General features: G+C 44.2%; 1 protein-coding gene across 1 annotated transcript; it reads left to right on the top strand.

Annotated features, from left to right (window-relative positions):
• The first annotated feature begins 34,943 nt into the window (after window positions 1-34,943).
• On the top strand, window positions 34,944-132,746 carry LIFR (LIF receptor subunit alpha). Its single transcript, XM_088465217.1, has 20 exons — window positions 34,944-35,077; window positions 83,546-83,702; window positions 92,623-92,740; window positions 93,243-93,391; window positions 96,230-96,393; window positions 96,558-96,732; window positions 97,866-98,135; window positions 100,225-100,357; window positions 102,011-102,177; window positions 103,186-103,331; window positions 106,557-106,722; window positions 106,946-107,019; window positions 107,560-107,788; window positions 108,779-108,955; window positions 111,868-111,969; window positions 114,785-114,952; window positions 118,126-118,290; window positions 119,357-119,450; window positions 121,179-121,257; window positions 123,327-132,746. The coding sequence occupies exons 2-20, from the start codon at window positions 83,624-83,626 to the stop codon at window positions 123,960-123,962; spliced, it is 3,291 nt and encodes a 1,096-aa protein (XP_088321343.1). The 5' UTR covers window positions 34,944-35,077; window positions 83,546-83,623; the 3' UTR covers window positions 123,963-132,746.
• Window positions 132,747-144,179: the final 11,433 nt, after the last annotated feature.

The raw sequence follows: 144,179 nt of genomic DNA, 5'->3' as shown, positions 1-144,179 counted from the left end.
GTAACCTCTGTAGGGTAGGTCCCTAACATACTACGATTCAAATCCAGAGCGCAGGACACTCCCAAACTAGCCAAGCTAAGCCACTGATAGAGCCAAAAGCACTCCAGGGCTTGCGGCCACAAGACCCTACCGCAAGGGTCTCGTCGCAAGCCCGATGGTCGTGATGGTCTTGACCATCGCGACCATCATCATGGACACTCGCATAAGCTGTGGGTGGTAACCCACAGCTATGCGAGCGTCCAAGAGGCCGCACTATTAAAAAAAAAACGCCCTGATTCAGAGCGGGCGCTCGTTCAGAGCGTCCGGCTCTGAATCAGGCCATCAGTTAGGGAAGGGAAAGCCTGCACATACTGTATATTTTAAAGTGTTGTCATTCGCATTTCAGATGCTCCAAGGCACTTGGTTAATTATTATCTGCACTAACCGGCCATTAACGGTAAAGTGCTTCCATTGTGTACTGCAATTGTTAGCATTTTTAGTACTCACAGTGAAGCCAAGTCTACAGCCATAATCTAGTTGCATTTGACCCAGGTACGTGAAAGGGAGGGAGCCGCTATTATAGGCTTGGGAATGTGACCGACTGTGAATAGGTTGCAAAAAAGCTACTTTATTCTGACTTCTTTTGCACTTCAGTTTGCATCCAAATCTGAAAAAGGCCCATCAGTGGTGTCACAAAAGGGGTGCATGCCGCACCCAGGTGTCACACGCCGAGGTGTGACACCGAGGTGCAGACTCCCCCTCAGTGACAGGCGCCGAGTGCTGCACTTTAGTGTTAAGTGCAGCACTTGGCTCCTGACACTGTGAGGGAGCCAGCCAGTGTTGTCAACTCTAAAATGAAAAACAAGCAACTGATGAGTTAAAAACAAGCCCAACCCAATCCAATAAAGCCCAAAACATAAGCCCAACCTGATATGGTGGTACAGGGGTGGGGGAACTACTGGGGGAACTGTGTAAGGGGCACTACTGGGGGCCTGCATAAGGGGGACCACTTCTGGGGGCACTGTATAAGGGTCACTGCATAGGGGGGATCTCTACTGGGGGCCTGCATAAAGGGGACCACTCCTGGGGGCACTGTATAAGGGGCACTGCATATGGGGGATCACTACTGGGGGCCTGCATAAGGGGGACCACTACAGGGGGAACTGTATAAGGGGCACTACATAGGGGGGATCACTACTAGAAGCCTGCATAAGGATGACCACTACAGGGGGTACCATATAAGGGGCACTACTTGGGGCCTGCATAAGGGGGACCACTACAGGGGGCACTGTATAAGGGGCACTGCATAGGGGTGATCACAACTGGGGGCCTGCATAAGGGGGACCACTACTGGGGGCACTGCATAGGGGGGACTGTATAGGGGGCACTGCATTAAGGTGCAAATGGAAAGGAATGGTCCCAGAGTGACGAGAAAGGGGTGTGTGTCATGTTGACACGTCCCATTTTCCAGTGGCCAAGCCCATTCCTCAGCGCGTGCACCTATGGCCCGTGCACATAGGGGGGGCTCCATTTTTCAATTTGCCCTGGGCTCCAAGCACCCTAGTTACGCCACTGAGTGTATTCACGAGAACGAAATGAAACAATGACTCTCAATAAATGCATCTGCTGCCAACTGTAAGGGGATGCTCCTTCACTCCAAACACAGGGGGGACGGGATGTATCATGCATTGCATATTGTATGCGATACATCCCGCCACTCATCACATGCATAGCGGCTTTTATTAAAGCCGAATGCATGTAGATTTGCAATTGAAACCGCAAATGACAGACAGAGCCGTCCATTGCTGTGTGAGGACTTCCATGCTACCTCACCTGTCGCTGGTTTGCAGTTACTTTATATCCTGTCTTATTACCAGGCAATTTCCCTTTAAAGAGTTATGGGGGTATATAAGTTTTGGGTTTTTAGAAATGGAGATGTTGCCCATAGCAACCAATCAGATTCTACGTAACATTATCTAGCACCCTCTAGAAGATAATAGCTAGAATCTGATTGGTTGCTATGGGCATCATCTCCACTTCTAAAAACCTGCACTTTAGTAAACATACCCCACGGAGTGGATGTGGGTGCCCTAATAGAGCTAAGCAGTGGGTTAATATAGAGGATTACTCCTGTGCTAGGCCACTGGACACATTTTCATGGACTCCAGAATTACTATTAAATTCTGTCTGGCGGGTACGTAGTAAGGGTTTATGTTAGTTCCAGACTCTGCAAGGAGAATTAACCCCTCGCCGGAGAAAATGGGCACACATCCACATGAAACATTATCTGGGCAGAATGAATAAGAACAATGTTTTTAGAAGAGATTTAGAACAGTTTGAAGAACTCCTCTGCACTATTCAGCAGGAAACCAAACATGCAATCTCCATAATTTCCAAATTACTCATACAGGACCTCTGACCCTCTCCCTCTAAAATCACATTTGCTTGGGAAAGGGGCCTGGATAGACAAGGGTTTATTTACTAAGCATCGAGTTGCAAAACCTGATGCTTCTGATCGTGTTTATGCGCAAAATTTAAAAGTGCAATAAGTTTACTAGCAAAACACGACTAGTAAAATCATTGTCCTATTAAATTTCGGCCATATTCATGATCAGAAGCGCCAGCTTTTACAACCTGACACTTAGGGCCTGATTCAGAGTTGGGAATAGAGAGAGATATCTCTCTCAACTGATCATCTTGGGGAAACCATGCTGCACTGCAGGTCGGGCAGATTTAAAATGTGCAGAGAGAGTTAGATTTGGGAGGGAGGTGTCCAAACTGACATCTAAATTGTAGAGTAATAATAAAGCTGTGCAGTATTTGTGGGCTACATGTAAAAGCAGCCAGTTTTTGCCCCACATGCAAAAAAAATTATGTATTTCCCCCTCTTGCATTGCAACATGGTTTGTCCAGACACAGTGCTATCTCTCTCTCTATTCCCAACTCTGAATCAGGCCCTTAGTACCTCATATATGTGCTTCAGTGATCCAAAACCAGGGCCGGCTAAAGGGCCGTTCCAGCAGAGTGGCCACACGAGGGCCAACCGTTGGCAGCACCGCAACCTTTATAGTGAGGGAATTTTTGGCTGGCTCAGGCTGTCACCTAAAATAGCGATGCATCACAGGTCAAGCAGCCGGTCATGGTTGCTGCATGCTGTGACAGGACATGAAGGCGAGGGAGGGACTGGAAGCTCCTCTACTTCAAGTGTGCAACTCGGCACCAACATCTTCCTTCCACAACAACTTGTTTCTGTCTTGATATCAGGTCAGTTTTCTGTGGGGGCCAATGTGCATTTTATTTTTTCATGTGGGGGCAAATGTGTGTGTTTTTTTTTCCTGCTGGGGCCAATGTGTATGTGTTTTTTTCCTGTTGGGTCCAATGTGTGTCTCCTTTTTGTGGGGGCCAATATGTGTGAGTTTTTTCTTGTGGGGACCAATGTGTGTGTCCTTTTTTTGTGGATGCCAGTGTGTGTGTGTCTTCCTGTGGGGGCTAATGTGTGTGTGTGTGTGTGTGTTTTTTCCTGTGGTGGCCAATGTGTGTGTCCTTTTTTGTGGGGGCAAAGTGTGTGGTTTTTTTTTTTTTCTGCAGGGGCCAATGTGTATGTGTTTTCTTTCTGTGGGGCCAAAGTGTGTTTTAATTTTTTCCTGTGGGGGCCAATGTGTGTGTTTTTTTTTCCTGTGGTCCCTGGCTGATGAGCTGTATGACACCATGGTCCACTCCATCCTGACCAGAGTGTGTATATCATTGAGTATGGCTGTACGCTGTGTAACATCAATAAACTACTCTACTGGTTAAACAACTGGGCTCTTCATACTGTAGTTTGAGACTTTCACTGGTGTGTACAAGAATTCTACTAAATCTAAAAGAATGTACACATATTATTTCCAACAGAAACACCTCTGGTCCATACAAGTTCTCCTATTGGCAAATGGAAACTTTTGTACAGCCGGAGACTGTCATTAAATCCACGTACGTATAAATATAGATAATATTTTTTCCAAAACTGCCCTCAAAATTGTTGATTTTTTCCGAAACGATCAAATGATGTAAATAATAGCTATTTAACCCTGATTCCGTATAATTTAATACTATTTTATATTATTATATGTAGATTTGTTAATACTATTATACTGAATTGGGTCTAAATAGTTATTATTTACACCACAGGTTCTCAAATTCGGTCCTCAGGACCCCAAATAGTGCATGTTTTCCAGGTCTCCTCACAGAATTAACAGACAGAGAAAATTACTCCGGAGCTTAATAAAAAATAGATATATGGACTTAAATTTAAATAGAGTTTGGATGGGTCTGTGAAAAAACTCACCCTAATTAGAAACACAGAAAAAGAGATTGATATATATATATATAGATATATAGAGAAAAAGAAGTTACGGCGGCACTCAGCAGGACTCGTGAAGAAAGACTCGCTACGGAGGTGTGGTTTCCAACGTTTCAATCTCGTTAGAGTGAGATTTTCATCAGGGAACAGTAAATTCCCTGATGAAAATCTCACACTAAAGAGATTGAAACGTTGGAAACCACACCTCCGTAGCGAGTCTTTCTTCACGAGTCCTGCTGAGTGCCGCCGTAACTTCTTTTTCTGTGTATCGAGTAGTCTATTCTACCCGGGGAGGGCACCCAGGCAAGTAACACATTATTCTTATTCATGAATGTCTCTTACTGAGTGCCGGTCTCATGGACTTCTAGATATATAGAGAGAAATCTTTATATATAAAACCTCTGCGCTACTAGAAATCAACCACAAGATGTGAAATGGCAGATAAAGCACAGCAACCATTAATTGTGTAAAGATTGTTCAGGATCCGATCAATAAAACATAGTATATTTAATCCTCACAGAATTGCAAGTGAAATAATTAGCTCCACCTGTGGATATTTTATAATGTGTCAGTGAGTAATGAATACACCTGTGCACCTGCTGGATGACCTGGAAAATGTGACCTGTGTGGGATCTTGAGGACTGAGTTTGAGAACCACTGATTTACACAATTCGATCTTCAACCCTGCGTCAGGCGCAGCTGGCCTGATAGGCGCCACAAAGCTGTTCTCGCTCACCTCTCCGCCGCAAGGGGGCGCATGGGCCTGCCCCTCCTAGTACCTTCCTATCTCTAGGTGTTGTTTTAAACCCCCCTAGTCAGTTTTCCCACTGCCTCTGTGGAGCGCAGTAGTGACCTTCCTGGCCTCTCAGGCTCATTGCGCCCAAACTAGGCCGACTTTTGAAGGTACGTATTTCTTTTTATTTTCTCACAATTTTGTGTATTTTGCTCATTCTATGAATGAAAATTACAAAGGTTGTGGCTATTTTGCAGAAATATGTAGGTTTGTCCAGGGTGACCTCTTAAGCTGGCCACACATCTAAAGGTTATCTGTCCAACCAGCCAAATAGTTGATTGGTTGGAATGAAAATCTGGAAAGGTATGAAAGCAAATGACAATCAGCAATTTGTTCCCAAACGCCGGAAAATGGACAAAAACTGTTTGAACAAATTGTTTAGATCAAACTTATCTGAACGACCATTTTCATCTGTTTTCTGGCATTTAGGAGCAAATTGCTGATCATCAGTTACTCCCATTCCTTACCAGATTTTCATTCCAACCAATCAACTAGTTGGCTGGTTGTATGTAAGTTGGTCTATTGTGTGGCCAGCTTTAGGCACACTGCGCCTCTTAAAATTTAGTATTTTATTGTTTTACTTGCTTTAAGATTAATTAATGTGTTTTTTTGAATCAGATTTCCATATATTCTCTCTTTGTACATCCTAATGAAGGTCACTAATCACTTTAAGAGCGTTAGAATTTAGTTAATTAGGTGCTAATGACAATTTTATAACAGGCGCCTGTCAGGCGCACTGCGCCCGAACCTGGGAGTCCCAGAGGTGCGCCTGAGGCAGGGTTAAAAACAAAATCGACAACTTTGGAGATAATTTAAGAAAAAAACGTTTTATACAGTAAATAAAAAGAAAATACTTTTTACTTTCCGGAAGATCACTAATCACTGCTGCCTGGGAGCAGTGACTGGGGAGACGAGTGAGGCTGGGGCAGCTGTGAGGCCTGGCTGGTGGCCATCACAGTGTGGCTGGGGGGAAAGTGTGGGAAGCCACAGCTGCCCTGAGCCCCTAGAGCTCTGGCTGCAGGAAGCTAATCTTCCTGCAGCTGCGGGTGCACAGTCTTATGAGAATCGCCTTTCTGTGCCCAGGGCTGGAGAAGACTGAGGGTGGAGACGACTATGGTTGCCGAGGCAACAAAAGGGCCGGCATGATGTGCTGAGGCTGGCAGCTTATGGCAGATTACCTCCCAGCAGCAGCAGCCGGGGGGTGATTCTGACATGGTTACATCAGATTGTAAATAGCATCATTTAAATTTCAAGTTTAATAACACTTATTTTACTCTCATTTCTATTCCACATCCATTACCTGGTAATTCCTAGTGATATATAGTGGTAAAATATTTGGCCCTCATTCAGAGTCGGTCGCAAGAAGCGATCGCTCTCTCTGAATGAGGGCGGCCGCTTCTTTTTTTTTAGTGCGGCCTCCTGGTCGCTAGCTAAGCTGTGGGTTTCCACAGACCATCGCGACCATCGGGGCTTGCAACGAAATCCTAAGGTTGGGTCTCGGCAGCCGCAAGCCCCAGGGAGCTTCCTGCTCTGATCGAGCAGGAAACTCCCCACTGACATCACTGATGATGTCAGTGCGGCCGCCCACAAAACGGCAGGCGTTCGCTTGGGAAGTCCTCTGTGTGTAGCCACCCCCCGCCCCGCCTACAAAACGGGCCAAGCTGTCGATCAACATCGACAGCCGGCCCTTTTGTTGTGAGCTCCGGAGCACGAGAGTTTCTCTCTTGCTTCGGGACTTGCGCACGCACAGTGTGGCTGCTGCACGTGTGCAGGACCAAAACATCGACCCAGTTGCGAGCGCGCAGCGCTTGTGACTGGGTCTGAATGAGGTCCTTTGTGTGCAACTTCACCATGTGACCTCTTCAGAGGATTTCATACACCTCCCATTAGCCTTAGTCTCGCCTTTGTATTGACATTGTGTATTCCACACCGTATTTGTAAATTCAACAGACTTTCTAGTCTATAGGTAAAGCTTGGACGATGACAGTGGGCCTGGTTCAGAGAAGGATGGTAACACAATCACAGCTGTATAGTCTCATGGATCTTAGTTGCTAAAATATGCTAATGCCTTCCAAAGCACAACCCAGCATAGGGACGCCCACTTCTGCCTTCTCATATCCATCCGACGAAATGCAACAATGAAAACATCGGTACTATCGATGCACGGCAGTCACGCAGCATGTAAGGTAAGTCTGTCCAGCCGAAAACACTACAGCTCTCCTCACATGCAGAGACACGTCTGTGTTTTTCTAACCATACCCCCCATTATCTCCCCCAAACGCTGACCCCCTGTCACCCACTTTGCGAATAGCTCCTGTGTGAACGTCATTACATTGCAATAGCTTCGTGTGCTGTGCGGCGTCAGTATGTGTGAATTAGCAAACAATCGCTCGTTCTGCGAAAATATGGGCATTGCGACCGTCTCTGAATCAGGCCCAGTGTCCGTCCTGCCTGTGGGGTGGGGGTGTAGGAAAGGGAGAACTTTGAGAGGGGGGGACATAAATGATAGGAGAATTCTGTGTGTAACACTTACAGCCAAATTCTCCTGTGAAACGTGCTAAATTCCACCGGCAAAGGCAGAATGAGGCAAATCGAGTAGAGTTCTCAGATTGTTTTGCTCATCTCTACTAGTTCTCGTAACTTGTGTAGAAATATAGGGCCTGATTCAATGATAATGTGTACTCAGATGAGCGATGATCGGTGGTCTGTGCATGCGTCTGAGTCCAGGGGCTGGCTGGCAACTTTCAGCCTGGGGGGCAAGACAAGCAAGTGGTCCCCGCTTTCAAAAAAAATAATGGGAGAGGATGTGTTACGGGAAGAGGGTGGATTTGTAGTGGGAAGGTGGGAGCATGTGTGGGGTGGAGGAAGGGGATTTGTAGGGGGGACGTGGAAAATGTGTAAGGGAGGAGGGCAGATATGTAGAGGGGGAATAGATGTGGCAGGGAAGAGATAGGATTGATGGGAAAGGAGGAGGTAAGAAGGGGATAAAGAGGAGACAGGAAAAGGAGGGACATTGACAGAAGGATAGAGAGGACAGTAAGAGGAGGAGGAAGTCGAGGGGGCAGGTGGGACAAGAGAGTGTCAAGGTGATTTGCAGGGGGAAGAGATGGAACGGTAGTGAGACAGGCAGAGGTGATGCAGGAAAGTGAAAGTGCTGCAGTGTTAGATTATGGGTAACAGAAAAATCATGGTCAAAAAATGGTGCAAAGGGGTCTAATTATTAAACTTAAAACAGACTTTTGTCAAGCGTTAGAGGTGGAGAAAGCCTTACACATTGTTTCACTATAATTTTCTATGAAGAAAAGTGCAGAGAAGCCTTTTAGTTTCCTTGTCGGTTTCAATGGACACACACACACACAAACATATATATATATATATATATATATATATATATTGTGATAGGATCTTGGAGACAGCCCAGAGGCAACAACAGGTTGCCATCGTGGAAACCTGCCAGGCCATAAAAGAGGTGGTACAGCACCTGCTCGCCCAGCCCAGAGATGTTGCTACTGGTCCTCCCACCCCCACTCACTCCGTACGAGCCAGTCACTTCCTCCAAAAGATGACTTCGGGCGATGATGTGGAGGCCTATCTCACCGCATTTGAAAGAACGGCCGAAAGGGAGAGTTGGCCCAAGGAGCAGTGGGCAAGTCTGGTGGCACCTTTTTTGTCTGGGGAGCCACAAAAGGCCTATTTCGATTTATTCCTGGCTGATGCCAAGGACTATAAAAAACTAAAACAGGAGATCCTAACTCGCTTGGGAGTCACCACCTTTGTTCGTGCCCAACGGGTCCACTGCTGGGAGTTCCATAGGGACAAGCCTCCAAAATGGCTACAGCCCGAGACGCTGACGGGACCACAGATCGTGGAAAGGGTCGTGATGGACCGGTACCTGCGATCATTACCTGTGACTCTGCGCAAGTGGGTGAGCCATGCAGACCCTAAGTCCGCAGACCAGTTGGTCGAGCTGGTGGAGAGGTACGTGGCAGCTGAGGAGCTGATGAGTATGCCCCACCGAGCCCCGATGGCGCACCGGCGAACTCCCACAGACACGGGTAAGACTGTTCCAGGGGAGAAGGGTGCTGGGCGGTGGGATGTACCTAAGACTGAGGGTGTAGAACCTGGAGACAGGCCTGCCAGGCCAGGAAGGTTCTTGCCCCGTAAACGACTAGACATTAATATGACTCAGTGTTTCCGATGTGGTGGCTTCGGCCATATTGCCGCTAATTGTTCACTTACAACTGAACCTATGCAAAGTGATACTGCTCATGTCTACCGCAGGGGGTCTTTCTCTGCACAGACAGCCTGTACGGCTGACCGGCAGGCTGAGACTGATAAGCACATGTGTGTACTCACTGTAGATGGCAAATGAGTAGAGGCACTGTTAGACTCTGGTAGCTTGGTGACACTTATAAAAGCTGAGCTGGTGAACCCCTTGAGGCATACAGGGAAAACTGTTGGTGTGACCTGCATACATGGGGATACTCGATATTATGTTACGGCAGAGGTGAACATCGAGACACCATGTGGCTCTGCTATAGTTTCTGTGGGTTTGGTGCATGGTCTGGTGTATGATGCAATATTGGGGAGAGACTTTGCTTACTTCTGGAAGTTGTGGGAAAGCCGTTTTGTTCCAGAGGTGAACAACCCCGATCCATTTGAGAAGGTTGTCGATGTAGTGGAGGAGGGAGTTTCTTCTGAGTCAGAGTTATTCCCTTTTTCTACTATGGTTGGCGAACTAGAGAATGCGGAACGTGACGGTGGCCCGCCAACTGATGTGCCTCCCATTGAGGTGGGAAGTGTTGTTGGGCCAGGTGATCGTCTGCCTGATTTAGAGGTCAGAAGAGAGGTCTTTGCCGTGGAGCAGTTGAATGACCCTACTTTGGTAAAAGCCAGGGAGAATGTAAAAGTAGTTGATGGTAAACCCGTAGACCCTGATAGTCCTTTGTCCTATCCCCACATGGCAATGTGTCAGGATTTGTTATATCAGGTGACTAAGAAGGGGGAAGATATTGTGGAACAACTAATAGTTCCCAAAGCCTACAGAAGAACAGTGTTGGATCTGGCCCATGGTCATATAACGGCAGGCCATCTAGGGGTAGAGAAAACCACTGAGCGAATAATGCAGAGGTTTTTCTGGCCCGGGCTTCATAAAGAGGTGTCTGACTTTTGCGCATCCTGCCCTGAGTGTCAGTATCATGCTCCCAGGCCACATTTTAAGGGTCCACTAGTTCCATTGCCTATCATAGAGGTGCCGTTTGAAAGAATAGCGATGGATTTGGTGGGACCCTTAATGAAGTCTGCCAGGGGACACCAGTATATTCTGGTCATAGTGGATTACGCTACCCGGTACCCGGAAGCGATCCCATTGCGCAATACGTCCACCAAAACCATTGCCAGAGAGCTAGTTCATGTCTTTAGCAGGCTGGGTATACCCAAGGAGATACTAACTGACCAGGGTACACCGTTTATGTCAAAAGTCATGAAAGAGTTATGCCGCCTGTTCAAAATTGAACAGTTAAGAACTTTATCACCCCCAAACCGATGGGCTGGTCGAGAGGTTTAACAAGACGTTAAAACACATGCTTAGGAAAGTGGTCGATAAGGATGGTAGGGATTGGGATTACTTATTGCCGTATTTATTGTTGGCCATAAGAGAGGTTCCCCAGTCCTCCACCGGGTTTTCACCCTTCGACTTGTTGTATGGGAGACACCCAAGGGGGTTACTAGACATTGCCAAAGAGACATGGGAGGGGCAGTCTAGTCCTTACAAAACGGTGATTGAGTATGTTTCTCAAATGCAGGAGAGAATTGCTGCGGTAGTGCCGATAGTGAGGCACAGCAGAGGGTATACAACCGCAATGCCCGGTTACGCAGCTTTGCTCCTGGGGACAGAGTGTTAGTGTTGGTTCCGACTGTGGAAAATAAACTTTTGGCTAAATGGCAAGGGCCCTTTGAAATCTTAGAAAGAGTGGGACAGGTCAATTACAAAGTTTACCAGCCGGGGAAAAGAAAGCCGTAACAGATATACCATATAAATCTATTAAAGCCCTGGAAAGATAGAACGGTACTGTCGGCCGTCCGAGCCCCTCCAGTAAATCCAGGGCCCTTAGTTCCCGAAGTGACAGTGGCAAAAACTCTGTCGGCAATTCAACGACAAGAGGTCAAGGAGTTTCTGATCAGAAATAGGGTGCTGTTCTCTGACGTACCTGGGAAAACCTCGGTCATTAAACATGACATAATCACTGACCCAGGGGTTAAAGTTAATCTAAAGCCCTATAGGTTACCAGAAGCACAAAGAGAATCGGTGTCAAAAGAAATTAAAAATATGCTAGAGTTAGGGGTTATTGAAGAATCACATAGTGAATGGTCAAGTCCCATTGTGTTGATTCCAAAGCCCGACGGGAGTGTGCGTTTCTGCAATGACTTCCGAAAGTTGAACAGTGTTTCAAAATTTGATGCCTACCCGATGCCAAGAGTGGATGAACTGATTGAGAGACTAGGGACGGCAAGGTATTTAACCACTCTTGACCTAACCAAAGGGTATTGGCAAGTACCGTTAACCGAGAGCGCAAAACAAAAGACAGCTTTTTCAGCGCCAGAGGGCTTGTTTCAGTACAAGATGTTGCCCTTCGGGCTACATGGGGCACCTGCTACCTTCCAAAGAATGATGGACAGGATTCTAAGGCCCCATAGATGGTATGCGGCTGCTTATCTGGATGACGTGGTCATTCATAGTCCTGATTGGCAGTCTCACTTACCCAGGGTACAAGCAGTGTTGGACTCCATCTATAAGGCAGGTTTGACAGCCAACCCAAAAAAGTGTTGTCTAGGCATGGAGGAAGTAAAATATCTAGGATACACCATTGGCAGAGGCCTGATAAAGCCTCAGCTCAATAAAGTTGATGCCATACAAAACTGGCCATGGCCTCTGAATAAGAAGCAGGTGAGAGCCTTCTTGGGAATTACGGGGTACTACAGGAGGTTTATACCCAACTTTGCCACCATGGCAGTCCCACTGACTGACCTGACCAAAGGCAAACAAAAAGTCATGGTAGAATGGAGTCCTGAGGCAGAGAAAGCTTTTCAGGAGATGAAAGTAGCGTTGTGTTCCCAACCAGTCCTGATGACTCCTAATTTTGAAAGGGAATTCATAGTACAAACCGATGCATCAGAAGTAGGTATAGGAGCGGTCCTGTCCCAGAACAAGGAGGGTGAGGAACACCCTATTTTCTATCAAAGTAGAAAGTTGAATGTACATGAGAGAAACTATGCCACAGTGGAGAAGGAGGCGTTGGCCATAAAGTGGGCGTTAGAGGCTCTCAGGTACTACTTGGTCGGAAGAAAGTTCAAATTGATCACTGACCATGCCCCTTTGAAGTGGATGTCCGAAAATAAGGACAGTAATGCGAGAATTACGAGATGGTTCTTGGCGTTACAAACTTTTACATTTTCAGTGGAACACAGGCCAGGAAACCAGCTGGCAAATGCTGACGCGTTGTCACGCGTTCATTGTTTGGGGGCTTCAGTTGTTCCGCCCCACAGGTCGAAACAAAGGGGGGGAATATGTGCTAGGGTCATTGGTAAAGTGGTCTGTGGCAGGTACATTTGTCCCAGATTCCTGTCTTATGTGTTTTAAACCCCCAGGAGAAAGTCTGCAGTATAGCAGGCTTGAGTTTCGGCTTTTTGAAAAGCCGGTTTGGGACCTGGGGGTTGTGGGTGAGAGGGAGGGCTCCACCCACGGCCACTCCAGGTTTTGGTTCTCACAGCCTGGTAACAGGCTTGTTAGGGTTTCCACCTGAGAGTGGCCAATATAAGCCTAGTTTGGATAAGGCTGAGTGTCTCACCTGGGAAAGCAGGCAGGGAGTTTGCTCAGAGACACTTGGAAACCTAACTGTGAGTGTTGTGCTGTGCTTTTGTTGCTGGCGAGGGCATTAGGCCCTGCCAGGTTCTGGTAGTGAGGGAACTACCTGTGAAGTTAGTGCCCCGACAGGGCTAGGATTTATATTTATGTTTTCTTTATATTTCTGACATTGTACAATAAAGACTGGCGCCGACCAGCTTGTACTTGCATCCCTGCTGCTGTGTGTGTGTGTAAGGAAGGAGTCCTCTACCCAGGAGAGGGACCCCCTAACCTAACTGTGTCACAATATATATATATATATATATTTAAATATATATACACACATAAAGGCAGTGTGGGTGAATAAATAGTAGGCAGTGAGAAGGGTGTGAGGTAGTCAGGTGGGAGGTGTAGGGCACTGGGGTGGGAGCAACGATCTTTCCTCCTGCCCTCCCAGAGAGACGCGCAGTTACCGGGTGAGGTTACAAGTACGGACAGGGGGATCCAGAAGTGCCCGCCATCCAGAGCAGACGCCAGTTTCCGGATTGTGTTCCCAAGTGGAACGCAAAATCATGTGAGCAGCCGGCTGATGTGAGACGGACAGGCCAGCAGTAAGTGGTGCCAAGGGGAAAGGGAGCCCCAGGAGGTGGACCAGGTGCCATCGGGGTAGGGCTGAGTGGCCAGTAATCCAATGTCTGGTGGCCTGGAAGATATGCAGAGGACGCTCCCCGGCCACTCAGTTTGTTACAAGGGCTTCAAGGACGGCAACACTGAATATCCTTGTTACACAAACTGAGCTGCCTTGGAGCATCCTCTGCATGTCTCCCGGGTGCCGAATGCAACTGGCGGCCCCATAACGCTAAAATTGTACCGGCCCGGGGGGCAGATGGCACCCTGCCCCCCGGCCCAGCCCGCCTCTGCGTCTGACTCACACTGAGCATGGGTCAAGTTTCATTACCGATGTCATTTGCAGGGAGAATTTATTTGCAAAGTGATTGATACAAAGGGGCCGTTTGTGGGCTGCAAAGGGGAGGGGGTGACTTAAACGCAGGAGTGTCACAACCGTTTTCGGGGGGTGTCTCTGACTGCTATCTCGTACGCAGTCAAAATAGCTCTGGCGTCATAGTTCTGGCGCCATTTTGTGCGACCATTGGGTTATTCTGCAGTCCGATAATAGACTGATTCTGTGACCGAGCCGCAACATTGTGTGCAGTCACTTGGATTTGTGAAGCCGAAAGTGGGAGTCTCAATACTATTCCCGACAGCTGCGACATTTGTAATAATTTTGCACTGCTGCTACGTACAAATTTGTGGTGGCGGCGGCATCAGCGTCCATCTTTGAATCAGGGCCATGATCCTCCTATTGCTCCTACAAACACTTCTCATCTTTCACCTGCTACTTCCCAGTGATGAGCCTCCCCGGACAATGCCTCCGCCTCTGAGAGGTACAATGTTCAGAGCCGCAGAAAGAAAAAAGTCCTTCTCCCTTGCGAAGTTCAATTTGATTTAAACACACATAGATGAAATACACACATGTGATTATAATTACATGTATATATGACAGAAACAGAAAATTATATAGTTTAACAAAACTTACTTTGGAAAATCTTCTTGTACTGTTACTGTTCTTTAGGTGGTGGAGCCTGAGATGGTATGGAATACTGATCTAGAGCAACTCCAGGGTATGGGGCTGGTTCTGAGATGCCTTCAGTAACGGGCTCAAATGGCGATTTTCACCATACAGTGCATGCGTAGAAGCAAGTTTAGCCATTTTTACATATCTACGATTGATTCTGAGTCGCTTCGCATGAAATGGGCTGAAACTGGGCGGCAACACACACAAGATCTGTCGGGAGTGTCATCGGTTTGTCTGGTGAGTGTCAGAAGTGCGCCATGGGCGCGTAGGGAAAGACCCATGTTATTCTGAGTCACATGCACGACGAGGGGAAGTTTCTGACGGATCTCTTGCACCTAGCACGAAGCTGATAATAGTGATGATCACAGCAGTATAACATCAGTGCGAGGCGCGGCTTCCTACTTGAAGTCACGCGCATTCTCTCGTTAACTGTACATAGACTCATATTAGCATAAGCTGGTAAATCTGGTTTCCGCGGCTTCACAGTCCCTTTTTCGCCCGACTCAGAATCAGGCCCTACAGTATATGTGTTATATATGGACAAAAACAAATCCCATAAAATAAAAACTTGCAAACAACGCAGAGTCAGGAGCTTATGCTCCCACTTTGCGTGCTTGGAAAACAGGCGTTTATACGACCGTATGCAAAGTTACACGCATCTTTGCCTCCGAACCGTGTCTGATCCGTATGCATAATTTGATAGCCATCGTTGTACAGTTCCAGCAGCCTATACTTTGTGCCTATATTCCATACGTCTCTGTATAGCTCACAGCTCTGTCAACACAACCTCACTGAACATTACCTACAGGAGAATGGACCATTAGAGGCCAGTTAAGTGGAGATACAACTGTATGTACTGGTTTGTCACTACTTCTCCAGAAGTGTGGAGTCTAGCAGGGCTCAGGTCTTCACCTGGGAAGGTTTGGCCATCGCAGGTCACGTACCACCAGACTGGCAGAGACCACCGCTAGGGAGAAGGTACAAGCTACCCTAGAGACTCTGGGGCCTATTCATTAAACGTAAAAATTCAATGGAGATAATTAGCTTTTGAACTCTCATGGAGTTCTAGCTAATTATAGGTGGAATTCATCATTCCACCTCTCCATAAGTATCTATTCCGAAAAGCTGTCATTTTTGCGATGACAGCTTTTCGGGAAATAGATACTTTTCCCTCTCTACACTACCTTATCGCGTCTGGAAACAGTGCTGTGCATGCGCTTACATCTGTAAAACCAGCGCATGCGCAGCACTGCCTACAGATGCGGTAAGTTTCGTACCCCCTCCCCCCTCCGCTCACCTTCCCCCCCCCCCGACTTACCTGTCCACGCAGCAGCCTCCAGCTCCGTCCTGCTGGTCTGTCATGTGGTTTCCCAGCAGACCACATGACAGATTAGAAAAAAAAATAAAACATTTTTTTCTTTTTCTAAACTTTCTTGTGCTCTGCTGGGGAGCACACATGTCCGACCAGCCTCCGGAGCCTGAGGACGGAGCAGAGCGCCGGAGGGACTCGTCGGGGGACCTGCACACGCTGATACAGGTAAGTGGATTCTGCTATTCGCCACCTCACAGTGGCGAATAGTAACTGCATCAAATTCCGAAAATTGATAATTTTCGGAATTTGATGAATACCATAATTTCCACATCCCCATACTAATGTATGGGGAGTGTGGAAATTAACGCAGGGGGACTTAGCAAGGAGATATCTGTGATATCTCCTGTGTTAAGTCTGTTCATGAATACCAAAATAACGTTATTTAAGGAAAATGTCCTTAAAAACGTTATTTTAGTGTTGATGAATAGGCCCCTCTGAGCGGACAGCTGTGTAGGAGGCTGAAGCCCAAATGCTCTAAACACTGAGTGACTGTGAAGCAGTAGGCACCAGGAGGCAATTATAGTAGCACTGTAGCACTGGGACACAAGACAACTACAATGGAACTGTAGCACTGAGGCATGTGGTTCTTACAGTGTAGGCAAAATACTTGTTGATACGGAGAATCCTATAGAAAGTAACAATGCTCAAGCACAGAGAACTTCCAGTAATCTTGTATTATAAACTGAAAAGAAAGTAAACTCCAGGTAATATGCTGGTAATGTGGTTGCTTATTTGTGAGCAGCTACGAACTTGCACATAGATTCAGGGCCGGTGCATGGTGTCTGGGCGCCCTAGGCAACATTTCACCAACTGCCCATGCTCCCTCTAATTCATAATATGCCATGAATCAGTCTCCCTAGTTTATAATATGCCACACAGCAGTGTGCCAAATTCATAATATTCTATATAAAATTTGACACACAGCAGCGCACCAAAATCATAATGTATCTCATAACACTGCAAATTCATAAAATGCCACTGAGTGCTGTGCCACAATTCATCACATGCCACTCAGCCGTGAATTATGCCATTAATTTTTTTTTGTGGACTCTTGTGGCCGACACATCTAGGCGGCTGCCTAATGGTTGCACCGGTCCTGCATAAGTTCCAATATGTGACGTGGAATAATCCTCTTGGAACAAACAGTCACAACAGAATAGTCTCAGTTATAAACTTCAATGGCCGAGAGTTCAGTCCGATAAATAAGACTTCAGATACAGGAGTGTCAATAATCCTGTCTGGATACACTGTTACAGTAAGATGAAGTTTAACAGTTCTTACTGGACCACACATGCAGAGAGCAGGATCTGGATAGCCGCACCGCCAACAGTTCAAAGCCGCGCTGTGTGTGTTTTATCAGCGCTGGCCCAGCAATCACACAGAGGGTAATCAGAGAGCCGTGCTGTCTGTAGTGATATCAGCATCAGCTCAGCCTAGTACTTTATTCTTCAATTGCGGAGGAGTAGTAATGTGCACCAGCTCATAGGAGAAGTTGGGTGTTAGGGAGAACAAGCCTTGCAAGATAGGGAGTAGGTCCAGGGTTGGACTGGCCCACAGGTGTACAGGGGAAATCCCCAGTGGGCCCCATTGTCTAAGGGTCCCACCCCCTCCTCTAGAGGGTCAGGTTCCAGGTTGTGCCCACAAATTATATATTTTTACTCTACTAGAGGGTTAGTAACTTGGTGGAGCAGGACCATGGATGAACTTGGGAGCTTACTTTGTTTCTATGGAAACTACATCAAGATTAGCCCTCCTGCCAATCACAGTGGGCGGTCTGGACACAACCCTGTCCTTTATAAAGAGGCCCTGTTTATTGCAGACTGACTATGTCTTCTAATAGTTGGTCAAGTCCCTCTGTTATGATTGGCCCCCTAAGGTGTCTGTCCACAACCATTAATCATGGGCCCCTACAATTACATTTCCTGGTTGGCCCTTCATGCCCCAGACACTGAGTAGGTCCTTCAAGGCATCTTCTTTTACATTAAGAATGCAAAGGAGAGTTCCAGAAGGAAGCATTGATCCATCTCCACATGGAATCGGTATGAAATCCCGATGCAAAAAGATTGGCAGCAGTGAAGATCTCGACAGCTAAAAACTCCCCCCACTAACCCTCCTCTAGGGGTGCCTAACCCTAACCCTCCCTCCCTAGTGCCTAACCCCCCTCAAAGTGCCTAAACTTCCCCGCAGCGTAAACCTAAGCCTCCCGGGGGGGTGCCTAACCCTAACCTCACCCCGGGGGAGCCTAACCCTAACCCCCCCTTCCCCTAGCCTACACCTAACCCTCCTGGGGGGGCTAACCCTAAGTCCCCCCAGGAGCCCTAAAACCTAAAGGTGCCCACACACTTACCGATTTTGTTCACGATCTGGCCAATTCCGACGCATTGGAACGACAGTGTAAAAAATGCCCAAATCGTCCCCACTCACGATAACGATGTAATGCGCATCCCCGCTGGTTGTACATCGCATCGTCAGATCTGCCGTGCTGTAGGGCAGATCTGGCAATCTGGGACACAATGCACTGGGAAAAAGTTACGGATGCACGATAGATCTTTTGAAGATGGACCAAATCGTGTGCAGAGCTGCCAGGAAGGAGTTTCAAGGGAAATCATACACAATGTTGGATCGTGTGCAGATCGGTAAGTGTGTAGGCACCATAACCCTCCCCCCCACGCGCGGCTGTCCGCACCGGGCTTACCTTCGTTTGGTATGCCGGGCATCGGGCTCCCGGCATAGGTCTAATGACAGGCATCAGGATTTCAGATAACTTGTCTCCGGGCGTCTGGGATGAACTTACACCACTGCATCCCCTCTGCATGATGTTTCATGAGAGAGGAATGGGGGATCTGTTTTACAGATGACAGTTTTTCTTTAAATACAATTTTAATGACAGTGTCCCTTTAAAGTAGAAAGTGAAAGTAGATATGAAGGACAAACAGGAAATTGCTGGTGTCTAAACAATCCCAAGATCAGGAAAACAAAGTCTTATCTTGCTGTGGCGGTTTAGGGTCAAGACCGGCTCTATGTAGCCTTCCAAAAGATGTCAAGGAGCTTTTAGTGTAAACATTAGTGCTGACGCTACAAAAGGGAATTAATCACATATTTCCATGGTAGGATACAGTTATAGTGGAGGAATTATATAGAGCACAGACTTTGGTACATAAATTAAAAATTGTCCTTGTTTTGTAATCTAGGACTTGTGCTGTGGAGTATATTGGAGTTTCAACTTAAGAGCTGTTTTCTCAAACACCAATGACATTTTAGACACCTCTCTATAGTCAGATTAGGACCAAATCGGAGCCTAAACAGGATATCAAATTTGAGGTGGCATATGTATTAAGTATCAGGTTTTAGACACAATAATTATCATTTCTTATTGAAATGTATTAAGAATTGCTGCAGGAATAGGTTTTCTTACCTGGCGAGTGTAAAAGTAAAGTGATTGCTTTACTTCCTGCTTTAGGATCCCAGCGCTACTGCGCATGCGCAGGCGTTAGACCACTCCTCATGTGCGAGCGCCAGTGCCAAATTAAGGTCCAGAAGGGCCTGGAGCTGAAAGTCATGATGGGCCTACTGTGTCTCCGTAGCGCCGTGGCAGTGTGACTAGTGTTTTGGGGTGGGTGGCCAATGTTGTGAAGGTGTGGTCTGCACAGGGGGTGTGGCTTGTGCTGAGGGGGGTGACTAGTACCTACCTTTAAAAACCTCAATCTCCCTCCCCTATTCGCTTAATGTGATAGTATACAAATGTACAAAGGGAAACACCCCTTGTTAATGTGACCGTGGTATAACAAAAAAGGAAAATGGCACTTAATGATTATGAAAATGTGTAACCCCTCTACTAAATATCATACGGGTAACTTAGTGATGACATGAATAGGAAATCTCTCTATATAAAAAATAGACCCCTTACCTTAGGGGCATATCTATTAATATATGTGGTCTGTCCCCGAAAATGAAGAATCCTAATCGCCCGAAATCGCAGCAATAAGGATTCTTGTTCTGCTTGGATGTATCCATTTTAAATTCTGGGACAAGGGCTCCTGCAAGAGCCCATCCCAGCGATCAGGAATAAGGAAAGTGAATGTATCCGCGATCACTTTACTTCTATCTACCTAACCCCTTGTGGCTCCTGAAAAGCTGCACATGCGCAGTCGCTGCAAGGGTGCTGTAGATAGTTGTGGATGCGAATTGCTTCGAGATGTCCTGCAGACCACCAAAGATGGATTGCAAAATCCCTTTCCAGCACGGCAGCCCCATAGCAGCTGAAGATGGTGTTAGCCAACCATCCCCATAGAAAACTATAGGGAAGGATGCTCCATGAGCAGGAGGATGGAAAGCTGCATATATCTCTGATATCTCCTGCTCTCCTCTTTCGGCAAAAGCCTCAAAGCATTTTTGGACATCCTGCAGCACCCAACAGAGGGAATGCAAGATCCCTCTATGGCAGTGCAGCCCATAGCAGGTGGGGACGGCTGCTGCGGTAACTGGCGGATGGAGAGATCTCCTGCTTTTTTCTTTGGTACATCTGAGGCATACTTAATTCTGCCCTTACACCGCAGCTGCCACATATTTTAAGGGCAGAATTTATTAATAAATATCCCCATAGTGAGAAGATATAAGATCTAGACTGTGTGTATATATATATATATATATATATATATACTCAGAGCCATAACAGGGCACAATTGCACCCTGGGTGTGACCGGCAGCTCCGGTAAGTGCAGCACTGACCAGGTGTCCACAGGACTGCATACAGTATACTGTGCAGGGTGCCCGTCTGGCGCGTCGTACACAGGACACTCCGCAGGTGCTGCAGCAGTAATCCTGGCTGCAAGGTGCCATTCCAAATACCCTGCTAGCCAGGAGCAAGGGCCATGGTGTGACGATGGTGCAGCCCACAGAGCCTATGCCACCGGTCGCCCATAGCTAGTTACGGCCCTATGTATGTATATGTATGTATATACTACATAATATATATATACTGTGTTTCTGTACATATATATTTACATATACAGTGTATACACATATTTATACATACATATATGTTTGTATAAATATACGAGTTTGTGTACATATATGTATATACAGTGTACACACATATTTATACATATATGTATGGGTATATATACACTGTGTGTGTGTGTATATATATATATTATATATATATATATATATATATATATCTGATAGGACTAGATTAATCCCACTGCAGTATTATATAGTATATTCCATGCAGGATTCCACCATACTGTAAATATAACACCACTGTCCCATATTACCATATTCAGATGTATCTATTCCTGGACAGTGATGATCTTCGTCCCTATATTTCAGCGGGGAATGTACGTGAGGTGCTACCACTACCCCTTCAAGTAGTATCCAAACACAAAAAGAGAAGAAAGTGGGGTATTAATTTTGGTGCACAATGAGAATCCCTAATCACGTCTCTTATTTAGTATTATTGCTTTAAATAAAAATGTAATAAATCTTTATCAGTACTCTTTAAAATATAATGTTCAAGATAATGGGGCGAAATATTAGTTAAAATAATAAAGTTATTTGTGCAAAAGATATGAAAAGTGTATTAAAAAGAAAGTTTCATATACCGCTGATCTATTACATGTAATTTTATGCTATTCACATAAATAGGTTCAATAACGCTCCCAACATTTTAATTCATAGTGGTTCAATCAGAAATATTTCTATCTGAATATCACTACACCATGAATATTATGTTTGGACAGTGAATTTAAATCAATAGCATGTGGCCACCTATATTTAATACTGCTGGTTGTAATCGGTAATCAGGGTTGTTCCATCCTATTGCAACTTTAATAACTAAATGTTGCCAAAATTATAGTAGATTTCAATATACTTGTATCAATATCTCAATCTAATACATTGTAAACCAAACAGACATCCATGTGTATCCTCCAATGTAAATATTTGGTAGTTGGATGTAATAATAGTCTGGTTACTCATGAATCACAAATTTTACTTTTACAGGTACCATATAACTTATTTTGTATGGTAATAATGATCCTTCTAGTTAATGGTACCTTGTTATAGCTATTAATTGCTGTATAGTTCAGCAAACTTAAAGGTATATTCATGTCCGTTATTTAATAGTTCAAATGTTTCATTTTCGCATGATCGACAATATTTATATTGAGTTAATTATATCTTTAACCCTTTATGCAACTGTAGTAAGCCATTGCTATCAGAAATAAGATGCTCGATATATATATATATAGTACAGTACTCTGTTGTATTATGAGTTGTGCTATCACTACGAACTGTTTCATGAAAATGACCATTTAAACTATCATCTTGCACACCGCTCTCCCTATAGCATTGAGCGGTGCTTCCGACACTGGGAGACATAGTGCCAATCACCACACTGGTGCGGCATCCCGTGTTAGCTAAAACACTCCCACTATCTGTATGACACCATGGAGTATATAGCGCATTGTCCCATCAAGTTTAATATAATATCAAGTACAGACAGAGCAAGTGGTATAACTGTGATCAGCGGTACTAATGAAACGTCAACGCGCGTTTCGCCTGCAGCTTTTTCAAGGCTAGCCATGTATAAATTCTGACTAGGTGGGTGCCATAGAATGCATGTGCTCCAGGCACCATGTCTACTCGCTACACCTCTGGGCAGAAGCACCAGCCCCATGATAGATGCAAGGGATCCATAAGAAACAGGTTTCCCTTCCCCGGACGTGCGCCTTTCAAGAATTGCATGGAGCTTGGTACACGCCCATGATACTACCCTGACACTCCCACGATGCACTTTTCCTGCCTGTTGACGCTCAGTTTCAGACAATTTCATGCAAAGCGAGACCCGGCAGAGGTCCCTCTTACTCAGAATAGATTGTAGATACACAAAAATGCGCACACTCGCTTCTACCCATGCGCTGTATGGCCAAACCTGCTATTTATTTCTGTAACTGAAGATACGTCAGACTCAGCAACAGGCTATCAGTGAGGAGACCTAGAAAACGTGCCCTGTTAGGTGTCCTTCAGTACTGAACACACACGAGGGTTTAATAGAGTTGAACGCAGACGTTGAATGCAGACGCAACCGCAAATGCATATTTTTTTTGCAATATAGATGCACCTTGGGTGAAAAATTTAAGATTTTGACCACCTAAATCAGTGCAACTGCGCCTTCCCACACAGTCACTGACAGGTAACACACCCGCGTCTCGCTAGTCACCCCGTTATCACCCAGGAACATCCACTGAAAGGCAATCACTTTGCGTACAATTCCGATCTGCGTCTTAGAACAAAAACCATCGGGACGCGTGCGCAGGCTGAAAATATTGTCCACTTGCATTGGAACACACCACTACATGTGCCTCAGATTTAGGCCCACAGTGTACATGTATCATACACAGGATTTATTGTTACACACTGCTTTAGGCTATAAGAGAGGAGGAATGGGCAGGTGTTGCTAACGTGCCCTTAAGGTTTTTGCTCTTTGTACTTCCAAAGCCTATAATATTTTGCCCCTTCTGCATCTTATTTATGTGTTAACATTAGGTACAGTAACAGTATACAGAATACTGCCATTATATTAGGTACAGTAACAGTATACAGAATAGTGACATCATATTAGGTGCAGTAACAGTTTACAGAATAGTGACATCATATTAGGTGCAGTAACAGTATACAGAATAGTGACATCATATTAGGTACAGTTACAGTATACAGAATAGTGACATCATATTAGGTGCAGTAACAGTATACAGAATAGTGACATCATATTAGGTGCAGTAACAGTATGCAGAATAGTGACTTCATATATGGTACAGTTACAGTATACAGAATAGTGACATCATATATGGTACAGTTACAGTATACAGAATAGTGACATCATATTAGGTGCAGTAACAGTATACAGAATAGTGACATCATATTAGGTGCAGTAACAGTATACAGAACAGTGAAATCATATTAGGTGCAGTAATAGTATACAGAACAGTGACATCATATTAGGTACAGTAACAGTATACAGAATAGTGACATCATATTAGGTGCAGTAACAGTATATAGAACAGTGACATCATATTAGGTGCAGTAACAGTATACAGAACAGTGACATCATATTAGGTGCAGTAACATTATACAGAATAGTGACATCATATTAGGTGCAGTAACAGTTTACAGAATAGTGACATCATATTAGGTGCAGTAACAGTATACAGAATAGTGACATCATATTAGGTGCAGTAACAGTATACAGAATAGTGACATCATATTAGATGCAGTAACAGTTTACAGAATAGTGACATCATATTAGGTGCAGTAACAGTATACAGAACAGTGACATCATATTAGGTGCAGTAACAGTATACAGAATAGTGACATCATATATGGTACAGTTACAGTATACAGTATACAGAATAGTGACATCATATATGGTACAGTTACAGTATACAGAATAGTGACATCATATTAGGTGCAGTAACAGTATACAGAATAGTGACATCATATATGGTACAGTTACAGTATACAGAATAGTGACATCATATTAGGTGAAGTAACAGTAAACAGAATAGTGACATCATATTAGGTGCAGTAACAGTATACAGAACAGTGACATCATATTAGGTGCAGTAACAGTATACAGAATAGTGACATCATATATGGTACAGTTACAGTATACAGAATAGTGACATCATATTAGGTGCAGTAACAGTATACAGAACAGTGACATCATATTAGGTGCAGTAACAGTATACAGAATAGTGACATCATATATGGTACAGTTACAGTATACAGAATAGTGACATCATATTAGGTGCAGTAACAGTATACAGAATAGTGACATCATATTAGGTGCAGTAACAGTTTACAGAATAGTGACATCATATTAGGTGCAGTAACAGTATACAGAATAGTGACATCATATTAGGTGCAGTAACAGTATACAGAATAGTGACATCATATTAGGTGCAGTAACAGTATACAGAATAGTGACATCATATTAGGTGCAGCAACAGTATACAGAATAGTGACATCATATATGGTACAGTTACAGTATACAGAATAGTGACATCATATATGGTACAGTTACAGTATACAGAATAGTGACATCATATTAGGTACAGTAACAGTATACAGAATAGTGACATCATATTAGGTACAGTTACAGTATACATAATAGTGACATCATATATGGTACAGTTACAGTATACAGAATAGTGACATCATATTAGGTACAGTTACAGTATACAGACTAGTGACATCATATATGGTGCAGTAACAGTACACAGAATAGTGACATCATATATGGTACAGTTACAGTATACAGAACAGTGACATCATATTAGGTGCAGTAACAGTATACAGAATAGTGACATCATATTAGGTGCAGTAACAGTACACAGAATAGTGACATCATATATGGTACAGTTACATGATACAGAATAGTGACATCATATTTGGTACAGTTACAGTATACAGAATCGTGACATCATATTAGGTGCAGTAACAGTACACAGAATAGTGACATCATATATGGTACAGTTACATGATACAGAATAGTGACATCATATTTGGTACAGTTACAGTATACAGAATCGTGACATCATATTAGGTGCAGTTACAGTATACAGAATAGTGACATCATATATGGTACAGTATACAGAATCGTGACATCATATTTTGTTGCATTTTGCATGTGACAATGAGTAAAACACGGGTGTGGTAAAGGTAAAGCTACAATAAAACGATGATGTGAAAGGCATCTTAGACTAATATTTTCTTGCTGATCTGCGTAATGCAGGGAGTTATTGGCCATATTCTTCAAAGAATGCAGCCTCTCCCCACCAAAGGTATTATGTATGATACTACAGCACTCGAGGCACGTTCGACCAGTGTGGTCGAATAGGGGCGCCAGCCTATTGAAGGCGTACCCCTCCCAAGCATCCCGATTTTCAGCGGGACAACCCCGTTTTTCGGGCACTGCCCCGCTGTTTCACTCGCGGGCCGAAGTTTCCCAGACAGTTGCAGACCGGCCCCTTCCTCTCTTAATACGCCCCTGGTCCTGAAGACTGAGGACCTCATTCAGAGCCAGTCGCACAGAGCGTGCGGTCGGTCTGAATGAGGGGAGGACGTCTTGAATTTTCAAGACGTCCTCCTTTGCGGTGGTAAGGCTGTGGGTTAACACCCACAGCCTTACGACCGCCTAAGGTGATGGTCGCGATGGTCAAGACCATCGCAACCATCGGGGCTTACGACGAGACCCTAGGGTAGGGTCTCCCTTGTCGTAAGCCCCGGAGAGCTTTCGGCTCTGTCTGAGCCGGAAGCTCTCCACTGACATCACTAGTGATGTCAGTGGGGCCGCCCCCAAACGGTAGGCGTTCCCATGGGAACGCCTCCGTTTGGGCTGCCACCCCCCGGCCCACCTTCCAAACGGGGCGAGCTGTCAATCAACATCGACAGCTCACCCCCTTTGGATCGAGACCCGCTACGACCGGCGCTGTCGGTCGTAGCGGGTCTCACGCATGCACACGATGGCACCGGCGCCGTCGTGCGCATGCTCTGTGGGGGGCATCGACCCAGTCCGAGCGCATCGGCGCTAACGACCGGGTCTGAATGACCCCCTGAGTTTCCTGAGTTTGAGAACCATTGAAGTAGATAATCCTTTATCTCAGCACCTCTTCCAATGGGAAAAGCTCCCTAATCCAGATTTTTCACATATCGCTGCTAGCACAATGGGCCTGATGCAGAGATGGATGCAGCACACACAGCTGTGTGTAAATATGATAATGGTGCAGGAGATGTCTTGTGTGTAGACGCCTCCTGCATGCTTTTTGAGATCCGCTGCTGTGGCCTTGGATGCAGCATCAGATCACTTGTGAAAACAATGGCCATTGGGGTAACCCTCAACTTACTCAGATTGGCTGTCTCACATCTGTAGCCAAAGCCAGTGACTCTGCATCAGAAAGCGCAGACACAGGCCTCTGCACTCCCGTATAACGGGGGTGATGCCGCGGCCGATTTTAGGAACACTGGCCGGTGCCACCCCCTCTCTGCCCCGAAACAGGCACAGCCTGTAAATCAGGCTGCGGTTTATGAGGCACTGTGTGGGACTGCGCAGAATCCATTTTGCTCCTGCGCAGAAAGGGTCATGCGCATGCACTGTCGTCCCGCCATCAGAGCTGTACGCAAAGCATCAGGTTTGTGTACAACTCTGAATCAGGCCCAATGATTCCAGTGTTCCCATGTTATACCACGTTGATACTCTGATACAGTGGCGTGAAAAAGTTTTTGCCCCATTCCTGATTTTTGCTAATTTGTCACACTTAATTGTTTCAGATCGTCACACACAAAACTAAAAATAAGACAAATTTATAGATGAACACAGTTGTGATATTTACACAGTTGAGCGATTATCGGTAATCTGCACATGCGCCAAAATACATTACCATTGGCGGTCGCAGTGATTATTTTTCCGCAGTGTGATTGACAGTCAGGGAGCGTTTGGAGGGTATGTAGTCAAGAAGGCGGTGGTTGGAATGCCGACCCGCCGGTTTCCTGACTATGGAATCCCGGCATGGGAGTAATGATAGGCATCGAAATCCCGTCGTCTCTCATTATCCAACTGCCGAAATCCCGACATACCGAATGAAGGTAAGCCGGGCGTCTCAAACGGACAGCCGCGGGGGGGGGGGGAGGGTTAGGCTTAGATGCTCCTGGTGGGGACTTAGGGTTAGGCACACCCCTGGGAGGGTTAGACTAGGGGAAGAGAGGGTTTAGGGTGCGGGGAGGGGGAGTTAGGTTTAGGTACCCCTGGGGGAAGGTTAGGGTTAGACACTAGGGGTAGAGGTTAGGGTTAGGCACCCCTAACGGAGGGTTAGGGATAGGGGGGGAGAGGGGTAGGGATAGTGTACTTACCTTCCCTGTCGGGATCTGCGCTGTTTGGGCTGCCGGTGTTGGGATTTCAACCGACTGCTCACGTCCGGCAGTCATTCATACCAATCCCGTTTGGAGGAGGTGACTGGGGAGTGGTGGTAAAAATGCAGACATGTTTTCGTGGCGTGTCACATTCTGCTACTGCGATCCATTGCGCGGATGCTATGGCTCCGGCATCTCAGTCGCCGCGGCCATCCTGCACGACCATAGGGCTACTCAGAAGACCAATTATCGAAGGATTTACGACCGACGCTGCATCTTTGTACGCAGTCATTGGGATTTGCGAAGCCGCAAGGCGGGCGTCTCAATACAGATCTTGGTGGCAGTGACGTTTGCATAATCCACTGCGTACACATTCGCAGCAGCGCCACTGCGCCAGCTTTGCATCCATCAGGCCCAAAGACAACCTAAGAAAACACAAAATAGTTTTTTAAATGATCACAAAACAAAACTTATCCAATACTAACTTCCCCTCTGTTAAATAGTAATTGTCCCTATAGATGAGATCAGAAACGGCGATCTGCTGGTAGGAAATGCCGACCAGCGGCCAGTGATGTTCCGCAATCCGTTAGAGGATCTGTGAAATTATACATGTTAAATTTCACAGATTTGCTAATCACAATCATCTTTTCGATCGTAATCGGCAAATCAGTGTCGGATTTCACCGATCCTGCAGCCTGGCATCTCAGGATCACGGCAATCCGCCGTAGGTGTATGGGGGCCTTTACTGATGCCCATTTTCCACTAGTTGCATTGGGTCGACCCGGGTTACCCGTTCACACTGCTTCACGAGCCGGGTTGAACCCGCGTTCAACCCTGCTCACGACCAGGGTTGAAATGCTGGGTCACTCAACCCGGCTTATTTCAACCCTGCCCGTTCAGACAGCAAAATAACCCGGGTTGCTGAGTGCTGACGTGCAAAAACTCTGGTTATTGCTGGCAGTGGAAAAGGGGTATCACTCATTCAACCAATGAACCAATTGAATTGAATTGGGTTCAATTACACTAGACACAATCATGCTCGTTTTACTGCCAGCCCTGTTGAAACTAAACATCACTAAAACCTTTTCAGCAATGTGAAGCTGGCTGCAGGGTCTAGCAAGCAGCACAGCATGCCGCCATCAAAAGACATTCCAGAAGATAAAAAAAAGTTATTGAAATATATCAGTCTGGAAAGGGTTTCAAAATCCATTTGTAATGCTCTGGGACTCTAGCGAACCACAGTGAGAACTATTATCTCCAAATGGAGAAAACTTGAAACAGTGGTGAATCTTCCCAGCAGTGGCCAGCCTACCAAAATTCCACCAAGAGTGCATCAATGACTCATTCAGGACATCACGAAAGAGCCCAGACAAACATCTAAGGAACTGCAGGCCTCGCTCGCATCAGTTAATGTCAGCGTTAGTGATTTCACCGTTTGAAACAAGGGATAATGTAAAACATGGCTAAAGTTCAGAACATATGGCCTGATTCAGACCCGCTCACGAGCGGGTCGATGTTAGGACACTGCGCATGCGCACGCCGGAGCTGGCTCCGACGTGCGCATGCGCGAGACCCGGCTAGCGACGGGCGCTCCGTCGCTCTGGGTCTCACACCAAAAGGGGGCGGTTGTCGATTCTGATCGACAGCTCGCACCGTTTTGGAGGCGTGGTGTGGGGGTGGCTTCACAAACCGAGGCGTTCCCATGTGAACGCCTGCTGTTTGTGGGCGGCCCCACTGACATCACCAGTGATGTCAGTGGGAGAGCTTCCGGCTCTATTAGAGCCAGAAGCGCTCTGGGGCTTGCGGCCACGAGACCCTACCACTAGGGTCTCGTCACAAGCCCGATGGTGGCGATGGTCTTGTCCATCATCCTGGCCGCTTGCAATAGCTGTGGGTGGTCACCCACAGTTATGCGAGCGGCCAGGAGGCCACTCCAAAAAAAAATAAAAAAAAATGCCCTGATTCAGAGCGAGCACTCTTTCAGAGCGTCCGGCTCTGATTCAGGGCCTAAAGCTGGCCACACTCTAGACCAACTTACATCCAACCAGCCAACTTGTTGATTGGTTGGAATGAAATCTGGTAATGTATGGGAGCAAATGATGATCAGCAATTTGCTCCTAAATGCCAGAAAACAGATGAAAATGGTCGTCAGACAAGTTTGTTAAATGTTTGATCTAAACAATTTGTTCAAACAACAGTTTTTGTTCATTTTCCGGCGTTTGGGAGCAAATTGCTGATTGTCATTTGCTTTCATTCCAACCAATCAACAAGTTGGATGGTTGGATGTAAGTTGGTCTAATGTGTGGCCAGCTTTAGTACGCACCAATCTTGTACCATAGAATGCTCGATCTACTGTATCTATCTATGGTAAAAGTTTACTTATGCTAGGTTATATTACGAGTTTAGGGGGCTTATGTATCAAGCTGTTTTTTACATGAAAATTATTTAGAAACTTTTCAATTTAGCATTATAAAGGCATACAAATAACAGGAATTAAATGTTAAAACAGAGATAAAATAAACATGTAAAATACTAAAAATGAGACAAGTAAAACATGTTCAGTTTCTGCATAATTGTATGTATTGTTGCTATGTACTAAAGGCATATTGCAGGAGATTTCACAGAAATCTCCGACACAGTACTAATTAGAACTTATTAATTAATCATTATCAATGGGGACTACGATCTGGCCCCAGTAGTTTACATCCGCTTCAGAAGGTGTAAATGTAAACGGCTTTAAGCCTATGGAGGCTTAGGAGCAGGAGCGAGATCATTCGATCACATCTCTCTCGCGGCCTCGGCCGGCTCTGGGAGCTGACACAGAGCCTGATTCACTACTGTACGCAACTGCGATAATGAACGCAATCGGACGATTGTTGCGTATTGCGCATGTGTATGCATCGCAGTGCACAAACTAGCCATTGCGATCAGGACAGCGATCGCAATGACTACACAGACCCATAGCACAGTGATTAACAGGTAGTGCTGTTTGTGGGTGGTAATGGGTGGGGAGGGGGGCGGTGGTCGGGTGAACGCAGGTGTGCCAGTGCGTTTCAACGCCATTGCAGGGGCATGCATAAATGATCCACTGCGATGGTGGCCTATGCGGCCTAAGGCCTCATAGTGTGCATGGTAGTTAGCAATATCTGATTAAGGTCAGGGCTTGTGCAAGTCTGCGTGAGGCTGCGATGGTACTCTATTGTACCGATGGTTTTGCAGTCTTGCTAAACATTAGGAATGTACAGAGCTGGCTCTAGGGGTGTTTGACCAGTGCGGTCGCACAGGGGCGCACCCCTACCCAACATCCCAATTTCAACATGCAGGACTGTCGAAGTGGCCCGTGGGCGGTCAAATAGGGAGGGTGGGGACAGCTGTGGCGATGCCGGACAACGGAGTCTGAGTGGATGCTGCTTGCATGCGCGCGGCATCCATTCAGTGATGGGAGACGGCTGGGGGAAGCCCAGCTAGTGAGGTTCCCCCCAGCCTAACGTTATTTGGAGGTGTGCCAATGCGGGCACGCCTACAATTAGCGTCACATAGGAGGCGTGGCCTACGGTAATTAGGCCACACCCCCATATTCAATTGCGCGTGGCCTCGCAGCGCGCGATGTAAGGGCGCCCTGTTAAGGGCCGGCACAGGGTGCTCCGACCCCTGGAGCCGGCCCTGCAAATGTGTAAGGTAAGGTGGGAGACCTTATGTAGTGCTGTTTTTGGCACTGTGATGGCAATGGATTAGCATACTATCGCAGTTGAACTGCGTGCGTAATCGCTACTGCATTCACAGTTGTGTTCCGTAGTGAATCAGGCCCACTGGGCGCAGGATTAGCTTCCACAGGAGAAGTTTTTACAAACGTGAATTTGCAGGGGATATAATTTGCAGGGACAGCAGATACCGCAACAGCTCTCCCTGCAAGTTCCCCTTTGCACATAGTGGAGATATTTTAATTTACAATTATAGTATCCCCTGCGTTATGCATACTTAATAATCGAGGCAGTTCTGCGATTATTGGTACATAGACCCATGTATGTAGATTAGTGTACTCTGGGCCTGATTCAGACCTGGACGCTATCCGCAGTGCGCTCGCTATTGCCGATGGTTGCTAATCTGCGCATGCGCAAACTACACAGTGCGTTCGCTGATCCCTCGCTCGCACAGCAAAATCAGCCCAGCAGAGTGAGTGACAGGAGAAGCTGTTTGTGGGTGGTGACAGGGGCAGACCAGTAAAAATGGGGGAATGGAGGTGCGAACGCAGGCATGTCTGAGTGTTTCAACGCCATTTTTGGAGGCGTGCATAATTAACAGGCAGCGTCATAGTACACGTCACCAGCCATTTTTTTACTCTGTTTTTCTCGCAATGCTTGCGGTAGAAAAAAGCTACCACAAGCACGGAATCGGTATGAAATACCGCCCGCCCTCTGGCCGGCAGTTCGATTCCCGGCAGCGCCTGGCCGACAGAAGCAGAGATCCCGGCAGCAGAAGCTAGACAGAGCTGGAAATCCCGATCGTCCGTAGTTAAGTAAAAACTAACCTAATCTAACCCCCTAAGGCTAACCCTCCTTAGAGGTGCCTAACCCTCCCTCCCCCCTAGCCTAACCCTAACCCTCCCGGTCCCGGGGGGGTGCCTAACCCTAAGTCCCCCCCGGGTGCCCTAAACCTAACCCTCCCTCCCCCGCGGTTGTCTGCTCGTGGCGCCCGGCATCCCTTCGATTGGGATGCCGGGCGCCGGTCTCCTGGTGTCGGGGAAATGAGCGGCATCTACATCTAGACGCCGGGCATTTCACCCTCGCCGGGATAAAGCAGTGGGAAGCCGGCTGTCGGGATTAAGACAGCCGGTTTCCCAATTGCATCCCCACAAGCACTGCGTTCACATCTGATAGTGGTCGATGTACCAATGTTTTCACAAACTTCCAGGAGATGACGTGGGGCAGTGGGCGTCTCTGCATTCGCTAAGGGGAATCTGCATACACCAAGCGAACGCTCGCACCGGTAAGATGGGCGTGCTTATGACTTGGCGAGCATTCGCTCCCCGCCGCGTCACTTTCAAAAATTTGCATACGCATTGAGCGAGCGTACGCTCATAGTGACCGGGTCTGAATCAGGCCCTCTGTGTTCTCAAATACTACCATAAAACTAATAATAAGAGTGAATAAAAACAATAGTAAACCATCATTAAATGTAATATGTTTGTTTTTACCATGTGGTGGCTACTGTTATTATTGTACCTAGGTGTGCATATTTAAAATCCAGGGACATACATTTTTGTACACCAGCATTATACATACATACACAGCAGCTGTAGTACATGCATTGTGTGTAGACACACAGACACAGCAGCTGTAGTATATGAATTGTGTGTACACACAGACACAGCAGCTATAGTACATGCATTTTGTGTACACACACAGACACAGCAGCTGTAGTACATGCATTTTGTGTACACACACAGACACAGCAGCTGAAGTACGTGCATTGTGTACACACACACACACACACAACAGCTGTAGTACATGCATTGGATACACACACAGACAGCAGCTGTAGTACATGCTGTGTGTACACACACACACAGCAGCTGTAGTATATGCATTGGGTACACACACAGAGACACAGTAGTTGTAGTACATGCATTGGGTATACACACAGACACAGCAGCTGTAGTACATGCATTGGGTACACACACACACAGACACAGCAGCTGTAGTACATGCATTGGGTATACACACAGACACAGCAGCTGTAGTACATGCATTGGGTATACACACAGACACAGCAGCTGTAGTACATGCATTGGGTATACACACAGACACAGCAGCTGTGGTACATGCATTGGGTATACACACACAGACACAGCAGCTGTAGTACATGCATTGGGTATACACACAGACACAGCAGCTGTAGTACATGCATTGGGTAATACACACAGACACAGCAGTTGTAGTACATGCATTGGGTACACACACAGACACAGCAGTTGTGGTACATGCATTGGGTATACACACAGACACAGCAGCTGTGGTACATGCATTGGGTATACACACAGACACAGCAGCTGTGGTACATGCATTGGGTAATACACACAGACACAGCAGTTGTGGTACATGCATTGGGTACACACACAGACACAGCAGTTGTGGTACATGCATTGGGTATACACACAGACACAGCAGTTGTGGTACATGCATTGGGTACACACACAGACACAGCAGTTGTGGTACATGCATTGGGTATACACACAGACACAGCAGCTGTGGTACATGCATTGGGTACACACACAGACACAGCAGCTGTGGTACATGCATTGGGTACACACACAGACACAGCAGCTGTGGTACATGCATTGGGTACACACACAGACACAGCAGCTGTGGTACATGCATTGGGTACACACACAGACACAGCAGCTGTGGTACATGCATTGGGTATACACACAGACACAGCAGCTGTGGTACATGCATTGGGTACAGACACAGCAGCTGTGGTACATGCATTGGGTAATACACACAGACACAGCAGTTGTGGTACATGCATTGGGTACACACACAGACACAGCAGTTGTGGTACATGCATTGGGTACACACACAGACACAGCAGTTGTGGTACATGCATTGGGTATACACACAGACACAGCAGCTGTGGTACATGCATTGGGTACACACACAGACACAGCAGCTGTGGTACATGCATTGGGTACACACACAGACACAGCAGCTGTGGTACATGCATTGGGTACACACACAGACACAGCAGCTGTGGTACATGCATTGGGTACACACATTGGGTACACACACAGACACAGCAGCTGTGGTACATGCATTGGGTATACACACAGACACAGCAGCTGTGGTACATGCATTGGGTACACACACACAGACACAGCATCTATTACTACTGCTCCCTGACGGTCAGCCCTGCACAGTGGCGCAGTCAGTGCGCTGCTGTCACCGTGACCCGGGGGACACTGACTGGCAGGGAGAAGTTACAGCCAGTGAGAGCTCCCAGTCCCCGCCCCGGGGAAGCAGAAGGTGGGACTGGCTTGGGATTGGGAGCTGCTGTATGTGTACTGGGCGGTGACATCACCGTGTCCCGGTCTCCCGGAGCCTGGCATTGGGATTGCTGTGAGCGGTGACCCAGGAGTCGGTGACTCATCCCCGCTCCTCTCAGTGACTGCGGACCCGGCCACGGAGGGACAGCAGGCGGCGTGCAGGGTGAGTGACCTAGGGGAGTGCTGGGGGAGCGGAGGCCCGGGTGCTGCGGCTCCTAGGCTGGGGGGGAGGAGAGGTCCGGCTCTCAACCACTGCGTCCATTGTACACTCACCAAGTAACCTACAGTATACAGCGTGTGATACATTTATATGTGTGTGAGTGTGATACATGTGTTTCGTATATACTGTGTGTCTGTCATATAATACACTGTGTGTATATGATACATGTGTTACGTATATAGCAAATACACTGCGTGTTTGACATATGTACTGTGTGTGTGACATATGTACTCTGTGTGTGTGACATATATACACTGTGTGTGTGACATATGTACTGTGTGTGTGTGTGACATATATACACTGTGTGTGTGTGACATGTATACACTGTGTGAAATATATACACTGTGTGTGTGACATATGTACAGTGTGTGTGTGTGTGTGTGTGTGTGTGTGTGTGACATATGTACACTGTGTGTCATGTATACACTGTGTGTGACACATATATACTCTTTGTATATAATATATGTGTTGCGTATATAGCATACACACTGGGTGTGTGAGACATACAGCATACAAACAGTGTGTGTGACATGTGTACACTGTGTGTCATACAGCATATACACTGTGTGTGTTACATGGGGACCTGTCCTGTGCTGGATTAGTACTATGAGTCCTGTGTAGTATATGGGTAGATGACTATCTGACTATACATTAATGTGATGAAGCTTCTGGTCTTTTCTAGAAATAATAACTTGATTTGATGGTGTCTACAAAGAATAATATTTAATGTGATTCTGTGATGAGGTTTTGATATTCCAAGGTCACTATATGCAGACTACTGTGTAATGACTTGTGGTGCTCTTACAAATTGTGTAATGTGACATGTTTGTGGTCTCTATATACAGAATACTGTGTAATGTGACTTGTGGTGGTCTCCATATACATACTACTGTGACTTGTGGTGGTCTCTATATACAGACTAATGTGTAATGTGACTTGTGGTATTCTCCATATACATACTACTGTGACTTGTGGTGGTCTCTATATACAGACTAATGTGTAATGTGACATGTGGTGGTCTCTATATACAGACTAATGTGTAATGTGACTTGTGGTATTCTCTATATACAGACTATTGTGACTTGTGGTGGTCTCTATATACAGACTAATGTGTAATGTGACATGTGGTGGTCTCTATATACAGACTAATGTGTAATGTGACATGTGGTGGTCTCTATATACAGACTAATGTGTAATGTGACTTGTGGTATTCTCTATATACAGACTATTGTGACTTGTGGTGGTCTCTATATACAGACTAATGTGTAATGTGACATGTGGTGGTCTCTATATACAGACTAATGTGTAATGTGACTTGTGGTATTCTCTATATACAGACTATTGTGACTTGTGGTGGTCTCTATATACAGACTAATGTGTAATGTGACATGTGGTGGTCTCTATATACAGACTAATGTGTAATGTGACTTGTGGTATTCTCTATATACAGACTATTGTGACTTGTGGTGGTCTCTATATACAGACTAATGTGTAATGTGACTTGTGGTGGTCTCTATATACAGACTAATGTGTAATGTGACATGTGGTGGTCTCTATATACAGACTAATGTGTAATGTGACTTGTGGTGGTCTCTATATACAGACTAATGTGACTTGTGGTGGTCTCTATATACAGACTAATGTGACTTGTGGTGGTCTCTATATACAGACTAATGTGACTTGTGGTGGTCTCTATATACAGATTAATTTGTAATATGACATGTGGTAATTTCTTTATATGCAGCAGACTTCTGTGTGTAATGTGACTTGTGGTTATCTCTTTTTATATACTTTATATATACAGACTGCTGTGTAATATGACTTCAGCTGCATACACACTGAAGTCATAATTGTGAACGATAACGATATCTTTGAACGATATGTCGTTCATATCGTTCAGTGTGTATGCAGTAAACGACGGACGATGCGCGTTGCCGAGGGTCGTTAACGATATCCCCAGTCGGCTGAACATGCAGCTCAATCTGGGGATATCATTAGCGATGCCATGCTGCCGAATACAGCATGGCCCCGCTCTCCTCCTCCCCCACCATCATTGCCGGCATCGGCAGGTGTGTATGCACTTACCAGTGCTGGCACCCCCGACGCTCACTGGACACATTGTTCAGTGTGTATGCGACTTTACAGTTATATCTTTATACAAAGATTGCGGAGGTCTTTGCAGCAACTTACTGGTAATGGGACTGGTCAGACACATATATACCTGCATTACCCTGGCTCATTGAAGTCTTCATTAACATAATAGCTTGTAATATGACTTGTAATTGTCTCAGTATATGTACATATTACTCTTTAATGCACATTTTGTCCCTCTCTATGTGAGGTATATAATTTGTAATGTTCTGTGAATAATTTGTAATATTAATACATGGTAATGTTTTCTTTGAGTCTCTGTATAGAACAACGTGTATTGATATTTGTGATAGTTATTTAAGAGATTGTGAGTTTGTGTTTTTGTAGTTAGCGACATGAATATTCTATAAATGTGTGTGTGTGTGTGTGTGTGTGTGTTTGTGTGTGTGGTGTTTTCAATGTACAAGTAAACATTTCAGTAGGATGCATATTATCAGTTGTATAATTTGACAAGTAGGCAAAAGCCCAAAATACTGCAAAACCCTCCCATATCTGCAGGATTTAGAGCTTCATGCCTTGATAAATAGACACCTTGGTTCTGTAAATCTGAAGTATCTTCGATTCTGTGTATTAATAGGATGGTTGCAGGGTCTCTCTAGTCTATATAATAATCATTCGCTCATAGTAAATTCATAGAGAGAGGGGGAATGTGTTACAAATGATTTTCCTGTACTGTTACACATGTCAGAGGCACAAGCACAATACTGCAATGATGCCATGTGTATAAAAATGATTGTTCTGTATTCCTTATCATTGCTCACAAAGAATTACCAGGTCAGACAGTGTTTCTTGCACCATATACAACAGTTCTGCTGGACATATTCATATAAAGTAATATGGCATTCCACTCAATAGTCCTACGTTGAGAATTAAAAATTCATTAATATAATAACCCATACAATCATAGCTCACTATCCAAAGATGTATACAGGGGTATTCAATATGGGAGCGAAAACATTGTTTTTGCGTTAATATCGGAGGTATGACGTCATTATCGCAGGTTTTACTTTTACACCGTATTCAATTTCAAAGACTTATCGCAGTTTTGAAAAGTCTTTGATAAAAAACGGGGATAACTTTTCACCATTGAATATGTGTCGAAAAAAAGTGCAGAATTGGGGTTTAGGGGTGCAGGCTTATAAAAAATAGCCTGCACCCCTGGGAATGACATTTAGAAAAGAACTGTGTCAAAAAAAGTTTTTAAAAAAAATAGGGACACCCCAAAAAATTAATTTAAAAATTGGGGTGAAAAAATTGTATAGCAATAGGGAAATAGGTTCAGGGCTATTCTGCAAGTATGCGGCAGATGTTTTGAAGAATAGAATTATAGCGGCAGGTGCACAAATGCAGAATTTTTTTAAATTTACTTTAGTGATGTAAAAATATGCTAGTACCCATTTTCATGTACCCCAAATTTGATGGGACCACTTAAAAAAACGAAAAAAATAACCTAAGTGCTCTTCTGCATCACTTCTTCAATGTCGGGAAAAAAACACCTGCTGCGGCTATTTAAATCCCCGACTTTCAATTAAAGGCTGAAACGGGGGTACCCATAGTGATCCCCCATGTTTTTACAACTTTAGGGGGGTCTTAAAAAATTTTTAAGGAAAAATTCGTAACTTTACGCAAATCCAGCTTCGGAGTTTCCCGTTTTCGTTAATTTTATATTGAATACGGGGATAAGCGGGAGCGCGCCCGATACTTTAACGCAGGTAAAAACTCCGATATGAAACGTTAACTTCGACAGTGAAGTTAACATTTCATATTGAATACCCCTCATAGACTTTATAAGATTATAGACTCTATAACAGGTTGAGTATACGATAATGTGAATACTCACAATTATTAAAGTCGGCTGATGGGGATAATATTAAACCCCATTAATTACTTATTAAGGATAGTATCTCCATTCGGACTTCAAATCACAGTGTGGTAGAAACATTGATTTGACACCATATATTATATATAGATATGTAAATGGCAGCTATTGGATTTAAATATTCACTACAGAATAAATTCACTTTTCACCTAATATTGCGCTTGCTATATGAACTTTTTAAGAGTCTAATATAAAAGTTAATATTTTAATTAACTTTTTCTACAAGCTCTCCAGAGGATTTTCAGTGTAATAATTGTTATTTTGGAATAAGTATCAATCCAGATTGCCTTATATAGGGATATTGTATATTCTTTGTTACATAATATATACTACTACTAACCTGACATGGTGGTGGTGACAGCTTTTTGTTTTGTGTTTGAGCGGAATGAACAGTCTGCAGCATTTAGCCTCATGTGTCACAGTCGTATTGTGTTACATATTACATATTGTAGATTGTGAGCTGAACCTCTTTGTTAATACTCAGGGGCATATTTACTAAGCAGTGGATTTGCAAAACCCTAGATTTTCACAGGTTTTTTCCTGCCATATTTAAAAGGGCAATAATAGTAAATGTAAAATCAGGCTTGTTTTGAATTAAGTATTATTGCCCTTTTAAATCTAGCAGGTAAGAGCTGTAAAAATCAAAGGTTTGGAAATTCCACTGCTTAGTAAATAATGACTGTTTTTTTATTCTCAAGTGCTGCCGCGTATACAAGCCATATAGAAATGTGTTAGTAGCCTTGCAATAAAAGTGAGCATATTGGGGTGAAGCTGTAGTCTCTGATTAGTCTTCTGAGTATTACTTTTATACATTTAGACGTTTTGGTCTGGTTATTCTGCATGTGGCACACTTTCCATTCAGACTAGCTATATTCTGGGGTAGACTGTTGTTTACGGGATTGGTATGAATGACCGCCAGACCTATGCCCGGCAGTTCAAATCCCAACGCTGCAACACCGACATGAGTGAAAATCCCGATCTGTAAGTATTCTAACTAAACCTAACCCTCCCTTAGGGGTGCCTAACCCTAACCTCTCCCCCCAGTGACTAAAGCTAACCCCCCCTTCCCCGCAGCCTAAACCTAAGTCACCCAGGTGGGTGCCTAATCCTAACCTCCCCCCGGGTGTGCGTAACCCTAACCCACCCTTTCCCTAGCCTAGCACCTTACCCTCCCGAGACGGGGTGCCTAACCATAACTCCCCCTGGGAGCCCTGGAACCTAACCCTCCCCCCTCACGGCTCTCCGCCACCCGGCTTACCTTCGCTCGGCATGCCAGGCGTCCGGCTCCTGGCGTAGGGATAATGATAGGCGTCGGGATGTTGACGCCTAGCATTAGACCCCTGCCGGGATTAGACAGTCGGGATGCCGGTAGTTGGCATTTAGACTGTCTGTTTTCTGACTGCATGAAAAACTCCAGGACATGTAATTTTTGAATATCAGAGGGTACGTGACTAATGGTGTTATCTAGTTTCTGACCTTCAAAATCATAAATTCAGGGACCTTTTATACGTTTAGCTAATTAGAAAGAGAAGAAGGAGGGGCATAATGCAATAAGTTCATAAAGGGTGTCGGCGTGGTCAGGGAGGTTGTCTCCCTAAAAATATATTATATATTACATTCCAGAACAAACAGTCACACTATTGGATGTGTCTTGGAGCAATGTAATATGATTTTACGGAAAGAGTCGTAGATGCTTTGAACAAGATTCTTGCAGATGTAGTTGAATAAACTTAGATAGGAGAAATAAAGCCTGAATTAGGGGCAGATTAGATGGTCTTAAGCTGGGTACACAATATATGATATATCGTCCTCTGCAGGAATCCGACCATCATGTAGTAGGTACCCTGATGGCCACCAAAATCATCGTTTGATGAATTGGGTGGTTGCATCGTCCCAACTGCTGTGCTGCACGCCGGATGGGATAATGCCGTATAGTTCACATTAGATATGTAATGAAATATCGCACAGTTGTACAGCAGACTGTGCAGTGTGTACAGAGATGATTATATATATATATATATATATATATATATATTCGAGAGAGAGAGATATAGATAGAGATATATATATTTCTATATCGTTACATCGCATCGCCGGGTTGCACAGTCATTCAGTTTTTTTACCCAGCTTATCTCGTGTTTATCTGCCATCAACATTGTTTGGGTCATTTACAGAATCTGGTGCAAAGGGAAAGGTACTAAGCCCTATGACAACTGGCCCGCTATTTAATTTTATTTTCTAAACTTGACTGATGGAAAAAAAAAAAAAAATGACCAAAATTTGTAATCTAGGTAATAACCAGCCTGCACGTTAATAAATGGTAATAGGCTCAGGGTACCCTTTGCTGGCACAAAATATGTAGTTTGGATATGTTTTCATTTCAACTTTGATGCGTTCATGCAAACCTATTTGTGTTAATAGTCTGATTCTGCTTTTCCTACTTCTTTCCAACTGGAATAACTTCAGCTGAATTAGTTAACCTGCATTAACTAAAAAAAAATGCTATTTAAGCCAGTCCATTGTGTATTATACCCCTTTCAGACATAAGACCCAGGAAATCTCCTGCTCAGACCCGGGAATTTATCGTGTGCAAATTCCCGGGTATTTGGTTGAGACACACTGCAGCTTCTACCCGGGAAATTCCTGGGTAGCACCATTCAGACATAAGCCGGGTTTTTTAGTTTTTAATATTACCTGCCTCTCCTCTGCTCTTCCTAGCCTATCCCCTCTCCGGCTGCCGCTGATGATGTCATCATCATGCAGCAGGCAGCCGACCAATCACTGCAGCCATTTTATTTAATTATTATTAAATTATTTATTTTATTGGTCCAGCAGGAGTGCAGGCGGCCCTCTGTGTCAGAGACCCACTGTGGCGGTCTCCAGCACCGGCGGGTGTCCCGGCGTCCAGCTGGGATTCTCTGTGCCTGAGGACCCGGCCAAGGTCGCTGACTCTGTGTTCAACGCCACAGCCACCGGCGCGGGGGGTGGTGAGCAGCGCTGAGCGTCCTATAGGACGCTCTGTGCTGCCAACTCAATGTAAAAGCTGCTTGGTGCAGCCCGGGAGTAAATTCCCGTGTAGCACCATTCAGATATGAGCAGGGTAATTTCCTGGGACTTAACTCCCAGGGATTTCCCTGATCAATTGGAGGGTTGGCTACCTGGGAACGTGTTCCCGGGTAGGTACCTTCCAGACATACACGAGATCCCGGGAATTTCCCCTAGGCAGGCCAAATTCTTGGGAATCTCAGTATGTCTGAAAGGGGTATTAGTGAGAAAGTAAGTGGGAAAAGCAGTTCCTGAATGCGATCATCACACTGTGATGAAGAGTTCTGTCAGCAATTATAAATATATACTACTGCAGGAGCAATAACGGTTTCAGTGCTTCCCACATCAAGAGGACTAACAAAATGAGACCTGCCATAAATCACCTACTTCTGTTTTATACGTCCATAAAACGACGCACTTTACACCACACAATACAGTATGCTAAAACCTGTGTAACCAGACCTGTGCCTGGGATCCAAAAAATAAATTACAAAAATTCTCAAAAAGACTGAGATGTTTTTTTTTTTTTTTTTGCATTTTAATAATAATAATAATAATAATAATAATAATAATAATAATTAACCAATTTCAGTAATTTATATAAATTAGCCAGGGCATTATGAGGAAGCACTCTAAAGTTGTGTTTTTTTTTTGTTTTTTTTCCCCCTGAAGCTTCTAGGTTTGTGTTCACTTATTTTAATCACTAGCTTTCATTACTGGATGACCAAACCTCTGTTCTAATTGGCATGGCCATTAATTATTCAGGGGGATTTTTTGGCATTTAGAAGGCATGATGATCTTGGTTGCTCTCTTTCTGTAGGTTCTCCCATTACTTAACGGGTTCTGTTTATACAGCTTTTGAAAATCAAAAATGAGTATAAAATAAAAGATTATTATAATGACTTAACATGGTATACGGATTATATGTTTACAATAAAAAGGTAGGCAGTCAATAGGTTGAGACCAGAAGGTCGACAGAGATGTTAGGTTGACAGGTAATTGGTCGTCAGGATTAAAAGTTCAACATTCAAATGGGCAACGCAAAAAGGATGACACATGGGTTTTTAGGCTAAAATAACAGAAAATGTACTTTCACCATTGAAATGTCGACCTTATAACACTGTCGACCTTTTAGCACTGTCAACCAATTACACCTGTCGACGGTCTACCTTTTTATTGTGAGCCTATCAATACACACCCCTTAACACAGTAGAGGCAGCGATTCTGTGGGCTGAACCGATATTTGAAACTGTCGTCTATCAATTGCCTAAGAATGAGTGACATCGCTAAGGAGTAGTGCGTTCTGCCTCGCGATTCAGCTGCATATTAGCAGATGTAAATGATTTGCTCATAGACTTATGGTGCATACACACGGTCAGATTTTCTGTCAGATCTGAACGATAACGATTGTAAAAATCTGACATGTGTGACTGCAACGATGAACGATGCGCGTTCCTGTTTGTCAGATGACGATATCTGACATCTGATGTGTTTGCAGTCAGATTTGGACGATTCTATTAATTTTAATACGGTCTGAAATCGTTCAATATTTCAAATTGTTGGTAAAATCGTTCAATCATTCGTCTGACATATCTGACCGTGTGTATGCACCATTAAGGCACACATCCACTAGACAATTAAATTGAACGATATCGTTAGATAATCGGTTGAAAAGCGTTTGCAGATTGTTTAAAAAATGTCTAAAACGACCAGCGATGCGCGCTCCCGCTGGTCGTTTAGACATCTATCATAGTACAAATATGTTGTACAACTTGACGATATCGTCAGGTTCAGCATGTTTGCAGATGATTGATGTACCTACACTGAAACGACTGCTCGTTCAGTGAAGGCAAATCACAGACTGACAAACGACTGCACGACTACAATGTCGTAATTGTGCAGTCGCCTGTCGTCTAGTGGATGTATGCCTTTATTATTATTATTATTATTATCTTTAATATAGTGCCAACCTATTCTGCAGAGAATGTTTTCACTCTGACCCATTGTAGTCTAAATTCTCTACCACGAGGACACACGCACAGTAAAAGGTTATATGCGCCATATCAACCGTTTGATGTTGTTTTTTTTAAACTGGATTTGAAAAATTGTCCCACCTGTTTTAAAATGCAGATCTGTAAAGAATTAATTTTTGTGCGCGCTATTAGGGGTTAGATTAGCATTGCACATGCGCAGTCAAAAAGAAAAAAGGAAAGCCGACGCATTATGCACTGGAGCGGGAGACGCCGGGGACGGCGTTAGTTTATCTCTGCTGCAGCGTCAGGGTTTTTTAATCGATTCTTGTAAAACATCACGGGCCCAATCGCAATGCTGGAGTCCTCTTCAGGATCAATGGAATGGGGTTATAGGCAAGGACAATGTAAAACAATGAAAGGCGGCAGGTGTACAGTCCAGTCTTCAACCCGGGCAACGCCGGGTGTCCCAGCTAGTAGTGAGTATATAGTGAACCCTAAACTACCTTATCCAGATATCACCCAAACACACTGGGCCCGATTCTAAATCGCCAATATTTGCGCTAATGGACGATTTTTTTGTTTTTTTTGTAAATGTGCATTCGCCTAAGTCACTACAAAGTCGTACTACGCATTTATCCCACAGTGTGTGCGCACAGATGCGCAGTAGCGATTGAGACAAACGGTCCCAGAAATATATTGAAATGAAAACGGGCGTGTTATGGGAGTGTCACTGTATGCCATACCTTAAGGTGATTTAAAGTAGATTATCTGTATGTGGTGTACCGTGAGCAACCAGCAGTAGCTAGGAAATTGCAGCCCCCCCCCCTAAGTCTAAAGGAAGGAGCCAACACTGATCCTGATGTTCACGAACTTGAGAGATCTTCTTTTTCTACTTTGCGCTCTACTTTGCGCGCATGGAAATCCCTAAATACTGAAACGGCGCATGTGTTACACTGTGTCCGCACAGAGGGCCTGAATCAGGGCCCTCCTACCTAACATTGGAGCGACCTCTTGGTCAAGACCATCGCGACCATCGGGCTTGCGACGAGACCCTGCGGTAGGGTCTCGCTGCCGCAAGCCCTGGAGTGATTTTGGCTCTATCAGAGCCAAAATCACTCCCACTGACATCACTAGTGATGTCAGTGGGGCCGGACCCAGACGGTAGGCGTTCCCCGTCTGGCAGCCATGCCCCCGGCACGCCCACCAAAGGGGGCGTGCTGTCACTCACCATCAACAGCACGCCCCCTTTGGAGCGAGACCCCGAGCGACGGATTCCCCGTCGCTCGCCGGGTCTCGCGCATACGCACGACGGAGCTCCCTCTGTCGTGCGCATGCGCACTTGGGCACCATCGACCCGCTTGCGAGTGTACAGCGCTCACGAACGGGTCAGAATCAGGCCCAGAGACGTAGATGCGATTGAGACGGTTTACATACATCTCCGATGGTGTGAGATCTGCAGATGCCGCACTGTACGTGTTCATATTTCGTTGTGCAAGATCGTTTGCGGTGCCCTGGACGCTGCAGCCTGATTGACAGGCTGTGGACGTTTGATGGCGGCCACAGGCAGTGTTGCAGAAAACAGGGCCGTGCTGAAGCCTGTAGCTGTGTCCTTCAGCAGCGTGAGTTCCCCGGTCTTCCTGAGTAATCTGAGGGTTACTTAGCTGACCGATGTTCATGCAGATGTATCCGCTGCTGCGTCTGAAGAATGCACGAGGCATAAGCTTATTATCACGCAGCCACTGCCTACAAAGACGCAGTGACTGTGTGATTAGCGTACATCAAAGAATTGGGTCCACAGACGCTATCACTTACATCGGAGGCCATACACAGACAGAACACCTGCACTTGCCATAGGGCTTGTGCAAGTTTCGATGGCTGGACCGATGGTGTCGTCTAAAGGCTCTCAAAGTGGCCATGTCATTCCTTGCACATTCATACACAGGCTTGGGCACCAGGGGAAGGGCTGATGATGCCAGCATTAGCAAATAGTCAAAGACGCTAAAGCTGTTGCAGCAGCTTGCGATTCAGAATCATCCGCCATATCTCCAGAATTTACCCAAAAACCATGACGCATCGGGCATGAAAATCGTTCTTTTTCGTATGAAGGTGGTCTGAACTGAACGCCCACAAATGCTGGTATGGGAGTGTCACGGCTTGTCGGTGAACGTGGCTGCGTTTTTAGACTCATATCCACAGACGCCAGTTTCAGAGGATTTTCACAGACTCTGCACCAGCCTATGGCACTTGCAGCAGCCGATGGTGGAGTGTTTAGACCCACCGATGGAGATGCACCATCCAGGGCCATTAAAAGTGGGCGTCTCAGTGTTTGTATCGTTCGGAGCATGCCAGTATACAAGTGGATGGCTGAGACTAGCATGTGCATATTACCGCCGCTGCGACTATGCAGAAAGTCGCACATGCATTACCGTCCAGTTCTGAGTTAGGCCCTCTGCATTCAAAGGAAGGACATAGTACATTGTCTCCCATATGTCTTATTTTTGCATTCCTACTACATGTGTTTATGAATTCTTTAAATGTACTTGGCGTACTTCTTATTTCATTGCGCAAACCAGACATTGCTAAGGCGTTATTATTTATTTATTTATAATTACTTTCTGTCTTTCCTCTGCAGCAACTTGGGTTTCCTGACCGAATCTATTATAATGTGCAAAAAAAAAAAAAAGTGTATATTTTTTTTTTGTGCCACAATTTGGCATTTCAAGCTCAGGCATGGTGGAAATAATTGTATTTTACCTTTTAATGAAGCATTTCAGTTTTAGAGGGCAATTCAATTGTTTTCGCTGCGGCTATTTCTTTTGGGCGTCCGATGGAGCAATTCAATTGTTGCTCCGTTCGGGCACAAATAGCCGCGGCTGGACACATTTCTGCTCGCAGCCTGCAGCAGATATGTGTGATAAGTCGGTTATTTTGGCGCCCGAAGCAGGACTTTAGACAACGTTAACTGCTATACGCGGTTAAATCCCGTGGTTTTGGGCGGCCACATGTGGCACTGACGCCCGCACGGAGCAACAATTGAATTGCTCTGTCTGGCACCCAAAAAACATAGGGCCTGATTCAGAGCCGGACGCTCTGACCAGAGCGCTCGCTCTGAATCAGGGCCCTCCTCCATTAAAATGGAGCGTCCTCCTGGACGCTCTTATAGCTGTGGGTCACCACCCACAGCATATACGAGCGTCCAAAAAGATGGTCGCGATGGTCTTGACCATCGCGACCATCGGACTTGCAAGGGAAACCCTGCGGTCGGGTTTCCCAGCCACAAGCCCTGGAGTGATTTTGGCTCTATCAGAGCCAAAATCACTCTCAGTGGGGCTGGCTTCAGACGGTAGGCGTTCCCATGGGAACTCCTCCGTCTGGCAGGCACGCCCACCAAAGGGGGCGTGCTGTCAATCAACATCGACAGCACGCCCCCTTGGGTGCGAGACTCCGAGCGATGGAAAGCCCGTCGCTCGCCTGGTCTCGCGCATGCGCACGACGGAGCTCCCTCCGTCGTGCGCATGCGCAGTGGGGAACATCGACTCACTTGCGAGCGTACTGCCGCTCGCGGGTGGGTCTGAATGACCCCCATAGTCACTGTATTTTCTGGGAATGAGAGTACCTTTGGTGTTTTTTAAGGTTGTTGCCACTAGAATTACTGTGTTGCGTGCTGTGTTGATGAGTATATTTAAATTAAGACCAGAGACACAAAATAAATCTTTGCTATATCACACCATAACAAGCTGGTCAGACACTGCTCTAATTGGCAGGTGGTTCACCTGATAATCCTATTGGTATACATTCAGGTGTGTATTTACATATTAGGATAATGTAAATGTCATGAAAAAATATAATTGAGTGAAAATTCCAGCTGGGACAGTGCCGCTGGTAACTGGACAGCACAGATGGTGTAATGGTTAGCGTTACTGCCTCATAGCAATGAGGTCATGGGTCCCACCATGGCCCTAACTGTGTGGAGTTTGTATATTCTCCCTATGCTTGTGTGGGTTTCCTCTGGGTACTCCAGTTTCCTCCCACACTCCAAAAATATACTGGTAGGTTAATTGGTTCCCCCAAAAAATTAACCCGTGTGTGTGTGTGCGTGCGTGCGCGCGCGCGCGCATGTGGTAGGGAATATAGAGTGTAAGCTCCACTGGGGCAGGGACTGATGTGAATGGCCAAATATTCTCTGTAAAGCGCTGCGGAATATGTGTGCGCTATATAAATAACTGGTAATAAATAAATAACTGGCTGTTCCAGTGGAGACTTTACTTGCCTGTCTCTGGCCGCTTGCTGCCTTCCTAGTCTGATCCCCATACACTGTACTGCATATGCATGGCTCAGTTGCCTAGTATTTGAGCTAATTAGCTGGTGGTTACTGAGCTGCTATACTTAAGTGAAGATTTCCCATGTTAATACATGATGCCAACACAAGGTGGCGTTAAATTTAGTAGCCAAGTGGTGAAAAACTTGTTAAATTGCCATCTTGCGCTGTCCTCATAGAGCTCTATGTAGACAGCAAAAATTGGTAAAAGCTATGTTAGTGCTATAGAAAAATGTGCTTTCTGCAGCTTTAGCACTTTGACAAATAGGGCTCTATTTAATAACGATCATACTTGCTGGCGCCATTTTTGGTTTAGTATCACTGTGATACTAAACAAATATATGTTTCTGGTATTTACCTGTCCAGTGAGGTCCCGTGGTGTCCTCCTCCTCTGTGGCATTCGCCACTGTGTTGCCGGCAGCCTACTGTGCCGGCAAAAGGTTGATGACGCATGCGTGATGTCCTTTTGGTATAAGTGGTACAGTCACAAACAGCGGTAAACTAAGTTCTGTATACAGCTGTTTGCTAAATATTGAAAGGAGTTAATTGTTGGAAATGTTGTGTGTGCAAGTGTTGATATTGCAGAGTTATGTGTAGGCAAACACCAGCGGATGACTCAGACTATGAACAGCCCAGTTACTTAATCAGTTGTGTTAGTTTATTGAAGCATAGTAGGTACAGCCGTACTCACTGTTAATACATATCTCCTAACATTTGTCCCTGCTGACTCGGGACTTCCGCGCACCTGAAAAGGGCGTGGTCTGTTTGTAAAGGGGATGTGGCCTGATGGCACCCCCCCATATACACCACTAAGTGGCCCAGCATCTCTGAGATGCTGGGCTGCCCCCGACTTCCCCCCGCACTATGAATAGAAGCCGTGCGCATGTGTACAGCATCTATTCTCTCAGCAGTGTGTGCTCCCCCCGACTCCCACCCATCCCCCCCCCCTGCGGGACACTGCGGCCAGCGGGACAGCTCCAGAAAATGCGGGACAGTTGGGAGGTATGTTAATGGGTCTCTATACAGCTCTTCAGCTGGTGAGTGCATGCTGCAAACGGGTAGTTGTGCAGGGATGCTGGGACAGTTTTATTTGCAGGTATTAGCCAGGTTCTCTTTAGGAGCTAAGTAGGAGACTTGTGTCTCCCACCATGTCACTCTTCACAGTAAAGACAAGATGGCCCCTGCACATGCTCAGTAGTGAGCTCGGCGGACATCTTGGCACAGAGCATGAAGACTACCTGGAGAACAGGAAGACTGGATACTGCACAGTAGCTCATTCCTCTTTCAACCCGTTCAGTGAGTGCTTAGATGTAGCCCATAGTGTGCAGTGTTCACTGAGATTTCAGTTAATGCTGTTTATTGAATGGACCCCTGAATCCTTAGCAGATATGCTATTAAATGCGGTCAGGAAAATGCTGCCTCTGGCCTGTGTGACACTGGAGGAAGGTTGGCTCTCAGGCCATGACTTATTGTGTCTGATTTGTAAGGCTACTTGTGTGGCCGGCATAAGGTTTGCACATTTAGTACAAATGTTCTGCCAATGAATTTGCGTACGCTGTACTTGGGGTTAGGCAACCCCCCCGGGATGGTTAGGGTTAGGCACTTACGGGGGGTTAGGGACTATGGGGGTAGGTTAGGGTTAGGCACCCCTAAAGGTGGGTTAGGGTTAGGGGGGGGAAAGGTTAGGGATAGTTAGTTACTTACCTTGTCGTGATTTTCACTGCTGTCGGTCTAATGGCGTCGGGATTTGAACCTAGGTAATTTGACATACAGTAGGTCCGGTGGTCATTCATACCGATTCCATCTTTTGCAGTATTTTCCTTTTATGTGTACATTTGTGAACTGGTGACCTTAACACACCTTATAAGCAACCAGACCTGCGTTGTGTCCTGGATCTGTGTTGCTGCCAGCATGTCAGTACTTTCCTAGGGATTAGGATTGCCATATTTGCTGAGTGACTGAGCCATTCAACAAAAAATAATAAATGTTCATGTGAAATGAAGCGATCCAGGGTTATTTAATTGAGCTGCAAATCCCATTATTGTTCTCTCCTGTCAAGTCATCACTTGGAAGGCTACCCTGTACCCATACAGGAGATCAGCGTACGTGTTTCCAACAACCAGCACTGCCAAGTATAGTACAGCGTAGCATTAGTTATATGCAACACCCTGGAGCCAGCCTGCAGTGCAAGTGTTTTCTTTCTATCCCATTGGGCACAATTCAAAACTTTTGTTCTATGTACAGTTGTAAGCAGAATGTGCTGTATTCCACATACACTAATGGACGAGTTGGGTATGAATAGCCAGCGGCTGAATTGTCGTCGTTCAAATCCCGACGCTGGAAGCTCGAAGGTCCAGAATCCCGATAGGGACGGTATTAACCATAACCTCACCTAGTGGTGCCTATCCCTAACCCCCCCCCCCCTTCCCGCACCCTAACCCTCCCTGGTGGGTGCCTAACCCTTATCTCCACCTGGGTGTCCCTAAACCTAACCCCCCCATCCCCGGGCTAAGTGCAATACTTACCCGTATACTTACCTTCGGGATGGAGGGGGTCGGGATGCTGACGTCTGTATATCAACGCTTGGGATCCCTTCCGCCGGCATATTAGACGACACCCTTAATGGACATATGGTTTTTACTACTAGAGACAAGATGATTGGCAGCTAAAGTAATACTTCGTTTTTGCACTTACTCCAAGAACAGATTTATTTATTAAATTCCCCTATGGTATGTTAATGGACTGAGTAACTTCCCATGACTTATAAAGGTGTTTGTTTGCATTCAGGTCAGTTTCTACTGTACCTTTCTGTTGTAGTCCTGATGCCAAAGTATATACAATACGAGTGCTTGTGTGTGTGTGTGTGTGTGTGTGTGTGTGTGTGTGTATATATATATATATATATATATATATATATAATCTATCTTTATATCCCTATCCCTGCAATGTGCCCAGAGTGTGCCAGGACTTCTGCGCATGTGCCTTCTGCTGACCGATTTACCAGGAGGATCCCTATACCGGTAAATTTTACGTAGTGTAGCCCCTAGGTGGCATTGGCTGCAGAGGGCCAACAGAATTGCTTCCCCCATAGGAACCTTTGGGGTCTGCAGCTACTGTCGGAAACGGAGGGACGGCAAAGTATACCGGAGATGTCTGCTGTGGTCTCTCCTTAATAAATTGGGGTGATAATTATTTGCAGGTATCCCCTGAAAACGGGTGTTTTTGGGGGAATTTGCCGCAAATATTTAATGATTAATAGGCCAGAGAGAGAGAGGGAGACCCACCATGTATTCTGTCATTGTACACATTCACAATGGCTCCTGACACAAGTAGAAGGACTGTCTCTCTACAAGTAGACTGTAGTGGACAATGGCAGAAGTCAGAAGGTTCCAAGGATGAGAGATTTGTCAAAACTTCTATAGAGGACAAGTGGAGAAATTGCTCATAGCAACCAATCGGCTTCTAGCTGTCTTTTTATGGAATGTACAAGATAATTGATGGACAGAATCTGATTGGTTGCTATGGACGGATTTTAATTCACAGTCCCTGAGTAGGTGATAAATAGGGAAAAACTTTACTTTAACCACTTAACTGGATAATATGTTTGCAAAATTGTCATTTTTTTTTTATGATTGAATTACGTCAAGAACATCTATTTATAACTTATCCATCACAATTTTATTAAAAAAATGTTTTTTGTTTTGTTTTTTTAAACCCGTACTGTTAGTATCGATTTTTAACATATCGGTCATTGATATACCGGACTATTGATGATCGGCAGCCGCCGAGTATATATTAGGGGGCAGCAGGCTGGTTTATTTAAATTTTCCCCTGCAGCTGCTCCTCTCAACAGCCGTCAGGTGGGGGGATCCCCCCACCCATCAGCAGTGATCGACAGCACGGCGGAAACTAAGGGATGGTGCAGGGATGCAGAGGGGCCGGGCGGTCCATCTGCCATTGGCGGCTCCTGGATGGTTTTCTTGCGGCAGCCGCCCAGTGTGCATTTCTGACAGGTTGCATTGTTTGTGACCATGTCAGGAAATGCTAAGCCTGGCATGGTCGCGAGCGATGCCAACACACCAGGCAAGTGGTTATGGTAAAAATATCACGCCGATCCCAATGAATACATTTGGAGGGATTTAATTAGCATAAATTGGCCAATTATTACATAATTTTTTAGGTGATTTTCTGTAAAAAGCACCAAAAAATGTTTGAATTATATTGGACATGTATTTGGGGTGTTCTGTATATGGGAAATGGGTTTTTGAACTTGCAGATGGGAGTTGCAAGTGTTTTTATTTTATTTTATTTTTTTTAATATTTATTTTATATTTTTTTTTTAAACGTAAAAAAAATAATAATTAAAAATCACTTTGCAGACATTTTTTTGTACCCCAAAATAATCCGGAGGCTTTCATTTTCTTGAAAAATGCTTGCTATCATTTGTCCGCTGTAAAAAACAGCCATTTGACACCTTTTATGAACCTAAAATACTTTGCTTATGGCCTTCTATACTGTTATCCAATCTTATTTGCCACTTTTTGGGGGTTCAGGGTGATTTCCACACTTTTTTTTTTCAACCTTTCCACAGGTCACAAGTTGTAGAATTACCGCCTGGATGCAGCGAATATGCATTTACATTTAAATTGCGCAACTCCCAGGAGTGTGCTTGATGAAAATAACCTGCAAAGTGCGCTGTAATGTAACGCGTGGCTTCCACGGACAGAACTCACGGCTGATTGGACCCATAGACTTTGATTCCTGACTCTCTCCTAATTGTTAGCGAGGGACGTTCTCTTCCTAGGCTGTTTACTAGAGGTGACATTTGTTCTACATTTCCGAGAATAGCTTATGTGTTTCTGAACTACATTAGATATTTTAAATCCAAAGTGATAGCCATAACACATGTGAAGCACAGGGGCACATCTTGAACTAAATATAGATTTGATGCAAGACAGACAACCAATTATACACGTCAGATAATATGCCTGGTTTATTCTCAACTGCGATAAATGATATCTCTCATTTATGTTTTGGGGGCTTTTTAGCCAAAATAAAACATCTGCTGTATTATGCTGTTTGAGACATACAGAAATAAAATAGATATTCTTAATCAACAGGAAAACTGGAGGCACGTGATTCATTGGGACGCGGTATTCAGTCTAGACGTTAATGTTATTGTATCTCTGATGCTTTTATTTCAGTATTTATTCTTTTGAGTCTCTGGAGAGTACATGGTTGTACAGCTGCAGTTATGGGAGTGCTAGGAGATATTCAGACTTTCTGGCTCTTTGGGCGCAATTCAATTGTTTTAGCGTGCCGGATCTCCCATCTAAAGTGATGGGAGATCGCGGGGCGCTATTCAATTGATGCCGATCTTCATGTCAATCGCGCCCAAAGAGGTCAGGTTTAGCCGCATAAAATGGCTACACCCGACCAAAGTGCTGGGCGCCCAAACGGGTCACTTTTTGCGCACTTCAGCTTGCCACACCGGAGGGTGCGAGCTAAAATGACGGCATCGGCAGCTGATCGCACCCGACAGGAGCAACAATTCATTATCTCCGTCAGGCGCGAAGGGGTTATCTGATATGTTCACAAACCGTCATACAAAGTATTATAAAAAGAAATGAAAACACTAATATAGATATAATGTGTGTGTTCATTCTAGCACGCTGCACCCGTGCAGTTTCTCTTTCCTGGGGTGTCGCTCTCTGCACTGGTGCTTCTAGCACACTCAGCTGATACAACAGACTTCTGATATACAGGCCAGTGTGTGCTAGAAGCACCAGAGCAGAGTGTGTTACACCCCAGACAGGAAAGAGGAACTGCACGGGTTGTGACAGGTGCAGATATACTAGCCCCCCGCCCCGTCTTCGCAGAGGAGCAATTTAGAAATTACGTTGATTTTTTTTTTTTCAAACCAATGTCTTACTCGTTCTTTCTCCTGACGTCAACACAAAAAGATTGAGTTTTGACGTGACACGCAAAAGGGCCACGTAACATTGTCCATGACTGTCTTCACTTAGGTCACCTCCAGCCACGTTAAGTGTCTGTCCCTGTGTTTTATTTATTGTCATGCCAAAGCAGGCTCTTACCGGGAATTGGACTCGTTTGAAATTAAAGAATTGATTTTCACATAAATGAAATAGGAACGGTAAAAAAAGGAAAAACTGAACTTTTGTATCAGTAAACAGGACTTACATAAATTTTTCTGGAGAAACCAGATATGTATCAATCTCTACATAGTATACACCTAAACATTCTTTGACAAAATACTGTATAGAATAGTGAAAAGTGCATCAAAATCCGTCCAGGGGTTCTGGAGATTAGCCAGCAAACAGACAGATGCCTACCAGGGACTGTATTTATACTATGTGTATGTACTGTATATGTAATGACTGATAATTGTTTCACCTATGTTTCCCTGGGGAGACCAGGACATGCATTGCTAGTGATCCCTGGGGTACAGATTTGGGAAACCCTGGTAGCCTATAGAGGAACCAGCACAAATAAGGGACGCAGCTACTACAGCTTACTACAGTATCGTAACTCCTGGTCCTTGAAATAGGACTTCTGCCTGAAATTGCCTGTTGAAAACAGAGAATTGTACTGTGGCGGGTATTAACTGACTTTCCTTGGCAACACCAAAATATTGTAAACAAACTGGGGACTGCACTGATTGTTTAGGCAAAGTCATTTAATATATCATAAATTTAAATAAAGACTCAGGGCCTGATTCAGACCCGGTCGCTATGAGCTATACGCTTGCATGATGCGTATGCAAATATTTGAAAGTGACGCGACGGGGAGCGATCGCTCGCCAAGGCATAAGCACACCCATCATACCTGTATGAGCGTTCACTTTGTGTATGCAGACTCCCCTTAGCAAATGCAGAGACGCCCACTGTCCCACGTCATCTCCTGGAAGTTTATGAAAACATTGGTACATCGACCACTATCGGATGTGAACGCAGTGCTTGTGGTAGCTTTTTTTTTTTTTACCGCAAGCATTGCGAGGAAAACAGAGGAAAAAAATGGCTGGTGACGTGTACTATGACGCTGCCTGTTAATTATGCACGCCTCTAAAACGGCGTTGAAACACTCAGGCACGCCTGCGTTAGCATCCCCATCCCCCCGTTTTTACTGGACTGCCCCTGTCACCACCCACAAACGGCCTCTCCTGTCACTCACTCTGCTGGGCTGGTTTTGTTGGGCGAGCGAGGGATCTGTGATCGCACAGTGTAGTTCGCGCTTGCGCACTGCAACACATGCGCAGAGTAGCAACCATCGGCAATTGCGAACGGACTGCAGATAGTGTCCGGGTCTGAATCAGGCCCACAAACCCTTGCAATAAAGCTGGTCACCCATGTTGTGGAATAAGGCAATTGGCCTGATACAAAAAAGGTATCAGGTTATTATTGAGCATGTTGGGAATTGTCACCAGCCAAGGCCTATTCTTGCAGAAGTGCAGTAACCAAACAATTTGTTCTGATAGGTCTAGTGCAAGTCAAGCTAATGAATACAAATTACTGCTTACTATGGATTTAATCTCACTCCTAATATGTATCCATCAGAGGGAAAGATAAAATGTCACCACATCATATCATTATTCCTCAACGATGTATTAGCCAATCGGAGCGTTAGAGCAGTCATAGAGACAGACCAAACGGCAATAGAATATTTACATGGCTAGACCAACGAGCAGCCAATCAGAACATTAGAATGTTCACAGAATCGGAATGGCTTGTAGCCAATCGGAGCTTTAGAATGTTTGCAACAAGTGTTAAGGGCTCGCTCACACTTATCCACTGTTGAAGTACTTTTTTATTATAACTCTTGAGAAGTGCGTTCAACATAGTATAAATGGATACGGATAGGCTAGTTGCCACCATCACTGCACTCTAAAGGTGCATACACACGGAACGATCTGTACCACCAACGACATGAAAGATATTTTTGAAAGGGATACGTTTAGGAAGCCGTTGGCCGCAATCCCGACTGCTGGCTTCCCGAAACCTCTAACCCGTCTAGGGTTAAATGACAGGCGTCTAAAATCTAGACTCCTGTCATTTTCCCGACGCAGGGAGACAGGCGCCCGGCATCCCGATCAAAGGGATGCCGGGCGCCGCGAGCGGACAGCCGCAGGGGGCGGGGAGGGTTAGGTTTAGGGCACCCGGGGGGGAATTGGGGTTAGGCACCCCCCCGGAGGGTTAGGGTTAGGCACCTCTGGGGGGAGACTTAGGGTTAGGCACCCCCCCGGGGGACTTAGGTTTAGGTAGCGGGGAAGGGGGGGGTTAGTGTTAGGCACTTGGGGGGGAGGTAAGGGTTAAACACCCCTAAGGAGGGTTAGGGGGGTTGGTTAGGTTAGTAAGTACTTACCTTAGGGACGATCGGGATTTCCAGCGCTGTCGGGCTTCCGCTGCTGGGCTATGCTTTTTTGTCGGGCTGTCGCACCCGGGAATCGAACTGCCGGTCATGCGGCAGCCGTCTTTTCATACCGAATGCCTTTGAAAGATCTCTTTCAAAGATATCTTTCAGTGAGTCCATCCTGTCACATCTTTGAACATGCAAAGTTGACGATATCGTCCAGATTGGCCTGCATGTACGGACGATCATAGATATCGTTATTGTTCATGCGGGAACGCGTATCATTGGTTGTTCCCTGAATAAAAATGAATGATATGAATGATATATCGTTAAACGATATCGTATCGTTCATATTGTAATGATTTATCTGTCCGTGTGTACGCACCTTAAAACATGAGGGGGAAAACTTATTAAACCTTCTAAAGAGTAGACCAGTGGAGAAGTTGCCCATAGCAACCAATTAATTTATACCTATCATTATATAAAATGTAATTGATAAATGCTATCTCAAAGCTGATTGGTTACCGTAGTTGGAGCGTAATGCAGGAGGGACCGCAACAAAATAAAAGTTGGAGACTTTTACACATCCAGCTTGTCGGTAAATTTGCCCCACAGTATTTAATTTATTAATAGATACTGGTTGCTAAACCGTTCACATCAAGGGTCTCTGTCATGAATCCTCTGCATTGTATTCAGCAGTAGTTGTTCGAGCCGGAGTATTGATTTTAAAGAAAAAAAATTCTTCTGCAGTGCTCAGTCTGTAAATATACTGTACATTTATACAGCGTGATCGTTATACATGATGCACACTGCATCTGCTTGATGACATTTAAATACCTCTTATGTACAATGTTCAAAACAAGTGGAACGCTCTGTGAATGTATGCTGCAACTAGTACAACGGGTGTTACAAGCTGATAACAGAATTGTTTTTTATTTCCTTTTACAAAAGAATGTTGCTGATTGGATTATTTACGGCTAATGGTGCATACACACGATCAGATTTTTCCTTCAGATATGAACGATAACGATTTAAAAATCGTTCAGTCGTTCATATCTGAAGGAAAATCGTTCATATCTGACATGCCTGAACGACGGACGATCAACGATGCGCGTTCCCGTTTGTCAGATAACGATATCTGACATCTGATGGGTTTGCAGTCAGACTTGGACGATTCTATTCATTTTAATGCAGTCAAAAATCGTTCAGTCGTTCAAATCGTTCAAATCGTTCAAAACTTTGGTAAAATCGTTCAAATCTTTCAAATCGTTTAATCGTTCAGTCGTTCATCTGACAAATCTGACAAGTCTGACAAATCTGACCGTGTGTACGCTCCATAACTATTATTTAAAATCCCCGTAAAATTCAGTTTGAAAGGAAATCTAAGGCCACAGCTAACCACGGTAACAGTGATTGTTATGTTTGTAATAACAGCCTGAGGAGGGTCCATTGTACTGAATCCCAGCAGGTGCACTGGGGATGGTGGGAGGCGTCCTGGAGTGTGACTTGGGTGCAGGGCCGTAGCTAGGGTAGTGCGGCCGGTGCCATCGCACAGGGCACCACAGGTCAGGGGGCGCTGTTTGGGCCTGTCAAATTTCTGTTTATTATTATTCTTGCTTGTAGCTTCCTCTTATTTCATCCCCAGCATCTCCTGGTCTCCTATCTCTTCCCTGGCCCTTCCCCATGAAGCCATGGCCATTTTTTGGGTCCCTTTGTAAAGTGAGGGGGGGCATCAATGCTCTTTCTAGCACAGGGACCCAAAAAGTCTAGTTACGGCTCTGCTTGGGTGATTAAAAAAAACAAATCCCGCTATCCTCCTATGGTATGACAATGTTGTGGAGTAAACTAACTTCACTTGTGAATGAAGACATGAGTGTATCATTACCACTCCCCAGCTCAAACTACCCTGCTGCTCCGCACAGTAAATACTTATGACTTCTTTTATTATAAACCCATATTGCCTTGCTTTACTTTTGTCTTGCTTTGTATTACTGGAATAGTGGTATATTGCCCATCCCTATGCCCAGGGGTTTACATTACAGCCATATTTGACCCATGTATTGTACATTGAGGTTTATAGACTGTATATCAGCTGGCTTTATTATCATGTTTGTGTAAAATATATAATATATATGGTAAATATATTTTAACAATGTAATCTGCTCAATAATGGAGGTCAGAACTGAGGCGATATCGCCTCTGGAGCCCGGCCCACCCCCTGTACCGACGCTGCCAGGCCAACTGTGGTGGCGTTTTTCCTTCAGCGTGTGCTGCTCAAGTCAGGTACGTGTGCCCTCCCGGTCGGCTCCGTTTCCGTCTTTCCGCACTGACTGATACTGGGATCCAGGGCCGTAGCTAGGGTAGTGCGGCCGGTGCCATCGCACAGGGCACCACAGGTCATTCTTGCTTGTAGCTTCCTCTTATGTCATCCCCGGCATCTCCTGGCCTCTCCTATCTCTTCCCTGGCCCTTCCCCATGAGGCCATGGCCCTTTTTTGGGTGCATTATGTCCCTTTGAAAAATGAGGGGGGTGCCAATGCTCTTTCTGGCACAGGGCACCAAAAAGTCTAGTTACGGCTCCGCTGGGATCAGATCAGCATCAGTCAGTGAGTAGAGGCTGTGCCGACCGGTAGAGCAGATTTAAGCCGGTTGGGGGGAGCGGGTACTAGTTACCCGGGCATGCTGGAGGGGCCCGGCGCCGTTCCCTCCTACCTCACAGCATCCCAGCACACGCAACTGCGTGCTGGGCTGCAGTGGGAGACTGCTCTTGGCTGCTGAGCATCAGCTGCAGTAGTCTCGTATCTATGCCTGTGGGGGGGGGAGCGATTACACTGGTCACGCACCCTCCTGGCTCTGCGCCGGGCTGTCCGTTTCCTAAAGACATCACCCGCTGCATTTGAGAACAGACCGAAGCGCACAGCCGCTTGCCTGCGGCTCTGCAATTCCGTCCATATCTGAATCAGGTGCTGAGTGTAAGAACAACTGACCTAGGCGTAAAATAAATGTGCAGTGGTACAGAATGTAAACAACAGAGGAAAAAAGGTCCTGTCCCAGTATGAAATAATAAATCTACACAGTGTATTTTTGGAAGCAAGTCTGCCAAGCTGTCAGTCAACGAATGTCTACTCTGTCTCCCAATGTTGTAATCTTGGACCTCATTCAGAGCCGGACGCTTTTTGCGGTCGTTCGTTCAGAAAAAAGGGGTTGGCTATTCAAATGAACCGTTCGCTCTTTGCGGTCTGTTCACGCCTCTATGTCTGAACGAGCGAACAAAACTTGCGGTCGTTTTTTGGATAACTACGCCCCCTGGCCGCTCGCATCCTACGTCATGTCCGCTATTTATTAGATTAATCGAGTACATCGACCAGCGTATGAACTGCTCGCTATTCTTGTGGTTGGTTTTTCCTACCGCAATCTTGCGAGCACTTCTGACTATAAAATAACCCAGTGACGTGGTCAATGACACTGCTGTATTAATTATGCACACCCATAAAACGCCCGTTTTGACCTTTAAGCACGCCTGCGTTCGGATCTCCACTCCCCGTTTTCAAGCACATTCCCCTGTTACCACCCACATACGCCTCCTGTCACTCAAAATAGCAGGCATTCGCTATTTAGCGAACAAACGATTTTCGGCCGCACTGACTGGTTTGCGCATGCGTATTACGATCCATACACATGCGCAGTTGGGCAAATATCGCTCGGAACGTACGAGCGACCGCTTACGAGCGGCTCTGAATCAGGCCCCTTGTTCGTAGGAATATGGGCCTGGATGCAAACATAACTGCAAACTGTGACCTATCCAGAGTAGAGAGCAAACACAAATTTGCAACTGCAGCTCCCGCTTGCAGGTATCTGGGTCAGATGCGCCAGATGCCGGTTTCCACTCCTTTTTGGCTTCAGTGTGAGTAGAAATTGCAGCACACATTGCATGCACATAACTGGCTGTATAGTGTAATATGACTTTTTTAAAAACACAGTTGCAGTAGTTTCACCTGATTTGCATTTATGGGCGTGTTTGTCACTTTAGTCCAATCACACCCAGACTACGTCTATCATCATTATCAGTTCTGAACTTGCAACGGGGTTTCAGTGCCCACAAGTCAGGTTCCTCAAGGCAGACGTGAACACTTCTGTTTGGCAGCCATTTTAGTTGCGAATCACATCACGCCCTTACTGTTCTTTGGCTGCATCTATGCCCCTCCCCCCACGTACCTGACACCCAGCTCGCTCATCAGAAAGTCCAGCTTGCATGTTGAAAAAGGACGCGAATGCACACAGAAAAGTGCAAGTTGCACCCCAAAAATAGCCGCCGTCCTTGTTTACGTCCAACTCTGAATAAGGCTGAGTGTATTTGGTCATCTGAAAGTCTAGCACCCTAGTTATTCATTTGTGTTGTTAATCTCGGTACTACAAAGAGGTGCCTCAAAGATGCCTATTAACTTCTATTCCCAGCTCTATCTTCTGGCCAAATACTGCTGCAAGAAAGTGAATTCACAATCAAATGAAATTAAATGCTACAGGTTACATCTTGGAATATATATACATTTATTTAAAAAACCGTTGATGGCTGCAGATGTCACCTTATTGATGATGAAATGGAGTTGGGGCAAACTGAGAACAGAGCTACCCCAACGATGAGAACGGCTGTACAAAAAAAAAGGTCTTCAAACGTTACAGCTTTGCCTTTCAGCTACATGTGATTTGAGAATCTTTTTATCTTGTTATTTTTGTTGAACAGAAACGGCCGGTGGTTACGTTCCCAGGGAAAACAGATCCCATGATTGCAAAGGTTGATTAAGTCTAATCTATGCAGAAAAGTTTCAATAGTGTGAACGGCAGCACAGACGGTGTAATGGTTAGCGTTACTGCCTCACAGCAATGAGGTCATGCGTTCAATTCCCACCATGGCCCTAACTATATAAATAACTGGTAATAAATAAAAATAAATAAACGTGCCGGTCTCTACTGTAGAAACTGAAGTGAATTCGTTACGGGATGATGTAAAGTATGCAGGTCAGGCTGGGCTTCTTGTCATTGGGGCAGATTCAATTCAGCACGCTGTGAATAGCGCCGGGTTGGAGTTCCAGAGCTATTCAATTGTCCCCATTGCCCCCTACACTAAAGCTGGCCACACACTAGACCATCTTACATCCAACCAGCCAACTAGTTGATTGGTTGGAATGAAAATCTGGTAAGGTATGGGAGTAAATGACAATCAGCAATTTGCTCCCAAACACCGGAAAGTGGACAAAAACTGATGTTTGATCAAACATTTAACAAACTTGCCTGACGACCATTTTCTGGCATTTAGGAGCAAATTGCTGATCGTCATTTACTCCCATTCCTTCCCAGATTTTCATTCCAACCAATCAACAAGTTGGCTGGTTGGATGTAAGTTGGTCTAGTGTGTGGCCAGCTTTAGTCGGGAGACGCTGGTTTCCACTCCTTAAGACGTGCATTTATTCGCGGTAACCGGCATGCTATGACTTAAGTGCTGGCCATGATGCTGTTAGTGCCGCGCTAAGCCGGAAAGCAGCATCACAGCCGGCATTTAAGTCTGATTTCTGCTCGCACTTCAGAAGGGTGCGAGCAGAAATCCTCTAATTGAACTTAACAACGCGGTCAATGGAATAGCTCCGGGAACTCCTTCGCAGACAGAGGGACAGGAAATCAGCGTTTGGGGTGGTGACGGGGAGTGGTCGGAGAAACACAGGCACACCAGTACGTTTGAGCGCCATTGCTTGGGCGTGCACAAATTAGAGACTGCAATGGCATACGCAGCTTGTGTACTCGATGCGTGCGACGAGTTTAGCAATTTCTGAGTAAGATCAGACCTGTTGCAATTGTGCTTGAGGGGCCGATGTTACTCGATGTTCCCGATGTTTACGCAGGATTGCAAGGTATTACAGATGTGGGTAAGCAGTAGTGGGCGTCTCTATGCCGGCTTTGCGCCTTTCTATGTTGACTTTGCGATTGCAGTCATTAGCATATTAAGCCTACGGGCGTGATCGCAGCTGCGGTCATGATAGCGATCCGTATTGAATCGGGTCCAGTGTTGCATAAAACACCATGCACTTTATAGGAGAAGAGCAGTGCCATCTAGTGTATAAACGTTCATGAAAACTTATTTGAGCAATACCTTTCTTTCTGAGCTACCTCATAAAGCGAAGGATGTTCGTTTTTAATCAACTACTTGGACGTTAGAAGTTATACATTGATTTTATTATTATTTTTAACATTTATATAGCGTACACATATTCTGCAGCGCTTTTTTACATAGAATACTTGGCTATTCATATCAGTCCCTGCTTCCATGGAGCTTACAATCTATATTCCCTTTCACATGTACACACTTACACACTAGGGTACATTTTATTTTTTTTTGTCAGAACCCAATTAACGTACAAGTATGTTTTTGAATTGTTGGAAGAAACCGGAGCACCCAGAAACCCACTGAAACCTGTGGAGAACATACAAACTCCACACACACACTGCCTTGGTGGGAATCAAACCCTAGACCTCAGTGCAGTGAGGCAGTAATGCTAACTACTGCGTCGTCCATGCTGCTTGATAACCGTACTTTCTCACTAGTGTTCTATAAATTGCACTTGAGTTCTGAAGACACACGTTACCACGCTGTACATAGGCATAAAGGCCAGTTACCCACTGCTGAGGTTTATTAACACCAGTAAAAGCCTGCAAATGGGTATGACTGACGATGGAACCTACTGGTTCCAATGTGCCCATACTCCCTTCTCATCGTACCTGAGGCCTTCTAGATGCTACTAAGGTGCATACTAGGAGCCAATGCCCCAACTGCAGGTGTAAGCACTGGTCACACAACAAGCACTGTCATTTTCAATCATCGTGTCACTGGCGTTATCTGACTGTCATTGAGTTTCTGTTCTAATTCCTGTAGTTTTATAATGTTTGTGTAAGAAAAAGAAAAATCTAAACTTTGTTTTTCATTATGCCCTTCTCTTATGGTGCCCACACACATAGCGATTTTTTTTCCGGATCTGGCCTATTCCGACAGATCGGGTAAAAAAATTCCCAAATCGTGAGTCCCCACAGGTCGCACATCCAATCTTCAGATCTGCTGTGCAGTACGGCAGATCTGACAATCTACGACACAATGCACTATAGACAAGTCTGGCTGCAGGAGATCGTATGAAGATTGGACAGCATATCGTGTGCTGAGCTGCCGGGGAGAGTTTCAAGGGAAATCGGACACATCGTCGGATCGTAAGTATATCGGTATGTGTGTGGGCACCTTTACTTTTGCATCATGCACTTTAGCCGTACTGCACCCAGAAATGGAGATCAGACTTAGGTCCTGATTCAGACCCGCTCGCAGGTCTGATGGGCGTGTTTTTTTTTTCCTCCAGCCCGCTTGCTGAGCTGTGGGTGACCACCCACAGCTTGTGCGAGCGGCCTGGAGATGGTCGCGGTTATCGTGACCATCGGGCTTGTGACGAGACCCTGTGGTAGGGTCTCTGCTCCCGCAAGCCCGAGTGGACTTCCTGCTCTAATAGAGCAGGAAGTCCACTTCTGACATCACTGGTGATGTCAGTAGGGCCGCCCACAAACGCCAGGTGTTCCTAAGGGAACGCCTGCGTTTGCCTAACCACCCCCCCTCCGCGCCTACAAAACGGGGCGAGCTGTCACTCACCATCGACAGCCGCCCCGTCTTGTAGCGAGCCCCGGAGCGACTGAACTTCAGTCGCTCGCTGGGGCTCGAGCTTGCGCATGCCGGAGGCAGCGCATGCGTAGGGGGCAAACATCGACCCGCTTGCGAGCGGGTCTGAATCAGGCCCTTAGTACTACTGGGGACTACATCTGTACATATGGTCACTAATTTGCTTAATCTGTTATTAATCAATATCATTGACTAACCTTGCATTTAGACACAGCAACCAATCAGCGATTAGATTTTCTCTGTCTACTTCAAACTACTGCTGATTGGTTGTTCTGGCTCACTGCACATTTTGCACCTAATTGCCATTATTAGTAAGTGATCCCCTACTGTCTGCTTTTCTCACCCACAGACGCTGAGGTCTGTTAGTGCTACTTAGACTTTACAAATGTCATATTTTTCCCTTTCTCAGTGAGTTCATAATGGAAATGGCTTTAATAATTCCAGCTGGTGATTATGTATTGCAAGAAATAGAGACTTTAATGAGCATTTAGTGTCTGCTTCATAAAGTCCCAGGAACCATTCAGGACTCAGAACGGAATCCTGTGTCTTCTATCTGAATACGTGCTGTGTGCGACTTCCCGCTCTTCTCTCTGTATTCTCACCTAGGTGAGATGCCCGAGGGCACTGAAACAAAGAGGATAGTATGTGTGATATTTATCCCATTACAGGAACCTCGCTGCTTTTTTTTTTTTTTTCCTCTTTAAATAAAAAAAAAAACTTGCGTGGGAATGGAGGAGGTGCCACTCCCAAAGCATGGAGTGTTTTCCAAGAGTGAAAAAAGAAACAAAAAAATATTTATTAGAATAAAACATATTTTTAATCATTTTTAATAATTGTTTTCTATTGTTTACTATTCTCCAGTGCGAATAGAGAGCTCATAAACCGCCTCACGCATGCGCCCCATGGCACCGAACTGACCTAAGAGTCGTCTAATCGCTGCAGTCCAGTTATGCCGGGGAGCAGAACATCGCTCAGCTGACTCTGTGCCTAATTTTCTTTTTGATATACGGTATCTTCCCAAAAAAGTTTAGTTTTCTAGTTGATTTTATAATGGGTCTTTAAAAGGCCTGTACGCCCCTAAAGCTGCCTGTCCACTACTAGATGCGGGGACGACGGCACGATTACGAAGCCGTCGTCTCCCGTGGGGTGAAGTGCATACACTGAACGTTCAGACGTTCAGTGTATGCAGATGGATCATCCCCGAACATGGCAACCTGATGGCAGTCGTCAAGTTGACTGTCATGTTCGGGAGATGATTGTTGTTAAAAACAATGGTGCGTGCTTCACTGGTCGTTTTTAATATTTTACTGCAAGATTTGCGGGCAATTGGGCGATTAAATCGCTAGGTTTAATCGCCTAGTGGATGGGCAGCATAAGTGTGAACAAACACCTGCTAAGCCAAGGGTTAAGCTTTGCGCAGTGTTTAGCAACTACACGAAACAAAAATTTCCAAAGGCCCAGAGTACAGCTCCGAGTTCTTTTAAATTGTCTTTAGTATCATCCCCAGGGAAGCAACGTTTGCTGGCGGTCATGAGCAGCTGCCAAACCAAAGGGGCACCAGACATCTGATTCGGGGGGGGGGGGGGAGCCCTAATTTTAAATATGGGTAGAGACTGTGCTGATATAGCCTCCTGGGACCATGCCCACCTCAGAGAGGGGGGGCTTTATTTTATTACGGTCCAGCTCACGTGTGCTATATTTTAGAGTAGTGCGGGGGGAGCCTGGTGAGTGTGGTACTTTGGCTTTCAGGTCAACCAGACCTCGCCATGCCCACCTCTTTTCTGGGCGCAGTAGCGGCTGCACACACTTTAGTTCCGCAGCTGATCAGACCCTTGAGGTTCTATGACATTTGGGAGGGGGAATACATACATTTTTGTTCTCCTTTATGACTGCAACAAATTGCAGTTTGCTGACCATGTAAATAAAGTGATACTATGGAATAGCGTAAGAAGCCAGTAAATATTTTTTTCTTTAAATAACCCTGATCTTTTTCACAGGACTAGAGAACACTTTAAAACAGGGTTGCATAAAATTGGATTTTTAAAAAATAAATAAATAAAAAACTTATTTAATTGATTTAAATTGGATTTTTTTGGGGAAATTTTTTTTTATTTAAAAAAACGTTTCAAAATGTAAAACGTTTACTTAAAAAAAAATGTTTAAATAAAAAATCCTATTTAAATCCCCCCAAAAAATCAGATTTATATCAAATCCGTTTTTTATGCAACTCTGCTTTAAAATAAATCTATTTTATAGTTATCCTGTATTCTTGTGACAATCCATCATTTGGATACTGTAAGAAATGATTCTGTGTGTATGTAGTGTAGAATTGCTATGCTTGGCATCCTTATACAAGAAGACATAGTGTATACATTAGTCTGCTGTATCATTTTGTCCCAGATGGGCATTTTTCTCCCTGACCAGAATAAGTCACAGATATTGTTTAGGACATAACATCCGTAATCGCCCATGAGACTACATGTTTTGGCAGAGTCCTGTACTTGTATTTTGCAAAAGGACAGATTTGTAGCCGGAAAACATGTGGTTCAAAGGAAAAGCAGCATTTTCTTGGGAAGCGAGCTGAGAGCACGTGAAGCACTTGGAAACTTGCATGGAAAAAAAAACAACCCACTGAACCTCGTCCCTTGTTGGACACGTCTTGTAGGAAAGGGTTATAACAGGGAAGCTATTCTTTATGTTGCTTAGAATGTAAAATCTCTGTCAAACTGAGGCTCTGTGCTCTATTTAGGTCAAGGAAAGGAGTTGGTTGGCTTCCTGCATTCACTATTTGCTTTACAGGCAGGACTATACGACAAACTTAATTCCATTGTGCCTTAAAGCAAACAAACAAGGAAGGACTGGAGGAGAGTATATGCGAGATTTTGTTTCTAGACACCTCTATTGTATAATGTGTGAAATTCTTTGAAAGGTGAGTGGGATTCATATGGAAGTTGCCACTTTTTGCTAAGTTTTCAGTGGGTGGAAAGTATAGCGCCTAAGGAAATGCCACGCAATAGAATAAAAAAAAATAAATGTAATCTTGTTTCATTGAAACTTGATAAGGCATGCAGATGACGCAACAGCGCTCCTGACCGAAGTTGCAAATGGATAGTGATTTATCTATAAGGAGGGCAAGGTGGACGTGGACCCCTGAATAGGGGAGGGTCTGCTCTGCCCATTCTGCATTCATTGCAATATTTCACACAGCAGCAGCCCTCATGCCATGTTTTCGGTGATTTTCTTTGGGGGGAAATACGGCAGTGGTACCACACTTTCAAGGAAATTACTGGAAATATGGCACGGCAGGTAGCAAAGACCTGGCACTGTCCCCGAATGTTTGACGAGCTAAAAATACTACTAAAGGCATGATTTTGCCACTGGCGGGTAAAGGGCTGTACTATAGTCAGAAGCACAAGTGCCTTATGTACAGGGGAATTCATAGATGATACATAACTTTGTCATTTTGCAAAAACTTGGGGGCAGTTATTGCATTTATATCTTGCAGTTTGGTAATATAAAGCTTTTGTGCACTTAATGCAGTCACAAATACGGGCGCCTCCAGAAATCGGAGGTCCTAGTGGATATTCTCCCCTAATTTCATATGCAATAATGCGACCGTATCCCTCCCACCCAGCCCTCTGGCCAAGAGAGCAGTCATCTTCACTAGCAACGGCACTTACACCTGCCCCATGCTGGGCTGGTGCAGAAGATGCAACTGAAAGTGGGACACACTATCAGCATACACTCCACTCAGAATAGGTCGCGGCTCTGGCCGTATCCCCACAGTTTGCTGAAAATCGCAAGATGCGGCCACATTCGGACTCCTGTGCAACTCAGAATAAGGCCCTTTATATATTAATGGTAAAGTAGTCTCTTTAGTAAGACGCAGTAAGGTGCATGGTGTAAGTATTGGCTGCACTATAGATCAGCTCTTAGCTCCCCTCATAATCATCTACACAAGGATATAAAAGGAGAGTTCAGTGGTCATTGCTGTTACTACCTCTGTTCCTCCTCTGCTGATCTCTGAGGCTTCCTTGGTGATGGCAGCTGCTGCCACAACTTCTGCCAGTATGGGGACCATGATGCCAAATTGAAATAACCTGGCACACAGCTGCTCGGAGTTGGCAGATAACTACACGTGTGGCTGTTCAGTGCAAAAGCGAAAGCCTTCTCCATAAACACAACAGGAAGGAGGTTCCGTTGTTACTATAAGTGCTGAAGGACGGTCATGGTTGGCAGCAGCGGGCATTCTTCATTTATTATTACTTAATCTCTCATGTTGCAATCTTCCACAGTCTTTTCTCATTCCAACCGTGGAATTATTATCATTGTATTATAAGGTACCACAAAGTGTCTACAGCGCGGAACATGGGGTAAAAATACAAACATTGCAGAATAACAATATACAATGCACAACAGGTAACCATAGCATAAGAATGTAGCATAGATAAAGCATTGCTATAACATCACAGATTGGGTAAGACAAATAACTGGCAGCTGTAGGGTGACTCGTAGGTTGAAGGAGCAAGCGGTGGGGAGTCAATTCAGTATTCATTGAACCGGTGCCCAACATGTGGGACAACAAATAGTAAGAGTAGCAGAAGAGGGTAACTGGTGGCATGGACGGTTCTAGTGGGAGGACCCTGCCCGCAGAGCTTACATACTAAATGGTGTACAGTTGTAGGAGTACTGGGATACGTGGTGAACGGGTATGGGAGATGAGAGACGAGTTATGAGGAGAGCTAGGGAGCTTTAATAAAAGCCATTGTGGAGGTGATTCGGTGGTTGTAGATGTTGGGGGGAGAGCTGGATAAAGATGTAGGTGGGGAAGAAGTTTAGGGTTTTATATATGAGGGGAAGGAGTTAATTTGGGCAAAGCCATCTTAACCTTCTAACCTTTTAATCCATCATGATTCTTTCATTGTCCGGTGCTGCATAATATGTTGGAACTTTATACATATAAGTATAACAATTGTATGACCTGCGGGCAAACTATAGAGTCATTTAAAACCTCTATTTAATGTTAATATATGTCAAAAGATGTATATTCTTAGGATAATGACATGCCTGTAGTATTTACACCATAAAGGCCGACATTCTGGCTGCCCCTCGGGGAAGACAGAGTTCAGAAGAGGAGAGTTGTAGAAGAGAACCAACGGCACAAGGTTGGGGGTAGTACAGAATATCAAACAGGTATATTTGGGCATTGGGTATGTGGAGGGGATGTAATCAGGATGCCGGCGGTCGAAATGCCGACCGCCAGAAACCCAACACTGAAAGCCCGGCATGGGACTAAAGATAGGCGTCTAAATAGCGATGCCTATCATTAGCCCCACTCAGAAATCCCGACGCCCGGCTTACTGAATGTAGGTAAGCTGGGTGTCACGAGCTGTTAGCCGTGGGGGGAGAGGGTTAGGTTTAGGTACCCCCGGGGGGACTTGAGGTTAGGCAACCCCCCCCCCCCCGGAGGATTAGGTTTATGCTAGGGGAAGGGGGGGGTTAGGGTTAGGCACTACTGGGGGGAGGTTAGGGTTAGTCACCCCCTTGGGAGGGATGGGTTTGGGTTGCAGGGAGGGGGGGATTAGGGTTAGGCACCACCCCTGGAGTCTTAGGGTCGGGCACCACCAAGGGAGGGTTAGTGAGGGAGAGGGGAGGGTTAACTATACTTACCAGCCGGCGTCAGGATATTCTTTTGTTGGGCTTCCAGGGTCGGGATTTCAACCGGCGGCTTTTAAGCCGTCTGTATTCCATACCCATTTGGAGACCTCAGACTAGAGCGGTTGCAAGAGGCATCGTCTGAAACCTTGTTAAGGGGTTTATGTACTAGCCTTGGAGAGAAAGTGAATGGAGATGAAGTACCAACCAATCAGCTCCTAACTGTCACTTTACAGGCTGTTTGAAAAATTACAATTAGGAGCTGATTGGTTGGTAATTTATTTCCATTCATTTTATCGCTATCCAAGGCTCATTACATTACTAAGTCCGACTAGAAAATTAGTTCGGAAGAAACACAAGTGTGTTTGATGGCGCAAATAAAAAATAACAAAAAAATTTAAATAAAGAATAATAAGAAAACCAGTACGGGTAGCACTCATGAAAATGCTACTTGGGTTTTTATTAGCTTTTGTAAGCGTTAGAAATATGTTGCTTGGCAGGTATTGTTGATACTTAGAAACGGACATTACTTTTAGTATATACACTTTTATTATCTGTTTTTTATTTTTCGCACCTTTTGTTTCTAGTGGTTTTAAGGTGACCTTACTAGTATTTACTACCGCTGCTTTTATGTACTGAGTGCAGTTAGATAAATAATTACCTCTTTTGTGTTTTATAAACACAGTGCTGCTTGTGTGCTTTATAAATGAAGCCTTTGTATTGGAAAGCTGGTCCTTCAGGTGTTGGTACAGACGGCAGATGATTTTGGCACAGATGAAGCCTGGAGCAATGACATTGAAGCAGGTATTCGGTACAGTAGCTTGGTCTTCCAGTATAAATAATGGTGCCTGTATACCGTGGTATCGAATGACGGAGTAACAAAATCTATTCAGTAGGTAATAATACAGCGACAGTTCTGTGGCACTCATGAGCAAACACAGGCCATTCCCGTAGAGCGATGAGTGACAGGTGTCAATCAGTCATCGCTGCCCCTGTCAGCACAGACAGGACGACTGAACCCAAAATGCTAATTATTTTATATAAGAATATACTAATAACCATCAGAAATACAATCTGCAAAAGCTCATGGAGCTTCTCTGGACTATTCTGAGGGCATGCACAGCAGACCTCTGGTAAGTAACTAAATTGACGGTCATTGCACCCCAGCCTCTCTCTACAAATAAAGGGCTGATATGACAGAACATTAGCATGCACTAATCTGCACTGCTAATGTTTATGCCCCGCCAGCTATTCCATGTTCTAAGTATGAGAACTTTTACATATTGTAAATATTTGCAAATGTTATTAGAAGCAACTTTTATGTTATATCTCATGTTCTATTTATTAAAAACAACTTGTCTAATCATTTTGATTAATAGCATTATTCAAAGATCCGTTAAGCTGTGTTTACAGAATGCTGCATTGTCTGATTTGGCAATAGCAGCTTAATTACTTATATACTCTTTTATGCTTCCTCTATTCGTTTTTTTCTCAAGCTGTTCTTCTAAGATGTTCTGAAATACCATGTTGTCGCTTTTATACAACAAACATTCATAATTATCCAGATTATCCACAACACACAATAAACTGAAGTGGTTTGAGTCTCCCTAAACACTCATTTTCAGTTATTTCAGTGTGTGAATATTTGTCTTAAAAATACGATTGACTATATGATTTAATACTGCCTGCAAAAGTTGTTGCTGTTTCACCCTCCACTTTCAGTTGTTTATCTGTTATTACCTTTCACTGAGCAGCAAAACAATATTACATAGGTCACTCTGTTATGTAATTGGTATCAAATTTGCAGCTATTGCAGGTGTATACTTGAGTCCTTTTAAATGTAGCATTTGAATCATGTAATAGTTTAGTAATACGTGTTTATATTTTGGCAGCCTGCGTTGGATTTGGTCATTTAGTGAAAATATTGTGAGATTGGATAAATTATCGGTAGGCAAGGTCAAATCCACAAAAGACGGGGCATACTTCTTTCCTACCGGAATCAGGGCATTTTGCGGACTGTGTTGCCGTCTCCTGCATGTACTTTGAAGCTTTTACTGCCTGATGCTGTTATTATCTAAATAATAACTAATTTGGAGTCCCATATAAAAAAACAGATAAGTGCTATTTACATTGCGGGAAGCTCTGGACAATTAATGAATGCTAAGGGGCCTGTTTAACAAATTGCATCTTATGGTGCATACACACAGTCAGATTTGTCAGATGAACGATTGACCGATTTTTTACAACGATTTGAACGATTTCATCAACGATGATTTCTGACAGTATTAAAATGATTGAAATCGTTCCAATCTGACTGCAAAACACATCAGATTTCAGAGATCGTTATCTGACATGCGGGAACACGCATCGTTCATCGATACATGCCCCCACATGTCAAAGATATGAACGATTGAACGATTTTTACAATCGTTATCGTTCATATCTGAAACAAAATCTGAGCGTGTGTATGCGGCATTATGCAACGAGGGATGTTATGTACGATAATGGTGCCCCAGCCAATCAGCTCCCAACTGTCATCTGTTTGAAAAGTGACAGTTGGGGGCTGATTGGCTGGAGCACCATTTATCATACTCAGGGAGTTTTATCAGTCGTTGTGTATGATAAAACTCGTTGATAAATGAGGCTTTAAGTCTACCTCCCCCCAACCAACCTTGACATTAACGCAATAGTAATTACACTTAATAAACAAGCCTATTGCCCAAATATTCAAGTTAATAGGACTATTTTTTAACTATGAACGATGTTTTCAACAACCTGAATAAAGTTATTAGATTTTATTTAACTTTAAGTAGTACATATTACTATTACTACTCTATAGTACATTAATGATAACCTGCACACCCCACCCCACTGCCACATTACATTTATCCCACTGCTGTGTATTTTTTTATTATACTTTACGTCTTAGTGTTAGTTGTCACCCATTTTTGCTATTAGTCAGTGTAGGCTATGAATCAGGTTGCGTGTCTGCTGCTAGAGGCAGTGTAGACGGAAAAGAAGACTTCCGGAGTACAGAGGAAAAGACTTGGTACATATGCCTCATGATCTGCGGGAAATAAAGGTCTCTTAATGGAGACCCCCCCCTACTAGTGTCTTCTGCTGTCACTAAATCCTGTATTAGATGCCATGCATGGCTACAGGTCAAGTTCCATGGGATGGTAAAGCATGCTGGAATTTGTTGTTCCACCCCAGCTGGTGTGCCATAGATCACGTGGAACTATCACAAGCACAGTATTCCGTAATTATTAAACAAGACAGCAAAGTGTAAATAATATTTTCCTCGTTTAAGGAACATTTACTGTAGTTGATTTGGGCGGGATAAATATATCCTTGGCATATTTTTGTCTTTGGTGTGTTGAAAGGGACATCAGTGTTGGTAAATATAGATTTATATTCGTAAAATTAAAGTGATAAACATGAACTCTCGCAAAGTGTAACAATTGAGGGAGCCGTTCAGTTATTCTGTTTGTTTGGGCTGTTTGTTATTCTGTTTGGTTCAGAGCATTGATCTGTTACATTTTATGGAGAATATTTTATATTATTATTATTATTATTATTATTATTCAAATATTGTTGTCTTCCTTCATGTTCTCTTATAAATACTATAGTGTACTGTAGGCCATTACTTTATGTCGCTGATAATGAGTTAAGGCCATACTGTTATATTATGTGCTCGCAAGCGGGTCGATGGCCGGGCAGTGCGCACGCGAGCCCCGGAGCGAGCGAGAAATCACTCACTCCGGCGTTCGCATCCAAAAGGGGCAGCTGTCGATGTTGATCGACCGCTCGCCCCGTTTTGGAGGCGGGCAGGGGGGGTGGCTGGCCAAACGCAGGCGTTCTCGAAGGAACGCCTGCCGTTTGGGGGGCAGCCCCACTGACATCACGAGTGATGTCAGTGGTGAGCTTCTGGCTCTATTAGAGCCGAAGCTCACTGGGGCTTGCGGGAATGAGACCCTACCACAGGGGTCTCGTTGCAAGCCCGATGGTCGCGACCATCACCTGGCCGCTCGCAAAAGCTGTGGGTGGTCACTCACAGCTATGCGAGCGGCCAGGGGGGCGGATTTAAAAAGAAAAGCGGCCACCCTGATTCAGAGCGAGCGCACGCTTTTTGCGTGCGGCTCTGAATCAGGCCATATGTTCCTGTTTCCGCTTACTAACATCACCAGGTGCCCGCTCGCCCCCTTCTCACTGCAGATTCCCGCACATCCGGTAAAGCAACTGGAGACCTGCACAAACAGGCAGACTTCATTGTCAGATTCTAGTACCTGGTAAATTATTGGTGTACCTTTTTTAATTTTTTATAATACAGGAATAATAATTACTGAGGAGATAATATATTACATTTTCTGACATAAGAGCTATTATTTGGGCGCTGGTGCAGCAATCCTTTTATTCTGTGTGTATTTCTTAAAGTGGGTACACACCAGGCAGATGTCTCTGCTGACCCGCCGACAGAGCGAGCTGGCACCACAACTGGGCAGGGATTTGATTTTGCCTGCCCAACTTAGAGCCGTATTCAATTTGAACGGACCCGCAATACTTTTCCGCCTCCCAGACTTTTCGGTTACATCGCGTGTTTTGCAGGCGGAAAAGTATCGCACGCGTTCCCGCGTATCCCCGTATTCAATTTGAAAGTACACGAAAACGGGACCCGGCGAAACTTGAACAAGCGGAAAGTCCTGTCAGATTTGGGGAAATCAGAATGACACACCCAAAAAGATGCTCTGACATGGGGGTTAGCCATGGTTACCCCCGATTTGGCTTGCTGAAGGTATTTGGTGTTTTTAAACGGCGTAAAGAGCTGCTAAATAGCGTTTTTGTATAAGTGGTTCAGAATAGTATTCAGGAGGTTTTTTTGCAGAAAATAACTTATCCCAGCAAATTTTGGGGTACTTGAAAATGGGGGTCAGCATATTTTAAAGTTGCTAAAGTTAAGTTGATAAAATCGTGAAAATTCCACCAGCCGCAAACCCTGCAATGTAAAAAACACATGGGGCATACTTTGGGACCCCCCCAGAGTGTAGTTCGCTAGTTTTTAACTTTGTCCCGCAACATTTATTTTTTTTTCTCCCCCAAATTCAAAGTGATTTTTTTGGGGTGTCCTTAAGTGTTTTTTTTTTTTCTTTTAAATTTGACGCAGTTTACATTTGCGGGACTGTCTGAAGGCTGCACGGGGGTTCCCGCAATGTTGCACCCCAAAACCCTAATTCTGCACTTTTCTCCGCCTGCTATTCATAGGCGAAACTTCTCTGCCTATTACATTGCATTGAGGCGGAAAGTCTTTCAAATTGAATATGGCATTACTTTTCCGCCTGGCAAAATGACGTCATCCGGCTTTTCGCCTCAAATTGAATACGGGCCTTAGATGTGACTCACCGGCAGTCCCTGCAGCATTTGTATTGGTGGTTGGCTGCCTGCCTGCACACACAGCAAGATGGTCCAATATATCTGCAGATATATTGCCCATCTGCTTTACTGCAGAGCTGATGCAGTATGTCGGGGTGACACATATCAGGGTTAAACACCCCCTGAACCAGTCTCGATATATATCGGACGCATGATTGAACGACCGATATATCGCCCAATATGTAACTAGCTTTACACTCAAATTCTCACCCTGTTCCCTCCACATATTTTGCACCACTTCTACCACCTAGGGATCACACTTTCCATTTTATCCATGTCGGTGTGCACTTCCATACTTATTACTCATATATATCTTTCTTGGATCTGTACGGTTTCTTTGGACTATTCCTTTTCCGTCTCTACCTTTTTGGGGTTCTTATAACCCTTTTCTTTTGGGGTTCTTATAACCCTTTTCTTTTGGGGTTCTTATTTGCGGTTGTATGTATGTTTGTTTGTTTTTGGGTTTTTTTTTCAAACAAAAGGGACATTAGTGAATTATGTGAGTAAAGAGGTTTCTTGAGTCTGTTTTTGAAGGATTGGAGGAGTGCAGGCGCCCCAAACTGTGCGTGGAAAATCATCGTCCTTAAACACGGTCAGAAGCGCTGGATTTTAGAACCTGACACTTAGTAAATAAACCCCCAGATCTCACCAAGTATTTTCCTTCTTAATATGTTCATCTTATTTGCACCACTAAAGCGACAAAACTACATCGCTAGCGTACATTGGCTCTCTGGTGGGCAGTACTCGTACTTCTGTGTGGGACTAAGTCGCAAGTCTGTTCCTATAAGTGCGGCCATTCCTCCCAACACTTTTCGTTATGCTTAATCTGAGACTTTATACAAATTTTATACCAAGTGCTCACGCCATATGGTGATAAGGGGATCGGTATGAATGACCACCGGACCTATGTCTGGCGGTTCAAATCCCGACGCCGGAAGACCGACAGCAGTGAAAATCCCAAAAGGTAAGTAAATACACTATCGCTAACCCTCCCCCCCCAACCCTCTCTTAAGGGTGCCTAAACCTAACCCCCCTCCCTGTAAATGCCTAAACCTAACCCCTCCGTCCCAGCAGCCTATACCTAACCTTCCCGGGGGGGGGGGGGGGTGTCAACCTCTCAGTCCTCCCTGGGAGCCCCTAACCTAACCCTCACCCCTTCGTTCGGTATGCCGGGCGTCGGGCTCCCGTCATAGGGATAAATATAGGCGTCGGGATTTCGACGCCTATCATTAGTCCCCTGTCGGGATTGCACAGTCGGGAAGCCAGCGGTCGGCATTACGACCAACGGCTTCCTGACTGCATACCGGTGAAAAAGAGAATAGTAGTCTTCATTCTAACATCCTGCACCTGTCAAAACAAGTGCAGTTCCACTTTCCTGCCTGGGGTGTCGCTCTCTGCTCCGGGGCTTCTAGCACACTCAGGTGATGCAATAAACTTCAGAGCAGTGTGTGCTACAAGCAACAGGGCAGGGAGTGACACCCCAGGCAGGAAAGAGGAGCTGCGCACGTTTTGACAGCGGCAGGTTGCTAGAATGAAGACTACATTAGGTCACAGGTTCTAAAACTCTGTCCTCAGGAACCCCAAACAGTGCATGTTTTCCAGGTCTCCTCACAGAATCACAAGTGAAATAATTATTTCCACCTGTGAACCTTTTAAAATGTGTCAGTGAGTAATGAATTCACCTGTGCACCTGCTGGGTGACCTGTAAAATGTGACCTGTGTGGGGTTCTGAGGATCAAGTTTGAGAACCACTGTATTAGGTCTATAAGGACACATCTGTATGCACTGAGCATGGCAAGAGCACAGATGTCTTGACCGGCACGTGTGTCGCCATTGGGGCTCCTTGCACATGGAGGACCTACCCTCCAACATGACCTGATCCATCAGGTACACAATGCTGTTCTCCTGGACTTCCCTCCTAATTTATGATTGCAGACACCTGTGTTGAGCTAGGTAATTGATGAAACAGGTGTTTCAACGGGATGTAATCAGGAAGCCGACGGTCTAAATGCCGACCGCCGGCTTCCCGACTCTCTAATCCCGGCAAGGTACTAATGACAGGCGTTGAAAACTCGACGCCTGTCGTTATCCATGTTCCGGGAGCCCGACGCCCGGGATACCGAACAAAGGTAAGCCGGGCACGGACAGCCTCGGGGGTTAGGTTTTAGGACTCCCGGAGGGACTTGAGGTTAGGCACCCCTCTGGGAGGATTAGGTTTAGGCTAGGGGAAGGGGGGGTTAGGGTTAGGCACCCCCGGGAGGGAGGTTAGGGTTAGGCACCCCCCCCTCCTCGAGAGACTTAGGTTTAGGCTACGGGGAAGGGTGGTTAGGTTTAGGCACTTAGGGGGGATTAGGGTTAGGCACCTGGGGGGGAAGTTAGGTTTAGGCACCCCTAAGGGAGGATTAGGGTTAGGGGGTAGAATTAGGTTAGCGTTACTTACCTTTTGACGTTCAGGATTTCCACTCTTGCCGGGCTGCCGCTGTCGCGGCCGGCGGTAATACCTACTACACCCGTTTCAACATGGGTGACTGCAATCATAAATTAGGAGGGAAGTCCAGGAGCAGAGCATTGTGTACCTGATGGAACGGGTCATGTTGGAGGGTCTGGGAGAAGCAGCTCCAAGTTCTTCATGCATAATTGCAGTATTGCTAATTCCTGCAGGCGGTTAATTACATCCCTTTGTGACGAATCTTATTTTAAGTTACACGTATCTTTAAAATATATAAATACACACACTAGGCTCCAGTTTGTGGCCAGCAGTAAATATATAATAATTACCAAATGTATTTTCTGTCCTTAAGCAAAGTAACGAGTTAGCAGAGTGCTGGGGTCGATTCCAACGAGTGTCCTATCAGAGTAGAGTTTGTACGTTTCCCCTCATGTTTGTGTTTCCTTTCTAAGGGCCTGATTCACTAACGAACGCAACTACGATTGCAATAGCGATTATGCACACAGTTAAACCGCAATAGCATACTAATCCATTGCGATCACTATGCCGCCGCAGCATAACAGATAATTTATGCACGCCCCTGCAAAGGCATTCAAACGCGCTGGCACGCCTGCGTTTCGCTGACTAGCCCCTTCCCATCGCCACCCACAAACTGCACTTCCTGTCAATCACTCTGCGATGGGTCCGTGTGGACACTGTGATCGCAGTGGCCGGCACACGCACTGCGATGCATGCGCAGTGCACAACAATCGGCCGTTTGCGTACGTACTAGCAACTGCGATCCAAGCTGAATCAGGCCTTTAAGTTGCTTCCTACAATTGAACAACATGCTGGCAGGGTCATTTTCTGCTGTCCAGACAGTGGACCCTAGTATATGTTTATGTGATAGGGAATTTAAGGTAGCGACAGATCGTCGCGATGCGATCAGAAATGCAGATCCGCCGGTCGGAAATGCCGACCGGCCACTAGCGATGTTCAGTGATCCGTCGCAGGATCGCTGAAATTTTACATGTTATATGTCCCCGATTTGACGATTACGATATTTTTTGTTCGCGATCGTCATATATGGGAAATCCAACATGTTGGATTTCTGCTATCCTGCAATACCGGGTTGCAGGATCGCGGCAATCCGTCGCTGATGTATGGGGCCCTTTAGACTGTAAGCTCCAATGGGGCAGGGACTTATGCGCATGGATAAATATTCCCTGAACATTTCTGTGTAATATGTGATGATAACGTGTGCAGACGCAGGAGCGCATCTGCTAATACGCAAACAGCCAATTTTTACACTGAATTGTAAATGACCCGCCATAGACTAGCAGGCTCCCCGGGGCACATAAGCATACAACACACCTTACTTTGCAGGAAAGGGTCTCCACTTTTATTCACCCCAGTTAGCAGAAGTTACACTTTAATATATTTATTAGGGAGACATTGCTTAGAACCTGATTATCACATTGTTTGCAAACAACTAAAAGATATCCTAAATGACTCATCTGTGGCTTGAAGCTGTGTGTGACATGTAACAGAGCATGCCTATTTGTGTAAGTTGTATAACTTTGGGCTATAAGAAGATAAACTGTTGATGGTGTCATCTGAGCCGGTATACCTGTGAAAAGCCCGCTCCATTGCACAGAAAGAGAAACTGGAAGAGACTTCTTTCTGAGAACATAGCATTACACTCTGTGTAGCTCTAATACGCTCTGTAGCACTAATGCTCTTATTTATACCTGAAGTGAGTGTGATTACTTGCAAACCTTCCAACATTGGAAATAGCCAAATCGGGAAATGTCTGTGTGTGTGGCTGTTTTATTTCTGCATACCTCGCTACGTTAAAGCTCAGAGAATCAGGACAAGGGGAATGAACACGTTACTATGGGAGATACCCTGATGACTATTAACTTTTGAAGATCTATGTTGCACCTGCCCCTCCCCACCCAAACACCCTTTCATTACCTGTGGCATAGATGCTCTGCTATACATGGAACATACCTGCCAACATTCAGACACCTACAGTATTTCAAAGCTGTGCCAACCAGGATGACCGTACAGAACCATCATATAGTCACTGTCCCACCTAAATTGGGAAAGTTGAGGGTTATGCATTAGGGTGCAGTAGGAACATTTAACACATTTCCCCTCTGTTAAAACCACCCATTGCAGTAGGGACCAGAGATTGGTCCCCGTGGCGCCTGTTCACCATCTACCACCCAACTTCCAGCGAGTAGGGACGCTCCCCTTAAATCGGGCTAGTTGGGAGACATGTTATTTGCTGCCCTGGACAGGGCACCTATCTTACCTGGATCCTCTAGACCATCATAACCCACCCTAAGATTAGCTGCATAAACTACATATAGATTTTCATAAACGTGCACCCATACTGATGTCCTATGCAGATATGGAAGCACACATGCATGTATATGTACAGGGACATCTGAATAACCAGATGGTGAACAGCCCACGGAACCACTGCCAGAAATTAATTACAACTTTACTATTTTTGGAGACTTTAAAAGCAAACAGAGGGATCGAGGCATCTGTCTGAAATGTTTCAAACTTCAGTCAGCTCTTAATCATAGCAACATGGCACTTTGTGACGGCAGTAGTCTGGTAGATTGCCAGATTTATACAATGTAGGAACAGGCATCCTGTGGGCTAAGCTTGGTTGAAGGGACTTTTCCCCCAGACCCACCTGACCACTTACGCCCAACCCGCCATGGGTAGGCTATGAAACGTGGAGTCTTGATCTTGCACATCCACTAAAAACTATACATTCGCTCCTGAGAGAGGTCTAGTCCCACACAGATTGTTACTGGCATTTTATCAGCAGTGTACATGCCAGTACTTATTGAAATAACAACTCATTTCAAGGCATAGCAGAGGCAAGAAGTGCACTGCTCCAGGGTATAATGTTACGTTTTGAAATCTGTTCTGACAGTTTAGATTGATTGCCTTCATTATGGATGTCTCTCTATACAAAATAAGTCATATTGGAAAACATTTTGCTTACGCAGTGCATTTAAGACACGTGATGTCAGATATACATTGTGTGTGTGTGTGTGTGTGTGTGTGTATATATATATATATATGTATATATATATATATATATATATATATTTATCCCCAGTTACTCATGGTTCATGATCACCCTTATTTATTTCTTTTTTTTAAGTTGAGTACAGCTGATCATCACATACATACATACATTATGTGCAGTATTATTTTATTTTATTTTATTGAGGGTCACGTTTGGGAACCTATGGTCTAATTTATCACTCATAGAGCCCAGACCTTAAATCATGATAGAATTTATGGATGAATTTATTTAAATGTAAGAATATGGCTGTCCTAGGTACTGGTGTTGATACTGAAGCAAGGCGTTAGAAATATATTTTCATATGTGATAGTGGAGAAAAAGCTGTATTGTCTTACCTGTTCCATGAACGTTAGTATAGCTCACTTACTAAAACATTCACATTTCTGTCCTACATACTTATTATGGCCAGAAATAATACAGGTTTGGGAGGAGAGTGTTTGCATACAGATGTGTCCTCCATACAGCTAGCCTCAATACGCCTACGCTGCGCCACTTGCCTGACGTGAGTGAGCCGCCAGGTCCCGTGCTAATGTGCTGTGACTAGGACGCACCATCAGACTGTGCTGATTCATTTGCTATGTGACGTGTATATCTGTGTGCACCTGAGCATGTATATGAAGCACAACGGAACTTGGAATGAAAAAAGCAGCGGCCGCTACATTGTAGCATTTTGTATACAGGCTGAGAGACTCCAGTGCATACAGATATACAAGTGTTGTATATCAAATGAATCAGCACAGTCTGCTGGTGCATCGTAGTTGCATCACATTTGCGACTTAATGATGCATTTTCGGCAAAAAAGTCGCCCGTCGCTAGCAGAGTCTCGTGGGACATGGTACGCTGAGAGGGATTTTTAGCATGACTGCAACAAAGATATGTAAGGACACGTCTGTCTGTATGTTGGTAACCAAATTGTACAAGATCCAGTGTGATAACATGTCTGCTGTCATAATCCTCCAACTGCTTTGGCTAAAACATACAGTAGTAATGACCCCTATACGCTTCCATCAGATATGAGCTCCTTTTAAAACCACAGGCCTTACGTGGTATCAGGCAGTTGTCTAATGTCACTGCAGATATCATAGCATTTGTGGGCAGCAACAGACGCCAACCTAACCCATGCCTGGGTTGCATAAAAATAAGATTATTTAAAAAAAAAAATAATCAAAATCAGATTTATTTGATTTAAATAGGATTTATTAAAACATTTTTTAAAGTAAAATATTTAAAATTTTAAACGTTTATCTAAAAAAAAATTTAATAAAAAATCCTATTTAAATCAAAAATCCGTTTTAGATTTTTTTTTTTTAATCCGATTTTATGCAACCCTGCGCTATGGCGCCATGGCATCTAGTCACTGGATCCAGGCATCATGACCATGGCTTAGTTGCCTACTAATTGCGTCAACCAAGGATGTGCTGATATGAGGTGGGGGCAGGAGTATTTGGTGGCCACTTGTTTCAATTCCCTTTAGCCACAAAAAATATTTTTTTAATTGTTAACAAATGGTCTTATTCAAAGTTGTACGCTAATCCCGTCGCAACTGTGACATTTTATGCAGCTGCTGTGCGAAAATATGTTGTAGCCGCCGAGAGATGTATTGATGTCCACCTGTGGCTTTGCAAATCCAAGCGCTCGCGTAACCACCCCTCCGGTACCACCCACAACAACTCTGCATACAAATCCTCTCCGCCAGCGACGTCACAGAGGCACTTGGACGCTGTGTGTCTTGGACGCATGAGCTGTAATAAAAACGTCGGCCACCTGCAGAAATAACTGCATAAATGTACAGCTCTGAAGCAGGCCCATAGACCTTTACCTAGGTTTGCATTGTGACTTAGCTATTTTCCACTGACTACAGTTGATAATACTGATGCACCCACCATCCCAGTCCCAGGTAGTTACGCACAACGGTTGGTGAGTAATTTTTATACACAAATGTCATATATTTGATTTGTGCTTTATTTTGTGGATTTGTGTGTGTGTGTATAATATATATATATATATATATATATGTATATATAAATATAATCTGGTCTTTTTAGAAAGAAGTCGGGTAATTATTTGTATTATGACGCCTCTCCAGTCATTATTGTTCTGGATCTGCCATTGGGTGGGGGGAATTCCTTGCCAGGCTGCTGTTACAGTCAGGGGCGAGTGGGCAAATGTGTTGTGGAGTATAGGGGGTGGGGTAATGTGTTACAGGGAAGGGGCATGGTGTACACCCTATGGGACCTGACTACGACCGTTACATAGGATGGTTACACCTTTGCTGCTTGCGTTGCGCTTATATCTGTCCCTATGGTAACTGTACAACATAACTGACTGTCCCTATATTTCTTGCTGCAGGATTCTCTGGCTTGATGAGAGAGATGCAGATGATAACATAACCTCTGAGGGATCAGGTACCTGAGGGTCAGCAGGAGAATGTGGGATAAGCCGATTCTGATTAGTTTCCTTTCTGTTGCCTTCTGTTGGCTAAACCATGTCCGCAGCCAGACAGCCGGTGAGTATTTGTCCGTATTGTAACCTTCCGCTCTGAGGTCACAGATTGTGGAGAGACCCTAATGGGTTTGGGCAGGGTTTTTAGTTTGTGGTCCTTTTGGTGGGCCTGAGTCGGAGCCATTCTGAATGCATGTGGATTGCTGATGTGCTTATGTCCTAATTCATGCGCACTATTCGATCGCATCACCCCACTTTTTCCGTGCACGAGAGTAACCGCCATCGTTATCGTCCCGCACTTACACCTAGCCCATGCTGGGAGCAAGAGAACCCTCTGACTATGGCGTATAGAGTGCACAAGCACGACTCGGAATACTTTGCATTAACGCCCGCAACACCCACCAGAATGTTGTCTTACGCGCGCTGGCATTGTTGTTGCCCAGTTGCCACTCGGAAACAATCTTTTAGTGTCCCGCACAGATACTCTTTAGATTTGTAGGAGACTGCATACGATCGCAAAAACGTGTTTACGCAGCTGAAGGGCACATGCGCAGTAAAAGTAAGCTCGCTAGATGCGGCCACATCCGTAGACTGCGCTGTGACTTTCTCATACACGGCTGGTAAGTAGACGACTGTTGATGTGAGCAGCTGTTCTCTGTCTTAATAGGATCACAGGAAGAGAGAAGCACTCTCCTCCAGGTCCTTCCTTTGTTAAGGGCAGAGTTATGCAAGTATAATAGCCATTAATACAATTTGCAGTGGTTAATGCAAATGTGTGATTGGGAAAGTGGAGAGCATAATAGCAGGCGAAAACCACTAAAATACAATAACTATTACGTGATGTTCCAAAAAAAAACCCAAAAACACCTAAATCCCCATGATGCAGATGATATGCTGCAGCAAAGCCTACAGTAATAGCTGTTCTAGTATATTGAACAATGTATTGCTTGTATATTTTTCCCAGTGTCTGCACATTTTTGTATATGTACTAACATAAGTTGGATTAATGAAATATTATTGATAATATTTTCTTCTTTTCTAAAAGTCTTACAGCTGAATGATTAGGGGAGGGGGGGGTTTATGGTAATAGGCTCTAAATTTGTGGAACCGGCGGGATTTCAGCACGATGGACACTAAGTTTATAGCGCTAACCGATTGTAAGGCTGATTCAGCCTTACAACTGATTGCAACTGTCAAATTAGCGGCAATCTCATTGAAATCCCTCCAGTTCCATAATATCGGAACCTATTACATAATCCATTTGGTGTATATATGTGAAAGAGTGAAAAGTCATATTTACGGGTGATTTCGGCGACTACAAATCTGAACATTTGTAACAAGCAACGTGGTTGTAATAAGCAACACGGTGGTACATGTATCACTGCAATACTTATTTTGTTTTTGCCATGTAAGGATGGATGACCATAATGTTACAGAAATTAGAAATATTTTTTTGTCTTTCTTTTTAAATTGGTGGAATTAAAAGACCAAATCTGGGATTTCAGTTCCACTGTACAGGCACGGTATTGGCAGAGACAGGCCCAGTGAAGCGGTAACTTTTATTGCTGCATGCTATAATAACCAAGGCAGCGGAGTATCACTAGGCTTTCTGCCTATTAATCAAGCCCCATCGGCGGCCACTGCCGGAGCCCTGGTACCATAGCTTGCCCATGCACAGCATATGTAAGAACGTCAGCAGGCGGTGGTACCTGTACTGCTGGCTGTCCTCCTATGCTATCTCAAGCTGATGCGAGGGAAAAAAAGAAAAAATGCTTTATTAAAATAAAGATTTTGTTTCTTACTGTAAATCATATATATATATATATATATATATATATATATATATATATATATATATATATATATATATATATATATATATATAATATATAATATATAAAATACATTGGCCTACTTGTTTGTTTGTTTGTTATGCGTTCGGACACCCCTGCACCAATTGGGATGAAACCAATGCAAGGTGGTCCAGTTGGATCCTGACCAGATTTTAGGGGGGTTAGGGCCCACGTCGGACCTCCCATTGGTATAGGCTGGGCAGAACTTTGACCCTGGGAGCCTGTTCTGAGCCTTCCACTGGATGGATTTGGACGAAAACTTAAGAGAGTGGTAAAATTGGGTATCAGAAGACATACTAGGGTGTTGAGGTCCCAGTCGGATCACCCTTTGGTGTACGCTGGACAGAACTTTGACCCAGGAAGCCTGTTCAAGGCCTTCCACTGGATGGATTTGGATGAAAACTTCACAGGGTGGTGGCAATTGGTCTGGGGTGCATAATGGAGTAGTTGGGGTCCCGGTTGGACCTCATGGCGGAGTGCGCCAGGCAGAACTTTGACCCAGGAAGCCTGTTCAGGGCCTTCCACTGGATGGATTTGGACGACATCACATAATAAATCTTAATAACTTGAAGATTTAAACCTGGGCAACGCTGGGTACTTCAGCTAGTGTGTTAATATTTATTTTTTCTCCTTCATCCACTAGGGGACACTGGAGTTCAAGACAGTGGGGTATAGATGGTGGTAGAGTAGAGCCTGGCACTTTAAATAATGTAGAAGTGTGACTGGCTCCTCCCCCTCTATGCCCCATCAGCCCCAGTTTTAAGAATGTGCCCGAGAGAGCCGGTCACATAGGGCTGAGCTCCAGCCCACACTTAGTAATTTTATCTTATTTTCACTTTATTTTATTTTATAGCTTTCACAAAGCATTGAGGACAGGCTGACAGAGAACTGCATCTGTCAGCCTGCTACATGGAGGCATCAGGAGACCCGCCACCACTAATAAAGAGTGTGTGTCCGGGTCCCAGGCATCCTGGCAGTAGCTCAGGGAGGGACACGCCACAGCTTATTATAGAAGCTGTGTCCGTGCTTCCATATGCTTAGCCGCAGCCCTGATGCCAGCAGTGGTAAGTATAATCTCTTCCCCCGACTAGCGAGGGACTGAGGTAGATCTGCTGCCCCTCCGCCCCCATATAGCTGAACTAAACAGCTCAGCATGCTAATGCTCCAACTGGGTCCTTATTTTAGAAGTTCCCCGTTCTATGCCCGGCATAGGATATGCCAGAGCTAACTAGGGGGCGGAGCTACCGCGCATAGAGTCGCGCGTCCGAGCCGACATCCCCCTCTATGAGGAGAGCGGTAACAGCATCCCTGCAGTCTCCGTGTAGGAACACAGCTATCCCGCATTTGTGACAGCGCGGTGCCTTGCCGCGGCTGTTATTTACAGGCGCTGTACTGACGGATGGGGAGCGATCTCCCCTCTCCCTGCAGTAGACAGGCAGTGTTATGAGGGGGCAGCTCGGCCTCTATTGCGGCTCCTTACAGAGCAGCCCTATAACGGATAGAGCCTGTGACGGGGACTCTGTTCCCGGCGGTAAAGGGGCGGGGCTTAGCTCCGACGGCCATGCTCTGCCTGGGAGAGCAGCGCGCCTCCCTTCTCCATAGCAGGGAGAGGTCTGGGCCCACAAAGAGGCTGCATCCACCGCGAGAGGCTCAGTGATGAAATACAGCGCGGACCAGTGCCTGCAAGAGCAGTAGCAACTACCTGCATAAACGCCGTTTAGTTCAGTGTACACCTGCTGCACTGCTGGTGATGTCCAGCTATTGCTGCACCCTCCCCCATCCTCGCGCGGTTGCGCATGCTGAGCGATTCAGGATCTCCGCTTATGTGGTTCTGTTGAGGGGGCAGCTTGTTTCAGTCGGTGCTAGTCAGGTGGAACCATTTATACAGGTTTCCCTCTTAAAAGGAAAAGCCTTATACAGCCTCCGACTCAGCGGAGCCCGCCGCAGCTGAAACCGGCTGTATTCGGGTCTCCCGCCCTGCAAAGCTGCATATTGCTCCTCTCCTGTCTAGTAGCGGAGGTGTTATTTTAATGGGGATTTGTGACAGGCGGTGCTGCCACACTGTCACTCTTGTGAAGCAAGATTATCATAGGAGGAGAGGCCGTGGTGTCCATCCCCTGTCCCTCCCCCCCCCCCTTCCCTTGCTCCAAGAACAGCGCTGTGCAACCATAGCGTTCAGCGGCCAATTCCCAGTAAGGCTTTCCTTTAGTTATATAAGGAAAGCGACCTATGTGTGGTGCATCCTGCACTCCAGCAGTGACATAGTATTGTGTTTCTCCTCTGCCTCACATGAGGGTGAGCTTCCCGAGGACGCGCTCTGCACTGTAGCTAGTGGCGCGGCTCTCGGTAATTTTATTCTGCGCCAAATATACAATTCCGACTAAAAGCGCTGTGCTGACGTGACATGGTCCCGCCATTTGAAGGGGAGGAGCCACATTATGCAGCGCCAGGTATTACGCCTGTCAAGCATCCCCTTGGATCTATAACAAAGGGCACCTAGCTGACTTCTGGACTTGCTCTCCGGTTGGCGCGCACTCCGCACGCGGAATGAGCTTGAATAGCTCAACCAGCTAATGCAGCGGAATGGTGAGCCATACACAGTGGGTTCTAGTCCCATCTGAGGAAATTTATTTATCATAGCCTGTGAAGGCTACCTTATGGTACACTAGTTACCCTGCCTAGATGAACATACATATATGTGGCAGCACATATACTATATTATAAGCTGGTTTTAAAACCTCCAACCAGCCTTCTGCGCTTCCCTTAAAAGGTATGCATATGTGCATCTATATAGATTTATATCTTATGTGCTCCCTTGACAGCACGCACAAGAATACGTTAGTGACGCACTGCCGGGGCAGTGGTTGGCATTGCTGCCTCACAGCACTGAGGTTGTCTTTGCATTCCCACTTCTAAAACCTGGTGCATCTGGAGCTAAAATGGCTCACCTGATAGGCAGGTACACCAGTAACAGAAGGGTCCCAGGATTGAAACCAGTCTGGGACAGTGTGCTGCTAACATATCCTACGCCGTAGCAGAATGACGGCCACACGCGGCACATGAGCAGTCTCCCTGCTTGGAAGTAGCCACATGTATGTATGTATGTATGTATGTATGTATGTATGTAGGTAATATATTTGTATTTTATACTAAGCCCTGCTTTAGAACATATACATGTCTGGAATGAATTTTGTCCTGAGGCTCAGTCTCTTCCACGGCTCTAACTATGCTCATGTTATATTAAAAATAAAAAATTATTGTCCCTTGCTAATCTTGTAGTAGGTACGAGTAAGCATATGTGGATATATATATGTATCACTTCTTATCCTCATAAGCAGGGGTAGGATCTGTTATTAGTTTTATATCTGATACCTAGCACTCCTGACGCGGTAGTTGGCACAAGAACTCCGCTTTACACTATCTCTTCCTAAGTGTGTACATATCTGTATGGATGGATATGTTTGTATGTATGTGTGTGTATATATATATATATATATATATATATATATATATATATATATATGTGTGTGTGTATCTATCTATCTATCTATCTATCTATCTCTCTATCTAAGTATGCCTATACTTTCACAATCATTAGGTTACCTATAATGTCACAGATGGGAAGCTGCCTGAGATTACCAGAAGCTGTAGGCTATATCAGTATATATTAAATTGTGGCTCTATAGACAAGTCATGTTCTGCAGCTTACATAGGGATAGTCACAATTTCCTAAGGCATTGCTTCTAGTATGGACCTGATACAGGTCCTGGGGCCTTCTTGTATCTACACACATGTAATAACGATATGTACTCGAGGGGTTATAGTTCTGTTTCTGTCAGGCTATGGCGCCCCTTTTCGGGGGACCTATTATTATTTACATCTACACTCCAGTGGCGCACTTGGTAGTGAACTGATTTGACACCAGGAATGCAGGATATATATTATATATATATATATAGCATGCTGATCTCCTGGTCCAGGAGTCTGAAAAGTAAACTTACTATGTTGGCATTAACTCTTCCTTTCAAAGAGTTTGCCTTTTCATGCAACTATGTTTATGAATATTTCTTAATAATTGGGAAATCCTGTTTTTTAACCCTAACTGGGGTTATCACTACAGATATATCCCTTCTTTACTTGGGATAACTAATGCATTCTATGTACAGGTACCTGTCTCAGCATAGATTCCGGTACTCCATATTATTGTCATGTCGCATATCTCAATAAAATGAGTTTCTGAAGGGCCCCTACGTACATTTCCTATCAGTTTATAAAGAATCCAGGTTCTCTACCTTCCTCCAGGCTTACTTAGTTAATTTACATGAAGGCCCAGGGCCACCCGCCGATATAGGCAGGGTTCAGGCCTGGATTGTATTAGTTTGGTGGGCGTAATACGCACTTCACCATTATCAGTGTTAATGTAAGGATGTTATGCTAGCAGACCAATTTTGGGTTATATGTATGATTCTATATGGATAAACATCCCTTATGGAACACGCTCCGGTATAGAGTCCTGTTGTACAACCTTCTTGTCTCCACTAACCTTTTGCTAGTTTTCTACAGTATTTTCTACTGCAACATCGCCAGACTAAAGTCTGTGCTGTAGAGCATTGGTCTTAACCTACTGAAGCTACACTCTATACCTGACGTGGCTGGTTGCTGTGAGATGGAAAAGGTCAGTGACATTCTACATAGCGTCCAGAGGGCTTCTGGTCGCTCACAGGTAAGCGGGCTTACTCCACTAAATGCCTTGGAAGAGGCTCCTATTTCAGGCAACCTGACATTACATAGCCGTTATTCTCCCTTACGCACCCTAGCCGTCCGCTCTTTTAATCAGTTGGCTCTACGTTTTAGAGCTTTCCTGGTGTGTGGGTACATTGTTCCAACATTGAGCTTAGTTACACTATTCTACTAGAATCTGTTGGGATTATGGACTGAATTGCACATCTTTCTATTAAAGTGAGACAGTCACTATGTTCCACGCAGGGGGCCTGGTGGGTTTTTCCGTTCAGCATCTGTTGCTATTTCATCACATTGACAAGTACCTGACGGGTACCTTCATGGTTGTCTGAAGTGCTCTAGCCTTGCTGTATGGGATGCTTCCCTATATTGGTAGCGCTCCCTGGCTGGCTGTTGCATCCGTGCTCTTTAACTGCTAGGGTGTCCTGGTTGTTTCAGACTATGTTTGGGCCAGCAGTTGGTACTGACTACGCACTTCCATCTTGTTGGAAGAGGTCTGTTGTTTAGGGTTTGTTGATGTGGTTTCTTTTCTACTACAGGGTTTCAGTTGCTGCTTATCCCTCTGTTTCCAGATTGGGTTGTACTACTGTCTGACCCTCTGAAGGGATGGTAGTCTCAATCTTCTCGAAGCCGCCTCTGCCTCATTCCCAGTGGGATCTCCACTCGTTTTAGACTTCTATGGTCTAGCCCTTTTGTTGGTTAAGAACCTTGTAGTAGTTGGACCTCAAGACTGTTTCATGGTGACTGTTCGGTCTTGCCTTTTGGCTCCCTGTATACTCTTTGTTAGGAGTCTGTGGACAGGATCAGCTTTGTATCTGTAGATTGGTATCGTTACACTTATATCTATATGAGTTATGTCCAGCAGTGCTGGGATTCTGCTGTCTGCAACTTTGGCAGCTTACGGTTTCCGAATCTGGTACGGTTTTCTCGAGTTTTGTTCTTGGGTTACTGCCCTTCTCCTATGGATTCTGGTTGGGGTTCTCTGCTCCCAACGGTCCGGCTTGGTCTGTTTTCCGATGAGTTTACAGTGTTCTGATGCTTCTCATCTGCAAATGTTTTCTCACTAGCTGCTTTATTCAATTCGATTTACGTTGTAAGTTGTGGAATTTCTGTGACTGTTCAGCAAGGAGTTCTAATTGTCTCCTATGCTCTACGACACTTGATCCTCGGCTCTTGCCTTCCGTTGGGCCTCCGGTTCTGGGAGGTTCCTGTTGTTTCATTTGGCTGAAGGGTCTGCAAGTTCTCCGCGCTTCCCACCCGGGAGGTTGGCTTTGGGACGTCCCCACTGTCTTGAACTCCAGTGTCCCCTAGTGGATGAAGGAGAAAACAGGATTTTGGTACTTACCGATAAATCCCTTTCTCCGATTCCACAGGGGACACTGGACGCCCGCCCAGCGCTGCGTACATGCCATTTTGTTGGGTCCTTATATGGTTGTGTGACTGCATGTGTTCCCTGCAGTGGTCCTCTGTTCTCCTTCAGTCGGTCTTGTTCCGTTCTGTGGACTTTCTCCTTCTCCTGGTCTTCTATTGTCCTCCGTCTCCTCTCGGGCTCAGTTCTTAAACTGGGGCTGATGGGGCATAGAGGGGGAGGAGCCAGTCACACTTCTAAATTATTTAAAGTGCCAGGCTCTACTCTACCACCGTCTATACCCCACTGTCTTGAACTCCAGTGTCCCCTGTGGAATCGGAGAAAGGGATTTATCGGTAAGTACCAAAATCCTGTTATTTTTGAACTTTTTTTATTGTTGTTCTTTATTTTTGAATCTGCTCTGGAAGCCACCTGCCACGACAATTTTTTTTTTTTTTCTTTTTAATATTCGTCTTACATGGCCCTTATATCAAATCAAGTTCTAAATATGATCATATTCCATATTACTTTTTTTTGCTGAAGTGTATGGAGACAGGTCTTAAAGCCCTGTTCAATATATAAAATCCCCAGGAATTAATTTATGGGGTATGAAATGATATATTTACTGTAGTATAGAGCGTGTGTTTCAAAGTCTGTCCTACTGGAAATCCCCTCGTAAAAACATTCAACATATGAATATAAATATTTCAAATAAAATTTAGTTTTACACATTTCTAAATGGTATAGTGGAACAGTCAAACAAAGTTGCAAAAGATTCGGCAACACATTTTCCATAATAGAATAGTTTTTTTAAGCTATAAAGAATATTATGGTTGTGCACGAGCACAAATCTGTTGTGGTTTTTTTATGCATTTGTGTTTTTCTCTTTTTAGATTTTTTTTTTTTTCTTTTACAATAATGCAACTCTTTTTTTCAGTATAGTATACCTGTACAAACACTGGTGGTTGCAGTAACTTTGACCTTTTCTGTGACTCTTCTTGGCTATGTTGATGTATGTCCTCTCCTTCTGATTTGTGTTTTAGTTTCTGCAGCGTTCTTTCAGAACCTAAATTGTGTCACACATGATTTAGACAACATGATCTGCCGCTGGGACACCCCAGACTCTGTTGGGCCTGATCTAGTCTATGACGTTAATTATAGGTAAGAATTGTACTTGGTTTTTATGTAATACCTTTTACCTCTGTACCCTTTTCCCAGTATGAGGACATTCATTATTCTACACTTCTGTCTATAGTCTCAAAAAAATTGTACGGAGGACAATGGAATTAAATATTTAAAAACTTAAAATTACAATTTTCATTGCATTTATAATTGTTTTTGTTCCGTAACTGGCCTATCTGTCCTCTCTTGGGAAAAAAAATACTATATTTAACCTTTTTAATGAACCCCCCAAAAAATAAAACATTAATTTTAAAAGTACAGTGAGTCTCCTTAAGGCCTCAACTTTTTTCCAAAGTGTCACTACAAAAATATATATCTTTCGGAGAATATAAAAAGTGATAGTTTAGCTTTAGGTTGTTGCACACTGCATAAATTTGTACCCTAAGATGCCAGAAGACCAGTTTAAAGGGTTTTTTTTGAATATTTAAAAATTTTGCTCATATGCCAATGTTGCCGATGTTTTCTTGTTTCCTTAATACAGGTCTGCGGATAAAAATGAGCATTTTGAAACAAAAATCAACAAGATAGAAGTTCAATTTGTCATGTTTGGACTAATAGATGTAACCATAACAGCCAAAAATGTTCCGGGGCAGCCGCAAAAACACTTAAAGATGACCATGGAAGATATTAGTAAGTCGTCCAGCTCCAAGCCCCCCCCTCCCTTTCCATCCCTCCCATTCTGTTGACATGATATATCTATGTACATCTGCATGTTTCATACCTGCCACATAATCGGATATACAGCATCAGCATCCTGACCATGATGATCATTTAGATGGGACACACTGTTTCAGGGAAGGGTGCAATGATCTAGAAATCAAAAGCTTTTTCTTTTAAATAACTTTATAAATTTATTTATTTATTAAGTGTTTCTTATATAGCGCAGCAAATTCCATTGCGCTTTACAAATTGAATCAACATTAACATTATACTGGGTTGTAAAAGACATACATACATAAAAGACATAAGGGTAAGAGAGCCCTGCTCGCAAGCTTGCAATCTATAGGGAAATGGGTGTTGATACACAAGGACAGGTGCTACATATTGCAAATTGGTCCAGCCTGATTGCAAATGTTTTTGGTGGGCTGTATAATCCAATCACACTGGAAAGTTGGCCTAGGGTTAGAAGGATGTTAAATTGAAGAAAGAGAAGATGTGATAGGTGTTTACTATAAGAAGAGAGTTACAGTAGATAGGGAGCTATAAAAGGTTATGTGGGCGGTCCTGGAATCTGATAAGCTTGTCTGAAGAGGCGAGTTTTCAGAGAACGCTTGAATGTTTGGAAACTAGTGGAAAGTCTTATTGTGCGTGGGAGGGCATTCCACAGGGTGGGTGCAGCCCGAAAAAAGTCCTGTAACCGTGCATGGGAACAAGTAATGCGCGGGGATGAGAGACGCAGATCTTGTGTAGAGCGGAGATTTCGGGTTGGAAGATATTTTGAGATAAGTGAAGAGATGTATGTTAATAGCTTTATGTGTGAACATAAGTATTTTAAATTGAATACGGTAGAAGACCGGCAGCCAATGGAGGGACTGACAGAGTGGATCAGCAGACACTGAACATTTGGTGAGAAAGATCAACCTCGCAGCTGCATTCAAAATGGATTGTAGTGGGGAGAGCCTGTTTTTGGGAAGACCAATAAGGTGACTATTTCAATAGTCAGTGCGGGAAATAATGAGTGCGTGTATAATGCGGCCCATACACGGTAAGATTTTTTAGATGATGTGCACGATTTTGATCGATCGCAATGATCAATCGTGCACATCATGTGTGGTTTGGCATGCTGTGCGACGGCGATGCCCGTGCCTGCCGTCGTGCATCTTAGATCTTATGGAAAAACCATAAGACCTGTGATCCGTCATGCTGTTAAATAGGTAACCGAAGCATCTTGTAAGATGCATCGTTTACCATTACTGCAGCATGCGATGCATCGGGCTGAAATTTGAAAACGTACAGAGGTGTTGTACGTTTTCAAATCGCCTCGTGTATGGCCGGCTTTAGAGTTTTTGGGGTCTTGCGTAAGATATGGTCGAATTTTGGCTATGTTTTTTAGATGTATGTAACAGGATTTAGAGACGAATTGAATGTGGGGAACAAAAGACAGTTCAGAGTCAAGGATGACACCAAGGCAGCGAGCTTGTGGGGTTGATTGTCGAGTTGTCAACAGTAATAGAGATATCAGGTTGGTAACTACTATTGGCCGGTGGAAATATAATTAATTCTGTTTTGGATATATTAAGTTTGAGGTCGCGAGATGACATCCAAGATGAAATGGCTAAGAGACATTCAGTGACACGGACCAGCACAGATGGTGACAAATCTGGGGAGGATAGATAAATTTGAGTATCGTTCGAGTACAGATGATACTGAAAACCAAAAGAGCTGATTAGTTTGCCAAGAGAGGTGGTAAAGATTGAGAAAAGCAGAGGACCTAAGACTGAGCCTTGTGTTACTCCAACTGATAGAGGTAGCGAAGTGGAGGTAGAATCAGAAAAGCGAACAGAGAAAGAGCGATCGATCGAACCAAGAAAGGGCTGTGTCTTGAAGACCTAGGGATTGTAGTGTTTGTATGAGAAGAGAGTGGTCAACAGTGTCAAATGCAGCAGAGAGATCTAGAAGAATTAGGAGTGAGTAATGGCCTTTAGCCGTGGCAGTGACCAGATCATTTACTACCTTAGTCAGTGCTGTCTGTGGAGAGTTGGGAACGAAAGCCAGACTGAAGTGGGTCCAATAAGTTGTGAGGGTTAAGAAAGTGTGTAAGCCGAGTGTAGGCAAGTCTCTCCAGTAGCTTGGAGGGGCAAGGGAGCTGGGAGATAGGACGGTAATTTGAGAGTTAGGGTCAGAATTTTGTTTTTTTTCAAAATGGGAGTGATCACTGCATGCTTGAACAGTGATGGAAAGATACCAGCAGAGAAAGAGAGTTTACAGATTTTAGTTAAGTGTGGAATGAGCACAGGAGACAGAGTTTTACCGATTTGTGAGGGTATAGGATCAAGAGGAGAGGTAGCAGAGTAGGAGGATGAGAAGAGTGTAGATACTTCATCTTCATTAGTGGGGTCAAATTATGAGACTATATGAGAATTTAAATAAACTATTTAAGAAAAATCTCTATTTAGCACTGGACAAAAAAAAGTGTGTTGTAAAAAAACACAGTAGGCAGCGTACCCCAAGATTGCGAACGTGCAGTTGTTGTTAATTCCAGAAACGGAGTGGTTAAATATTTTATTTTGTTTCCAAACCTTGGTGACTTGCATATTCAACGTCGTCTTGGTCCTGTAAAAAGTCTGTTTCGTTCATTAGGATATTTTTTTCCTGTGTTTTATCTTCATTAGCAAAATAATGGCAGTAATGGACTGTAATTTACTGTAAGTGGATCGACTACTGCTGTCTGCGGAATCCTGAGCGATTTGTACATTTGTGAATACTAAGAAGTGTTTACCTGTGTAATTGTGTTTCTCTGGTTTATAGCGTACAGTCCCCATACACCAGAGATTATCTCCTGGATTGCCGATTATCAGTCGGATATCCTGTCTGCGGAATGGACGGTGGATTCCTCCAGTTTTCTAAATGACGAGAAAGTGAAATGGGAGATAAACGTGTTACGGGGTGAAAACTTGAAGCTTGTCAAAAACGTATGTATAATTGTGCGCAATGTATTCTGTGTACATGTATGCTTCGTATCTTCTAGTAGCCCAGCGTCCAAGATCATACATACCATGCCTGTATCTATGTAAATACTGTGAATGTGTTTGTTGATACGTAGAGAAGATCATACACCCTTAATTTTACTATTTAGGAAACGTTCACTGTGAGCTGGAATCCATCGAAGACCGTGTTCAACTGGAATTGGACTTCTGATTTTCCTTTGAATTGCACGTCGCACTCTATAAGGATTCAGTGCTACGTCTATGTAGAATACTACGATGGGAGAATAGAACCCAGTGAATGGAGTGGGATTAAAACCGTAGATGGTAATAAAAAAATATATGTATATATTGTGGACGAGTTGGACAGTAGAGCAGCTTCATCATTTTTCTTAAAACAACTACAACTTCTGATGGCCTGGATACATCTGTTCATTATCTGTGTACCAGCAAATTCCTAAATTCTGTCCCTTTTAACCTCCGGGCTTGTTCAAAAGGCTGCGAGGAAACGCATAAGTCAGTGTTGTGCCAAAGTAAAGTGTGTCTTATATTGTAGAAAACAAATCAATGTCTGTTGTGAGCTCTATATCCGCCATGTCCTAAAGAAATGCAAGGAATAAGACTACATTGTGCTTATGTAGCTCACATTAAAGATTACAAATAAATCCCTGCAGTGCTGCAGGTGAGCAGCAGGAGACGTGTACTGGTATAGACATTTCTGTCATACTGACTAGGGAGCTGAGAGCAGCAAGGACATCACAATAGTTGGGACATCTGAGCCACCAGGGTAACCTTTTCGGAATAGTTGGGACTTCTGAGCAGTCAGGGTAACTTTTCAGAATAGTTGGGACTTCTGAGCAGTACGGGTAACTTTTTCGGAATTGTCAGGGTAACTTTTTGGGAAAAAAGTGGATTTCATCGTCCGTTTATCAATTTGGATAGTGGAGTAGAGTCCGTTAAAGCAAGGTATATAGTCATGATAGTAACACTCCAAACTATTTTTGTTTGTCCCTGAGCCCATCCACCCAAAAAGGCAACCACTCTTTTCTTTGGGGCCTGTGCCATGCGTGGTGAAGCCATGCCTCTCTGTTCTGGAGCAGAAAGCCAAACGAGCCTTCACTGTGCCTGCTCTGGCCCCAGCCCATACTCAGAAGGACAAAGTAGGAGGCTCCATACTGGATGGTTTAGCTCCACCAATACACTTTACTTATAGACGCACCCCCCCACCACTACATAGAGTTCCAGAAACATTATGCAGCTCTGGATATGTTTTACTTCTTCTCTGTATAATAACGTATACTGGAGCTGTGGAAGGACAGGATCAGAAGCTGTAACTACACTTACCAGAGATGGACTGAACTGAAAGTTTTGTGCATTTATTTTATACTTCAATGCAGTGTTGTATAGTAATGGGTGCTTTATTAACTGTTTAGTGACCCACCTAATTGTGTCCCTGACAGGCAGCGGCAGCTCTGAGCCTGAGATGTTCCCTGAAGATCGAGTTGTTCTCGTCGGCTCCAACATGAGTTTTTGCTGTAAATTGGTAGACGGGAGCAGCATAGGGTCAATTCTTTTTATTTCTGCCTTTCCTCCACTGATCGACCTTGGGAGCAATAGCAGCAGCGGCATTCAGCTGGTGGGGTTGAACATGTCGCAGTCTAGCGGTGACAATTTAATCTGCAGCACCCCTGGGGACGAATTTGCCACAGGAACCGTGGTGTTTGTTGGATGTGAGTATTGCAAGGAGTGTGTTTCTCAGGTTTGCAGGAGCGAGGAATTTGCTACAGCATGGGAACGTTGGGAACTCTGGCTAGAAATAAGTAGCGCATATGTGCTGCATTACAATTTATCAGCAGCAGATGGCACCACTGGGCACTTCTCTTTAGAATGGCGTGATATGTATGCTTTTCCAATGCAGAAAAGGGCAGGTGTTGCAAAAGACAAGTCAGTGAATGACTGACTCATAGGCAAATTCGAGTCTTCAGAATCCAATAGCAAAACACAAGCCCTGGTCCAGCGGAGATGTCCATGGTCGTGGTGTAAGTTCCTTTAATAGCGAGCTAGGCAAAGGTTGAGTTTTGCAGATTGGACTCTCCTGTGACTCCAATCAGTGGTTCCAGACAAGAGAAGAGAGAACAACAACGTAAGTTGGGTACACACTGTGCAATACTAGGCCAATTAGCCAATTCCCAGCTGCCCAGTCTGATTATTGCACAATGTGTACACAGCATCTGGGGCAAGGGCTGCCATCAGAAATTGTGGGGCCCGGGACATACCAAATAGGCAGGGCCCCCCCAGCCCCTATTATACAGAGTACACCTCATAGCAACCCCCCTAGTAAGCTCCTCACAGCAAGTCATCTCTCCCCATTCCGCCCGCGCCCACTACTCCCCCCCCTGCCAAACTTTCATTAACTGACAGGCTCAGCCAGGGTTCCGCTCCTACCAGCGAGCAGCAGCCACCCGCGCCCACTACTATATACCCTCCCTATCACTCCAACCACCCGCCGGCGCCGCTGCTGCTGCCGTCTTTATGGCTGGCTGTGGGATGCAGACAGAGAGGATGCTCCCAGCTGCTTGATTGTGTTGTAGGCTAGCAGCACAGAGCAGGCCGGGAGCATCCTCTCTGCCTGCCTCCCACAGGCAGCCATAAACAGGGCAGCAGCAGCGGACAGTTGGAGAGATACTGTAGGGAGGGTATATAGTAGTGGGTGCAGGCGGCAGCTGTGCGCTGGTAGGAGCGGACCCCCAACCAAGCCTGTCAGTGATCGTAAGTTTAGCAGAGGGGAAGTTGTGGGCAGGCGGTAGGAGGCGTGGACGGGCCTCCCAAATGTCTGGACCCAGGACTCCAGACCCGGCAGTCTCCCCCCCCCTGATGGCGGCCCTGACTGGGCTGATGGACATTTACAAGCCAGTCGGTTCGGCTCCCAACATCAGCAGAGCTGGACATCGCTCATCGGACCAGATGAGCTGATATCGAGACCAAAAGTGCAGTGTGTACACGGCCAGCCCAACAAAATGCATTTAAATATCGTGTAGCGTGTATATGGGTAATCTGAAGTCCAGAGGATCGTTTCACCTGTTAGAAAAAAAAATTAATATTGTGGCTATGTCTGGTGTGTACTTACATTAGTCATGCACTGACTGTCGATCTTAACCCTTCCATGTACTGAATTTGGAACTACCTTTTATTTAATACTAGACCTAACATTAGCACAAGACCTACTGTAAACTTTGCTCAAGCTTTAGATGCTTCCAAGATACCTTTGATATTTAATAATAAAAACAAAGTTTGCCGTAATCCTGGATAGTTCTAGTGACCCCTGCTGGACAGTGGTAGAAGTAGTAAAATTGTGATTTTAGAGCACAGAGCTCCATCTACCCATCCACATATGTATTAAAGCATCTATTTAAAAAATGTGCGTTCTAATAGTTAAACATTGACATGTAATGACTATTGTGCATCTGCCAGTGCAGTGCAATCACGGACACAGGCTTTATAACACGTTTTCTTTCAAGAGTAGTATTTAATTGGGGACATGAACCCATTCACATGCCCGTCTTGCGTGTTTCATAAACCCAGTGTTCATGTGAAATTTGGGTGATTGATGAATGCGTGATAGGGTTAATAGACTCGGGTTGTGACTGTGAGAGTCATGCTGGATGATGAAGGTAAAACATGATGGACATGATGATCCTCAGTATAAAGCGCTAATAAATGACTACTTATGCGTTTTTGTCTTAAAAAAAAAGGTGCAAATTACAATTGTAACATTTATTTGCATTTTGCAATAAGTCATGTTCGTTTAACCCTCTGCAGACCCTCCAGATAAACCGCAGGACTTTGACTGTGAAGCGCGACATCTCCGTACAATAAATTGTACTTATAAAGTGGGAAGAGCGACTGGATTGTATGGCGACAAGCGTGGGACAAAATACACATTACATGAACGGTAATCCCGGCTGCTTTATACAGAACGCTCTCTAGAGCTGTAATGTTTGGGGCCTGTGATCTCCCGCCCAGCTATAAGCAGGAAGGTGTGTAGTAACAGCATTTGGTGCATCTGTACGAAAATGAGCAAGACAAAACATTTAGTAGCTGTCCTAGGTTAAAAAAGAAAGACGGCCTGTTCCCATGTACTTTGAGCCAAGAAATAGAATGGGTATAATTCTTAACTAGGTAATTACCTGATAACACTAATGTGAATACAGTAGTTATATGGGGGCATATGTGTTAAGCCGTGGAGAAAGAGCGAGAGAGTGCCAACCAATCAGCTCCTAACTGTCAGTTTTCAAACACAGCCTCTAAAATAACAGGAGCTGATTGGTAGGTACTTTGGGGGTCTGTTCATGAAGCAGAGAAGAGCCCCGTTTAGCTGAAATAAGGGCTCTTCTCTGCTTCGTGCTATTTATGGAGCAAGTTACCGTGGAGAAGCTCATTACTTCCCCAGCGGCGCCCCCGCTCCATTCCTGCATCGCATCACCATACTTTTGTATGGTGAGTGCGATTCATAGAAGAATGGAAAGCTCAGCTCTCCGTTCCTCTCCTGCGGTACAGATTCGCCATCTGAGGATGGCGTAGCCTGTACCGTAAGCCGAGCAGTGCGGGGAAGCTGCATAATTCCCTGCTGTCTGCCCGGTGATGGCTCCGCCCCCTTTTGCCCAGCATCCTTTGCAGCAGGTCTGACCTGTTGCTCTCAGACGCCGGCGTATGGCCAGTGAGAATAGAAAGCTCCGGCACCCGATATATCTGTATTCTCACTGCGTCCGGGGGTCGCGGAGGGGCCGGTATAGTGCACGGAGACGCCGGAGAGGTAAGTGTACATGAATGGCTACTGAACTTCACTATAGATCACATCAACCTGATGCGACATATAGTGATATTTATTGTGAGCCACTTCATGTTCGTTATGAATAGACCCCTTTATCTCTCTTCAAGGCTTAGTACACTACATAGACCCCCAAAGTACCAACCAATCAGATCCTGTCATTTTTCAACAGCCGCTAAAATAATAGTTAGGAGCTGATTGGTTTGTACTTTATCTCCATCCACTTCATCTCTCTCCAAGGCTTAGTACATAGACTCCCTGCTGGTCTTTAAAGTTCCACTTAAGTAAATGTAGATAAAGTACCCTCCGTAAACAGCAAGTGCCGTCTCGTCCCCTCCTCTTCCTCCTACCTAATGCTGCAATACATTTGGGCTGCACAGAGCACATTTGCAGGATAATTTGGTCTCATGTTGTGGATTATGGCAGTAACGCATTACACGGGTGGTGGCATGGATTTATATACACTGACGTGCCAGTCCTCACCTAAACGTACAAGCTGATGTATAGCAGCTTCCATACTCAGGACACGTCTTCAGATGCTTATTTTATTTATTTCTGAAATTATTTCACTGATATCTTCCCGGTTTCCGGTTCCAGTTGTAAGAATTGAAAATTATAAAAATAAACAACAACAAAAAAAAACACCAACAAAAATGGGTCCGCAACTGGCGAGTACCATCAGGAAAAAAAGTCTCTGCATACGCTACTGTAATAATTGGGATGACACAAATTCATAGGATCGCACTAGTGTGATCATCACCTGAACCTGTATTTCAGCTTCTCCGGAACGAATATTTCATGTACGACGAATGACACGGAGCAGGATGAATACGTCTGCCTCTATGATGTACAGAACAACCAGGACTCTCATGATTTTTTGCTCATTGCTATAAATCCTTTGGGGTCGTCGGATTCCTCTGTGTCTATGAAAGTCACGGAGAGGAGTAAGTAGAATAAGACTTTCTGTCAAACCGTTCCAATGATGTCACCTGCTAGTGGTATGATCAGACTATTGTGACCAGTGTCGGCTCCAGAGGGGGAGCTGCAGCACAATCTAAAATTCAAAAAGGGGAATCACACCAACTGCCACTGAGTCCCAGCAGCGTTTGGGGTGGCAGTTGGTGCGGCTCCCCTATTTGAATTTTGGACTGCCACCTCTGGAGCCGCCACTGATTGTCACCGTGGTATTGTCTCTAATGTCTGAGCAAGTTTCTGCATTCAATCTTCTGCTCGTCTCTTAAGCATCCAAAGTTGAAGCGGGTGGGGATAGAATATTTCTAAAATACTTTAGCCAATCAGATATCATCTAACAGCAGCACAGAGTGTTTCCAGGGCTCCCTTAATGCACAGATTAGTAGTATGAAGTTACCTTAAACAAAATTAAACAAAAATAATGATATTCCTTTGTAACTGCTTAAATATGTGGGATTTTCAGTTAAAGAAACAAAGAACCAATGCACATGTATATTGTCGTTAAAGAGCAGCACACAGTACATTATACCAGAGGAAAACCGTTCTAGTGATCCTGAAATTCTGATAAACTCCTAAGAATAACATTCAGCTCCCTGTGCCCATCTGGCATTCAAAATATTTGTCTAATGTATATGATTTAAGTATGAATGTATAAAATGTTCCTATTATAGGATTTTAGTTATTTTCCTTGCAGAGTTTGCCATTCAGTCCAGTCGCCATTGTTTGTTTTCTCTTCCCCGTAACGCCTTTATATTATGACAGTGCTCTTTATTGAGGTGTTAATAGCTTGGGGGTGTAGCCTAGTAACAAGGCAATGATAACCTTGTTGGTGGAATATAAATTTAAATGTACACACAGCTCATATTTCCCTCTGCTCATCAGTAAATATAATGATTTTAGGTTACAGTTGCTTGAACCCAGAATACAAATTAGAGCCTGGAAAACAGTATTCTTCATCTTTCTTGCTATTATTTTGCCAGTTCATCCACTGCCCGTTGACGGCCTCAATTTCCACGACCTCAGTCCTACTAAAGTGTCCATCTCCTGGGTTTTGCCTGGACAATATACATCAGTGAATCTGCTATGTGAAATTCAAATCAAGGAAATCCACGGCAGAATCGAAACGGTAAACACAGATTCTCCTTCCCTTCCACGTGTTTGTGTGACGTCCTCCTTACTGTGTTTGTCTTGTGTAATCTACTCTATGTATTGCAGTATGTTCCGAACTCTGTGACATTGAATTCTGTGAGCTAGCGGGAAGGGACAGGCCACTCCAATGAGTGCAAACAATATTTCTCCGATAAGTTGCTGATATTTTAAAGTACAGATGTGAAAGTACAGATGTGTCCACATACATCTTACTTTCTTGCGCATTCTACAGCCCTTCTAGTCACGCCATGCTGTGATGTGACTGTAGCGTCAAGCGTCTTTTCTTTCGACTTTTTACCTCCAGATGCGTCTTACTCGCAAAGTGATGCGAATAGGAGGCACAAGCAGCTTCTGCTGAATAAAATGATATGCAGCATGCCTATAGTCTGTGTGCGGGTGTATCTGCATGTGAAATGCTACGTTACAGTGTCACAGCCGCTGACACAGTGTAACGTAGCATTTTGCATACAGATACACCCGCACACAGACTATAGGCATGCTGCATATCCTTTTAATCAGCAGAATTGGCGTGTGCATCCTATTTGAATCGCTTTGCGAATAAGACGCATTTGAAGGTAAAAAGTCATCCGAAAAAACGCTCAGCGTTACCGAGCCGCACAGCTCTCACGCGTTATGTTTAACGCCACTAGTAGCGCATGGAGGTAAGATGTGTGTGCGCACATCTGTAGGTATAGAAGGATAGGATACCCCTGTACAAACTTTTTTCAACTAATTGATTGCTTATGGGGGATGTCTAGTCAAAAGAAAACGGATTCAGATATTTAAAAAAAATGTTTGTCCTGTCCTACCTTGTGTCATTCATCCGTTGAATGCCGGCAAACTCCTTAGCACTGGTCGATTGATAGAACTAACTGTACTCTAGATTAAAACATGCATAAGAGCAGAGCAAGTATATATGGGGTATGTATGGGGTTGCCGAAGAATTTGCAAACGTGATATAGAGGATAGAGATGGGCCCAGCTTATGAGGCTGTAATGGGAGAGGGAAGCACTGAAGCAGTAGGCTCTAGTGGGGCAACTGGTAGAACAATTGCTTTATCATTCTAGGGGTGCTTGTCTCCATTGGCCGATGATACTGTGCATGCTGGAAACTTTTAACAACATAGAAAGTTTTGCAACTGTGGACTTACAAACAAGTGATGTCAGTGATTTATCTTCCAATAATGGTAGTTGCATGTGTACCCAGACACGACCATTCGTGGTACAACAAGTTGCTAATTGGCTAGTTTTCCTAGGAACAGGTGACCCTAAACCAATCCATGTTAATAAAATAGGATTTATCATCATGGAGTGATCAATAAATACACACGTAATATAATAAAAAAAAATACTGCTTGGAAACATAATAGCTGAAATAACCTTAAAATAAATAAATCGATATCGTACACTGCATTATACTAACATGAAAATACATAAAGACTGAATTAGTACAATAATAAAAAATGTTACAATGTCCAGATACGGTATGGGGCACATACTATCTTTAAACAATGGTGGTGAACCAAAAGCCTTGTAGATAAGTTATAGGGGCTTATGTAATAGGTTGCGAGCTGCAGCAGCTGCCGGAACTCCTGCGAGTCTTCCCGTGTTTTTAAAGCGCCAATCACATTAAAGGTAAAACCAGCTTGGATCTGCCTATAAAATGATTGCCGATTTAAAAATACGGGATGCCTCGCAGGAGAGCGGCTGCAGCTCGCAACCTATTACATAAGCCCCATAGTCTCAGTAGAGATATTAGTGCCATTGATTCAGCGATGACAATAAGATACTCCCATAGTTACATGATGTAGTGTGACACTCAACTCTGCACAATGAAACAGTTTAGCAGACACGTCTCCGGTCTATGACGATTCACCTCCTGGAACGGTCATTGTTTCATAGTAGGTTTCGGCTAGTTGCCAATGAACTGTATAATGTAGAACAGGTGTATTCAAATTGCGGCCCTCCAACTGTTAAGTTTAACTCTATATACCAGCATGTGGATGTAGTTCATATCCCGGTTGTTGGGATGCCAGCAACGGAATCCTGACACCAGTCAGAATCCCAGCGCCAGCATCCCAACGGTAAGTATTGGGGTTAGGGTTAGGCCCTAGGGGGAGGGTTAGGGTTACCCTGTGGGTTCTGACACACGGAATCCTGAGCCTCGGCATACCGTAGAAAAAAGAAGATTCCCTCCAGCACACTGCAGCAATATTAGCAAAAATACTTGAATCCTACATGATAATAGAAATTCAGAGGTATTGGTTGCATACATTTGCAAATATATGATTAAGCACCGGGCCAGCGTCAAGGCTCCTCTATACCAGTGTCCCTAACATTAAGGGGTTCACGTCCGAGGCGCAGAGCAGCCCAAAAAAACCCAGCCAAGGACCACTCCCAGGGCATCATACGAAAAATGGAAGAAAGGTGATAGTGAAGTGTAAAGTATAGATGTGTCAAGATAATCAATAAGTGTTAATATAATAAGAAAGAATTAAAATTACATAAATATAAACAAATAGAAAGGTGATGAAAAAATATCTATGTGAATTAAGTGGTGATGCTCTGAAAAAGGCCCAGCCAGAGCCACTTCGGGGGCCCCACACCCAAACGCTCACCCCAAAATAATTATTGCTACAAAATAGTAGCACCCACTCTGGGTCATATAAATACCGTAGCCAACCCCCAGCATGCCCTGCCACAGTTTTGCTGTGAGGGCACGCTGAGACTGTGGCAGGGCATTCAGGGATGTGTAGTCCCACAACAGCCGGGGGGGGGGTAGCAAGTCCAATATCGGTATCTTATACTGCATGTACAGTGTGTATGTAATAATGTGCGCTTAGCCGTGAGATTACGAGTATCCTACGCCCCAACAGTAACATGGTTTTTGCCTCTCCGCTTGCTACTCTTTGCAGCTTAATAAATCCGGTCGTACTCTGGTGTAACAATTTGTGCTCCCCAATTTCATGGTAATGGCCCTCACACGTCAGCCGCAGGAAATCTGTGAGGCTCCTCGCATAACCAATGTACCAGCCACTGATCTTCATGTGACTGGCAGTGTTCTTTACCCAATGCCGTTATGTACTCAGACACCTGCCCTTAGCTACTGCCAGGAATGAGAAGCCCAGATATTATATATGTGCAAGTCATGCAGTAAATGGTGAAAAGTGAACATTTCTCCTGGTCTGTTTCCTTTCATACAGCGCAATACAACCATGACTGGAATGAAGGATTCCCGCTACTATTATGAGATAGACGACCTGCACCCATTCCAGATCTATGGCTTCTGTGTTCGATGCTCATCATACGATCATTTCTGGAAGTGGAGCGATTGCACCAGTGAGAAGAGGCATGCTACTTTACCAGCAGGTACTCCACAGCTATATACAGTAATGGCAAAAAGGGGAACGCTCTGCATGAATGCTCCATAGTGCCAGTCTCCTGGGCGCACACAGTGCCAGAGCTGGATTAGGATTCTCTGGGGCCTAGGCAATACTGGTTTGTTTTTAAAAAATAAATAAAGTATTAATTTTTTTATTATTATTTGTATTATTTATTATTATTTTTTATTATTTATTTTTACACTTCACAGCCCCTTCAAAGCTGGATATCTGGACAGAAATTATACATCGCCCAGAAGGACGCGTAATAATACTCTACTGGAAGGTATGTAATAACCTTATTACTTAGATATTAAAATTATTACTGGTACTTAAAGCATCACTGTTTTTGTGTTTAGTTTATTGTCTCTACGGTTCAAAGAACAGTAGTTGTCTTGCTAAGGGGTCATCCACAGCGGCAAGACAGGAGTTTGATAGGAATTTTATTCTCAGCCCCATCTCCACCCCAGTTACACCCAGTCTTCGTCCCTTCGTTCACCTTAAGCCTGGAATGGGAAATGTAATCTTTAAATCTCTTGTACAAACTACTTACAGGACTTGGGTGGCTACAGCTCAGTTCTGCTGCTTTGATCCCAGTGTAGCACATTGTCTGTTCCATAAAAAGGGGCCTACACCGCTGCTAACTGGTCTTGCTCCTGGCTCAGTCTAATAATGAGTCCCCATGACCAGAGCTACTGAACTTTTGGAGTTCTCTAGTAACAGAACTTATTCTAGCCTTTCTAAAGTCAGCTGTCATAAATGTCTTTCAACGTGTTTTAAAGTGCGTTATAACTAATTCTACTAAATATACTGTTTCTGTTTGAAGCATTTACCAGTTAAAGCAGCGAAAGGAGTAATTACATCCTATAACGTTACATGGAAGCCTCTTAGAAGTGATGGAGAATATCAGCACTCCCAGTTGTCTGCAGACCACAACAGGACTTGGATAAATCTTACTGGCAGCGATAGTGGGGATTATGAAATTATTGTAAGAGCCAGCAACTCTGCTGGATCATCGCCACCTTCACGCATCACTACCGTACAGTTGCCAAATGGTAAGTTTGTGTGCTGAGAGCACCCCTCTAACAGGATAAATGGTTTTCCCAGCTGTTTCTGTGACGTGACGCTACTGCGCTGCCCTCCCCCCTCCCGGAGATTGCAGTGCTATAGTGCTTTGTCAGATCTCGCTTTGCCGTCATTAAAGGGAAAAAAAAAAAAAAAAGTGGGGTGTGGGTGGGGCATGAGCTCCTATGTAGTCTGATTATTCTGTAAGAGCAGTTAGCAAATAGCACATTTTGGTATTGGTATCAATTCAACTGCGTATACAAAGGTGCAGTGGTTAGCATTGCTGCCAAAGTGATGCAATTAGGGCTCACAAGTAGATTCTGCTGATTAAAATGATATGCGGCATGCCGATATAATGTGTGTGACTGCAGGTGGATCTCCATACGAAACGCTAAGTTAGTGTTCGCGGCTGTGGTACTGTAACATAGCATTTCACATTAGGGATGTGCAGGCTCGGATTAGTTAGGATTTTCCCGCCAAAAATCGGGTTTCAGAAAGAGACAAAATGTCATCTTTTATGGACAAAGATCATCATTCCTGGACAAAAGTCCATGAAAGATGATATTTGTCCATGAAAGACGACGTTTTGCCTCTTACTGAGACCCGATTTTTGGCGGGAAAATCCGAACTAATCCGAGCCTGCACATCCCTATTTCAGAAGCAGATATACCCGCAGTCACACACAGAATATAGGCATGCTGCATATCATTTTAATCAGCATAAGCTGCTTGTGCGTTCTATTCACGTTGCGAATAAGACGCATTTTAAGTGAAAAAGTTGCACGAAAAGACGGCGCTACCAAATTGCGCAACGGCATGGCGCGACTAAAAGGGCTGTTTGACACGCAAGGAGGCTGCGTTTCTTTAATTGACTGTCCCCACAAGTGCACTTTAACGATTCTAGAGATTGCGGTGGCAACAGTCACCTTCTCACCATTGTTTTCTGTACAATTGACGGTACCCCATTTGCCATTCCTGTAGATGTGGAGCTGGAAAGAGTTGTTGGAGAGCGCACCGGCATCAACATTACCTGGAGTCCGGCCAGAAATGTGACCTGTGGATATGTTGTAAAATGGATGCCGTCCTTTCACCCGCGAGACTCTGATCTGATGTGGAAGAGATTTTCATCCAATGTGACAAACGCTTTTATCATCTCAAGTAAGAAGGCAGAAAATATTTGTGGGTTCAGTCAGCTCCGGCATAGAACCAGCTGCACAAGGTGCAACTATTGGGTGGCTGACGCCAAGAGAACCTCCTGCAGCTGCCTTATGATATGCTGAGTGGGACGGAAATGAGTCTGAAAACCGCGCGGAAAGGCTTTAGGTGTAATTGGTTGTGCATGTCAGTAAATGGCAATTTACACAAGTCATAAATGCGTAATGGAATCTAAAGCCATTTACTTCATCACTTAAGTAGGCCTGAAAACACCCCAAACATAATAACCTCATTTACTCAGTAATCGCTCATTAGCAGTGTCCATTGCCGGATGCTAATGGGAAATGTATTACTATCTGGTTTGATAATGTAGGGTCCACTAGAACAGGCCTGGTCAACCTGTGGCTCTCCAGCTGTTGCGAAACTACAAGTACCAGCATGCTTTACCAGCTGATCGGGGGGAGGATATGCTGGGTCTGGGTTCCGGACTATAGACAGACAGTAATTAGATAGACACCAGATGTTAGACAGTAATAGCTAGACAGGGACAAAAGGTCGTCAGGGACAAAAGTCGCACACTAAAGGTTGACATGTACAAAAGGTTGACAGGGTCAAAAAGTTGATACAAAAAATGGTTTACACTTTTTTTTTTGGTAAGGTTTAGGGTTAGGCACTTACCCCCACGATTAGGGTTAGACCATATTTATGTCGACCATTTTAATGTTGAACTTTTGACCCTGTCAACCTTTTTACATGTCGAACTTTATTGTGTCTGACTTTTGTCCCTGTCAAACTATTGACTGTCTAACATCTGGTGTCTATCTAGTTACTGTCTATCTCTTATACCACACCCGTTGGGTCTGGGGAGCCAAAGGTTGGCCAGTCCTGCACTAAATGCTAAAGGGACGTCCACCTGAGGATTTATACATGAGTAGTAAAATACACCGTTCTCTTTGTGCGTCTGTCGCCTATTTATATTCATGGGAATGTAACATTTTCATTACTTGTGCCGATAAAGCAGCCTTTCTTTCTTTACTTTTGAAAGTTAATGTTAAGGCAAGTTACAGTAACCCATACTGTGATAGTACTGTGATGACGGCGCTCGGGATACCGGCATCCCAACAGGGTTACCCTAACCCTCCCTCCCCCTAGTGCCTAACCCTAACCCTCCCCCTAGTGCCTAACCCTCCCCCTAGTGCCTAACCCTCCCCCTAGTACCTAACCCTCACCCTAGTACCTCACCCTAGTGCCTAACCCTAACCCTCCCCCTAGTGCCTAACCCTCACCCTAGTACCTAACCCTCCCCCTAGTGCCTAACCCTCACCCTAGTACCTAACCCTAACCCTCACCTTACAGCCTAATCCTAATAATTACGGTTGGGATGCTGGCATCGGGATTCTGACTTGTGTCAGGATTCCGGTGCTGACATCCCAACAGTCGGCATTTCAACTGCCTCCCGTTCCTGGGTCCTAATGCATGGATGGTGGTGTGCCCATAGTTTCCAGGGATGGCACAAACTTCACATGCCCAACGTTCTATACTGAATGGTGTGCCAGAGAGATCTAGCGGTCAGCAAGCCCCCATTCCCAGGCATTAGACAGGAAACGGCAGCTGCTAAGGTGGTAGTACACGGTCTGAAACTTACCGCATGGAGGAGTACTGCCCGGCGCATGCAGGCAGAGAGATCTCTCTAGTAAGCCCCCATGCATGATTACTTAAACAGGAAAACAACAACTTCTCTACATGTATAAAATGAACTGCCTGGCCTATAGATTTTCAATGATGCACTAAACCATTAAATGTTTTTGGGGCAACCCACTTCCCGAAATGTCTCCCCCCCTCCCCACCCCCCTGTCTCTGTTCCCCTGGTTGTGCAAGGCTTTAGACAGAAACACTGCAGGAGATACCAATTCTCCACACACAAAAGGGAGGAGATGACTAGTTGGCTGTATGAGGCTAGTGACCTGCAGGTGGTGCAGGCTGTGATTGGATAAATTCTGTGACCTGCAGGTGGTGCAGGCTGTGATTGGATAAATTCTGTGACCTGCAGGTGGTGCAGGCTGTGATTGGATAAATTCTGTGACCTGCAGATGGCACAGGCTGTGATTGGATAAACTCTGTCTTTACAGCGTGTATTGACTGGTATAATTTCTCATACGGATTGTGTGCCTTGAAAGGAGTCTCCACCTTCATAAGACTTCACCTAAACACTTACGGAGTATGATGCAGCTTCTTTCTGTGCTTTTTAGCCATGTAGTCATATAATCTAGTCATGAGGTTTATTTGTGTTGCCCTGAGATATGAGACAAAGAGGGCAATGTATCAAACCTTCTGAATTGTGGAGAAGTTTAACATAGCAACCAATCCGTTTCTAGCTACCATTTTATAGAATGTCTTTGGTTAATGATACTTAGAAGCTCATTGTTTGCTATGGGTAACTTCTCCACTCTTCAGAAGGTTTTGATACATTTACCCCAAAGTTGGCCTGTGGATACAGCTGTATGCAATGCAGAGACCTCAGCATGTTTGCATCCTATCCCAGTGCACTGAAAGGTGATTACTCTGCCTGGTGATATTAGTACATGGCTGTGAAGCACAGAACAGAAGCTGCACTTATTAACAGTTGTAGAAAGATACGTACCAAGAGCTATATATATATAATTCTCTGAAAATTTTCTTTTCTTGGCACATTCCACGGATTGTGCGGGTCTCTGGCCACTGGGAGCGTATAAACTGAGATCTTTGTTGTAGTAATGTTGAAATGGGCTATGACGTTTTGGCATGTTGCCTTGCTCCGTACTTTCTCCTTATTTGCGTGGTAATAAATGATGTAAGGAAACAGGTGACAAGATGTAGTATGTAATCATTGCAATGATCGTTGTGCTCATTTATTTGTTTTTCCTTTTCATTCTCAGATTATTTCCAGGCTGGCATTCGGTACAATGTATCATTATATGCCTGTGAAGATAATCGGTATCAGCTGTGGAGGAGGATGATTGTATACATGCAGGAACTCAGTAAGTCTGTATATAGAATGCCTCATCGGTCAGATTACTGAGCGGGTTCCGGCTGAGATTCATCACTTTTTTAATTTTCATGACTTAATTTGTTTTGGATGGATGGCGAGGTAATCTGTGCTAGGACTTGTTTCCTATTCCCTCCATTGCGTTCTGAACAGATCATGCATGGGTTGTAAGAGCAGATAATATTTATAAGTCACAGGGACCATTGATCCCTACATCAACTTCTGTTTTCATAGCCAAGCAGTCAACCTGCACTGATTATAGGAGATGTAAAGATGTAACCAATCCCTTTATTACTCTGGCTGTGAGAAAACATGTTACATTGCTACACCTGAGCGCAGGATTATTCAATGCCTGGATCTTTTTTTCAATCGTAAGACGAGTTACAGTTCAGTATCCGACACTATGAGATCTGCTGACACCAGTAACTTCATCCCAGGTGCCTGGAGGCAAGATAAGTGTTGGTGCCCCCCATCCCCCAAATTAAAATGTACCACTCCCCAGCACCTATGCCAGCCCCAGCTGCCACCGCCCCCCTATGCAGTGCCCCCAGTAGTGCCCCATATACAGTGCCCCCAGTAGTGCCCCATATACAGTGTCCCCAGTAGAGGTCCCCCTATGCGGTGCCCCCAGTAGAGGTCTCACTATGCAGTGCCCCTTATACAGTGCCCGCCTATGTAGTGCCCCCCCAGTAATGGTCCCCATATGCAGTTCCCTCAGTATTGACCCTTACTATGCAGTGCCCCTTATACAGTGCCCCGTTATGTAATGCCTCTAGTTGTTGGTCCCCCTATGAAGTGCCCCGTTACGTAGTGCCCTTGGTAGTGGTTCCCCCGTATGCAGTGCCCCGTTTTGTAGTGCCCCCAGTGGTGGGTCCCCCCTATGTAGTGCCCCATTATGTAGTGCCCCCAGTACTGGGTCCCCCCTATGCCGTAGCCCTTACAGATATAACACAAACACACACAGATTACTTACCTGAATCCCGTTCCTGCGCCCGCCACTGTCCGTTCGGGAGCCGGAAGGTGGAGCTCATGAGTGAGCTCTGCCCGGCTCCCTAAGTGGATAAAGCAGCTAATGAGAGTCTGTCTGACTCTTGTTGGCTGCTAAAACAAACACATCACTGCCAGCAATGTGTTTGTTGCTGATCGGCGGGCAGGGGAGGGTTCTGTTTACTCAGAAAAACCACCCCTGCGCGCGTGTCGCGTTCTCAGACGGGTCGCGGCGGTCACACGCTACGTGACGTCCGCGACCATAGAGCACTCCTGCAGCAGCGGGTCATGGAGGTGGAGCGCCGATCAGCGGCACTTCTCCTCCTTACAGCTCCTCAGCAGTGCAACAGGAGCGGGTCCTCAGCAGTGCCTGGAAAGGCCGGGTGATAATGGAGCGAGGTGCCCCCATCAGGGCTAGCGCCCGGCGGCAAATGACTCCATTGTCTCCGGGAGTTCCGCCACTGGCTGACACAACTCAGCTGTGTTTGTGTATAGAGCTAATTCAAGAATCAAGTTTAGTTTATATACAGTATGAAAGCACATCAATGTATATCCACGACCTAGGGATAGGCTGCAGGGGGAGGGGAGGTTAGGGTTAGGCTGCAGAGGGATGGGATTAAGGTTAGGCTGCAGGGGGGGGAGGGGAAATTAGGGTTATGCTGCAGAGGGAGGGCCCTTGGGGTTAGGCACTAGAAGGGTTAGGGATAGAGGAATAATACCCAAATGCCGGGGGATCAGAGTTCTCACCTGGAAGTCAGTCACATGACCACCAGAATCCGGAAGACGCCGCTGCAGCCATCGGGAGCAGGTAAGTCATCGCTGGATCACCAGCGACTATATGTTGACATTCTAACATGTCGACAATACTTTCCTTAGTTGCATCTCCCAGACTGCTCGGCTAACGATGGGCTGCCAACTCATTAACATTAATACAACTTCTACCGACAACTGGTAGAAAATTAAGTGTTGCCCACCGCAATCCATTAGAGTCTTATTTCTGGTTGCTATGGGCAACACCACCTTTTCTGCACAGTTACCTGTAGAACCAGTTTCATAGGTGTCCCCCATGGGCGATAACTGTCAGCTGCAGCTAGAGGATCTTAATGTAGTTTTCTGATTAACATGTGAAATCTCACATCACTGAAATGCTTTACTAAAATGTAAATCGAGAGACATTTATCAATATCTGCAGATCGACTGTTCTGCATACAGACTGCTCGATCCGTCGTGACTGACGTCAGAACTGGGCAGGCATTTACATGCGCCCGCCCAGTTGAGCTGTCACTCGCCGGCGACCGTGCAGCAAGTGTACGGGCAGTCGTCTGACCCGATATATATCTGCATAGCCGACTTGATAAGTGTGTGAACGACGTCGTTGAGACATATCGCTGGTACACACTGGCCAATGCACACACGATATTCCGGCCGTTCAATTGAACACCCGACACGTCAGCCAGTGTGTACCCAAATTGCTGTAACCAGTGGCGGCTCCAGAGGCGGGGCTGCGGCGCAGTTCAAAATTTAAATAGGGGAGTCGCACCAACTGCCACCCCAAATGCTGCCACACACCACCGGCCAAGACTCACTGGCAGTTGGTGTGGCTCCCCTATTTGAATTATGGACTGCCTGCAGCCACCATCTCTGGAACCACCACTGGCTGTAACCCATAGTAACTAGACACTGTTTTTTAAATAAATGTTATTAATGATCTTACTGTTTGCTTTGGGAGTCGGCCTTTTGTGTCATGACCTGAGCAGTGTGTTTATTCTGAAAGATTTCATAAATGTTTTTAATTTTTTTGTTTTATTTATTTTCCACAGCTCCCAAAGTGGCACCAAATTATACCATTCAAGAGACCACGTCTAACTCCATATTGGTGGAATGGGAACCCATTGCAGAGGATGACCTCTGTGGATTCCTGCAGGGATATTTGGTTTATGTTGTGAAAAATCGAAACGATTCATCAATATCCAAGATCCTGGATCTAGGTAAACGGTTTATACAAATGCTGCTTTTCTCGCTCAAAAAGTGCGTCGTCTTCACATAAAAAAAAACTGGGATCAGTAGAACTACTTTGCTAGATTACCCTGATCAATTTGATGTGGGACATTTATACATTCATGTGCGATTCAGGGCTCCGATGCTAGCGGGTCTCCGATGCCTTTTCTTACGCCAAATTTCGACCTGCTTAATCTGCGACTTTGTACATGTATAAAACCAATTCCTGTGCAGTTAGTGTCGCAGCTCAGCACGCGGGATGCCGACTGTCTAAATACCGTCGGCAAAATCCCAACAGGTCGGGATCCCGGCACCAGTATCCCGACCGTCGGCATCCCGGAGGTTAGTATTGGGGTGTTAGGGGGAGGTTAGGGTGCGGAGTTAGGGTTTATGCACTAGGGAGAAGGTTAGGGTTAGGCACCGAGGAGGGAGTGTTAGGATTAGGATGGGGGAGAGGCTAGGTTAGGTTTAGGCACTAGTGCGGGAGGTTAGGTTTAGGCACTGGGGAGGGGGTGTTAGGTTTAGGGTGTGGGGAGGGGGAGGTTAGGCTTAGGCACTAGGGGGGTGGTGAGGGTTAGGGTAGATGATGGGAAAATACTTACCATACTTTCCTATGGGTGTCGGGATTCTGGCTGTTGGGATGCCACTGTCTGTATTCTGACCACCGGCATCCCAACAGCCGGGATTTCATACCCAACCCTCCAGCATCTCTAGTACTCTGTGAGTGGTGTTTCACTGCCTCTGTGATGCGTAAAGAACACAGATATTTGTTTTAAAAGTATGACCCACTACTCCTTTTGGATCGCCACGCGCCGAATGGCATATAGACTCTAGGTGTATGAGGAGACATCTGTAAATAGCACCAGCATTTTCATTTTTGCTTAACATTTGAAAGCATGCACAGTAACAAAACAACAGTGTGTTACTACGCAGACAGTGAGGTTGGAGGGCCCTGATTTCATCTCCCAGTCTATTGCAATACCACAGATTCCATATTGGGCCAGCTGGATTGCAGGGGGAGAGGTGCTCAGTGATACGGTCACACTGCAGGTTGCTTTGGGAATCAATATTGAGTATATAAAAATAATAAATGTAAGTTTTGCATGAACTGTAGAGGGCTGTGGTAATCTATAATTGTAAACCAGATATACATTAAGAAAATGCAAGGAAAAACAGTGTTGACATACAGATGTGACCTCATACACATATTGCGGCAGTCACGCCAAACAGCCCCTCCTGTGCCACTCTGCTTGTGCCGAACGTCGTTTTGCGTCTTATTCACCCGAAAATGCGTCTTCGTTACGACGTGACTAAGATGCACCAGGAGGTGAGAAAATATAACTGTATGTGGTACTGCAGCTGTATCTTAGGGTTTGGTAGGGGAATAGACAATATATCAATGTATATAGAAGTATATGCAATAAAACTTCCCTTATATGGTAGAAGTCTGCAGGTTCTTCAACGTGGTTTTCATTAATATGAAATAAATACAGTCTCATAGCGCATCAAATAGAATCCAACTGGGTAATGGTATCAATAATAGTCATAGTTTGCTTATATAGATATGTGATGTGAAAAAATAACTCCCATGCAATAGTATACACTTAATAAGGTCTGTATACCAATATAAAGAATGGGGACACAGCATGAACAGTTATAACATTTATTTAACAATTCCAGAATGTAAAAACAAGTATATATAATGGGGTATGTTTACTAAAGTGTGGGTTTTTAGAAGTGGAGTTGTTACCCATAGGAACCAATCACATTCTACTTAACATTTATCTTGCACCTTCTGGAAGATAATGGCTAAGATCTGATTGGTTGCTATGGGCAACATCTCAACTTCTAAAAACTCTCACTTTAGTAAATATACCACAAAATGTCCAATCTTGCTACTTTTTACCAGATGGGTGGACAGAACAGGCAGGTAGTAAAAAGTCTGAGGTTCCGGAAGTCTCTGTGTCAAGTCCACCGGGTCTGGAGATAGGTCTCTGTCACTGAGTAGAAGGAGCCGCCGCTGACGCGTTTCGAGATTAAATATTGCCCTGAAGAAGAGTTTTCTACATCTCCATGGCAAATACATCTCTCCAGGTCCAGAGGAATTGCCAGTTCTCATTAATCCTACCCTACCCTGAGACACAGTGCCAGTACTACATACCCTTGTTTTCTCTCATCTCTGTGATATTGGCCCATATGGGTTGGAGCTCGGTATAGTCTGTAGGCTGCTTATCACCCCTTTTAGGATATCACTAAACCTTTCTATTTTAGGACGCGCCAGGAGACTGCATTGATTAATTTGATGTGCGATATTTGTCCATCGGTGTGCGAATGAGTATGCGAAGTGCTGCGAAAAGCAGCGGCCGCAGCTTTTATTTACCTTGTGCTTCACCTGCAGCTTTGTACATATTTAAAAGTCATTAATGTGCAGTTATAGTCGCAGCCCAGCGTCTCTAGTACAGATTGAGTGGTGTTGTTGCTGCGCTTGTGGTGTGAATAAGATGCACAAGGAAAGGTTGCTACGCTACACCGCTCACTTGCGCTGGGCGTCTCACGCCATATGGTTTGAGGCTTGGTGTATGAGGACGTATCTGTATGTGCTTAGGGATGGCTATCCTTAAAACCTGGATTGTAAGGGTGCTTTGAGAACTGACTGGGAAATACTGTGTTAAATGAATAAAATAAACTCATGTTATTGGTTGCAGCCATATATATATATATATATATATATATATATATATATATTTTTTTTTATGAACTATAAATGAGCATTTAGAGCTGCGGATTGCATCGTCATTGTGAAAGGGGCTAGTAGTATTCCTTGGTGCACCAGACATGAATAATCTCATTGCAGATCATCCATTTCATCTAGAATACGAATGAAAACTGTGAGCAATATATTGTACTTAGCTGCAGAGCAAATATAACCTGGTTATTAAACCTATTTAGGTATGGGGACATATATGTATATGCTCATATATCTTTAAATGTTTAGATCACCTAAAAGATCGTCCTGATTTTGTTTTGTTTTTTCTAGTTCCAGATTAAAAATATACAATGAAGAGTGGTTTTCCCTATTTGTGAAGCTAATTTAGGGGGCAGTTCTATATATGAGAGTTTGATATTTTGGGGGCTTTTTTTTACTTGTCTTTTGTATACACAGATCACCATCCTGAGAAGAAGATTAAGAATATCACTGACCCATCAGTCCGGCTGTTAAAAATTGAGGACCTACAGAGCGGAACAAATTACGAGTTGGGTCTACAAGCCTACACCCGAGGAGGAGAAGGCCCGATTAAAACCTTCTTTGTAGCAACCAAAGACAATGGTAAGTACCTGCTGTTTTAATATCACCGTAGAAATTAATGCCTGCTAATTGTCCTGATTTTGGCAGCACCGTTCTGATTGGGTGTTTCTGGATTTAGGGGTAGGTTTAGGGTGGATCTGTGTGGAATTTGTGATGACCTGGGTGATTCCATTTGCCCCCATTTGGTGTTTGTAAATGTTGGGAGGGTATGACGTTTGGATGAGTTCCTTAGGAGGCTGGTGTAAGGGGAGGTGCCAAGGAGATTCCCTACACTCTCCAGCTTTGCCTAGGGGTGGGGGTAATATTGTGTAAGGATAAGGGGCATCTCATGAAGATCATTCCGCTCTGCCATACCAGTGTGATCTGTTTCTTTATTCTAAGCATTAAGTGAGTGTGGGGCTTGTTCAGAGATGTACGCAGTAGCTCAGCCGCTGAGTTTTTGTATGCAGCATCTGTGCTATAATATTAAAATGCAGCGGGAGCCATCTTGTGTAAATATATCACGCCCCCTGCCGGCTACCGTCATCCGATGTTGTGTCTGAAGACGCAGCAGCGGATCAAACTGCATGAACATCGGACAGCTAAATAACTTTCCGGTTTCTCAGGAGGTCCCAGAAATCGCGCTGCAGGGGCCAGTGAAGCTGCGTCGGAGGACCGCAGCCACTGGCTTTGGTGCACCCAGAAAGCTGGGCCGACATGCCCCCTTTTTCTGGGATGCTTGCGGTCACCTTCCCAAAATGCCATCAGCGTATCAATCATGCTGCAGCGTTTTGGGGCAGTGCAAGCAACATCGCAGACCCAGCTCTGCATATGTGCAGTGCGGTTTCTGCGAAAGCGCAGATCTCAAAACAACGTAGATTTGCGTAATCTCCGAATTAGGCACCGTGTCTATCTAATGTGTTCATGACCAGATCTTCGGATTATTATGTGATTGGTAGTGACGATGTTTCACAAGTTACACTGCTGCTGTTAGGAAATGTTATTGTTTTCTGCAAACCATTATTTTAGATCCTGCAGGATTCAAATCTAATATAATAATTAAAAAAACCTAACGAACAGTTGTATTTTTTTTTTTCCTTTTTTTAAGCTATCGGTCTAATACTTGCCATCCTGATCCCAGTTGTAGTCGCGATTGTTCTTGGTATTGTGGCAAGTACCATATGCTACCAGAAAAGAGAATGGTGAGTACTTTAGTGAAGCAAGGCGGTGTTAGGTCCTTGCACTGTTGTAAGTCCAACAACAGGGATTCAGCGTCTTTCTAGATGGATGATGAGTTATATTCAGTGACTGGTGTAAACTTTAAATCATAATTTACCCTGGCTCGATCCTTGATCCAATTAGTAGCAAGGAGACGAGCTGCCATTATATCGGAGTACAATTCGCCCTGCTCACAGCCCCATCTCACCCCAAACTTGCACATTTTTGCTCGCATCCCTAAGGGGCTGTGCACAAAAAGGTGTAAGTCCGACGGCATACAGCTGCACTTACTCGCTCTGCCATGAACTCGCTTCTAATTGGATCGAGCCCTCGGTGTAGCCAGGGAGTAAGATTTGCAAGTCTCTGCTCACGTGTACACAACGTTGCCGATGTCACACAGACTAGGGGCTGTATTCAATTAGTTTCGCTTCGGCGAGAAAGTTCTGCCTGCCTTTTCGCCGCCTTCGCGTGTTTTGGACGTGAAAACCTTTAGTGTGCGCTTCCAATTTACTTCATATTCAATTGCCAAAAAGGCAAAAACAGGACCCGGCGAATGTTAAACAGGTGAAAAGTGCAGCATGAATTGGGGGAATCACTCTGTACCCTAGAAAAAGATGGGCTGACTTCGGATGGTAGTTTAGTATTAGCCCTAATTGGACTAGTTAGGGTAATTAAGTGGTGGTAATTGCTTGCTATTAGTGTCTAGGTAAAAGTGGTGAAGAATGGCCTAAAGCAGTGTTTTTGGAGCAAATAAGTAGTTCCATCAAATTTGGGGTGCTTGAAAATGGGTACTAGCATATTTTAATGTCTCTAAAGTGAAGTTTTCCCAAAAGTTAAATTCCTCCGTCATACAAGCACCTGCAAACCCCAAAACACTTGGCCCCTTCTTAGAACACCCCCAGAAGCTTATTTAGCTAGTTTTTTAAATTGTCCCCCCACTTTTTTCATTTTCGCCCCAAATGTCGAACGTGTCTTTTTGGGGGTTTTTTTTAAACTTTTTTTTGGATGATTTGTCCTTTGGGGGTGTGTACCAAGGGTTCTGAGTGGTTTCCCAACATCTGCACCCCAAAATATAGATTTTGCACTTTTTTTCTCCTGCTATTCTGTGGAGAAATAGTATCGCCTATTTCAGTCCATTGATTTTTCGCATAGACAAAAACGGACTGGAATTGAATACGGAGATAAATTTTCAGGCGGAATTTTTGCCAAAAATACGGGCGAAAACGGCTTTTCGCTCCTAATTAAATACGATCCTAGATTAGACTGTTAAAGGATAAATATTCAAAATGAATTTGACTGTTTGATGATCATTATACTGGTTTCTGCAATTTACTGAAATAACATTGGATGCTTCAGATAGGACGTCTACCTGAACTTGTCTAAATGCAGAAGCACACTTTTACCGCCATTTGGCGTCCTATATAAAGTATAATGAGTTATACCTAGTAAGTCACTGTACTGAGAGGAATATTATGTAGGTATTGTCATTTTGAGCAGGGTTCCCTTTTAAGCTGGACAGGTGTACGTCTTAGGCCCTTCAGCCGAATCCATGGACAATCATGGACAATCGGAAATACCAAGGACCTCACATTCACAGATGGGGCAAAACCTTTTTCGTTTGGAATTGGATGGATTGCTTGTCCAAGTCTGGCTCTAGATCTCAACTACTTTGGTTATAAGATAAACTGACATTATTATTTGTATTCCTATAGGATCAAAGAAACCTTTTATCCAGACATCCCAAATCCAGAAAACAGCAAAGCTCTGCAGTTCCAGAAGAATGTCGCAGAGGTAATCTCGTTATCACTGCAGCGTGTCTCCAGGACAGGGGGGAGTTGGTATTTAAATATGTCGGGGTTAGACTTAGTCAGTATCCTGCCATTACTGACCACTTGGTCTCAAACTGTAGCCTCTTTGTGCGACATACAGCACTTCTAGTCGCGCCATGCCGTGGTGAGACTGTAGCGTTGAACGTCTTTTCGTGCACCTTTTTCCTTAATAAGCGTCTTATTCACATAATGATGTGAATAGGATGCACAATCCATTTCTGCTGATTAAAATGATATACAGCATGCCTATATTCTGTTTGCGACTGCGGGTGTATCTGCATGCCTATATTGTGTGTGTAACTGCGGGTGTATCTGCATGCCTATATTGTGTGTGTGACTGCGGGTGTATCTGCATGCCTATATTGTGTGTGTGACTGCGGGTGTATATGCATGCAAAATGCTATGTTAGTGTCACAGCCTCTGGCACTGTAACGTAGCATTTTGCATGCAGATACACCCGCAGTCTCACACACAATATAGGCATGCAGATACACCCGCAGTCACACACACAATATAGGCATGTAGATACACCCGCAGTCGCACACACAATATAGGCATGCAGATACACCCGCAGTCGCACACACAATATAGGCATGCAGATACACCCGCAGTCGCACACACAATATAGGCATGCAGATACACCCGCAGTCGCACACACAATATAGGCATGCAGATACACCCGCAGTCGCACACACAATATAGGCATGCAGATGCACCTGCAGTCGCACACACAATATAGGCATGCAGATACAGCCGCAGTCGCACACACAATATAGGCATGCAGAAGCTGCTTGTGCTTCCTAGTCACTTTGCTTTGTGTATAAGACACATTTTAAGGGAAAAAGTTGCACGAGGAGACGCTCGGCGCTAACGAGTTGCACGGCACTCACACGTTGTGTGTAACGCGGCTTGTAGCGCACAGAGGATAGATGTATGTGGACACATTTGTACGCACCTCTCTTTAGTGACCCCCCAGTCATAGGAGAGAACTCTCTGCCTCCACCACTCTCACCAGCACCTGGAACCACTTGCTTCTGGGTGTTGTGGATAGCTGCTGCAGCACCTCTTTGCTGGTGGCTATGGCTCGTTCCACATGACCATTTGTTTTAGATCAGGACTGCAGGGCCTTGATTCATAGCGCTGGGCTCAGCATAGGCCAGCCAGGCGATGGATGAGAGTTGAAGCTCCTGTCTTTAGCTCATAGCGATCCGCAGGGTTTTACAGAATGGCTGGTTATTGCTCAAATATAAGAGATATTACAGCCCACGGAGAGGTAGCTGGCGTTCAAACACGCACCACAAGGAGCTTTGGTATCTTTTGTGTACCATTTCTGAGGTGGAGCAACGCCCCACTGCTCAGTTCAGAACATGCCGAATGCCCCACAATTAGCCACACCCCCACCCGAGCACCGGGGCCCTGTCCTTAGTCACACCTTTCCTCTTATACACTGTTCCGGCACAGCTTCACTGGCCCCGGCTGCGTGAATCTCACGGCCATCCTGAGTCACCTGAGGGTTACGCGGATGACCGATGTTCACACAAGTGATCCGATGGCTGTCTCTTTGAACGCAGAAGTGGGTCTAAGAAGACGTCTATTTACGGCATTGGCATATTTTCACAGCTGCTTCTGCTTTGCGCACAACGGTGTATCGGGTCCATAATCACTGACTTTCCAGTGATGACTGTCCAACTCGCTCCTTATTCTTTTGCATTAATATATCACTTGATATAGGGATCTAATGGTAGCTGGCATGGCAACTAGGATAAGATCATTATTACGAGTAAAATGAGGTCAATTATTCAGACACTCGAGCACAAAAAATGCAAGGGATCCCAAACTTGCAAAACAGAAAAACCCCAAATTTTTGGGCCTCTCCACTCACCGACAAATATTTAAGACAACATCATTGGACTGACAAGAGAATGTTAGCAGATGCCTAGTCATGTTGCTGTGTATTGTTGATGAGGTACTTCTCAGTGGTTAATTAGAAAGTAACAGTAACATTTTTGACCTTTTTTTTTTTTTTTTCAGGGGAATACAACTGTTAAAACGCTGGAGATGAACCCGTGTACCCCCAACAGTGTAGAAGTAGTGGAATCCTTTTATACAGTTCCAAAAATCCTGGACACGGAACTCAATTCTCCTTTTGCTGATGACAGTCCACATCTGGAGGATGGCTCTGAGGCTCAAGGCGATAACCATATTGTCGTGTCTTATTGTCAACCCACCGCTCGTGAAGATACATCTAATCCAGTCATGGATGAGTCGGCCACTCCTTCCCAGGTGGTATATATTGATATCCAATCCATGTACCAACCACAGGCCAGTTCGGAAGAAGAACTTGACAATGACTTTTTGGAGGAAGCTGGTTACAAACCACAAATGCAGTTGCCCGTTAGTACTGCGAACACGGACAGTCACGCTGCTCCAGAGGACACCTTGGCGTCATCGTCAGGTTACAAACCTCAGGGACACCCAAACACCTGGGCGATTGATTCCCCGGGCTCCCCTACATCTATTGGAAGTGAAAATGCCTCCTTTGGGAGTCCTTGCTCAGTTAATTCCAGACATTTTCTGATCCCTCCAGTGGATAATAAAGATTCCCTCAAACCCACCCATGTAGGATGGTCGATATCATCTCTGTTTCAGAACAAGCAAGACGATTGAGCACGGCGTAGCACGTTACATGTTCTGCACTGACTAGCATGTCCATACGGGCAAACCGCAATGAAGGAGCTGGTATTCCAAGCCTGCTTGATGTTTTGTGCAAACTGACTTATCCATTCAATGTTCTTTGGGGCAATGCAACTAGGGATCTATTGAGACAGGATACGGACGTTGATCTACACGACTTGCCTGTGTTGTGGCATTTAAATGTATCTGCAAGCAACTTTTACTGGGATGTTACAGAGGATTCTGCACCACAAGCTCAAATCGGGTTGAAAATTGCAGGAATCCCAAAGAATAGGGATCTGTGCATTGCGCAATTTAGCATGAGATGGCATTTCAGTTAAAATGTGAAACAATGGACGATATGCTTTAAAATGCAATTTTACGTTCTCTTAAATTGTGAAAGATTGTTTTTAAGGGATATGTAAAGGGTGTACTATTCATACAGTGTGTGTATATAAAAATGCTTATATCGTTAGCCTATAGTGGCTGCAGTATTGTAGCATTATGGTCAGTGTTAGTTTGGTAGCCATGGGAGAACTGTCACCGTTAATGGTTGTGCAGTGAGTAGCCTCCCCCTTCCACCATGGGCTCATTATCCTCTGCACCCCTTGCAACAGCTGATTTTACGCCACTGCTGAACTAAAGCTGACCACATGCTGCAATATCACTGCCTAGTAATAGGGTAACTGGCTGGATATCTCAGTGCGTGTTGCCCCACAATAATAAGCTTAGCAGTCAATCGGTTGATATTTGGGCATTTTGGTAAGTTCATTCAGAGCATAACTGCGATGGGGCTCTGACAGCTTCTAACGTAGAGATCCAGCTGCTCAGCCTGTGCACTGAATGGCTACAGTGATTCTCGTCCATTGAGACCACCGATCCCAGTCAAGCAGCTGGATCGGCTTGTCTCTAATAACTAGAGCTATGTATCATGTATATCTGATCTCCACAGCCCAGGCTCTTTCCCAGACCCATTAATTACCAAGGGTCCTTTATGACCCTTAGCAGTTAAGCCGACAGCGGTTTCATCCATTTGATTTTGTGTGTTTTTAAGTTTTACAATGGAGATCTGTAGCGTTCAGTGCCCAATGTGCTTAGTCCCGTGCTCACTCGTCATTCCCGGGAGGGGGGTATCCATTTTGCTGACGGGTCTGCACCACTAATCAGCCCTGTGCTTTGCATGGTCTGTAATGGACAGGGTTGAACGCTGAATTCAGGTCTTCAAGGAAGCTGCTGCCATGGGCTTCCTGTGTCACACACTGTCCAGAAACAGGTCTTATTGTTCTATTACAAGACAACAGAATTCCACGGTTTTCATTTGAACATCGTCACTTTTTCTTTTTCTGTGAAAAGATACCAAAATCCTCCTGTTTTACGTCAGGAGGTTTATGAATGTATAATTTTTTTTTTTATTGTGAAAACACTACTTAGATTTTTCTATTACCGTAAGCTGCAGTTTTCTTTGTTTTGTGATGCCACTAAGAAAACTCTCCTTTGTAGCTTTGTGTACCTGCTGTATTAGAGAGTTTGCCAAGCTATGTCCAGAGACATGGGCGAGACTACATATCGTAAAAATAAATGTACGTGTTAGTTGTTTTTGAAAAGTATGATTCTTATTCCTACCCCAGTCCTCTAGGATTTCAGGCCGTCCAGGTTTTAAGAATAGTGGGTGAGTTATTCCAGGTGCAAGTTTCACACACAATAATCTATATTTACTACCATGCATTTCAGTAACCAACCACGTGCCCCAACCCGTTACAGTCCTCCTGAAAACTACCGGTAGCGAATAAGTTTTCTCGGCTAATTTTCTAGCGGATGGTGAAAGTGACACAAAGAACATGGATATTTCAGAATTGTATTTCTCCAAATTATGAATTCCTAAAAATGGGAAGTGACTATACATATTTGGCATTCATACAGTATTTCTGCAGGATTTAATGTTTTAGTTTTAAAAAATAATAAATCTATAATGTAACTATTTTCATTTTGATATCCATTGTCCTGAAAGGAGGTTTTCGGCTTTTCATGCTGGAATGGTGACTTTCCTTCACCATCCTAAAGTCCTCTTTATTGCTTTACTTTGACTAATAATTAAGCCAAAGTGAATTTGCTACGAGTTGTGTCACTTCTTGCATGATTACCTGTACACTCTTCAGCCCTGCATCCCTTCCCCCAACACTATATAATATAGATCCCTGCAGATTATATTACAGGACAATGATATTTTGGTGTACAGCATATGGACTCGTTCAGATTTTTCTTGTGCAAGCGGCCTTTTATATTTTAATTTGGAATTGTGTCTCTGGATGACCTGTTGGCACCCCCACTATCTGTGTGATTTGCGGTGTATGCATGTTGTCAGTTTGTAGAAAGCTATAGAGCTGTTTTGGGATGATTTTCCCACATTACGCAAACTACGCAACTAAGGGATATTTGTGCTTGTGGATTTAACAGATTTGCACCTTGACAATGTGAGATACCGAATGCACTAAACTTTGCACTTGCCTTTTAGTCTTGGGTTGTAGCCTTATTTCGGGACTGTGAAGACATTTGGCGCTATTGCCAGTCAGTGATTACTGCATTCATTCTTAAGCTTAGGTCTGGCGGACGATAGCCCATGAGGGACTTTGCCTCAGTTCACACACATACGGTCACTACTGCCTCACACGTGTCAGGCTGCTTGTTATGCTTCTACTGAGATTCTGGCTAGAATTGAAACCTGGTCCTTGCTAGAAATAGTGATCAACATGCAGTATATATGTAATATTATAGATATATTGTTATAGCTGCAAAAACCACCTTAGGATAACCTTTCCCTAGTTGATAATGCAACCGTAATAAAGGGAAAAGAATGTCTATATGTTTGAAAACTATGCATTCCCTGAAATATTTTTTAGAGAGCAGGGGTAAGCAAACCACAGATACTCCAGCTGCTGTGGAACAACATCCATACATCCCAGCATACCCTGTCACAGTATTTTGCATGCCTAACAGTAAAACTGCAGCAGAGCATGCTGGGATGTGTAGTTCCACTGCAGCTGGAGTGCCATACGTTGCCTACCTCTATATAGAGAATACAGGCTAAGTCTCCCATATACAAAATGCTTGGGACCGCGGGGTATTTTGGGTATCGGAATATTCCATTGTATGAAATAATTGCATACCATAATGAAATATCTTGGGAATGGGACCCAAACCTAAACATAGAATGCATTTATGTGTTCTATACACCTTATACACACAGCCTGCAGGTAAATTTATACAACATTATCAATAATTTTGTGGCTCAAACAAAGTTTGTGTACAGAAATGAACTTTATTTATGTTTCATATACACCGTATACACACAGCCTGAAGGTAAGTTTTATACAGTATTTTTTATAATTTTGTGCCTTAAATAAAGTTTTTGTACATTGAACCATCAAAAAGCAAAGGTTTCACTATCTCATTCATGCTAAAAATATTCCGTATTTCAGAATATTCCGTATTTCAGGATATATGGATATGGGAGACTCAACCTGTAGTGATTTATGTGAAGGAAAAGGGAAGAAGGTTATTGTTTATTTTTTTTGGTATGTTTTAAACTTGTGCATCTTTTAAAAACTTAAAGTAAACCCACCTGGCCAGGACAGGATTATCTATACTGTTACTAACATGTGAAAATGATTAAGAAGCTTTGGGAGGTGCTGAAATTGGTGGGATACCGAATATGCTTTATAACTGCTGGAAGTGGGGTTACCTGCGTTGGTGAGCACTATTTGTGCCCATTGGATTCTCTGGGGCAGCCCAGAATGCATAGACAGAGGGATGAAGCCTTCATTTAAAGATGTTATTTAGTCAAATCTCAGGATTAAGATGTATTAGCACTAGCCAAATGTCTATTGCATGTGTGTTATACATAGGGAAATGTTCCTTTCATTTCAGATAAATTGTGCTAATAATCTTGCCATTATCTTGTTTGTTTTATTCAAATCATTCAGGTATTAAGATTTGTTTTATAAATACTAGAAGATATATTTTTATAGCCTATAAAAGACATCAAATGATCAAGCTTTTAGTGTTATATTGTAGTAGTATTACTTTTTTTTCTTCTGGTCTTTTATTTTAATTTGTTTCTGACATCTAAAATACACTGTAGACGTTCCTTTTATAGAACCCCCAATGTAAGCTAAAATAAACCACAAAGGACCAAAAGATGGAACTAGGTTTTATTGGCCTTGACCAGAACTGTAGATGGTTTTGTTGATTGTTTGATATGATATTTAGCTGATTTTTGGCTATCACTGTTAGTTTTACTTTCAGCAGCACATTTTGCCAGTCAGATATTTGTTTTAATTGTCTACATTAGATTTGTCCAATCAAAGCTAATTGCTGATTGGTTGACGTGGATTTGCAAGTAAACTGGTGATGTTTTGGACAAAATGTGTTAAATGGAAAATGCAGGTCAGAGATTTCTATTTTAAACCTGCAGTCTGCATACTGACCAAAACATGGCAAATCATAGGCAGAGTGGCAGGGGCGTATTTATAATGGGTGCAGGGTTTGCAGTGCACATGGGCCCCTGGGTCCGGGGGGACACACCCACTGTGCATCCTGCACCCATATGTTTTAATACTTACCTCTCTGGATGTCATTATTGGTGTTAAAACAATGCCCTCAAATTACCCCAAAATAAACTTTTATGTTAATTTGTGCACCCCAAATTAAATTATTTAAACGAAAAAATAGCTTTTATATCTATTTTTTTTTTCAATTTTTTTATCTTCTAATTGGCCTCAAATTACCACAAACATCATTTTAATTTTTTTTTTCATTTGTATTTAAACTTCAAAAAAATTCTTTATAAATATTTCCAATTTAAATAAAAAAATGCACAAATCAATGATTTACAGCATTTTTAAAGATCAAAATACTTTTATTTGGGGCAGTAATAAACATTATTACTGTTAGCCAATGTATTAAAAAAAAATGGCTTTTGACAGCAAAAATTGTGCATTTAACTGGATATTCCCCATAGAGCTTATAGAAGATAATATTAGTGAAAGGGATATTTATGCTTTGATTAAAATGGACATCTCTGTGACATACATTTCATACATTCATACATGTAAAAGGGTCAGGCATAACTGGGTCCTACAGTTTATACTAATGCATATATATTCCACTGTCTCAGCTTTGGCTGATTGGGTGCTGCCATGGTGATGTCTATTATAGTGGGCAGGCAGTTCAATAAATTATGGCAGCGTCTAGTGAGTGAATGCTGAACAATATTCCAAGTATGCTGAACAAGGGAAGGTATAAATAAAGTTTCTTCCACAACATATCTAAATAGTTCTGTATATTTTAAGCTGTAGTTTTAGTTTAAGACCATACAGTCTGCAGATGAATTGAAACTTAGGGCCTCATTCAGACCCACTTGCAAGCGGCTGTCCGCTCGCAAGTGGGTCGATGGTGTGCACTGCGCATGCGCCAGACGCGACGAGCGAAGGACTTTCCTTCGCTCGTTGTGTCTGATCAAAGGGGGCGTGATGTTGATTGACAGCACGCCCCCTTTGGTGGGCGTGCCGGGGGCGTGCCTGCCAGATGGAGGCGTTCCCAAGGGAACGCATACCGTCTGAAGCCGGCCCCACTGACATCACTAGTGATGTCAGTGGGAGTGATTTTGGCTCTGATAGAGCCAAAATCACTCCAGGGCTTGTGGTCGAAAAACCCGACCACAGGCTTCTGGTCGCACTGGCGATGGTCGCGATGGTCAAGACCATCGCGACCATCATCCTGCACGCTCGTATGTGCTGTGGGTGGTGACCCACAGCTATACGAGCGTCCAGGAGGACACTCCATTTTTATGGAGGACGGCCCTCATTCAGAGCGAGCGCTCTGCTCAGAGCGTCCGGCTCTGAATGAGGGCCTTAGCTCCTAACCTTACCTATTGTACAGTGGACCAAATTTGAAGTCCCTCTATACTGTACCAAAAATGAGGACAGCCACTGTACAGTAACTATTCTGTCACCAGACTTGTGTTCTTTTTATGCTCCATTGTGGTGACACAACCTACAGGAAATTAGCAGCAATTCAGAACAAATGTAATTATTACACACAATGGAAGAATAAAGGAATTGGTAGAAAGTTAATTTTGTTACAATAAAAGAGAATTGGTAGTTTTTCTAAAAATTAAAAAGTGGAGTTTTGCCCAATGACAACCTATCAGACTATAGCTGACCTTTATCTAGTACAGTGTATAAAATGATAGCTAGAAGATGATTGGTTAATATGGGGAACACATCGCCTCTTGTCCCATTAAAAATTTCTGCAAACCTTCCCCCTTGTCTGCTCATAGTTTAAATCGTAAAAAGATATTAATGGGAACATTTTAATATACATTATAAAAGGAAGTATAATTGCCGTTTGTAATTTGCAGACTAAGATAATTGTTATCCAGTGCTTTCCGCAGGGTGCATTAGAACAGACACTGGAATACTGTATTTTTATTTCTAACTATAAAAATATATAATAGTGTTTTTTTTTATACAAAATTTGTTTTGTTTATTTTAGTTATAAACTGATAGGGCTCAGGAGATTCCCCTTATTGTCCTAAAATGCTGCGTCTTATCGATATTTCTGCTGTCTCCAATGGTGGTAGAGACTGATTTGTAATAATGTGTCTGGAGGTAAATAGAGATAGTAACACTGGAAATCCCTGCATGTTGTTTATCCTGTACATACATGATATACCTTTATTTCAGTGCAATGAAAACTCTGTGCTTCCTCTCTGGGCATTGGAAACCTTGGGGAAGAGTTAGTTCTGTGCGTCGTGCTCCTGTAATGGTTGGGCAAATTCACTTTGCAACAAGCAACCTTGCAAATTTTTCCTTACAACCCATAGAGGTGTACATGAAAACTGCCGATGTTTGGAGAGTGTAATACATATGCGCTGCTGAACATCGCAACGGAATGTCGCCAAGAATTTAATTTCTCGTGGCAATTCAATTGTTTCTTGCTCCCGTCTATAGTGACCGGGAGCTAATTGTTTTGGGCGGCCATCACTTAACTGGCACTTTTTACAGGAGAAGCTGCTTTGCACAGCTAATCCCGTGTTTTTAGGCACGAGAAAGCAGCTGTCGCAACCAGCGCGAGGCTGGTCATGCAAACAATTGAATAGCTCTTGTCACTTTAGACGGGAGCTACCGTCACCCAATAACAATTAAATCGCCCCCCTGATCATGTTGTGGTATTGCGTGTATTACTTTATTGTTGCACAAGTGAAAAAATGTATTTTGTTTAGGCTGGTGTCACACCTGCATTTCAGTAGCAGTGTTATATGTGTCCGTGAAAAGAAAAAGCGTCCAAAATCTGCTGTTCATTTATATCCCTACAGTCTGTGAGATTTGCTTTAGCCGTTTCCAAGGTTTCTACAACTCACGAAATCTACATGTAGCGGTTTCACATTGAAATGCACGTAAAATGCTAAAGCTGTAATAAGCTGTCGATGTATCACTAGCAGATAAATAACAACTATGGCCCGTATTCAATTTGGGAGCGAAAAGTCTGTGCTGGACTTTTTACTCCACATCGGAGATTTTCCTGGGATAAAGCATTGGGTGCGCGCTTACTTTATCCCCGTATTCAATTTAAAATGAGCGAAAACGGGATCCGGCGAATTGGGATCTAGGAAAAAAAAACGAGAATTTTCTGGAAATAATTGTAGGACTCCCCCCTAAAGATGTCCAAACATGGGGATCACTATGGGTACCCCCGGTTTTGCCTGCAGAAGAAAGACGGGGTTTTAAATAGCCACGGCAGGTGTTTTTTTCCCAACATTGAAGAAGTGATGCAGAAGAGCACTTAGGTTTTTTTTTTTTCGTTTTTTTCAGGTGGTCCCATCAAACTTGGGGTACCAGCATATATTTAAGTCCCTAAAGTACTTTTTTAAAATTCAGCAAAAATGCACCTGTCGCTAGTAGCCTATTCTAGAAAACACCTGCCGCATACTTACAGAACACTCCTGAACCTATTTCCCTATTTTTAATCACTGTTTTCCCTTCTTTTTTTTTTTTCACTCCAAATTTTCAATGTATTTTTTTGGGGTGTCCCTATTTTTTATTTTTTTTTTAAAAAACTTTTTTTGACACAGTTTATTTTTAAATGTCAATCCCAGGGGTGCAGGCTATTTTTTTAAGCCTACACCCCTAAACCCCAATTCTGCACTTTTTTCTTCGCCATGTAAAACATGGTGAAAAGTTATCCCCGTTTTTTTCAAAGACTTTTCGAGCCTGCGAGAAGTCTTTGAAATTGAATACGGGGATAATTGAAATAGGCGAAAATGAAGTCCTCAAATTATCGCCGATTCTGACTTTTCGCAACCTAATTGAATACTCCCCTATATTGCTCTCGATATAACATAAACACTCTGCTACCAAAACACAGATGTTACACTTGTCTGACATTGTACAATATTGCAATTACATGTCAAATAAACCTGTGTTTGTATTAGTGGGCTGTTAAATAACGTTTGTCAAAATACATGTAAACTACACTGCCAGTAGTATATTGTTGACTGTTAAAACACTATAAAAATGTGTCTGTATATACTTATGTGCATAGGCATATCAATATACTGTACAGCCCATGGATGTTACACTTAATCACTACTCCTGTTACACATAAGCTAAAACAGTATTTTATTTTTTATTTTGTATAAAATCAATTGTTGATGCTGCTTTTTTTTATTTGAGCCTATCCCGTTTGAGCTTTTTTTAAAAAATAAATAAATGCACCTTGCGTGTTTCATCGTGTTGTCCTTGAGTTGCCGACATACTGAGAAGCAAAACATTCCCCAGAGACTGCCAATAAATGTTCTCAAGGAGAACTGAACAATAATAGTCATTTAACTAAAATGCGGGTATATTCCATTGACAGCAGGTTGTTTGTTCTCTGGTACCAGGCTCTGTGTCCAATCCATACTGAAGGGAATGCGTGACAGCGTTAACCACTGTAGCTTACTCGCAATGTGCGACACAGTCTGGGCACAACTCGCTGGGTGGACGAGCGATTGTCAAACACAATCAATATACAGAATTAATTTTATACAGTGGCCACGATAAATATTAATAACAAATATCGACTTATATAAAAACACTATATTAAAACAAATTTAGGAAGGGATAAAAACTTCACCATTTAAGCATTAAAAATAAGATCTAAAAAGTTAATGTACTTAATGTTGGATATTTGTCCTTAATATAACTTTGAGGTTCAGGGGGCCCTATTTATCAATATTTTTACTAAAAGAAAATTTGAAAAAGGTGTTTTCACACCCTTTTCTCATTAGTACCTCATAAATGTTTTAAAGGGCAATTGGAGTAGTTTTTTTTTTTTTTTTTAAATATTTTTAGTATGCAGATCGTATTTCCCATTCGTAATGGTAAATGTGATATGCCTGAATTTTACTAAAAATAAATTGTAAAAAAAATAAGTGGGAAAGTCCTGTGATAAATCATCATCTTCAGATGGTGTTATCAGGGCTTTCCCCAGGTTCCCCGACTCCTGCTCTGCTCTGACAGATCACAATAGAAATCTAAATAGACCACAAGCTGATCACTTATAAGGTGAGATCCTCTGGGGCTCTGGTCTCCTGCACTGCGACCCCGGTCAGCAGCTCCATGCCAGCATCTCAGTTTGCAGTATAGAGCAGCTGACCAGAGTCACAGTGCAGGAGCCCGGAGACCAGCTGACCGTAGTCCCAGTGGACTTCACCGTATCATGGATCATGCTGCTTTTTTGGCAAAAATACAGTGATAAGGCTGCGGAGGGGATTCGCAGTGACAGAGCTTTATCGCAAGCTCTGTCCCTGCAAGGAATTTCTGATACATTCCTATGATATTTCCAAAAATCACAATGCGAAAATATCCGCATTTGAAATGCGGATTTTAGTAAGTAGGGGCCAGAGTGCGTTATACGGCCCAAAGTGTCTGGTGTGGTATATCTGTTGGACATTCATTATGTCCAGATGGTCGTAATGTTCATATTGGCAAAATTTTTCCTTGTCAGCATTCAGTAGATCAACATTTTTAAAACCCTAATGCTAAACATAATGGAAATGCTGACATACTAATCATGACGCCATAATCAATGACAACCTTCTGCTGTCGATATCGTGAATGGTGACATTCGAACTGCATACCAAAGCTTCTATGGGCGTTTCATTACCAAGGCCAGAGTGTGAAAATCCCTTTGCGGGTATTTGTCCAGAGACCTGTAGCACTTCTTTGTTTGTTGTATTTTTAATTGGAACTCTTATTCGGAGAGATGTACTAAGCTCTGGAAAGTGATAAACTACCACCCACTCAGCTCCTAATTGTCATGGTACAGGCTGTGTTTGAAAAAAATGACAGGAGCTGATTGGTTGGTAGTTTATCACTCTCCAGTTTATCACTTTCCAGACCTTAGTACATCTGCCCCAGACTCTTCCACAAGCCTTTACAACAGTGTAACTTAGTGGAACAATAGACTATGCAGGATTTCTGAATTAATGTGGTTTAGCACTGTTGAATACTTAAAGCTGCTATCACTTTTGCTGATGTTCATGCACAGATGGAAAGACAGGTGAAATATGCAGGTTTTGTCCTGATCAATATGGACCTTGGACAGTGCCATGTAACTTGTCACATACACTCAAGGCAGCAAGTGTCCTAGATGCTGCCCCATTCCATCCCCCCTAACACCACCACCACAATCAACTGCTGCGACCCCCCGACCTGCCCTACCCACCTGTGTCCAAATACCACTGGGAAAATAAAAATCACTGAATGATATAGGTAGGGATGGCCACTGGTGGGTTTAACCATTGATGGCATGAAACCATCAAGGGTTTGCACCCATCGATGGACGTACCTGCTCTGGGAAACCGTAGGCAGCAGGCTAGTCACTGAAGAGGTCGGGGCTAAGCTCCGTTGCCAAGGGGAAAAATAAAAACTACTGTAGCTTACTCGCAATGTACGATGCAGTCTGGGCACAACTCACTGGGTGAACGAGCGATTGTCAAACAATCAATATACAGATTTAATAACTTATATAGTGGCCACAATGAATATTAACAAATATAGAATTATAGAAGAACACTATTAATCCAAACTTAGGAAGGGCTAAAAACTATTCACCATTTAAGCATTAAAAATAAGATCTAAAAATTTAATGTACTTAATGTTGGATATTGGTCCTTAATAGTTAACTTTGAGGTGCAGAGGGCCCAATGTATCAATAATTTTAATAAAAGAATGTGAGAAAGGTGTTTTCACACCCTTTTCACATTATTTTAGTACCACATAAATGTATTAAAGGGTAATTGAAGTAGTTTTTGTGGGCCTGATTCAGAAAGGATCGCAATAGCGATTACGCATACAGTCTGACTGCGTAGATATGCTAATGATTGTAATCACAATGCCATACGTAGCCTAACATAAGCACACTCACCTCACCTTACACACATCCGTAATACCATCGGTAACATCGAGTACAATCTGAGCCTCGCGCACACTTGCACAAACTCTGACCTTACTCAGGAATTGCTAACCTCATTGCACACAGTGGAAGCGCAAGCTGCGTATGGCATCGCAGTGGCTAATTTATGCACGCTCCTGCAACGCAATTCAAAATGACCGGCACGCTAAATTGTACCTGCAACAATACATGAAAACTATATGGTAATATAAATTTCAGAGATATTGGTTGCATGCATTTATAAGTACATGGTAAGGTGCCAGGCCACTTCACGGCATCTCTGATACTGGCAGTTCCTACACTACATGATAATAGTGCCCACTCTGGGCTATGTAATTATCTATTGTAAGGCTTCATAATAAAGGCACATACAGAAATACATCCAAATTGAGAGCCCGCTTACCTGGGAGTCACCCCTGGGAACTCCAATTAGCACTACAAAAGCCAGCATGCCCTCCAAATGCTGGCTCATTCATGCCTCTCAAAACAAACATACAAGTGAGCAGCTTCCATTGTATGTCTCCTGCTCTGGTCAGCTGGTCTCTGGGCTCCTGCACTGCGACCCTGGTCAGCAGCTCTATGCCAGCATCTCAGTTTGCAGTATAGAGCAGCTGACCAGGGTCACAGGGCCAGAGACCAGCTGACCGTAGTCCCAGTGGACCTCATGGATCATGCTGCTTTTTTATGGAAAATATAGGGAGAAGTGTGTGGAGGGGATTCGCAGGGACTGTTTTATCGCAAGCTCTGTCCCTGCAAGGGATTTCTGAAACATTCCTGTGATATTTCCAAAAATCACAATGTGAATTTAGGTAAAAATATCACGCTACAACCACATTTGAAATGCGGAAGTAAATAGGGTCTAGAGTGCGTTATATGGCCCAAAGTGTCTGGTGTGGTATATCTGTTGGACATTAATTATGTCCAGTTGAGAATGTCCAGGTGGTCATAATGTTCATATTGGCAAACTTTTCCCTTGTCAACATTCAGTATATCAACATTTTAAAACTCTAATGATAAACATAATGGAAATTGATCATGATGACCTAATCAATGACAACCGTCTGTGTAACCTTTGTTACCCTTGAATGTAACCTGTAACCAGGGTTACATTCTGCCCCTGATGATCTGTGTATGATACTAGATTATCATCTAGATCATCATTCATCTAAACCTCTATTGGCCACTGCCAATACTACTTTGCATTTCTCCACTTTTTACACTAGTACGTCTGTAGTTACCACTACTCACTCTTAGTGAGCTTTCTTACAATCATACCCCATTTACATTTTACAGAAGCAGAACTTCAATCTACTCCCCTTAATCAAATATTTTTGAGTGTGGACCCTTCATCTGCCCTGCCCTCCCCTCTTCTGTCTCCTCAGGGTCAGCCCACTTGGCTCCTGGCTAGCATATACTCCTCCTAGTCTCTCTGAGAGCATAGCGAACTCCATCTCTCACTATAAATACCTGTCATCTCTACTTCACATATACTGTACTCCTACTCTCTGTAAGAGCACGGCTAACTCCGTCTTTCACTATAGCAACTGGTTAACTACTCCCTCCTACCATACCACGGTCGGTACCTTTATCTGTATCACATTTACCTTCTCCCTGGGTATTAAAGTCACTAGTCCTCACCACTAACCACAGAGGGATGCTCTGCTGGAATAGGATTGGACATCCTCTACATTTGTATATTTTTCTAAGTCTTCACCCCTTGTCTCTGTCTATACGATATGTGAGATCTGCATATAATACAAAACTCCTCTCAGGAGTAACTTGATCTTCACAGGTCTCTCCACTCAAAATTTGAGCCATGGTAGGCTGATGTCTGTGGCTCCAAGTACAGTAGTATATTTAGCTGGTAGGATATTAATTTAATACCAAATGTCTGCACTATGGCCCTGATTCAGACCCGCTCGCTGCTGCAGGCAGCTCGCAGGGTCTGTGGACGTTTTTTTTTTTTTTGTCTGGCCGCTCGCAAAGCTGTGGGAGACCTCCCACAACTTGTGCAAACGGCCAGGAGGCCGGCGCGATAATCGAGACCATCAGCCTTGCGACGAGACCCTGTGGTCTCGGCTACCGCAAGGCTGAGTGGACTTCCTGCTCTAATAGAGCAGGAAGTCCACTACTGACATCAGTAGTGATGTCAGTAGGGCCTCCCACAAACTCCAGGCGTTCCCTTATCTGCGTTTGTGTAGCATTTCTGTAGCCACCCCCCCTCCCCGCCTACAAAACGGGCTTAGCTGTCACTCACCATCGACAGCCGCCCCGTCTTGTAGCAAGCCCCATAGCGACTGAGCTGCAGTCGCTGGACAGGGCTCGCACACGCCGGACGCAGGCGCGTGCGCAATGGGGGACCATCAAGCCGCTAGCGAACGGCTCTGAATCAGGCCCTGTATTTGATAGCAAATACGAACACAAAACAGAAAAAGAAAGAAGAGTTATTGTATTGGGCGCACTAATACACTTTATTGGTACATATTAAAATTAAATAAGTTGGGAACTCAATATAATGGTGAAATATTTTTAAAAAAAGATGTGAAATAGTAGGAAATAAGGTGTAATTAAATTAATATGTATAAAATTCTGTGACTGCTGTTCAACAATGTTGTATAATATTCAGGGCTTAAACCCTTTTATTTTAGGGTAGTGCGGCTGGTGCCATGGCACAGGGCACCACAGGTCAGGGGGCGCTGTTTGGGCCTGTCAAATTTCTGTTTATTATCATTCTTGCTTGTAGCTTCCTCTTATTTCATCCCCAGCATCTATTGGCATCTCCTATCTCTTCCCTGGTCCTTCCCCATGAAGCAATGGCCCTTTTTTGGGTGCATTATGTCCCTTTGAAAAAATAAGTGGGGCGCCAATGCTCTTTCTGGCACAGGGCACCAAAATGTGTAGTTACGGCTCTGCACACAGGTATGTTAATATTACATCTGGTGGGAGGGATACAAGTGCCGTGCCTCGTCCCTCTTCATTACCAAGCTCCCTATATTACAACTCTGTGTGCAGCACATTACCAACTATACACAGACATAACAATAACATTTAGACAGCGCATTTCGCCTGAGGCTTTTTCAAGGCACCTTGTTTATATATACACAGATTAATGATAAAATAAAAGGGTTTAAGCCCTGAATATTATACAACATTGTTGAACAGCAGTCACAGAATTTTATACATATTAATTTAATTACACCTTATTTCCTACTATTTCACATCTTTTTTTTAAGTACTTCGCCATTATATTGAGTTCCCAATTTATTTTATTTTAATATATACCAATAAAATTTATATTTTAAAATTGTTCATATACCTGTTCTCTAGTGCACCCAGTACAATAACTCTTCTTTCTTTTTCTGTTTTGTGTTCGTATAATCTATTAAGAGTTTTGGGGAGCACCTCTTTGTATTATAAAGATATTTCTAGGGGTTTTATCCCCAAACATAAACATTTCAATAAGATTAGACTTCATATATATTAGATTAAGGATCATATAACTAGTGCGGGTTTGAAATATAAATTAGTGTTTTCATTCAATGTTTTATAGCACGTCACAGCCTCTTATAGGATCAGATAAGATGATGCAAAGATTGCTTATACCTCGTTTCTGCCGTAAAGATCGGCTATTACGTTGCCTCCTTGTACCAGATCTATCAGCATTAACTCCCTCATCAAAATAAGAGAACTCTAGCTGTGGCTGCAGTGTCTTCTCATAGACTGCCAGCTATAGGCAATGAGTGGGTAACTGACCCCTTTTTGACTGTGCTCACCAGTGTCGGACTGGGGCATGAAGGGCCCACTGGGGAATGCAGTGGTAGGGGTCCATGCTTAAGGGGTGTGGTTATTCATCAGAGGGGGTGTGGCCAGTCACCCAAAATGCTTGGCTAATCAATAGGTGTAGATTCTATAGAAGGGAACCAATCACCCATAGTGATCAGTGGTACTGCTCCACCAGATAACTCACCATCCTGATCTAATAGAGTAACAATGTATAGTTTGAGTTCTGGAACCTGACACCTTGCAGAGGGGGTGGGCCCTTAGGCAGTGGGGCCCACCGGGGGTTTCCCCTGTACCCCTGTGGGCCAGTCCAACCCTGGTGCTCACCACCACCTGAAAGCAGTAACTCCGCTGGCAAGGCACTGCTCCTTGGAATTTGGGCAGGATCACTTCGGCCGGTAATACAGCGTCAGACAGACCAGCCCTCCTGCATCTTCCCTGCCTCCTCTCGGCTGACCGTATACATCTGCTGCCGGGCTCTGCCTAAGCCCTTCCTCCTAACAGCTGTAAGGGACCCTTGCTAGCTGGCTGCTCTCCCCACCAGGGTATGCTGATACCAATCAGGGACTTCTGTAGCTGCCTTTGCCCACACCAACTTTTCTTCCCTGGCCTCTGCCCACACCGGCTTTTCTTTCCTGGCCTCTGCCTGTCACTTGGCCCACTCAGCGCCCCACAGCTCCTGCTGTGACCCCAGGCTCCCTCTATGGCTTCATTCGCCCCTCCCCTCCCTTTGCCTGGCAGCCTGTCCACAGCCCGATGTTTATAGCTAGGTGGCTTCTCAGGACACAGGAGTTTGAGCACTGGAGAGAGGGATCGACAGTCTGACTGTCAGTCTGCTGGCAGCTCCCTTTATACCTCTCTCTGGGGGAGATTTAATGAAGCTTGGAGAGAGAAAATTGGAGATAAATAGCACCAACCAATCAGCTTCAGCTCATCTATCATCTCAGCCAATCTATCTCCAAGCTTTATTAAATCTCCCCCCTCTGTCCCTGGTACAGATGGCTACAGAGTTAATGTCTCAACACTTTGACTCAAATCATTTAGATGTTCGAATGATTCGAGTCATGACAAGTTTGGTGTGTTGAGACATGATACTCAGCAGCACAGCAGCTGCTTATCTCAGTCTGTCTCCCCCAGAGGAACAAGCTGTCAGTGCTCTGCAGTGCTGAGCTGCTCATGCCTCAAACTAAAGTAACACAGTAAACACACTAAGGGGGATATATTTATCAAAATTCGATTTTACTTTCATTTTGATGTGCGATTTAGCTCCCCTCAAACCGAATCAAATTTTCAAAACCCTCATTTACTAACATTCAATTTTAGAAGCATTTTCTAAATCGAATTCGATTTGGTTCAGTTTTGAACAGTGATTTGCTGTTCGATTTGACATGTTCATGTACAAATCGAACAGCAAATCCCACTTCAAAATGAACTGCAAATCCCAGACTGAATAAAACTGCTTCATGCTTTCAGTTTCCAAATGAGCAGTTCGTTTTCACACAGATACATGCATACATCAGTGAGATGCATGCATGTATCTCACTGTAACAAGTTTAGAAACAGTTACATTTAGAAAAAAAATTACGTGGGGTCCCCCCCTCAAGCAGAACCAGCCCCAGAATTTTCATAGCCAGTCCTGGTTGTCTGAGTACAGGGGAAAATTTGCGTAGGGTTCCACTGTACTTAGCACAACCAGCACTGGGCTCTGATCCAGTCCTGGTTCTGGAATTACAGGGGAAAAAATTGTGTAGGGTCCCCCTGTAATCTCCAGAACCAGCACCAGACCCTTTCTAGCGGGGGGCTGATGCCACAGTCAGGGGAGCCCTATCACCAGGCCACCCAGCCGCAGCATCAGCCCTGACCAATAGTCAACCCAGGCCAGGGATCCCTGGGGAGTTGGGGACCCCCCCAGTAAAGGGGCACCCCTGGCTTAGGCTGATAGCCTGGGGCTATCCCTGCCACCCCTGGGCGGTGGGTGGCGGATTGGTAGTGTAGGTGTAGTGTAAAAAAGAAGCGTAAAAACATTGGCCCTGATTCAGACACACTCGCGAGCGGCTGTCCGCTTGCAAGTGGGTCGATGGTCTGCACTGCGCATGCGCGAGACGCGACGAGCGAAGGACTTTCCTTTGCTCGTAGTGTCTGCTGTCGATGTTGATTGACAGCACGCCCCCTTTGGTGGGCGTGCCGGGGGCATGCCTGCCAGACGGAGGCGTTCCCAAGGGAACGCCTACCGTCAGAAGCCGGCCCCACTGACATCACTAGTGATGTCAGTGGGAGTGATTTTGGCTCTGATAGAGCCAAAATCACTCCTGGCCTTGCTGTTGAGAAACTCAACCGCAGGCTTCTGCTCGCAGTGGCGATGGTCGCAATGGTCAAGACCATCGCGGCCATCATCCTGCACGCTCGTATATGCTGTGGGTGGTGACCCACAGCTATACGAGCGTCCAGGAGGACGCTCCATATTTATGGAGGTGGGCCCTGATTCAGAGCGAGCGCTCTGGTCAGAGCGCCCGGCTCTGAATCAGGGCCATTGTCCCAGCAAGCCTCCCCCATATGCTGGTACTTGGGGAACCACAAGTACCAGCATGCAAGACATTAAGGGCCCGCTGGTACCTGTAGTTCACCAGTAAAGAAATGTTTAAATAAACACAAGACACACACACCGTGCAATTAAAGTTTTAATACTTACATACACACTCACACATACTCGCCTACATTACCTGGAGTGGTCCACTTGTCCCTGTAGGCATCCATGGTCATCTTAAAATAAATAAACGAATAAAACTGAGCCACGCACTAAGTAACAACCACGATGGTTGTTATGTCCTGAATGAAGCGCTCAGGCGCGGCTTCTGCCTTTGTAGAGCTGTATCTGAGCGTTCATTGGCTGAGAGAGGTCAGCCCCCCGCCTCTCTCAGCCAATGAACGTCTCCCTCCATTAAAGTCAATAAACTTTAGTCATCCCTAGCCGGCAAGGGGAAGGAGCGGCGTCCTGACAGAAGGAAGGGAGAACATGAGATTATGACTCGGGACTTTTTTCATTTTATATATTTTTTATTCTTATGATGGTTTCTTCAGTATGAGATCTATCTTTTATTGTGTGTTATATGAATAAATCTATTATTTTATTTACATCTGCCACTGCATTTTTGTACTATAAATTTATGGTAGACATCCATTTTCAGTAATGTATTATATAGATTGCGCTAATTTCTATACTGTTTTTGACGTATTAACATCAGGTGACTTCTGATTTTTATGTTAGCTGCATCTTTTATCTTTCAATACTTTTTATTTCCACTGTCACATTCTAAGTGATACAGATAGCGCAGTTCTTTTCTTTTTGTTTAATAATGAGCAAGTAAAGATTAGTATTATGGAAATAATAATTGTTGGTGGATTATTAAAACAGAGAGTTTGGCAGGTAGGTTAATAATTTGAAGAACATGTTTGTTACAGTAGGTAGATTTTTTTATGTGGAAAGAGATTTTTAAGGAGGTTAGTGAGGTGGAAAATTAGTGAATAGCGGGTTGTTAAGAATTTGGAAAGAGTTACGGGAGATCAGTTGTCACACTAAGCATATATAATAACAACTACTATACTGTGGGGTCTATTTACTAAGCTTTGTTAGGAGATGAAGTGAACTGAGGTAAGGTACCAGCCAATCAGATCCTAACTGCCATGTCACAGGCTGTGTTTGAAAAATGGCAGTTAGGAGCTGATTGGCTGGTACCTTACCTCAGTTCTCTTTGTCTCCTAACAAAGCTTAGTAAACAGACCCCTGTATGTTTTGTAAAGTTGTTAATAAAGATTTTTGTAAAAAAAAAGTATAGAAGACCACAAACTTTAAACTGATAGTTGTGGGAGATGTATCAAACAGGTTAACCAATCAAATTCTAGCTATCATTTTATAGAACATATATACTAAATAAGTGATAGAATCTAATTGGTTGTTAAGGGTAATACCCCCACTTGTCCTCTTTACAAGGTTTCATAAAATGCTATCTGCTGTGTAAGAAGTAGCTTTGTAAGATTATTACCTCTGTAATAAAAACATAGTCAACTTCACCTTATGGTGACCGTTATCTGCTGCTATCTTGTAAGTTATAAATGAAAGAGGATAGTGATGCAAGAAAGTACGGATAAAAAAAAAACATCAAGCGTTCCTTGTTGCCAGTAGCAACATTTTCTTGTTCTGTCCAGAATAACAAACAAAATGGAGCGATCGGGTATACAAAATTACACTTTTTATTATTTTGAAAATCAAACATGAACAGACGGTTTTACAAGAAATGTACAAAAGTATCAGATGTAAGAAGGGAACGGACAAACACCGCAAGACAAACACATGTTTATATAACAAACACATACTGGAAATTGTGCAAAAATGTTGTGTGACATCTAAAATCCTACATTACATTTGGTCAAAGGTTACTATAGTTTGTTCTATAAAAAATATACATGTACAAAAGGTCTATGTCGGATCTACAAAGAGGTCCAGGAATTAGATCACAATACAAAATAGATCAGCTGCATTACAAATTTGCTGTAGGGCTGGCATTTAAATACTTACGACAATGTTAAGCTTACAGTGTAAGACAGCATAATAATAACTGGGGCCTTTGGTAGTGAAAGAAAATAAAGACATAGGCCCTCATTCAGAGCCGTTCGCTATTTGCGGTCGTTCGTTTAAAAACAAGGGGTGGTTATTCAAATGATCCGTACGCACATTGCAGTCTGTTCACACCTCTAAGTCTGAACGAACGAGCAAAACATACGCTCGTTTATTTGTTAAAAACGCCCCCTGGCCGCACGCATCCTACGTCATGTCCGCTATTTATTAGATTAATCGAGTACATCGACCAGCGTATGAACTGCTCGCTATTCTTGTGGTTGGTGTTTGCTACCACAAATTTGCGAGCAGTTCTGGCTCTA

Source organism: Taudactylus pleione, unplaced genomic scaffold (assembly GCF_031769625.1).
Source record: "Taudactylus pleione unplaced genomic scaffold, aTauple2 ptg001915l, whole genome shotgun sequence".
In the NCBI taxonomy this organism is placed as follows: domain Eukaryota; kingdom Metazoa; phylum Chordata; class Amphibia; order Anura; family Myobatrachidae; genus Taudactylus; species Taudactylus pleione.
Note: the sequence above shows the minus strand (reverse complement) of the source record. Positions and strands in the feature narration are given on the sequence as shown.

What these genes read in the sequence shown, in the direction of transcription:
- LIFR (XM_088465217.1), top strand. Translation starts at nt 83,624, where the DNA reads ATGTGGGATAAGCCGATTCTGATTAGTTTCCTTTCTGTTGCCTTCTGT. An exon ending in ACTTGAAGCTTGTCAAAAAC is followed by an intron (nt 96,394 to 96,557) that starts GTATGTATAATT and finishes TTTACTATTTAG; the next exon opens with GAAACGTTCACTGTGAGCTG. An exon ending in TAATAATACTCTACTGGAAG is followed by an intron (nt 107,020 to 107,559) that starts GTATGTAATAAC and finishes TTCTGTTTGAAG; the next exon opens with CATTTACCAGTTAAAGCAGC.